Source organism: Pelodiscus sinensis, chromosome 18 (assembly GCF_049634645.1).
Source record: "Pelodiscus sinensis isolate JC-2024 chromosome 18, ASM4963464v1, whole genome shotgun sequence".
Classification (NCBI taxonomy): Eukaryota; Metazoa; Chordata; order Testudines; family Trionychidae; genus Pelodiscus; species Pelodiscus sinensis.
The window spans coordinates 4,397,284-4,539,740 of NC_134728.1; the positions used below are offsets into that span (position 1 = coordinate 4,397,284).

The 142,457-nt window shown below is 49.4% G+C and overlaps 2 protein-coding genes across 2 annotated transcripts; both read left to right on the plus strand.

Annotated features, from left to right (window-relative positions):
* The first annotated feature begins 9,748 nt into the window (after window positions 1–9,748).
* Window positions 9,749–60,347, plus strand: PRPF6 (pre-mRNA processing factor 6). The gene is made up of 21 exons (XM_075901012.1): window positions 9,749–9,961; window positions 12,274–12,442; window positions 13,452–13,570; window positions 20,368–20,446; window positions 21,310–21,486; window positions 23,146–23,301; window positions 27,425–27,519; window positions 29,942–30,098; window positions 30,344–30,506; window positions 35,124–35,242; window positions 35,926–36,144; window positions 40,023–40,145; window positions 41,385–41,506; window positions 42,681–42,819; window positions 44,445–44,564; window positions 45,531–45,707; window positions 47,596–47,729; window positions 48,371–48,462; window positions 54,043–54,157; window positions 56,950–57,076; window positions 58,898–60,347. The coding sequence occupies exons 1-21, from the start codon at window positions 9,780–9,782 to the stop codon at window positions 59,048–59,050; spliced, it is 2,937 nt and encodes a 978-aa protein (XP_075757127.1). The 5' UTR covers window positions 9,749–9,779; the 3' UTR covers window positions 59,051–60,347.
* Window positions 60,348–60,489: 142 nt separating this feature from the next.
* C18H20orf204 (chromosome 18 C20orf204 homolog) lies at window positions 60,490–78,786 on the plus strand. The gene is made up of 5 exons (XM_075901013.1): window positions 60,490–63,901; window positions 67,324–67,461; window positions 68,053–68,127; window positions 71,606–71,758; window positions 73,001–78,786. The coding sequence occupies exons 1-5, from the start codon at window positions 63,899–63,901 to the stop codon at window positions 73,148–73,150; spliced, it is 519 nt and encodes a 172-aa protein (XP_075757128.1). The 5' UTR covers window positions 60,490–63,898; the 3' UTR covers window positions 73,151–78,786.
* Window positions 78,787–142,457: the final 63,671 nt, after the last annotated feature.

Consider the following 142,457-nt stretch of genomic DNA (forward strand, 5'->3'; position numbering starts at 1 on the left):
TCGGTTGCATTGGCTTGCATCGACAGGCATCATCCGTGAAGCAGTCCCAATTGGGCAGTGTGCACCATCCATGACAGTATTGATGGGGAGAGAGGGCTTACACCAGCAATGGGCAACCCTGAATAGTGAGCGGCCCTCCATCTCAGTGGGCCGCGGCCCACTGGGGTTCTACCCGTGGTCCACAGACGCCCTGTCTGCCCCCCGCGTCCCAGAAGCCTCTTGCACACTAGGGCACTGGAGCCCCGCACTTACCTGCTCCACCCCGTCCCTTCCTGCACTTTTGGAGCGCTGCAAATTTGCTGAGTCATGATCCGTCTCTGCTCCTGCCCCCCACCTCCCAGAGATGGAACATTCCTGCTCTGGGAGGGAGGGGGAGAAGAGTGTGACTCAGCAGATTCACTGGTGCTCTGAAAGTGCTGGGAAAAGGGGGAGGAGTCAGAAGTGCAGGGCTCCAGTGTGCAAGAGGCAGGTGGGGGAGGGGAGCAGACAGGGGGTCTGCAGGCTGCAGATGGAGCCCCAGTGGGCTGCATGCGGCCCACAGGTGGCAGGTTGCCCATCAGTGGCTTATACCTTTAGGGATTGTCCATGCAACTGTGTGACCAGCATTGCAATCTCCTCCTACCTTCTGAGCAGAACGGAGGTGCCGCAAAGCAATAGTGCGGAAGAGTGATTAAAGTCCTCGTCAAAGGACTTATTTCGGTTGCATTAGATTAAGTTCAGCCAGGCTAGTCCCAGGCAGAGTTCACATGGGTGTATTTTCCGTTTTTACAATACCACGCGCACACGTTGTAAAAGTGAAATGACTACACAACAAAAATATTTTAAGAGGCATGTACAACACAACCTACAATCATCAGAGGGTACGTCCTTTCTCTTGCCCCGAGCCAAAACTGAAAATATTGCTCTGCACCAAGAGGAAGAAAGAAATAAATAATAATAAAAAAACCCATAAAACCTTGTTCTGTCTCTGGATACTTGTCCTAATTTTGACAAAGAAGAAAAACATCAAGTCAGTGTATGGAAGCCTGACAGAGGTACAGCACAGCCAGTCCACTGAACAACTAGCGGGCCATAGCAAAATGTACTATGGAGTCCTGTCAAAACAACCTTGGAAACATTTTAGAAGGGTTCAGAGCCACAAAGGGCCTTCTGTTTTGCAATAATCATAGTCTTATACATATAAAACTATAGGGACTAAATTAGCTGTTGCCACTCAAGAGAAAGATTTTGGAATCATAGAACACTAGAATTTGAAGGGCCCTCGAGAGGTCATTTAAGTCCAGTCCCTTGCCCTCATGGCAGGACCAAGCACCATCAAGATTATCCCTGATAGATGTCTGTCCAAGATTCCACAACCTCCCTAGGCAATTTATTCCAGGGTTTAACCACCGTGATAGTGAGGAAGCTTTTCCTAATGTCCAATCTAAACCTCCCTTGCTGCAGTTTAAGCCCATAGCTTCTTGTCCTATCATCAAAGGCCAAGGAGAACAATTTTCCCTGCTCCTCCTTGTGACACCCTTTTAGATACTAGAAAACTGCTATCATGTCCCTTCTCAGTCTTCTCTTTTCCAATTTAAACAAATCCAGTTCTTTCAGTCTTCCCTCATATGTCAGGTTTTTTAGACCTTTAATCATTTTTGTGGCTCTTCTCTGGACACTCTCCAATTTCTCCACATCTTTCCTGAAATGTGGTGCTCAGAACTGAACACGATACTCCATCTGAGATATAATCATCTGAGTGGAAGAATCACTTCTCGTATCTTGCTCACAACAATCCTGTGAATTATGTTTGCTTTTTTTTTACAACACTGTCACACTGTTGACTCTTATTTAGAAGCTTCAGGGGGTAGCTGAGTTAGTCTGTACAAAAAAGCCAACAAATGGTCTGGTAGCACTTTATAGACTAACAAAACATGTAGATTAGATGGTATCATGAGCTTTCGTGGGCACAGGCCACTTCTTCAGATGACTGGAGTTTTGAGTTTAGCACGTGCAGACCCAAAATAAATAGGAGAGAAGGGTGGGGGGAGGAAAAAAAGGAAGGGGTGGGAGACAGGGAGCTAGAGGGAATCAGTAAGTATCTGAAGACTGGGTAGTTAAAATGAAGCAGATAAGAATCAAAGTCAATTGATAGTATCCTTCCTGACAGGAGTCTACACAAAGAGCTGCTTGCATCCTCATATTTAGCTTGTGGTCCACTATGACCCCTAGATTTCTTTCTGCAATTCTTCCTCTTAGACAATCACTTCCCATTCTGTATGTGTGAAACTGATTGTTCCTTCCTGAAACCTGGTCTACACTAGGGAGTTATTTCAAAATAATCCCCCTAATTTTGCAACTAGCTGGAGTTAACTGGCGTTGCTCGGTACTGCTCCCCGCCGGCCGATTCGCTCCTCCACCCCACCCCCCCGCCTGCCCTACTTCCTGCTGGCCGGTTCTCCTCCTCCGGATCTGCCCTGGCAACTCCCCTCTCCTTATCTTCCCCAGCCAGCCCCGCTGCCCCAGACCAGCCCTGCTTCCCGGCCCCTCCCCGCTTCCTCCCAGCCAGCCCGCTCCCCTCCCAGCTGGTTCCTCCCCCCCACCCATCAAATGTGGCCGGGTTTTTTTTTTAGACTACCTAGTAACCATAGCTGCGGGGGGCAGGGCAGATGCCTGAGCCATTGTCCGCATGGGGGTGGGGCGAGTCCCAGATGGCGCTTTGGGGCCGCAGGCGGCAGACACGTGACCTAGGGTGGGCAGGGCTGCCCCAGCAGCGCAGCGGGTTATTTGTTATTTTTACAAGTTGAGATTGGGCCCGATCAGGTCCAAAATTATCTTAAAACCTTCCCCTGGAGGAAAGGTTATCCCATGGAAAGTTTGGATGCAGTAGGTCTGATAGTGTCCAAGTTACTAGAGCCCAAACATACAAACATTCTCCTTTATATATTAGATAATAAACAGATCTTATTCCTCGGGGAATAGATTATTTTGAAATAGATATTTTGGGAGACATTATTTCAATTTCAGTTTTTTTGAAATAATTTGCTAGTGTACACATGCCTTAAGTGGAGTACTTTGTATTTTTCGTTATTTAACTTCATCCTATTTACCTCAAGCCATTTCTCCAGTTTGTTCAGATTATTTTGAATTTTGACCCTATCCTCCAAAGCACTTGCAATCCCTCCCAGCTTGGTGTTATCTGCAAACTTTATTAGCGTACTCTCAGTGCCATTATCTAAATCACTGGTTAAGATATTCAACAGATCTGGTCCCAAAACCGAGCCTTGTTATGGCTTTCCAGCATGACTATGAACCATTAATAACTACTCTCTGAGAAGAGTTATCCAGCCCGTTATGCACCCACCTTTTAATAGCATTATTTCAGTTGTATTTCCCTAATTTATTGATAAGAAGGTCATGTGAGAACGTATCAAATAATTTACTAAAGTCTAGGTATACTACATCTACTGCTTCCCTCTTACCCACAAGACTTGTTACCCTATCAAAGGATATCATTGTGGACAGTTCTCTGAAAACATCCACTCAATGTGCAGTAGCAGTCAAAAAAGCAAACAGAATGTTTGGAATAATTTAAAAAGGGATACAGAATAAGACAGAGAATATTTTATTGCCTCTCTATAAATCCGTGATATGTCCACATCTTGAATGCTGCATGCAGGTGTGGTTGCCTCATCTCAAAAAGGATATCTTGGCATTGGAAAAAGTTCAGAAAATGGGAACAAAAATGAGTAGAGGTTTGGAACAGTTGCCATATGAGGAGAGATTAATAAGACTGGGATTTTTCTTTTTAGAAATGAGGAGACTAAGTGGGTATAGAATAGAGGTCTATAAAATCATGACTGTGTATAGAAAGTAAATAAGGAAAAGTTATTTACTTGTTCCCATAACACAAGAACTAGGGGTCAACAAATGAAATTAACAGGTAGCAGGTTAAAAACAAAAAGGAAATATTTGTTCACACAATGCAAAGTCAACCTGTGGAACTCCTTGCTAGAGGATGCTGTGAAAACCAGGACTTTAACAGGGTTCAAAGAAGAACTAGATACATTCATGGAGGCTAGGTCTGTCAATGGCTATTAGCCAGGATAATTCAGGAATGGCGTCTCTTGTCTCTGTTTGTCAGAAGCTGGGAATGGGTGACAGGGGCCGAATCACTTGATGATTATCTGTTCTGTTCATTCCCTCTGGTTCAGCTGGCATTGGCCACTCTTGGAAGACAGGATATTGGGCAACATGGAGCTTTGGTCTGACTCAGTATGGCCGCTCTTATGACATTCTGATTGTATCTCCAGTGGGTTCAATCCTTTCTCCACACATGCCTCCCACACTTGATCAATAAAGACCCACTCATGATCAGCCATTTGGTTTCTGTCCTGTACTTCATCAGTGCTTAATGGAACCAGTTTTATGATTCTGGGGCTTTTTAGGCATGTTGGGGCCTTCAGAATTTCTTCCCGCCACATGCCCCATAAATCTCCTTAAACAATCTTTCTTTGCATCCCTCTCAGTCTCCTTTATCTTTTGCTCTGTAATCAATACCCTGACACAGCAACACACCCCATGTAAAATACCTTAATGTTTTGCAATTTGGTGCTGTCTAGGAATGCAGGGAGACAGAGGGCTACATTTATTTTGAGGACCTTAAAATGCAACAGTGATAGTTTATTCCCCTCCCCTGTTCAGCTAAGATTTATGCCAGACATAAACATTGCTATAAAATCCTTGAAAGAGAGTGAAAGCTACACACCAGTAGCAAACCCTTTCGAAATAAGAACAGATTCCCAAAAGTGCTGTCTGGTAGCATAATGGCAGTAATTGTCAAGGTACTGAACTATGTTTGCAATAAATGGCATTTGCAGTTGATTAAATGCCACAGCTCCACTTCAGCGTTTAATCTACAGCAAGCTTAATTATTTGCTTTGCATACATCAATGGAATGGATGTCCTTAAATAAGCAATATAGCAAAATATGTCCAGACAGATTACATTTAACTTCACACAGTGAGCAAAAATTAATTTTCTCAAAGGTCTGTTAAATGAGACACCAGTTCACTTCATAATACTAGGTTGTAATGATTAAGCTGAAGAGTGGATAGAAATTTACTCAAGCTTTGAAGACCTTTTCCCCCTTGAGTTTTCAATGAATTCTGGTAAGAAGTACTGGACTGCAACTTTCATATGCTTTCATTCAGAAAGGTGGGATTGAATGCTAAGTGTGGACATGCAGAAAGCTTCTTTCTTTCCCTCTTCAGCTATTCATCAGAAAGACGATTATTTCTGATGGATAAATTCATGTGCAAAGTGCTCCATCTTGTGGTAAGTGCACAATCAGAGGCCATTGAGAACCATCTCTGCTCCTCCATCTATTCTAAAAAGCTTCTCACAGTAGGAGAATGATCACTTGAGAGTTGCGTCAATGAAGTGGGAGTTTTGTGGAACTCTGGCAGTATTTCCAATGCAGCTTTGAAGCATTTCTGTCAGGTTTGGTAACAAATCTGTCACTCCGGCCAGAAATACAGTATGAGAAAAGTTCTGCCAACGAGATTTTTATGAAACTCAGCAGAGATTCATTCCAGTGAATCTGAGTGGCTTTATTTGTGTCTCGGCCCAAAGACTCCTGCCTCCCAAATACCACCCCGCACACCCAGCTCAGGTCTAAGCAACACAGCCCTGGTCTGCTCTACAGTTTTATTTCGGTTTAACGACATATAGAAGATGCAGTTGCGCTGATGCAAGTTTCCAGTGTAGACAAGCCTTTGAAACACTAGTGATCATTTGGAGCTTTGTTAGCACTCATGCACCCAATTGGCAGCCCAAACAAGAAGTAGCAACAGTGGGAAATTTTAAGAAAAAATTCTTAGATTTAGTATAGACAAGGTCCTGAGTTTTAAAAGCAGAGCAACATGGTGTGTGCACATGCATATCATTGTGTGAATGCATTGGTAATTACTACGTGCACACACACATAACTCACTCTCTCTCTCTCTCTCTCACACACACACACACTGAGTGTGTATGTAACTCTCTCCGTATGTGTACGTGCACATGTAACACACTGTATATATATGTCTCTGTATATAATAGTGTGTGTATGCAACATACTGTGTATGTCAGGGTCTATGTACGTAACAGTGTGTATGCCTGTGTATAGCACATTCTGTGGATAATATACTGTATGTCTATGTAACACTGTGGGTATGTAACACACAGTGTGCGTGTCTGTATAGATAACACAGTGTATATGTCTTTGTGTGTAGCATATTCTGTAGTGTGTCTATATATGTGACATACACAGTGTATATCTATTGTAACACACACACCATGATGTATGTGTAACATTGTGGGTATATGACTATGTGACATACATTGTATGTGTGTTACTGTGTGTGAATGGTTATGTATGTGACACAAACTGTATGTGTATGTAATACTGTATATCTAATGCACTATGTGGGTGGAACTGGGAGTGTATGTAACATATTTTATGTGTGTGAATGCATATGTAGCATTGTGTGTGGTAGATATGTATGTAACACACAGTGTGTGTGCAGTATTCTGTGGGTGTAGGTCTATGTGTGTGCAACATCTGCTGTGGGTATATGTCTTGGTATATGACACACTGTATGTATGTATTATTTGGTTGTGTAGGTAACACACGGTGTGGGTTCATAGCTGTGTATGTAACACTACATGTGATACAATGTTTGGGTGCATATTCAGATATATGATACAGTATGTGTGTTTGTGTGTCTATGAAAGATAGAGAAAGAGAGAGAGATGTGTGTGTGAGAGACACAATGTGGGTGTATGTCTAGGAATGTGACAGACAGCAGTGTGTGTGCATGTGTGTGTGTGAGAGAGAGACACTGTGTGGGTGTATGTCTAGGTGTGTGACACACAGCAGTGTGTGTGTGTGTGAGAGAGAGACACTGTGTGGGTGTATGTCTAGGTGTGTGACACACAGCAGTGTGTGTGTGTGAGAGAGAGAGACACTGTGTGGGTGTATGTCTAGGTGTGTGACACACAACAGTGTGTGTGTGTGTGTGTGTGTGTGTGTGTGTGTGAGAGAGAGAGAGAGAGAGAGAGAGAGAGAGAGACACTGTGTGGGTGTATGTCTAGGTGTGTGACACAGCAGTGTGTGTGTGTGTGAGAGAGACACTGTGTGGGTGTATGTCTAGGTGTGTGACACAGCAGTGTGTGTGTGTGTGTGTGTGTGTGAGAGATAGAGAGACAGACACTGTGTGGGTGTATGTCTAGGTGTGTGACACAGCAGTGTGTGTGTGTGTGAGAGAGACACTGTGTGGGTGTATGTCTAGGTGTGTGACACAGCAGTGTGTGTGTGTGTGTGTGAGAGAGACAGACACTGTGTGGGTGTATGTCTAGGTGTGTGACACAGCAGTGTGTGTGTGTGTGAGAGAGAGACACTGTGTGGGTGTATGTCTAGGTGTGTGACACAGCAGTGTGTGTGTGTGTGAGAGAGAGACACTGTGTGGGTGTATGTCTAGGTGTATGACACACAGCAGTGTGTGTGTGAGAGAGAGACACTATGTGGGTGTATGTCTAGGTGTGTGTGTGTGTGAGAGAGACAGACACTGTGTGGGTGTATGTCTAGGTGTGTGTGTGTGTGAGAGAGACAGACACTGTGTGGGTGTATGTCTAGGTGTGTGACACAGCAGTGTGTGTGTGTGTGAGAGAGACACTGTGTGGGTGTATGTCTAGGTGTGTGACACAGCAGTGTGTGTGTGTGTGTGTGAGAGAGACAGACACTGTGTGGGTGTATGTCTAGGTGTGTGACACAGCAGTGTGTGTGTGTGTGAGAGAGAGACACTGTGTGGGTGTATGTCTAGGTGTGTGACACAGCAGTGTGTGTGTGTGTGAGAGAGAGACACTGTGTGGGTGTATGTCTAGGTGTGTGACACACAGCAGTGTGTGTGTGTGTGTGAGAGAGAGACACTGTGTGGGTGTATGTCTAGGTGTGTGTGTGTGTGTGTGTGTGAGACAGACACTGTGTGGGTGTATGTCTAGGTGTGTGTGTGTGTGTGTGTGAGACAGACACTGTGTGGGTGTATGTCTAGGTGTGTGTGTGTGTGTGACAGACACTGTGTGGGTGTATGTCTAGGTGTGTGTGTGTGTGTGTGTGTGTGTGAGAGACAGACACTGTGTGGGTGTATGTCTAGGTGTGTGTGTGTGTGTGTGAGACAGACACTGTGTGGGTGTATGTCTAGGTGTGTGTGTGTGTGTGTGTGAGACAGACACTGTGTGGGTGTATGTCTAGGTGTGTGTGTGTGTGTGTGTGTGTGAGACAGACACTGTGTGGGTGTATGTCTAGGTGTGTGTGTGTGTGTGTGTGTGAGACAGACACTGTGTGGGTGTATGTCTAGGTGTGTGACACAGCAGTGTGTGTGTGTGTGAGACAGACACTGTGTGGGTGTATGTCTAGGTGTGTGACACACAGCAGTGTGTGTGTGTGTGTGTGAGAGAGACACTGTGTGGGTGTATGTCTAGGTGTGTGTGTGTGTGTGTGTGTGAGACAGACACTGTGTGGGTGTATGTCTAGGTGTGTGTGTGTGTGTGTGTGAGACAGACACTGTGTGGGTGTATGTCTAGGTGTGTGTGTGTGTGTGACAGACACTGTGTGGGTGTATGTCTAGGTGTGTGTGTGTGTGTGTGTGTGTGTGAGAGACAGACACTGTGTGGGTGTATGTCTAGGTGTGTGTGTGTGTGTGTGAGACAGACACTGTGTGGGTGTATGTCTAGGTGTGTGTGTGTGTGTGTGTGAGACAGACACTCTGTGGGTGTATGTCTAGGTGTGTGTGTGTGTGTGTGTGAGACAGACACTGTGTGGGTGTATGTCTAGGTGTGTGTGTGTGTGTGTGTGAGACAGACACTGTGTGGGTGTATGTCTAGGTGTGTGACACAGCAGTGTGTGTGTGTGTGAGACAGACACTGTGTGGGTGTATGTCTAGGTGTGTGACACAGCAGTGTGTGTGTGTGTGTGTGTGTGTGTGTGTGTGTGTGAGACAGACACTGTGTGGGTGTATGTCTAGGTGTGTGTGTGTGTGTGTGTGTGTGTGAGAGACAGACACTGTGTGGGTGTATGTCTAGGTGTGTGTGTGTGTGTGAGACAGACACTGTGTGGGTGTATGTCTAGGTGTGTGTGTGTGTGTGTGTGTGTGTGAGACAGACACTGTGTGGGTGTATGTCTAGGTGTGTGTGTGTGTGTGTGAGACAGACACTGTGTGGGTGTATGTCTAGGTGTGTGTGTGTGTGTGTGTGTGAGACAGACACTGTGTGGGTGTATGTCTAGGTGTGTGTGTGTGTGTGTGTGTGTGTGTGTGAGACAGACACTGTGTGGGTGTATGTCTAGGTGTGTGTGTGTGTGTGTGAGACAGACACTGTGTGGGTGTATGTCTAGGTGTGTGTGTGTGTGTGTGTGTGTGAGACAGACACTGTGTGGGTGTATGTCTAGGTGTGTGTGTGTGTGTGTGTGTGTGTGAGACAGACACTGTGTGGGTGTATGTCTAGGTGTGTGACACAGCAGTGTGTGTGTGTGTGTGTGTGAGAGACAGACACTGTGTGGGTGTCTGTCTAGGTGTGTGTGTGTGACACGCTGCGGGTGCCTGTGTAGGATCGCGGCGCAGAGCGCGCCCCGCCCGGCGCCAGACGCACAGACCCGCCCCCCCTGCAGGGGGCGGGGACACAGACCCGCCCCGCCCCGCCCCGCCCCCGCCGCGCGCCTGGCTCCCGCAGCGCCGCCCTCCCGCCCGCTCGGCTCCAACATGGCGGCCAGCAGCGCCTCGGCCTCCGCTTCCGCCGCGGCGGCCCCCGGGGGCCCCAACGCGACCGGGCCCGGCGGGGCCTCGGGCCTCACCGCCGCCATCACCGGCACCATGAACAAGAAGAAGAAACCCTTCCTGGGCATGCCGGCGCCGCTGGGCTACGTGCCGGGCCTGGGCCGCGGGTGAGCGAGGGGCCGGGCCCGCCGGGAGCCCCCCCGACCCGCCCCGCCCCCCGGGACCCGCCCCGCCGGGAGCCCCCCCGCCCCGCCGGGAGCCCCCCCGGCCCGGCCCTGCCTGGAGCCCCCCCCCCGGACCCTCCCCGCCCCGCCGGGAGCCCCCCCGGGACCCTCCCCACCCCGCCGGGAGCCCCCCCCCGGACCCTCCCCACCCCGCCGGGAGCCCCCCCCCCGGGACCCTCCCCACCCCGCCGGGAGCCCCCCCCCGGGACCCTCCCCACCCCGCCGGGAGCCCCCCCCCCCCGGGACCCTCCCCACCCCGCCGGGAGCCCCCCCCCCGGGACCCTCCCCACCCCGCCGGGAGCCCCCCCCCGGGACCCTCCCCACCCCGCCGGGAGCCCCCCCCGGGACCCTCCCCACCCCCCCGGACCCTCCCCTCCCCACCCCGCCGGGAGCCCCCCCCCCCCCCGGACCCTCCCCTCCCCACCCCGCCGGGAGCCCCCCCCCCGGACCCTCCCCTCCCCGCCGGGAGCCCCCCCCCCGGACCCTCCCCGCCCCGCCGGGAGCCCCCCCTCCCGGAGCCTCCCCTCCCCACCCCGCCGGGAGCCCCCCCTCCCGGATCCTCCCCTCCCCACCCCGCCGGGAGCCCCCCCCCCCGGACCCTCCCCGCCCCGCCGGGAGGCCCCCCCACCGCGCCCTCCCCCGCCGCCAGGAGACCCCCCCCCTCGGACCCGCCCCCGCCGCCAGGAACCCTTCTTGGGGCATGGGCTTGGTGTCCTTGCTCCTCGCTGGCTGCAGGGTGCATGTGTCGCACTGGTCCAAGAGAGCCGCTCTCCTGGCGCTGTCCGTCTTGTCCACACGGGACCGTGGCACCCCTGGGGAGAATTTAAACCGATTTAGTAAAATCCCTTTGGCAGGACGGCCAGTGGGCTGGACTGTCATCTACTAGGGCAGCGGTGGGCAACCTGCGGCCCATCGGGGTGGTACGCGAGGCCCCTCGGGACATGTTGTTACTGTTTCCATGCGCAGGGTTGCCAAATTCTGCTAATTTGAGTCTGTAGGTTCCCCCTCCCCCCCACAGGTGTTGTTAAAGTGATGCACACACAAAGCAGGGGCATGTGAAGTGAGGTGCATGCTGATTGCACTCAGCAGTGCCTGTGAGAGCCGTGCACTCCCTCTGCATCCAGTTAAGGTGGTGCTGCTACCCTTCAGTCTGCACACTGCAAATTCTTTTTAGGCAACCACAACTAGCAAAACTGCCATGGGAGACCGTCTTCGTTATGACAATTTTGCAGCCCACTGAGATGAAGGGCCACTCGTTAGCTTAGATTGCCCATTACTGCCCTAGAGCTTGTCTACATTTACAGCAGCTGTAGCATCCAGTGCAGACTGCTACCTATACTATAGTGATGGCAGAGCTTTTCCTTTCTAAGGGTATGTCTACACTACCCCCCTAGTTCGAACTAGGGGGGGTAATGTAGTCATACGGAGTTGCAAATGAAGCCCGGGATTTGAATTTCCCAGGCTTCATTTGCATAAAGCCAGCCGGCGCCATTTTTAAATGCCGGGTAGTTCGGACCCCGTGCCGCGCGGCTACACGCAGCACGGACTAGCTAGTTCGGATTAGGCTTCAGCTAATGCCTGGTGTACACTAGGAAATTATGGTGGTTTAACTACCTTGCTCGGGGAGTTGAAAAATCCATGCCTCAGAGCAACACAATTAAACTGACCTAACTCCCCATGTAGATTGCATTCTTGTCAGTTTAGCTACCATCCCTTTGGGAAGTGGATCACCTAAATCAGTGTAGGTATCATCTTTGCTGCAGCATTGTAGGTGTGGACAAGCCCTATAGCCATTTAAATTAACATCACATTTTAAACCAATGCAACTGTCCCATGTGGTCAAGGCCATAGGAGCTCAATGTAAGTAACTCTAATGCACATAGGTGGGTGGACAGAGATGCTGGGGACAGTGGATTTAGGGTTTCTGAGTAGGCACAGCCTTGCGTTACACAGGATGGAGGCTCTCTTTCACTCCATACTCCCCTTTCCCACATCTTATGTATTTTTAAAAAGGAGGTATCCCTGGAGGAGGGGCAGGGCAGAGAGAGAGGATAAATCCTGGGTCCCTCCTACATAGAACTGTCTGTTAAAGAGGACAGATGTTCTGAAGTGACATCATTTAACTATGGGGACCTGGTGACATACCTGTGAATTACAATATTTGTAAAGCCTAGTTTCGGAGTTTAAAACACACATCAGTTTATTGTAGCGCTATTGCTACAGGCTAAATGATGTCTACTGGTCTCTCAATGTAGTGCTACAGGTTTTACCACCCGTTCTGATATTGGTCCAGCTCGAGATGCCAACGATCCAGTGGATGATCGTCATGCTCCGCCAGGGAAGAGAACAGTTGGGGATCAGATGAAGAAAAACCAGGCAGCTGATGATGATGATGAAGATCTGAATGACACCAATTATGATGAGGTGATGGGGCTGTAGCATTCCAGTTAGCTGTTTCCTCCTGGTGGAGGGAGTTACTTGTGATTCTCTCTCCCTCACCCCAGTCCTTCAGCAGAGGATACACAGGCAGAATTCCTTGTAGAGTCACTTCACGCTACCCATTGTGTAGATGCCATTGCTATATTTGTCATTTTAATTTTGATGTTTGCTTATTGTTTGTTTGTCCCTGAGTGTTTTGGGTGGGATCTCAAAATTAAACATGAGTCCTCCTGGTCTGTGGGATGCCTCTGTATTTGATTTCAGTATTACGTATTTTTGTTAAAGGAAGGAAACGTTTTCACTTTACAGGAATTTTTATTCTTTACTTGAAGGTTTTACTGTTGAAATTCATAGAGTATAGGGATGTTAAAAATGGTTTAATTTAGAAACTGTGTAACCACAAAAATTCTTAATGGTTACGTGATTATTTGATGCCCGCCGGGGGTGAGGTCAGCAGCCGATGTGGTCCCCTGCTACCCCGCACTGCTGCCTCTGTATTAGCGGTGGCAAGTGGGAGGTGATTCGCGAGGGTAGTGGGATGCTGGAGCAGTATTTGTGTGCAGGGATGCCAGTGCAGCTCTGTCCTGCCGCCCCACGCTGTTGCCTCTGATACACAGGCAGCTGCTCAGGGGGCAGACGGCTCCCCTGCGTGATCTTCAATTAAAACTCTGACCAGCGGGCTTGGACTGAGCCAGTCTGCCAGTCTGAGTTTTAAAAGCAGAGCACATGGAGGAGGTGGGGGGCCTGTTGCTGTTAACTGGGACTTTTAACAGGTAAGCAATGCCTTATTGGTTAAACATTTATCTGGCTAGCTGCTAACATCCCTAGAGTTTTGGAGAGGGAGGGGATGCTTTAATTTAGTGCCATATTAGCTGGATGCTCATATTAGAAGTGGGCTTATTAAAATCTTTTCTTTATCCCAAATGATATTGATAACTAGAGTTGCTATATAACAGCATCTTTAAATTGAAGTTCCTGTTTTTAAAATTTTCAGTTTAATGGCTATGCTGGGAGCTTGTTCTCAAGTGGTCCTTATGAAAAAGATGATGAAGAAGCTGATGCTATATATGCAGCTTTGGATAAGAGAATGGATGAGCGGAGAAAAGAGAGAAGGTAGGATTAATTATTGCACAGTCAAGAGGCATTATTTGGTGATTTTAGTGGCACTAAGTGTAGGAGTCAGAACCCCTGATTTCTTTTTCTAGCTCTTCCACTCTCTCAGGCTTTGTTCTTTGACAGTCTCCAAAAACAACATTTTCAAAAGCAGTCACTGATTTTGGGTTGGGTGGCAATGTGAAAGATGCTGAGTCTAATTTGTGTGTGTGTGTGTGTGTGTGTATTTTATTTATATATATATATATATATATATATATATATATATATATATATATATATATATGGCCCATTCATCTTGAGAGACAGTGGTAAGCAGCAGCAGTGACAACCTATGAGTTGTGCCTGGATCTGCAACTTCTTTCATGGCTTATGCGTCCAATATTGGATTTGCACAGTTGATTACAATAGCTACATGCCAGTCTACTTCTGTTTTATGAGTCTGAGACTTTTTCTTTCTGAGACAGAGTTCATGACTTGCACAGGTCCTATTGAAAAATGACGTGCCCTGTTGTAATTGTTGCCAGGTGTTGTGATCTGATGACGTAGATTCCCAAGAGACTGGATTTATGTTAAACCTTTTCATGGTGTTTTTACATATATCCTTGAGTCTTAACTTTGGCCTTCCTCTTTCCCTTGCTCCACTTGTTAGTTCACCGAAGAGGATTTCTTTGGGAAGGTGTTTATCACTCATTCTCCTCACATGGCCAAGCCACCGGAGTCTTCTGTTGTTAAGGATCGCTGTGAGACTGGGTATGCCAGCTCTTGATAGGACATCTACATTTGAAACTTTGTCTTGCCACTTAATATTCATGATTCTGCGAAGGCAGTGAAGGTGGAAACTGTTCAATTTTTTCTCTTAGCATGAGTAGGTAGTCCAGGTCTCAGATCCATAAAGCAAGACACTTAATATGCATGCTTGGTATATCAGTATCTTTGTTTTCAGTGTCAGTTTGGGATTGTTCCATGCTCGTTTCGTAAGTCTGCCAAATGTTATGGCTGCCTTTCCAATTCTGATGTTCAGTTCTTTGTCCATGGAGAGATTTAGATAGTAGACCCAAGGTAACAGAATTATTGAACCACCTCTAATGGACTGTCATTCAAAATGACCTTGAGTGGTTGAGATACACCTTGAGCAAACACAACAGTTTTCTTCACGCTTACGTTGAGAGAAAATAGTTTACTAACTCTGTACAGAGAATCCATCAGTGCCTGTGGCATGTCTTCATTATGTGCAAGAAGCGCTGCATCATCTGCAAATAGGAGTGAGTGTGTGAGTTTAAAAATGCACAATTTAATAGGACTGAGAAGAATATACCAAAGAGGGTAGGAGGAAGGACACATCCCTGTTTGACTCCACTCTTCACCACAAAGGGTTCAGATGTAGATCCATCATAGTACACTGTTGCTTTCGTATCTTCATGAAAAGATATTATGAGCTTGAGTAGAGTTGGTGGACAGCCAATCTTAGTTAACGCTTTGTATAATCCTGATCTACTGACTGTATCGAATGCCTTTGCTAAGTCCACACATGCTATAAACAGTGGCTTTTCTTGCTCTCTGCATTTTTCTTGTAGTTGTCGAAGAGAAAAAATCATGTCCATTGTTGACCTGCCAGCCCTGAAGCCACACTGTGTTTCTAGATAGACTCGATCTGCGAGTTTTTGCAAGCAATTAAAAATGACACGGGCAAATGCTTTACCTGTAATGCTTAGCAAAGAGATGCCTCTGTAGTTGTTACAGTCCCCCTTATCACCTTTGTTTTTATGGAGAGTAATGATGTTTGCATCCCTCATATCATGAGGGACCACTCCCGCTCACCAACATTTTATAAGTAAGTCATAGAGGAAGGGGATGAGGACAGCCTTGTTAGCCTTCGGGACTTCAGCTGGAATCCCATTGTTATCTGGTGCTTTTCCACTGGAGAAAGCATCAAGTACTTGGGAAAGCTCTTCCACTGTAGCCTCTACATCTAGCTCTAACATTTCTGAAAGAGTTGGAATGTGGTTATCAAGTTCAGGATGTATTGTACGCTCATGGGAGTAAAGACTTGCATAGTGTTCCACCCATCGGAACATCTCTTGGTTTTTATCTATAATCACCTGTCCATTTAGATGTTTCAATGGAGCAACTTTGGTAACATTTGGTCCAAGTGCTTTCTTCAGTCCATCATACATGGTTTTCGCCCATATGGAATGCTTTTTGAATTCCAGAACACAGATCGGCCCAATATTTGTTTGCACACCGCCTGGATTCTCTCTGAAGAACAGATCTTGTATGTCGGAGCTGATCTCTTGAACTTTGTGATGGATTCTTTGTTATTCAGAAAAGCCTTGTTTTTTTTCTTCAAGAAGGGGCCTGAGAATGTCAACGTTTTCATCAATCCAGTCTTTGTTGGAAAATTTCTGTGTTCCAAAGGCAGATGTGGTACATTCATATATTGTAACACTCAGCATGGACCATGTCTTGTCAACAGACTGCTGGACAGGTTTGTCTTCCATTTTGCGAGTGAATTCTTCCACAAAGAGCATTTTAGTGCATCTCTAGTATTGAGAGTGTTAACCTTTGGTTTTCTGCAAACCTTTGATGTATGGAGTTTCTTTGGAGCAATTTTCACTCTACTGATAATCAATGAGTGATCAGTGTCACAATCTGCACTGTGATATTCACGTGTAAATTTAATGGAGTGGAGGTGTCTTCTGTGGACCAGTACAAGGTCGAGTTGATGCCAGTGACTGGATCTGGGGTGGTGCCATGAGACCTTTTCACAGTCTTTTAAGTTGAAAAAAGTATTAGTGATGGAGAGATGATTCTGAGAACTGAATTCAAGAAGCCTTTGACCGTTTTCATTCATTTTCCCAATGCCGTGATGACCTAGGCAAGTGGGCCAGGACTGGTGATCGCTTCCCACTCTTGCATTAAAATCACCAAGGATGTACAGTTGTTCACCGGACGAACAAGAAATGACAACTTTCTGAAGATTACCATAGAAGTAGTGCTTGTCTTCAGTGCATGACATTAGTGTGGGTGCATAAGTACTTATGATGTTAACGTATCCTGAGTTGGTGCTGAGCTATAGGGATATAGAATCATAGAATAATAGGACTGGAAGGGACCTTGAGAGGTCATCGAGTCCAGCCCCCCGCCCTCAAGGCAGGACCAAGCTCCGTCTACACCATCCCTGACAGATGTCTATCTAACCTGTTCTTAAATATCTCCAGAGAGGGAGATTCCACCACCTCCCTTGGCAATTTATTCCAATATTTGACCACCCTGACCGTTAGGAATTTTTTCCTAATGTCCAATCTAAACCTCCCCTGCTGCACTTTAAGCCCATTACTCCTTGTCCTGTCCTCAGAAACCAAGAGGAACAAATTTTCTCCTTCCTCCTTGTGACACCCTTTTAGATATTTGAAAACCGCTATCATGTCCCCCCTTAATCTTCTTTTTTCCAAACTAAACAAGCCCAGTTCATGAAGCCTGGTTTCATAGGTCATGTTCTCTAAACCTTTAATCATTCTTGTCGCTCTTCTCTGTACCCTTTCCAATTTCTCCACATCTTTCTTGAAATGTGGCGCCCAGAACTGGACACAGTACTCCAGCTGAGGCCTAACTAGTGCAGAGTAGAGCGGCAGAATGACTTCACAAGTTTTGCTTACAACACACCTGTTGATACAACCTAGAATCATATTTGCTTTTTTTGCAACAGCATCACACTGTTGACTCATATTTAACTTGTGGTCCACTATGACCCCTAGATCCCTTTCCGCCATGTTCCTTCCTAGACAGTCGCTTCCCATCTTGTATGTATGGAACTGATTGTTCCTTCCTAAGTGGAGCACTTTGCATTTCTCTTTATTAAACCTCATCCTGTTTACCTCTGACCATTTCTCTAACTTGCTAAGGTCATTTTGAATTATGTCCCTATCCTCCAAAGAAGTTGCAACCCCACCTAGTTTGGTATCATCTGCAAACTTAATAAGCGTACTCTCTATCCCAATATCTACATCATTGATGAAGATATTGAATAGTACGGGTCCCAAAACAGACCCTTGCGGAACTCCACTTGTTATCCCTTTCCAGCAGGATTTAGCACCGTTAACAACAACTCTCCGACTACGGTTATCCAGCCAATTATGCACCCACCTTATCGTGGCCCTTTCTAAGTTATATTTGCCTAGTTTATCAATAAGAATATCATGCGAGACCGTATCAAATGCCTTACTAAAGTCTAGGTATATGACATCCACCGCTTCTCCCTTATCCACAAGGCTCGTTATCCTATCAAAGAAAGCTATCAGATTAGTTTGGCATGACTTGTTCTTCACAAACCCATGCTGGCTATTCCCTATCACTTTATTACCTTCCAAGTGTTTGCATATGATTTCCTTAATTACCTGCTCCATTATCTTCCCTGGGACAGACGTTAAACTGACCGGTCTGTAGTTTCCTGGGTTGTTCTTATTCCCCCTTTTATAGATGGGCACAATATTTGCCCTTTTCCAGTCTTCTGGAATCTCCCCTGTCTGCCATGATTTTTCAAAGATCATAGCTAAAGGCTCAGATACCAGGTCCTGATGAAATGCATCCCAGGATACTCAAGGAGCTGATAGAGGAGGTGACTTGCTGACATCTAACTTTCCTAAGTGATTTTTAACTTGTTCTTTGTGTATCCTATCTTCTAAACTTACCCTCTCTCTGCTTGTATTCACTACGTTAGGCACACCTCCAGACTTCTCGGTGAAGACCGAAACAAAGAAGTCATTGAGCATCTCCTCCATTTCCAAGCTTCCTGTTACTGCTTCTCCCTCCTCACTAACCAGTGGGCCTACCCTGTCCTTGGTCTTCCTCTTGCTTCTAATGTATTTATAAAAGGTCTTCTTGTTTCCCTTTATGCCTGTAGCTAGTTTGATCTCATTTTGTGCCTTTGCCTTTCTAATCTTGCCCCTGCATTCCTGTGTTGCTTGCCTATATTCATCCTTTGTTATTTGTCCTAGTTTCCATTTTTTATTTTGAGATCATGCAAGATCTCCTTGTTAAGCTAAGCTGGTCTTTTGCCATATTTTCTATCTTTCCTACACAGCGGAATGGTTTGCTTTTGGGCCCTTAACAATGTCCCTTTGAAATACTTCCAACTCTCCTCAGTTGTTTTTCCCTTCAGTCTTGCTTCCCATGGGACCTTACCTACAAGTTCTCTGAGCTTATCAAAATCTGCCTTCCTGAAATCCATTACCTCAATTGTGCTGGTCTCCCTTCTACCTTTCCTTAAGATCATGAACTCTATTATTTCATGATCACTGTCCCCTATACTGTCTTCCACTTTCAAGTTCTCAACTAGTTCCTCCCTATTTGTTAAAACCAAATCCAGAACAGCTTCTCCTCTGGTAGCTTTTTCAACCTTCTGAAACAGAAAGTTGTCTCCAATGCAGTCCAGAAACTTATTGGATGGCCTGTGCCCCGCTGTGTTAGTTTCCCAACATATAACGCGTTCTGATTCAGCTATAGGTGTATTGATAAAGTTCATCAGATTGTTTCGAACAGCAAAGCCAACTCCGTAAAGACGGCGTTTCTCTGAACTCAAATCCTTCCAGAAGAAGGTGTAGTTGGTTTCTTTTACTAATCCAACATCTGCCAGTCTGGTCTCCTGGAGAGCATCAATGTCAACATTCAGTTTATGTAACTTGGTCTATAACTGCTGTTTTACGTATTGAATCCGTGTTTGTAAGATCATGATCAGGTTCAAGTCAAGGACACATTGTCCGCACATTCCAGCTACCAAGCCGGAGGCAAGTTGGCCTTTTGTATCAACTGTAGTAGCTGTGTGTGGCTAAGTGTTTCTCCTGTGTGCTGCATTGCCTAGGCTAGTGTTTGAGGAAAGTGCGTTGCCCAAGCGGCACTATCCCCCTTTCGGTTGCTCCAGTTAGAGCCAAAGGAAAGACAAAAGCCAGTACTTTAGGAACTGAGGTGACTGCAGGAGATGCTGGAAAAACAGATTGGATGAAACCTCACTGTTAACCGCCTTAGGGTCTCCACTCTGGATTATCTGTCTGGGTTTACTCCCATAGCCTTCGCATCTCCCGAACCTACCCACAAGGCAGTGGGGAATTTTCTGTCAGGATTCTCTTCCCTGGGTTGACGTAAGAAGTCACTATCCCTTGGATGCCGGTGACCAATCATGGTTGATTCGCCAATCAGATTATCCAAAGTAAACCAGGGACCCAAGTATCCCAGACTCTCAACCAACAGAGTGAGGGGGTAGGGTAGCAGTCGCCATGTCATAATATTGTCATTGTGCACTTGTGGCTTTTAGTCAGTGCATCGGATACCACCCAATGTCCCATCACACCCTGGTAATGTTGCCGCTGCTGGTCCGTGGCTGCATATTCGCATGACAAAGCGCACTTATTTTGCAGCAAACCTCTGAAAAGAGGCCCCCTCCTATCCGCCACTTGGAGACGTGCCGGGTAGCATGCAGCTCTGCCAACCGGTATTAATAAATGTTGCTAAAACCAGAGTATTTTATCAGATCTTAAGGGAGCTGGGATTAAGACTATACCTGGATGCAAAGTTCGATTTTTTTCTATAGTATTATTGCTTGAGACCCCTGAAATGTGCCTTCTTTGACTAGGTATTTAATATTCATCTGTAAATAGAGATATAACTTCAATTTGATGTAGACTTATGCCTTAAGAGCTCTGACTAAACAGATTTCCTCAGTTCCTCTATAATAATGGTACTTGGTTTACATCCTGCTTGATGCTTTTGTGAGCATGGCTTCAGTATTTTTTATTTTGTAGAGAACAACGGGAGAAAGAGGAGATTGAAAAGTACCGAATGGAACGTCCCAAAATTCAGCAGCAATTTTCAGATTTAAAAGTAAGGAGATAACTGTCTTATATTTTGATATGAAGAAAATAGTCCATTTTAAAGGTGAACAGATTGATGTGACTTTCAGGATTTGTTTGCACAGTTCCTATTCTATAGAATTATCTATCTGGGAATGTGTCAATTTAAACCAAATTCCTGGCGGAATATGCCAGAATACTAAATAAATCTGTATTATCAGTAGTTTGTGTGTGCGCTCTTGTAGAATTAAATACTTATCAGCCTTTTAGTTGCAAGTGTATGTGGTGATTGCCATTCCTTCCTCTCCCCCAGGTGGACATATTAGGGTATTAAACTATACACAAAACTTGGTATCTGATCTTTTTGGGTTCCCAAGTGTTAACAAGCCTGGCACTCTGAGTTGATTGATCTGGTCACCCAGTTGAGAAGCTATGTTGCAATTCTGCTTTCAAAAAAAAGTACCGTGATTGGCATGTACTGATGTGGAAGGAGAAAGATGGTAGTCCTGACTTTCAGCTTTTCTATAATCTGTCCCAAGTATCTCAATGGGGGTATAGTGTTTAATTTCCGTGTGGGTCCTGTCTCTCTTTTTAACACGCAAAATGGACAGTAGTTAAATGAAAACACACATTTACAATACCTTATTAACATTTAAAAATAATTGCCTTGTTAATTGGTATAAGTATAAAAATATCACATCAAGATCCCAGTCTGTACAGAAAGGGCTCCTCTTAAAAGTATACAAGTTCTTTAGCGTTGACCTTTTATTTCAAAATGTGACCCATCTGACCCTGACTTCTCTGAAACCCACAGATTGATAGACCACTAAACAATAGAAAAATTGTAAATTTTAAAAACACAATCTTCAGTAATGACACCTTTTGTTTATGCAGAGGAAGCTAGCGGAAGTCACAGAGGAAGAGTGGCTGAGTATTCCAGAAGTTGGTGATGCCAGGAACAAACGTCAGAGGAATCCACGTTATGAAAAACTGACTCCTGTTCCTGATAGTTTCTTTGCTAAACACTTGCAGACTGGGGAGAATCATACATCTGTGGATCCCCGACAAACGGTAAGCATGAAAACAACATAGAGAAGTTACCACTTCACGCATGGTAAATTGGAGAAAATGATCAACAATAGCTAGAGTCAAGTACTTGCTGTGAAATACACCTTATTCTTAGCCTAGAACACATCCTGTAATTCCATTTAAAATAAAGTCAAATTAAAATAAAGTCAAAGGCACTAGGCATATAACCCTTTCTTAAATGAATAGCAAATGGAAAGACCTCTAGAACAAGAGCCTTTAGAAGAGGTTGCTGTGTGTTAGTCCCTGGCTTATTGGGAACTTTTGTTTCATTCAGCGAACTCTGGAGCTGAGAGCAGAATTTGAGCAAAAATAATCGGATAGCCTTTTGTTTTAGCAATGGAAGATTCTAAAATTCCTTTTGTTTTAGCTCAGTTTGGGCAAGGGATGGCCATAATTCATTTTGGTCAATGAACCAACATTGAATTTCTTATTGGCTGATGCTTTTCTAAATTTGTAATGTGAAGTGGAATCTAACTTCCCCTAGTGGCTGATGTTTCTTCTAGAATTAAGACATTTCACTTTGGGTATGTCTAGGCTGTTATTTTCGAAATAAGACACACTATTTTGGCATCCCTATAAACCACATTCCACCAGGAATAAGGGATGTATTGAAATAGTGCTTTATTTCAAAATTTAGTGCCGTGTAAATGTGCCAAATTTCGAAATAGTCTGTTTAAAAATAAAATCAAAATAAGATATGCAATTTGCGTAGCGCAAATTGCATATCTTATTTCGATTTTAGAGTGCAATCTAGACGTACCCTTTCAGTTCACAGTAAGGATGTAAAAAGGCTCTTAAATGTAATCATGTAACCGCTAAAAATCGTAGCAGTTATACGCGTTGTGGGTTCTGCAGTATAAAGCTTAAATAGGCTGCTGGCCCCGCTCCCAGGGTGGAAGCTTCGCTGTGGACTCTGCAGCCAGCTCCCTGGGAGCAGGGCTGGCAACCTCTGTTAGCCCTGCTCCCAGGGAGTCAGCATATAACTTGCGGCAGGGAGGCTGGGGGGGATCCGCCATGGACAGCGGCTGCTCAGATTGTGCAACCAGAGCAGCCCCTACCTGTGGTGGACCCCACGGGGCTGGAGCAGCCCTCTGCCTGGGGCAGGTGGGGGTCTGGTCCAGTCCCTACTGGTTAACCACAACCAGAAAGCCTCATCTATTAAGGGTGAGGCTTACCAGTTAACCATTTACATTCCTAGTTGACAATGAGGTCATTGGTTGACATTTTTGGATCATAATTGTTTAAATGGATGCAGAGCACTGTGATTGGCTGATAGGAGAGAAGCTTATTGGACTTAAATTGACACCACATGCTTACATAATTTATATGTAATATTTTTCAGTTAATATTGACATAATCGTTTGACACTTCTTAATGAAACAAAGTGAACATACTATTTATTGAATAGTACCATTTGAATAATTTCCTATAGACCATCTACACCCAATAGAAGAACCGCTATTCATACTCAGGAAGCAGTTGTTCAACTTGTACTTGCAGTGTTGTTGTCATATTTTCAAAGCCCTAGATGGGAGTTAAATATCTAGCCCCTATTGACACTCCTAGGAGCTGAGCTCCTAACTCTCTTCAGTTCTATTAAAAATCACAGTATAAAACTTCGTGTGTGTCATTTTTTGGCAGCAATTTGGTGGTCTGAACACTCCATATCCAGGAGGTTTGAACACTCCTTATCCAGGAGGAATGACACCTGGGCTAATGACACCTGGGACAGGTGAACTAGATATGAGGAAGATTGGGCAAGCCAGGAATACCTTGATGGATATGAGACTGAGCCAGGTAAGGACACAGGAGCATAATAACCCTGAAAGGTGTACCTATGTATACCTGTTCTGTAAAACTATTGTTATGTTCTCTTTGGGATCTTAAATGATGAAAAACAAATGAAAAGCAGGGCAATAATAATTAAAAGAATGTGCTGGAACCTTCAACTCTAGATCTGTTCTAGAGGAATTCTCTTGGAGATGGGTCAGTGTATGCTGGACCATCACAGAGAAGATGAGCTTGCCAGTCATGGCAGAAATGGACGTCAGGCCTACGGAGTCATTTTGTAGTTTGATGTGGTGGTTGTTGCTCTTATCTTGATTAGTGAGCCATTAAGTACACAACGCTTTTTCTGAAATGTTATTCTAGAGTTCTATATTTGTTTCAAAATAACAAGTAGTCCTTTTGCATCTAGAGACTAACAAATATATTAGATAATGATGAAAGTTCATGAGGTGCCACAGGACTGCTCGTTTTTAAAGTTATAGATCAACATGGCTTTCTCTCTTGAGACTTTTTATATTTGTTTCAGATATTTCAAGAGCAAATTTGCTCTGGGATTAGATGTGAAAAGATGACTTTTCTAAGCCATGGCACTACACTTTCCCCTTGGGATCTGAAAGTCAAGTTGTATGGCTTTTGACTCTGTTGTATATTTGCAAACAGTAAAGATTTATTAGGCTAAATTGCACCCTCTTCTGCTTGTCCAACCTGTTATCTGAGAGGGATTGCACAATATAACTAGAGGCAAAACTTGGACATATGTTTGGAACTTCACTAACAGTCCTGTTGATGCAAGTGACAGAACAGACTCTGTCTTCCTTTTCCAGATGTTAGATACATAGTGCTGTCACAGATGTAAAATGCACCATATCATTAACATCATCTATGATTAAATACATAGAGCACGTTGAATAACTTGGTGTTTTTACATGGTCATAGAATGTTGAATGAATAGTTACAATAAAAGCAAATGCCCACTAGTGACATACTCATGGGGATGTTTCTATAGACAATATTACAAAAACTTTTTTTCTCTTTAGTTGTCCCTTCTCCCTAGTAAAATGAAATATTGTTATTTTACTCATCAGCTACATTCCTGAGCTTATTCTTTCAGGCCTTTCCTTAAGCAAGCCAGCCTCATGTTATCTTTAATCGCACGCTGGTACCAGTGCCATATTTTGCAAAGTCAACAGTTCCTAGCTATTTGTCAACTTTTCAAAATATAAAACTAAACAGTGAATGTAATAACAGATTACAGTTCATGGCTAGGGTGACTATCAGTATTGGTGCCTGCAGCAATTTCTTGTGCCTCTGACAATTCTCTTGGCTGAAATCCATCCAGGAGGACAGGTGATGTTAGATGCCCTTAACGTCTCGAAACTGGAGGTTGTAGCCTGGGAAGGAGATATAGAGGAATTTAGATGGGTAAGACTCATCAGTCTGATAAGGGAGTCTAAGTTCGTCCTCTCTATCCCAGGTTACAAGTGGGTAGAACCATAAGATTCCCCCTTGTAAGGGTCCGCAGACAATTGACAGTTATACTTTAAATCAGGAAATGCAATGAAATCAGTTTTATTGCCATGGGAATAACAATTTCAAGAAACACACAGAATATGGCAGTAAGAACACACATTAATTGGATTTCTTCCCCAGATGGCAGTAACAAAATCAAACTAAAACTTACCTAAGTACACAGATACTAATTATCTAACAGCATTTCATACCCACAGGATCTTATTTTCCCCAAGGCTGGGCGTGGAAGGACCAGTCTCCCCTCACCTGAAAGGTCTTGGAGTAGGTGTAGTATGAAATTCCTGAAAGCAAGACTTAAAATATAAGAAACATGATAGAGATATGAAAATAGAATAGAGATAAGTATTTTGTTTCTGACTTTAAGAGAAAACAAGTAACACTCTGGAGCAGGCTCTGTCAGCGACGGATATAGCAGCCCCCGCTTCCCCAATTCCTGGGATGATATTGCTCTTATGTCACCAAAATGTCCTGGATGTTCAACCCCTTGCCTAAAGTTGGGCTTGGTACCCTAAGATTTCTGTGGGTGCCTATACCTGATTGGAAGAGATATGGGGGTAGCCCATACATATATATGAGAGAGAAGTAACATTTTCTTGGGCCCAATCCTAGAACAGCCAGAAAGAGCGGGAACCTGTGGTTAGGTTCAGGAAATATGGTGCATCAGCCTTTGCGGAAGTAAGAAAAATAAGTTGGTGGATTCGGCTTGCTGGTTCTGATCAGAATTAAATAATGGCCTGTCAAGCCAACTGTAAAAGCTCTTACCTAATACATATCTTGAAACATAACAAGAAATAAATCTTAACTTATCATTAACTATCGTATTTTTGCTGAAGCAATCATACAGAAAATTTAATTCTGTAGGCTCCTTGCATTACTAGCATGCTATCAAAATATATCAAGGAAAAAAAAAAGGATAGGCAAGGACAGATAAAGCTTGGCAGGCTACAAAGTCTTAATACAACCCGTGGGATGGATACAGTCCGCCAAGCCACTGGATATGGCCCGCGGATACAGCAGGGAGCCCTAGGCAGACTCCCCTTCTTGCCCCTCAGTCCTGCACACTGCCCAGAAAAGTGGCTGTGGGGTCATTTCTCTCTAAAAACCGTGAGCCCAGAGGTGAGTGGGGGAAGGCTTCAGGCACTGCTCCTGCCCCCAGCATAATCCCATTAGCCAGCTTCTGGCCAGAAACTGGCCATTGGGGAGCTGCCTGTTTGAATAACAGGAAGCACCACTTCCACTTCCCCTCTGGTTCAGTTATTCACACAAGCACATGGCTGTGCAGGCATGGGGCAGGGTGGCTAGCTAAGAAACTTTGTAAGTTCTGCAAGCATTTTACTCTGCAGGCAGTCAGGTTGGTTGGGCTGCTAGCTGGTAAGTATCCTGGCCAGAACCTGCCTCTGATACCCCAGCCCCTCTTTGCCAACCCTTTGCCCCTCACACGCACTCAACATACCCAAGTCCTCTGCCCTCCCTCCTGCACCCATACCCCCTCCCATATCTAGCACCTCAGTCCCCTGCCCCAGATCACAACCCCCTCCTCCCCTAGGTCACATTCCAGAACCCTGCTCCTCAGTCCCCCTGCTCTAGGTCACAACTCTCTCCTTCACCCAAACTCCCTCCCAGACCCCACTTTCCCTTCTGCACCCAACCTCCATCTTAGACCCCACACCATCTCCATTAATATCATGGAAGGGTGAGACTCTTCACCACTTTCCAAAATCTTGGAGTGACCAGATGAAAAATTATTGCCCACCCCTGTCTTAATACCTAATGTGATCAGCTGACTGAAGAAATTAATGTGTGGGTGGGTTGTTGGGTTTTGTTTTTTTTTTTGGTAAATGTACATCATTAAACTTTTGGTGATCAAGGGTTAAAATATTAAATGTAAATATTGTTTTGTATCTGGCATTTCGTATAAAGTGCACACGATTTCAAGATTATAGGTCAGTGGTAACCTGGAAATTCAGTCTGTCATAGTTACACGTGTGTGACTGTTTCTTCTTGCTTTCTCTCATGTAGAGCAGTTTGCTTGCATCACTTTCGTTTCAGTACCTATTTTCTGATTGTAATAGAATCAAGATAAAAAGCATCCTCAATGGACAGACTCCATCCTGCATCACAGATTTTTTTCCCCCCTCTATTCAGTCCTTTCCTCTCTGTTTCTTTACATAGTTACTAGTATTGATACAAAAGCTGTCTCCTCTGCAGCTGCCATTTAGAATACCCTTTCTGGATCTTTACCTCAGTTAATTTCCCTTTAATTTCTAATCTTATGCAAACATTTTTCTCTTTTTATTAAACCTTTTAATCCCCCTTTCTGTTTGCTTTAACTCTGATATGTCTTAATTGTGTAAATTGTTTTGCAATATATTACGTAGGAATAATTCTCTGCAAAATAAAGCTGTCAATTGTTATAGAACAACAAAAAAACCACGAGTATAAGCAAAGTTTTCCAGTTTACTCCATGGTTTTTATGCCAGATGATCATGTAAACTGAGAGAGAACAGTTTTTGTGTGTTTTCACTATTAATGTATTTTTCATTGGGCCAAAATAGTCATTCTCTGGCCAACAATTTCATCAGCTTTTGATTTACGTTCCCAGGTGTCCGATTCTGTGAGTGGCCAAACTGTGGTGGACCCAAAGGGATATCTGACGGACTTGAATTCTATGATACCTACACATGGAGGAGATATCAAGTAAGTCTAGTTTGGGGTGAATTGGTTTGGCAGGTAGAAGTGGTTGACCCTTCTGCATATAAATGGATGTTTATTTCTAATGTATTTGGCCAAAATGACTTCTAGTTGACCGTTGTCAACTCCTGTTTACTCCTCATTAATATGTTGTGTTTGTAAAAGTTGCTCCATTGATAGCGTTGGGGACTTATGTACCACAGACTAGGTATTGCAATTTCTCCTCACCAACATACCGAGATTCTGGTCAGGGTGAGCTGCCTCTATGCTCAAAGGAGTACAGTCTAAACACACAGCTGGTTCTTGTGTAGACCACCAATAAGCAGGCCAGATGCTCTGGTAGCTTTGTGGTGCAGTTACCTATTTCCTAGGAAATAATCCAGTACATTTTGCCCACACTGCTGATCAGTGACCACTGTTAGTCAGTGCCGACCTCGATTTGACTGGTGGTTGTGTGAAAATATCTGTAGCCCAATCCTTTATGACATCTGTATTTAGTCATATACAAAGAATACTTGCAATTAAGGAAGTGTAAGTCCATTTTCTCAGCACCAGCACCAAAAATCCAGGAAGTTGTCAGGTGAAACCCAACATTTACATGTGCAAGAATCTCTGCTCCTTTGCCTTTTAATATCCTAAGCCTTAATACAGGTTGTATCTCTGAAAACTGGTACTCTCTGGTCTGGCAACAGATGCTCCTGAACCAGAGAGCCCCAGAGCTGCATGGTAAGAGGCCAACAGCCTGACTGGGGCCAGGGCCAGCAGAGTCCCACAGCAGTGCTGGGGCCAGGGACTGGAGAAACCCGGCAGCCCACTGCAACGTGGAGCTAGAGGCCAGGGAACTCCAGGCACCCGTGGCCGTAGAAGCCTCGGTGCCCGTGGCAGTGTAGCGTTCAGGGCTGGAGAAGCCCAGCTGCCCGTGGCAGCCTGTAGTGGCGCAGAGCCAAAGAACCCCGATAGCCAGCGGCAGTGCGGGGTTGGTGGCTGGAGAGTGTAGCGGCCCACAGCAGTGCAGGGCTGGGGAAATCTGGCTGCACGCAGCAACGCAGGCCAGGGCCGGAGAACCTCGGCCGCCAAAGGCAGCAGAACAGGCAGGAGGGTAGAGGAGGCCAGAGGCAGGGGGCCTGCTGGCTTGGGGCCCATAGCAGGGGACACCTCCCCAGATCTGGCAAATTGTTGTTTGGGACGAGTCTAGTCCCAACTGTGGTGGACCAGGGAGATCCAACCTGTGTAGCCAAAAATGCTTACACACCTGTCAAGTCCACAACAAGCTTTTGCTTCCAGCATGCAACAAAATTTAGTGCACATGTGCAATTCCTCAAAACCTTACTTAAAAGCTATGGCTGTCAATTAATCCTGATTAACTCAAAACATTCATCATATTGGGAAATATTAATCATGATTAATCCGTTTTACTCCCACTGCTGAGCAATAGAATACCAACTGAAACGTATTAAATATTTTGGGTGTTTTTCTACATTTTCAAATACATTGATTTCAGTTACCACAAAGTGTACAATGCTCATTTTATATTTTTTTAATCACAGATATTTGCACTCTGAAAATGAAACAAACTATTTTTCAGCTCACACCATACAAGTGTTGTAGTGCAATCTCTTTATCATGAAAGTGTAATTTACTAATGCAGATTTGTTTTTTTTAACAAACCTCATCAGCATGGAAATGTCCTCTGGAATGGTGGCTGAAGCATGGAGGGGCAGACCAATTTGTGATGTAAATACCTTTCAATGCCAGCTACAAAAATGCTACGTGAATGCCTGTTCTCACTGTCAGTTGACACTGTAAATAAATGGGCAGCATTATTTCTCGTAAATGTAAACAAACTTGTTTATCAGAGTGATCGGCTAAACAAGAAGTAGGACTGAGTGGATTTGTAGGCACTAAAGTCTATGTTGTTTTATATTGGAATGCAGCTATTTTTGCACATAATTCTACACTTTTAAGTTCAACTTTCATGATAGAGATTGCATTACAATACTTGTATACGGTGAACTGAAAAATATTTTTGCAGTGCAAATATTTATGATCAACAATAATTATAAACTGAGCACTGTACACTTTGTATTCTGTGTTGTAATTGAAATCAATATATTTGAAAAAGTTGAAAATGTGGAAAATATTTAAATAAATAGTGTTCTGTTTAACAGTGCAATTAATCATGTGATTAATAGCAATTAATTTTTAATAGCTTGATAGCCCTATTAGATATGCAATCTTCACTTTGACCTCAGTTACATTGAAATATATTCTCCACAGAGATTTGTGTTATCTCTGTGTAAAAATGTGAGGTCCAAGTTAATGTGCATCTGAGTTTGATTGCGAGGAACTGAGTGTGGGGAGCTTACTAGTGAATGAGAGTTGTTCCTTAGCTTATTAAAAGCTTTGGCTTTTTTTTCTTCTTTACCAGTGACATCAAGAAAGCTCGTTTACTTTTGAAATCTGTACGGGAGACCAATCCTCATCATCCACCAGCTTGGATAGCTTCAGCCCGACTGGAAGAGGTCACAGGCAAACTGCAAGTAGCTCGAAACCTCATCATGAAGGGAACAGAAATGTGCCCCAAGGTGAGAGTTGTTTTGCACCTCTGCTGCTTATTGCAAAAAATATGAAGAATGTGTGATGAGTTCTTGTATTAAAAGCACATTTTCCTCCATTAAGCTTCTCAATATCGGTTAATATCTCTCTTGTAACTTATCAGAGGGGCTGAAAGAGTGTTTACCCAAAAGTTCTAGTTTAAACTTGTTATGGGACTTTTGCCAGTGTTTGCTCTGATGGAGAGGGTATACATTTTCTATTTGCTCACCAACAGAGTGAAGATGTTTGGTTAGAAGCTGCCCGTCTGCAGCCTGGGGATACGGCAAAGGCTGTGGTGGCCCAGGCAGTCCGCCACCTCCCACAGTCTGTCCGGATTTATATCAGAGCAGCAGAACTGGAGACTGATATACGAGCAAAGAAACGTGTCCTTAGGAAAGGTGAGACTTTCTACGGCAAGGGTGGGGAAACTTTTTGGGGTTGGGGGCCACTGATCCACAGAAAAAATCAGGCAGGGGCCGCACATAAGGAAGAAGCAAAGCAAAAAACAAAAAGCCGAACACTCACAGATGTGGCCCCTGACTGAGAAAGAGAAAGACACTCCTCACGTTCCCCTCACACACCAGAGCTTAGGGGGTCCCGGGCTAGTAGATTGTGTGCTCCAACCCCTTGGGGGGATGTCAAGGAGGCTAGAATGCCAGTGTAAGCTCCCCAGTGTTGGGGGGGGGGAAGCCCTGTGTCTTGGGGGGCAGATCCAGGCAAGTGAGGGGCCACATAGGGCCCGTGGGCCTTAGGTTCCCCACTTCTGTTCTACAGGAATACAAGAACTAATCCTTCAATTTCCTGTAAGTGTTCTTCTAAAAAATAATAAAACACAAACGCTTTAGGGCATGGCCTGGGGATTTAAATGTGATTCTTGGCATCACCAAGAACATATTCTTTCATGCAATGTGTTGTTAAACTGTGGAACTCATTGCTACAGGAAATTCAGGCTACAAACTTAACAGGATTCAAAATGGGATTGAGTATACAGTTATAGTTTTGACAACAAAAATTGTGGGAGTGGTATTAAATCTTGAGATTCAGGGCTTAAGTCAGTCTCTAACTATTACAGACTTACAGGGGGTGAGATCTTGAACTTTTCTCTGAAGCATCTGGTCAGAGGATCCAGAGATTGGATTGGACAGACCTAGAGTCTCTCCAGTATAGAAATTCCTATGTTTCTGTGACACACTTTTTTTCCTACATTTATTCAAATGCTTGCATTTTTTATGCTGTTGCCATCGCAGCTCTTTCTTTGTCTCGTCCATCTGAAATGTATTGCCTTCCTCAAACTCATATAATACCTGTTCATTAACTAGCACACAGTATCAGCATGGTTGGCACTTCTCTCTCATGACTGATCCATCCTGATGTGCTGAAATTAGAGGTCTTGTCCATGGCACCATAGCATCAATTTTTTGACTGCTTGAAGTCGATGCTCCAGTCCCATTTCAGTTGCTACCTCCTTGTCAAGCTGCAGAATTCTAGCATTTAAAGTCTTTACTGCAGTTTCTAGGTGTCCAAGGAGAAAAAGCTTTTAAAGTCTTTGCTAGATCTTTTATATGCAGCAATCCACAGTGTTACATGACTGCATAGCATCTAGAACGATTACATCAGCAATTAGGACCAAGAGGCGTAAATTGCCTATTCCAACATTTTAATACAAGATTTGCATTTCAGGGTTGCAGTTGTGGTTCTGGAACTTGCAAGAATTCAGATATTAATTATTTTGTGTGAGGCTTTTTAGTTATGGATTAAATTCTGCAAAAGAATTCACAGCTGCTGCTAAACTTTGTGTGTGTCTATAAGAGTTGCAATTAGTATCAAATAGAAAAACAGATGTTAGTCATGGGAAAATGATCGATTTCTGGATCTGACTTGAGCTGGATTACATCAATGATTTAGAACATGTTAAGTATGCAAGTTATTTTTCTCCTGTGTTTAAATTATTAGCGATATTGTATGTTCTGTAAAAAGCATTTTATTTTCACTTCTGAGTATTATCTGAGGGGAAAATTTGGTTATAGCTATCTATATTGGTAGAAAAGAGTATGAGTTTACCATGGTGCTTCTAATTTCCACATGTTGCTATCCACTTCATGGTGTTCGTTAGGCTAATGCTTCCTATGGAGCATCACAAAACTGATGGCTGGAGGTGTTTGGATCAGGTATCATGTGAAAACTGGCAATTTTAACTAGTGTTTACCAGAAAATAATCAGGGCTAAGTGCCAAGTAGCAGCACTTAAATATGATCCCATAATATGTTTCTCTTTTATTTCTGTGGGTTGTGTGATCCTGTCACCCAGCAAGCACTTAGAGCTTTTAATGCTTTTATCCTCCCCAGTGAGGCAGCAAGCCGAGTGCCTGAATTCATTTTGAGGTGTAGAAATTAATGCTCTATGAAGACATGCTCTTTCCTGCCGAGTAGCACTTAAAGCTGTCAAAGGCTGACATTACTCATTTAAAATGCTTTAAAAAAATCTCCCACCACTGTAAACTTGAAAGAGAATAATTAACATCCAGCTAGTCAGGAATTAAGGATGTAAAATCCCATTTAATTGGTTAACTGGTTAAACATACTGTTTTAATTGGTTAAGGGAGGAGGGGGTAAGGGGACCACTCCAGTTCAGCTGAGCTGTAGGGAGCAGTCCCCTACCCCTCTCCCCTGCAGGCAGTGGCTACTCCTGACACCGGAGCAACCTCTTCCTACGGGGGCAGCCTTTACCTGTTAAACATTTACATCCCAATCAGGATACTTTTCTATATGTATTTCCTTCTGGTTTTGAATCTGAAAGAAGCTCAGAATGACAATCTTTGTCTTCCCTCAGTCTCGGTTGGAAAAATTAAAGGAACATGATTAATTTGAGACCTCAACTTCAAAAACTAAGTTTAAAAGTAATTTCACATGATATTCTTGCCTTGGAATTATCTTTCCATTTTTTTGGTGATTTTACACCACCTGTTTTTAAAAACGTTTCTCTTTCCTGTTGCTCTGACAGATTGCCATATAAGCATGGGAAAAACTAACCTGACAAAACAGTGGAACTGAATGTGCACAAAGTGCAGCTGATAAACATCTGAAAAGTAGACAAATATTCTGTTTGTAATTTTTTGGTGTTGCTTATAGTAATTAGACTTAAAAGAAAGTTTGTTTGTTTTTCTCAAGTTCCCAGTAACACTTTAAATTGCAAAGGTAGGCTGAGAGAAGTTTTTTGTTTGAAGTTTAATGTTTCACACAGCAGATCCAGGAAATTCTGGAATAAGTTTCTATCAAGGATAAAAAATGTTTTGACGAGTTTAAAACAAGATGAAAAGTTCTTGGTTAAATGGAATCATTATGTTACTGAAAAGGCACTTGGAATTCAGTGCCTTGTATCTGTTCAGTGTTGGTCTGAAACATTTTTTTCAAAGCTCTTCCAAAACCACCATGTTGGTTGATAGCTTTGGGGAAAGCTAAACTGTGTCAATTAAACAGTCAGCAAATGCTTAAAAGAGAGTGTAATTGTTGAGGGAGATTTTTGACAATTACAGTGGTATCCAATGCATGATGTACTAGTGAACCAATTTGCTCTTGAATAAAATCTAAACTGGTGTCTGAGGCACTTGACTCTTGCATAGGAATTTTCAATATCAGGGTGTACTGCATATACTTGCACACCAAGATGTCTGTGTGGCAGGGACAGAGGATTTAGGGTGCTCTGGGTTACATGCTGGAGCGGACCAGATTTGTTTGGATGGATGAGAGCAATATATGTCTCGTGTATTAATCCAACTTCAGCAGAGCCGAAGATTGTAAACACATAGAACACCCTGTCATATTTGCCTTTGTCAGGACAAATCCCTATATGCTTGTTTTTATACTTGAGTGAAAAATGTAATAACAAAATGAAGCAAAATACAGGACTATGTAGCACTTTAAAGACTAACAAGATGGTTTATTAGATGATGAGCTTTCATGGGCCAAACCCACTTCCTCAGATCAGATTGATCATCTAATAAACCATCTTGTTAGTCTTTAAAGTGCTACATAGTCCTGTATTTTGCTTCAGCTACACCAGACTAACACGGCTACATTTCTATTACTGTAATAACAAAATGACTGTCCTAAGGGGAGAAAACATTTGTCATAATGTTCTAAAACTGATCTGAACCCTACTTAGACCTGTAATATCTAACAGATATAAAATCTCAAACTGGGCACAGTTAAGATGAAGTGGAAAAGCCTTTAACTTGTTCAAAAGTTGTCTGAAAATCATTTTTGTTTAGCTTGAATTGGGGGAAACAGTGCTTTATAGCTTCCTTGCTTTCCTGATTTTTTTGTGTTCTGACAACCATTAAAGCAGTTTCTGAAAGAATTAATACAGATGTTACCAGTTAAAACTTTTGCAGCTGTGGAATTTCAGGCTAGATTTTCTACCAGTTCATCTTGTACTGGCTGAAGAGAAACAAGAAGACCTTCTAGTACTTCTAGGGATGTAAACAACTAGTCGACTATCTGATAAGCAAATGCTTATCGGATAGTCGACACACTAGTCAACTAGTCGCTCCCCCCTCTCCCTTGCTACCTCTATCGCAAAGAGGCAGCAAAGGGGGAGAAGAGGAGGGGGTGCTTCAAAGCAGCAGCACCACGTGGAACCAGGGATCTGCTGCCTTGAAATGCCATGTGCAGCTCGGGGTCCCCAGCTGACCCCGGGCTCCATGCGGTGTTGCCACTTTGAAATCTCACAGGGAGCACGAGGCCCCGTGCTTCTCTCTTTGCTTTCACCTTTGAATTGTAGCAACAGCTGTTGCTGTACTTCAAAGATGGAGGCGCCCTTATCAACTAATCGAATAGTCGATGCAAATTGAATTGGCTATTCAGTTAGCCAGTTAATTGAAATTTTACATCCCTAGGTACTTCATTATGAAAGAATGGGGATAGCTATGTTTGCAGTAGTGATTATTGCCAGTATAACATTTTTTTCTTTTAAAAGCCTTCTATACCAAGTTTAATAGTACTGTTTTACCTTTCTAGCCCTTGAGCATGTTCCAAATTCAGTACGCTTGTGGAAGGCAGCAGTGGAGTTAGAAGAACCCGAAGATGCTAGGATAATGCTGAGCCGAGCAGTGGAATGCTGCCCAACCAGCGTGGAAGTAAGTCAACAGATCTCTCTCTGCTTTGGGTTAAGGATGTTCCTATAGAAAGTGGCTGATGTTTATTGTCAGCTTTACTTTTCAGTACTTGTAAAGTGCAGTGTGGGGGTTTGCCAAGTATTTTAACTGACAGCAAGACAGGTCTGGTAGTATTTTTCTGGGTTAACTTGCACTCCTCAGATGGTGATTTTCAGCATGCGTTTACACCTCATTTTGTCTTGTACTTATTACTGTAATTGTGTATGTAAATTATTATTGTACCCGTAAATGGCCAGTTAGGTGTATTTGCTTTAACAGTTACCTAATTTGCACATGCATTTATTATTGTGTACCCGCACACACATTACTTTGATATCTTAGGCTGCTGTTTTATTAATTTAAAAACACTGAACCATATATTGAGCTATAAATCCGGCTGACAACAGAAAATTTTATTGCTGAAGTCCTACAGAGACAACATATTCACATTCTTGGAATAAGAGGTATTGAATTTTTGAAGGCCAGTGGTAAATTCTGATTATTTTACTACTTGTATATTGGCATCTTGCAGCCTGCCTATAGTGTGGAAAGGAGAGAAGTCTACCAGAGTATCTGCATGGTGCAAAACCTTGTGTCTCCCATGTTGACTGTTTGAAGTGTTGCTATGCCCTTGTTTTAATATATACCTTGTTGTTGCTGTCCAGCTGTGGCTTGCTCTGGCAAGGCTGGAGACATACGAGAATGCTCGTAAAGTCTTAAATAAAGCCCGTGAGAACATCCCAACAGACCGTCACATTTGGATAACTGCTGCCAAACTGGAGGAAGCCAATGGAAACACTCAGATGGTGGAGAAAATCATTGACAGAGCTATCACGTCTCTCAGAGCAAATGGAGTAGAAATCAACAGGGAGCAGTGGATCCAGGTACTTGTGTGTGTGCCCTTTTTAAACAAAAACCTTGTGTGCATGCTAGTATTGGACTACAGTCATACATCTCAGATTATTCATTATTCCTGTTCTGAAACCTCCTGCAGATAAATTATATGGAGCTTTTTCTGGTGTAGCTTATCCGTGTTCATGTATCTAAGTCTGATCAATAGCTATCTAGGTTGTAAGGAGCCACGCTGGTGCCATAATTAAGTGGTATGTCTGGGAATAACACAGTCTAGCTGGAAAATGTAGTATACTAGTGTCAGATGTTCACTTTTTAAAAATATTCTACTTCATGATAAATCAGGTGCTGTGTGAAGGTGTTGGGGGGGGCACATGCCTCCAGTTGTGCTTTCGAGTATTTTCTACACCCGGATGAATTGCTTTAAAAGTCATCCATTCATCAGGAGGAAACCTTTTCTGACAACACATTATAAGAAATGGTTGTAACTGTTGCCTGTGGACAGTAAAAAGTAGTGGAACCATGGCCCTAAAAGGCAGAAAATTATTTTAAAATAAAGTAGAAAATATATTATTGGCCTACTACACTTCTTTGCAGCACCATGTCTTCATACAACATGCTCTAGTTTTGAATGAAAACTAAAATTCAGGTAAAGCAGTGTCTGAGCCTACCTCTGTTAATTTCGATCTCATATATGCACTGAGACAAGGAGAGTGAGAGGGATCTTCTTTTGGATCAACTTCTGTTGGTTAGAGAGACAAGCTTTTGGGCTACACACAGCTTTTTCACCTCTGCATTGCACAATTGGCACACCACTCAGAAGAATTTCACTAAGGAAAATCATTGGTAATTTATAAAACTACCATTCCCATTATTTAAATGAGGGATGTTAAAATGTGTTTATTTCAGTAAATATAGAGCCACTGAAGTTTTCAGCAGTTATATGTTTACATGGGAAGAGGCATCTGCCCACCTCCACCCTGCTGTCTCTGATACCCTATGTAAACCTGTAGCGGCTGAAATTGTCAGCAGTTACGTGTTTACCTTAATACATTAATTTTAATTTTAATTTAAAAGCCAGCTGCTCGTGTGTACCAGTTCCCACCTGTCCTCCTGCACTGCTGCCTCTGTATCAGAGACAGTGAGGGGGAGGTGACTCCCTGGGAGCTGGTGCTCAGAGTGAGCCGGCTTAAAAGCTGGCTCCTTGTGAGCACCAACTCTTGCCTTCCCCCCTGCTGCTGTCTTAGTGCAGGGCAGGGGAGCCTGCATATTACTGTGTGAGTTAACTGATGAGCTCAGGCTCATTGGTTAACAATTTACATTTTTTCACTATCATATCTCTAATCGAAAACAGATACCATTTTATTTATAGAGGTAGGAACCAATCTAATTAAGGTTGAAAATAAACTTCCATTATAAACCTTGCTGTTTTTCTTTCTCAAACTAACATAATGCTGGAATTTTCAATGCTGGATGTTTTGTCAAAAGCAGAATTTGGCAAATCTGCACAAACTTTGTTTAATTTTTTTGAGTTGTGTATATTAAAACAACCCCCCCCCCCCCCCCATGTGTTCTGATAAATGTACAAAATGTTCCTTAACTTAGTGGTGACCAGCAGGGTTTTATTTAAATACTGAAATCTAAGGATCAAGCCAAACTGAAAGGAAGCTCAGTAATTTTGAGGTTCTGAATATTCATGCCACCACCCTCTATTTGTGCATTTGTTTTCATGCATATGATTTTTGTTAATTTCATGGCTCAGTCTATGTTGGAGCATTTCTTATCTTGTGCTCTCTCTCATCCCATCTCACTCCTCCTCCCCACTTCTCTACATAGTTTCAGCATTTTATTTTGGCAAAATCCACAGTTGGCTTAGTCCAAAGAGAGTTGATGAAATGGAGAGGGGGCTCTTCCAGACTGGGGAGGTCATGCTTTGTCAGTTCTTCTTGCGCAAAGGATGCTATAGAAGAGGGGTGGGCAATTAAATGGTGGCAGTTCACCAGGGTTAGTCCCTGGCGGGCCTCTTCTGTTATATTTACCTGCACCTCCGCAGATTAATATGATGGCAACTCTTGGCTGCAGATCACCGTTCCCGGCCAATGGGAGCTGTGGGAAGCGGTGCAGACCAAAACACTGCTTCCTGCAGCTTCCATTGGCTGGGAACAACGATCCACAGCCAACAGGAGCTGCAATCTCCCATACCTAGAATCATAGACCTGGAAGGGCTCTTGAGAGATCAAGTGCAGTCCCCTGCCCTCATGGCAGGACCAGGCACCGTCTAGATCATACTTGACAGGTGTCTGTCTAACCTGCTCTTAAATATCTCCAGTGATGGAGATTCCACAACCTCCCTAGGCAATTTGTTCCAGTGTTTAACCACCCTTACGGTGAGGAAGCTTTTCCTAATGTCCAACCTAAACCTCCTTTGCTGCAGTTTAAGCCCATTGCTTCTTGTCCTATCATCAGAGGCCAAGGAGAACAATTTTCCCTGCTCCTCCCTGTGACACTTTTTTAGATACCCGAAAACCACTATCGTGTCCCCTCTGTCGTCTTTTTTCCAAACTAAAGAGCCCAGTTCCTTCAGGCTTCCCTCTTAGCTCATTTTTGTTCCTCTTCTCTGGATCTTCTCCAATTTCTCCACATCTTTCTTGAAATGTGGTGCACGGAATAGGACACAATACTCCATTTGAGGCCTAATCAGTGCAGAGTAGAACGGAAGAATGACTTCTCGAGTCTGGCTCACAACACTCCTGTTAATGAGTCCCAGAATCATGGTTACTTTTTTTTTTGCAACAGTTACTCTGTTAACTCATATTTAGCTTGTGGTCCATTATGACCCCATGATCTCTTTTTGCAATACTCCTTCCTAAACAGTCACTTCCCATTCTGTGTGTGAGAAACGGATTGTTCCTTTGTAAGTGAAATACTTTGCATTTGTCTGTATCAAACTGCATCTTATTTACCTCAGACCATTTCTCCAGTTTGTCCAGATCATTTTGAATTATGACCCTATCCTCCAAAGCAGTTGCAACACCTCTCAGCTTGGTATCATCTACAGACTTAATGAGCATACTCTCTATGCCAATATCTAAATCGCTGATGAAAATATTGAACAGAACCAGTTCCAAAACAGACCCCTGTAGAACTCCTCTTGATATGCCCTTCCGGAATGACCGTGAATCATTATAACTACTCTCTGAGAACAGTTATCCAACCAATTATGCACCCACCTTATAATAGCCCCATGAGTTGTATTTCCCTAGTTTATTGGTAAGAAGGCCATGCAAGATTGCAACAAATGCTTTACTAAAGTCTATGTATACCATATCTACTGCTTCTCCCTTATCCACAAGACTTGTTATCCTATCAAAGAAAGGTATTAGATTGGTTTGACATGATTTGTTCTTTACAAATCCATGCTGGCTGTTACCTGTCACATTATTTTCTTCCAGATGTTTGCAGATGAATTCCTTAATTACCTGCTCTATTATCTTTCCTTGCACAGAAGTTAAACTGGCTGGCCATTAGTTTCCTGGGTTGTTCTTATTTCTTTTTTTATAGATGGGCGCTATATTTGCCTTTTTTTCAGTCTTTTGGAATCTCTCCCAACTTCCATGATTTTTCAAAGATGATAGCTAAAGGCTCAGCTACCTCCTTCATCAGCTCCTCGAGTTTTCTAGGATGCATTTCTTCAGGCTCTGGTGACTTGAAGACATCTAGGTTTTCTAAGTAATTTTTACAGAGGTGCAGATAAATATAGTGGTGGCATCCTGCCAGAGGCTAACCCTGTTGTACCGGATTTGGCCCACGGGGCAATATTTTCCCAGGCCTGCTATAGAATGTACTGTCTCCTTTGCTGGCTTTTCAGACTGAAATCAGACTGTCTTAGTGTTGCTCTCATTTTTTCTAGGATGCTGAGGAGTGTGATAAAGCTGGGAGTGTAGCCACATGTCAGGCTATTATGCGAGCTGTGATTGGAATTGGGATCGAAGAAGAAGATCGGAAACATACTTGGATGGAAGATGCAGATAGCGTATGTCTGCTTATGGCCCTTCTGTCTTCTTTAAAGTGCAGTTGGTAAAAGGGACTGGCTATTGGGAAGTTAGATCTGTTTTTGTGAAAATGAAGAGATGCTGCTGCTGGCCAGATGCAGATAAGCACTGTGCAAGTTTGCCTCTGAATTCTGTTAGCACATCTCAATTTTGAATTGCTGCAACCTTGCTATTCTAGATCTGGCCTCCCCAAGGTGAGACTGCTAGCTACATTTTCAATATGTTGGCCTGCAGTTGAGCCTATAAAACATTTGTGCACATGTAAGCATGCTCACTAGGGAGTTCTGTAAGTAAGCAGTGCATATATAAGCATATATGGCCAATTTTAAAAATAATGAATTTTAAAAGTCACCTGAGTGATTTTAAGAGCACAAGCCCAATTGGAAATCAGTAGCATACATGTTCCTGGGACACTCATGTGCTGATGAGAATCCCACCATTGCACCTTACTTAGAATTATTCCAAATCCAGTTTATAATTAATATCTACTAAGTGATTGTTAGTATTTTTGTCCTGTTGCTAATATATGGATTTGGTAAATACCACTCAATAGAATCCTTGTAAAACCTTGAGCTCTGCTACCATTGATATGTACATTATTGTATCCTGCACTAGGAATGTTAGCAAGTAGTTGACTACCCAGTAAGCACAGGGTAGTTGACCAGCACATCAGCTACTTGCTTCTCCCCCCTTGCTGCCTCTGTATGAAAGGCAGGAAGGTGTGTGTGGGGGAAACAGGAGCCAGTGCTGGGGGGAGCCGGCCTAAAAGCCAGTTCCTCCCAGCACTGTCTCTGTGGTGCTGCCTCCCACTCCCTGCTGCCTCTGATAGAGGCAGCGGGGGGAGAGGAGGATTGGGGAAGCTGCTCTGGTTGCTGGATTCTGTGAACAGGGGCTGCTGGACTCAGCGCAAGGCAGAACCGAGCAGTCCCGGCTCCTGTTGGTCTGGGTCACTGCGCCTCTGTATTTTAAATGTAGCAAGAGCCCAGCGGCTTTTACTACATTTAAAATGTAGAGCTGCAGTGCAGGAGGCTGCAGGATTTTACCCCCCTGCGACTCTGCAGAGTGGCCCTTATCAACTAATCGTGTAACCAATACAAATTGTATCGACTACATGTTTAGCCAGATAAAGCAATTTAACATCCTTATCCTGCACTTTACATAGCTAGACCCTCTACTAACTCCATTTTGATTTCTCCCCCCCCCCCTTTGTTTTTCTCTAGTGTGTTGCTCACAATGCCTTAGAGTGTGCTCGGGCAATTTATGCTTATGCTTTACAAGTTTTCCCAAGCAAAAAAAGTGTGTGGTTGCGAGCAGCCTACTTCGAAAAGAACCATGGAACCAGGTACGTCTACTGAAAAAATTCTGATGCTACCAAAAGGGCGTTCTTACATTTCTGAAGTGTGTGGGGTAGGACTGGTGTGGAGTCATTAAAAAGAGGCGGGTGTGATATGGAGGTATGGGCTAAGCCTCTTGGGAATGAGGCATCTTACAAATGGTCGGAATGTAGGATGGTAAATTACATGGGGTATGTCTACACTACAGAGAAGATCGAAGCTGCTGCAGTCGATCTTCCAGGGTTCAAATTAGCGGCTCTCTTGAAGACATGCTAATTTGAACTGAGAGAGAGGGGTGCTTCAGTTGATGTTGGTACTCCTGCTTCCATGAGCAGTAAGGGGAGTCGAAGGGGCAGTGTGCTCCCTTTGATGTCCTGCCATATGGATAGTGCCAAAATTCAAGTTAAGGTACTTCGAATTCAGCTCCGCAATTAACATACCTGGAGCTGCGTATTTTAATTCGACCTTATCCCCTAGTGTAGACATACCCCTAGAAATGTAGCATCTGTTTCTTTTAAATTTCTCTAGGCACAATAGGTGGTCAGTGACTCACTGTGTGTACAAGGAGATCCTCAGTCATTTTTTAATTAAAAGTTTTGCTGATTTATATCAGATAAATGTTCTGATTAAGATTTCTCTTGAACTTGAACTTAGAAAAAGAAACCTCTGTGGCTTGGCTCATCTTAAAGCGTGTGCTGTGTCACAAGCATCTAATATTTTCTCCTCTGAAAGGTGGTAGAGGGGCTAAACATATACATGTCCATGGCTCCAATCCTACAAACATAAACACACACACGTAATCCCACTAAAACCAATGGGACTATTCATATGTTTGTTGGCTCTGAGACTAAGCTTGTAATGTTCAAGCATTTTCTCAAGGTTTTTTTTTTCCCCCTCTCCACGAGTGTCAATAGCCTTTTGAGTTTCCTGGTGGTCACTGACTTTTAGCCCCTTCATTTCACTTGTGAAATACACTTTTACTCTACTGAAAGCATAACCTCTTATCAGTGTGATCCAGGCTACTTCAGCTGATAATGTTGGAAAAGACCTGCTTTATCAAAGTTTACAACATTGGACTTTGCAACTATAACTATTGATAACATCAAGTAATAATGGAAGTCTGGCAGTTCAGCTTTATTTATGTGCCTTCGAGTTAGCATAGCTCACTTTTTCTTCTTTCAGGGAGTCGCTGGAAGCTCTCTTGCAGAGAGCTGTGGCTCACTGTCCTAAAGCAGAAGTGTTGTGGCTCATGGGAGCCAAATCAAAGTGGCTGGCTGGAGATGTGCCTGCAGCCAGAAGCATTTTGGCCCTGGCTTTCCAGGTGGGTGTAACCTTCATTTGGCAGACTTGAGCATGTGGCACCTGCATAATTTAATTACTGCCAGGATGGGACCGAGGAAAGCAAGTGGGTAGGTCCTTTCTCTAGAGGGCTCTGAGCTCCCACAGCAGTAGAGTCAGCCTTTCACAATGGCAGCACTTCCATTCCTTTTTGGGTCTGCGTTTCCCTGGTAGAATTAAAAAGCAGGCTGGAAGCAACCCTGTAGGAGACAACCCTTTCACAGTTGCCATTCCCAGCCCAGTTCTTGAATTAGCAGTCTCCCTATGATAAGCAGGCTCCCCTGGATCAGGGGTGGGGAACCTCAGGCCCCTGGGGCTGGATGTGGCCCTTGGCTTACCTAGATCCAGCCTCCAAGGCTCAGGGATTCCCCCGCATTGGAAAGCCCACCCTGGTGCTCCATCCCTCCTGCCACCCACCCACAGGGCTGGAGTGCGCACAGTCTGCTAGCCTGGGCCCTCCTAGGATCTGGTGTGTGAGGGGAATATGAGGAGTGTCTCTTTCCTTCTCCGTCAGGAGCGTCTCATTTGTGTACGGCCTCTGACTGATTTTTCTTTGGGTCAGTGGCCCCCAACCCAAGAAAGGTTCCCCGCTCCTGTCTGGATGAATGAGTCTACTCCCCCGCTTCCCCCCCACATACACACTCTGCAGATCATCTGTGTCCCTCGCTTATACAGAGCCGCTCAACTGCCTTGCATGCATGCATTGGACTTTGGGCAGGCCGGCTAGAAACCTTCGGTTCCCCTCTGCGCGCACATAATCCCTGTTAAAACAAGACAACGATATGCACCAGCCTTACATGCCCACTGTGTGTGCTTGACTCAGTATGTATGGGTTATAATAATAATAATAACCCACTGCACCTTTTGACCTCCCCTTTGGACACAGATGAGTGAAGATTTTATCCAAGTCCATAAAAGGTTTGGATTCCAGGACCAGGACTGCACCCCCGGATAGTGTCGAGCCCTCATGCTTGCTCCCTGGAATAGTCTGTAGCTGAGACCAGTATAATCAGCCCACTGCATGATGAAGGGAGTTCCCCTCCAGACACTGGAAGGAGGGGGACGTTCCATAGTGCTGGTGCTGTAGAGAATGGACTTTCCAAACAGAGACTCTTTCTTATTGGTGGTGGTGACTGATTTTTCATTTCACAGCAAGGTTCTGGGGATTTTTAATTGTTCATAGAGCTCTGAACCTTTCCCAGCATTGATGCCCTGAAGTTATTTGTACTGCAGGAGCCCTTACAGACCCTGATCCGGGATCAAGGGTTCACTTTGACAGGCACTGTATACAGAGGTAATAAAAGATTCCCTGTATCGGCCTTATAATCTTTCCACCACTTTTAACTGACAGTTCAGAAGAAGGTTCAAGGGGCAACTCTTCTGAGCAGTTTAGAAATGAAAGGTCCAATTCCTACACTGGCGTAGATCCTTGGATCGTGGGTCTGTTTGGGAGCACTCTTTGTAACCTTAAAAGGCCATGATGATTGGGAAGAGTTTGAACTGAAAGGATCCCCATGTAGATGGATTACAATTTTAATCTGAATCAAACAAAGGATTAAATCGTCTAATGAATCAGAGTATATATTTGACTGTTGCTCTGTTCTGTAGGCCAACCCCAACAGTGAAGAGATCTGGCTGGCTGCAGTGAAGCTGGAGTCTGAAAACAATGAATATGAAAGAGCGAGGAGGTTACTGGCGAAAGCGCGTAGCAGTGCCCCCACAGCCAGAGTAAGAACACATGATGGGCGGAAAGAGTCATCTTTTGGAGTGGGGGGAGAAGGGAGGGAAGAAGAGGGAGCTCCTTCACTTCCATGGCTCCAGAGACTTACCAGATGGCATCCTGCTATTTGTTTTTTGCGGGACGAGGCTTCCCCAACTCATTGCAACATGCAGTAAATGTATTATGAGGAAAAGGCTAGGATCCATTACAATTTTTAATTGCTACACAGATGGCAAAAGTCAAGAAATTCCCAGTTACAGCTGACAGTTCAAGTAATAGTCATGTTGCATAAAGCATGTTTTTCATGTAATTTCTCACTTTGAAAAATGAAACAATCCTATTTGTAGGTAAGACTTTCTAATGCATATTTTTCTAGAGCTGTTGCTGCACTTCAAAGGCAGAGGCGCCCTATTGACTAATCGAACTGTTGATGCAAAAATGCGTGGACTATTTGATTAATCAATTACCCGATACTTAACATCTGTACTTCTAGATGGTAAAGGAAATAATTGAAAACTGCACCTAGTGGGCCTTAGCCTTGGAGATTAGAGCTTTGGCATATGAGGAAGGAAGGAAAGAGGTCCTGGGAGTCAGATTTACAACTATGGTAGAGACTTGGAAAATGAAAGTGGATGTGATAGGAATGCCATCGAGCAAACTCATATTCATTTGCTCTACTACTGCCTAAATATTTTTGCCTAGAACTCTTCCTTAATATCACTATCTGCATTCTGCTTATAATTGGGACAAGGGTTACATTTAATTGTATTGTTCCAAATCCTGGATAACTTTTGTGTTATCTCTAGCTGTTGCTGACTCCCAGAATTTTTTTAGGTTTAAATGAATTGTCCCAATTATAAGCATGAAAAATATGCATGTAGTCTGTGCATTTAATAGTGGTATGCTTGTGGAACATGGAATCGATACTGGATCAATAATTGCTAATGATAAAGCACCTTTTTGTCTGGTCTTAGGTCTTTATGAAATCGGTGAAATTGGAATGGGTGCTCGGGAACATTGCTGCTGCCCAGGAGCTCTGTGAGGAAGCCCTGAAGCACTATGAAGACTTCCCCAAGCTGTGGATGATGAAAGGGCAGATAGAGGAGCAAGACGAGCTAATAGAAAAGGCTCGGGAAGCCTATAATCAGGGGGTAAGGATGGACATGATTGGTTCTGCCTCATGCCTTCCATATTGGGAAATCATGTATTGTCTATTTTCCTCAAAGCAAACGCTGTAACTTGTAGGAATCTGTCCCTGGCAGACTGGTGGGCCAAACACTGACCTCTTGCTAAAAGTGTAGAATGATCACATAGGAATGGTTAAGTGATGAGAGAGATGTTCACCCTTTGCTCAAAGCTAAAGTCTCTGGGTAGAATTTATTCTCTGCTAGCGTAACTTGGGATCCAGTGGATAAAGTGTACTTAGATTTCCAGAAAGCCTTTGACAAGGTCCCTTACCAAAGGCTCTTATGCAAAAAAAGTTGTCATGGAATAAGAGGAAAGTCTTCTCATGGACTGATAACTGGTTAAAAGATGGAAAGCAAAGCGTAGGAATAAATGGTTAAGTTTTCAGAATGAAGAGAGGTAACTAGTCATGTCCCCAAGGGGTCCGTCCTGGGACCAATCCTATTCAGTGTATTCATAAATGATCTGGAGACAGGGGTAAACAGTAAGGTGGCAAAATTTGCAGGTGAAATAAAATTGTATTCGAGAGAGTTCTGTCCAAAGCAGATTGTGAAGAGCTTCAAAAGGCTTTCACAAAACTTAATTAATAGGTAGCAGGTTTAAAACAAACAAAACTGAGTATTTCGTCCTACAACACAATCGACCTGTGGAACTTCTTGCCAGAGGATGTTGTGAAGATGATGACTTTAACAAGATTTTAAAAAGAACTAGCTAAATTCATGGAGGGATAGGTCCATCAATGGCTATTAGCTAGGCAGAGTAGTTCATAAATGGTGTCCTTAGCCTCTGTTGGAGGCTGGTAATGGACAACAAGGGATGGATCACTTAATAATTACCTGTTTTGTTCATTCCCTTTGGGGCACCTGGCATTGGCCACAGTCTGAAGACACAATACTAGACACGTACTGACCCAGTATGGCCACTTTTATATTCTTATTTCAGGTTATATCTGGTGCATTCCAATTTGTCTTATGTAAAATGAGAAACTCATCTCATCTTTGCCTCACATTCATGCTCTGTAGTTTAAAACATCAAACCACACCTCCAAGTAGATTGGCTGTTATGCTATAACTGAGATACCTAGTATTTTGGGCACATTGACAGTGTTAGGAGGAAGCTGGCCATATGTTTGTTCTTGATTGGGGGAAGGGGAAATTGAATTTCCTCTTTAGAATGCATACTTTTTCTATTTAATAGTCTAATGGCTATCAAAAAAAGTGTCTGTCTGTAGGTAAGAGGAGCAAAGTGCAAGAAGAGAGCTTATGTAGTTCAATGAAATGCATTTGCCTCCAAAAAGATGCATGTTGCCATATACTTCAGATATATTGAGGCATATCCTACGTGTCATGTGGAAAAGAAGTGAATGCTCTTAAATTTAGCCTTGAAACTAATGTGGAGACATGTTAGTTGTTGGAGACTGAAAGTGGCATAAAGTCTGTTCATGTCAAAGGAAACGTTCATCTGGGTACGACATTTCTCTGCTGGTGCGTCAATACATGTTCCATCTCAAGGCACAGCACAGATTGTAAATATACTTTCAGTCAAGCTGTGTTTCCTCACAGCACCGAGGTGACTCAGTAATCCACAATGCATTGCTCTATTTTTTCTAGAACTTAGTGACAAACAACTATTTCACAGGGATTCCTTTTCTAAAACTCACCAAGAGGGTGTGAAAAACATCAAATTACACCAGTGCCTCCCATTTCCTCCTCCACGGACACTCCAGAGATGGCATTTCATTGGGGATTCACTTTTCTGGAAGTGGCTCTGCAGCTTGGGTGTCAAAAGCAGGCAACTCCCCATCATCGTTTTCTCTCCCTGTTGCCCCTAACCCTTTTGCTTTCTTTTAAATAGCTGAAGAAGTGCCCCCATTCCACACCTCTCTGGCTCTTGCTGTCCAGGCTGGAGGAAAAAGTCGGGCAGCTGACCAGAGCAAGAGCCATCTTGGAGAAGTCTCGTTTGAAGAATCCGAAGAATCCAGACCTGTGGTGAGTAGCGTGCAGCTGAACTTGAGTACACATGTACGATGAGGACAATGTAGTCTTTATGCTAACCACCTCACCCCCTTCCCTGACCTCCTGCCATTCCAGCATAGATTCTCTTTCATTGCATGCATCCTGAAGGAAATCCTGACTGTCTCGCTATATTGCTTTGGGGACAGCGATTCCTCTCTGCGCACCTGCACTCCCCGAGGGGGCTCTTCTAGGGCACAGCTGTCATCATCTTACAAGTTTTGGGTGTGCAGTTGGTTGCCAACTGTTTTCTGTTAATGGAAACTGTGTTAAGCAAAGCTACCTTTCTGAAACCAGGTCTTTCCATTTACATGTTGATTCAGTCTCCTCTAAATGCTTTTATTTAAGATGACTCTTACAAAATGTGGGTCACAATTATCGTTTAACCAATTAGATGGGAAATTATAATTGTCATTGATTCTTCCAAGATTTCGTGCTGAACACATTTAGCCCAATGAGCTTATTAGAGCGAGCAAAATTAGTCCCCTAGAACCTGCACAGAGCCGTGGTAGATGTGTTCTTAAGTCCCATCTCCTTCTAATGAAATCTCTCAGATTGGCTCCTGCTTTCTTAGATACTGGATTGAGATATTAACAACAGTGTCTTTTCCACACCAGGTTAGAGTCTGTGCGATTAGAATACAGAGCCGGACTGAAGAACATTGCTAACACACTGATGGCCAAGGCATTGCAGGAATGTCCCAACTCGGGTAAGGAGAAGCTGTTTTTTTCTGAAATGCAGTTATTTTTGTTTGATGGATAAGAGGGTTCCTCATTTCTCTAAAATGTTTCTACTAGTGATGGCCTCTTATGAACTGGTCAAATTATGATAAGTATTACAGATCTGTTAGCAGTCCCAGATGCCTTTGACTTTTGCCTGAAGAGAAAGGCGTGATTGTTCACAGGTGATTGTTTTCTTGACATGGTGTTTGGGCTCTGTTACCAGGACTGCCCAATATCTTGTTCCTGGTTTTTCGAGAGAGCATCTTGGACACAGTGATTTTTAGTATCTGAGAATTAAACTGATGTCTCCTGTTTAAGAGGTGCTGGCCTAAGTTCCTTCTAAGTTGCGTGGTTGTGCAGCAGCCTATCAAAGGCTGCACAGGTGCTCAAGGACTTCTGTGAGGAGAGACGCCTCTCTCCTAGCCCTGGACTTGCCATGGCTGCGGGGAGACACCTCTCCCTCAGCAGCTTCTGAGAGAAGAGAAAGCTGGGGAGAGTCCCAGAGCTCTCACTCCCCCTGCAACCCAACCCTTTGCCCCAGCCCTGAGTCCCCTCCCACATGCTGAACCTCTCGGTCCCAACTATGCTTGATGAATTTTGTTATATGCACCAGTATGGAAGCGATGTGTCACACATCACTTCCATGTTGGCACACATGGGAAAAATGTAAGAGGGAACATTGGTGCTGGGTTCTGGGGTTGAATGCAAGCACTCTGGGTTATGAGATCGTTTGTGGAGTAGAACTATTCAGCAGGGCATGGTTTAGTGGAAGAATGGTGAGATTTCTTTGCAACGCCTGTGAGTAGGCGTGCAGAGAATTCCTTATGTTGGAGCGTGTTGGCACCTTGACAATGTCTGCATTGTGAAGCTGGTTTAGTAGTTTTTTTCTTCAGAAGACTATTACAGCAGCTGCCTTTTATCTAAGAATTAGGTTTTGTGCATCTGAACTGATTTAAAGAGTTTGTATCCACAACAGATTTCCATCCATCAGTAGATTGTCCTTAAGATGTTAAGTTTAAAAAAAAAAGTTAACACATTTTATGGTAGGTGTGGTTTAATCAGTTGACATCAGCCAGTGATAACTTCCTGTGGCCTAGTTTATCCATCATATCCCACTGGAGCTTTGAAATGCTTAATTGTTGTTAAAGTGTGATGAAAGCCTTGGCTTTTGGTGCCGCAGCAGGTTGGTGCCGGGTTTTCTGCCCCCTCTGCCTGCCCGGCTCTTACCACATTTAAACTGCAGAGCCACAATGGGAGTAGGTCCCAGCGTGAGCCAGAACTGAGCACCTTCCCTTATTGACTAATTGTGTAGTCGATAAAAATTCATTGAGTGCACAGTTGGTGAAATACCCGCTTCTTAACATGCCTGTTCCATAGATGACGATGCTGGCAGCCCCTCCCAGCTCTCCAGCCCTGCAGGTAGGCAGGGGGACCTCATCCAGCTCCCAGACACTGTGCTGAGGCGGGCCCTTCCGTTCCCCCCAGCTGTTGCAAGAAAAAGGCAGAGTGCTGGACCCTCCTCCCTTGTTTTGTCTGGAATGTTTCTACAGGTTGGACCTCCCTGGTCTGGCACCCTCGGGACCTGAGCTGTCCTTGACCAGGGAAGGTCAGGCCTGGGACTCTTGTGAGACTCTTCTCTTGGCCGTCAGCCTGGCCAGTGTGCTGCCCCTGGCTGGCTGGTAGGGCTCCAGTCTGGGTCCCTAGCCCCACTATGGCCGGCACGGCTCCCTGTCCCCGGCTGGCAGAGCTTCACTCCACACCAGTGGTGATTTCTGCCCCAGCAGTCTGCCTGCTGTGCCCAGCAGAGCTCAGTCCCCAGCTAATGGGGCTCCCTTCCCTTGTAGCTGTCCTGCTGTGACTGGTGGAGCTTAGCTCCCAGCTTGGCTAGTGGAGCTTAGATCCTGGCTGGAGGGTCTCCTTGTCCATAGCTGGGGGGCCACAGCTGATTTGCTGTGACTAGTGGAGCTCTGTGCTCCCAGTTGCCGATCCCACTCTGGCTCCTGACCCGCTGGCTGGGCTTGCTGCCCTCAGGCCACTGGGCCTGCAGGCTGCCAGACTGGCTGAGCTCCCAGCCACTGGCATTCTCTGTGGCTGGGGTTCTGCTGGACCACGGAGTCCTGGAAGATAGAAGCTCAACCTGTAGTAGAAGTCAGGGCCAGGTCACAGCATCTGTAAATTTTGGTTCATTGCCCATGACCTCTCCGTGACTTCTACTAAAAATATTCATGACGAAATTGTAGCCTTACCTATGGTGCATAAGCAGCTGCCACTTACAGGGAGCTACTGCTCTGAACCACCCGATGGAATCCTGGCAGATGTGAGACTTCTGAACGTTTGCCCAGATCTAGAACGTTCGACGAGTGTGGCTGGCTGACATGTGAAAGAGAAGATTTCATGCTCATTTGAGCAGATTTCCTTTTCAGCTTTTGGCAAGGAAAGAAAAACTCTCTGGGATGTGTAACCTTAAACTTCCTTGGGCACTGAGAGCACTTTTTCTTGTCCCACTATGACTGGTCTGTTGGCTACAGTGTATACAGTCAGTATCCTTGGGAGGACATCAGTTTTCTTGTCAAACTCTTCAGACTGCTTCCAGGTGGCATGTATCACAGCTCTTAATGTTTTTCCTCCAGAGAATAGTTACCTGTTGTGTTTGCTTTGAAGAGATGAGAGTTGATAGTTCTTTAATAGATGTAGTGAGTCCCCTACAAATTACATGCAATTTCACACCTGGCTATTCAAGAGATTTGGTAACCTTTTTGGTCTTGGCTGTTTACTAAGGGCTTGCCTAGCAAAAGTGCGGGGCTGGCAGAGCTTTGTAGTATAGATGCAGCATAAGCACCTCACTCTTCTGTCAGCATAGTTTCATCTACATGGTGTTTTGCTGGCATAGCTTATCTTCGCTATGGGGTGTGATTTTTGCCCTCCCCGGATTCCTGGCCAAAACTGTACAGGCAAAACTTTGTAGTGTAGACCTGCTCAGGTTTGGCTATGGCCAATCTGCCAATAACGACTATGGGTGATCTGTTATTTTCACATTAAATGCCCCTTTGTAACAGACTCCTAGAAACTTAGTTATTTTTAGGCATTTTAGCTTTGTTTCTAATTGCTGGCAGTGTTGTTGGGAACTGCACTGGGTGCATGATTCAGGAAAGTTTCACTAGTTTATCCCATCATGCTAACTAGGGATGTAATAGTGTAGTTGATTAACCGATTAACCAATAAGCAGAAGCCTATAGGTTAATGCTATAGACTATATGCATCTCCCCCCCCCTCCCCCCCCTCCCCCCCCCCGCGCATCCTTGCCTGCCCAGCTCAATCCTGGCTCATGCTGAGTCCAGGACCTACCCCCACTGTGGCTCTGCGTTTAAAGTGTAGTAGGAGCCAGGCGGGCAAGCAGCCTGGCTCAGTTCCGGGAGCTCAGATCACCCCTAGACAGGGGCTGCTACCATCCCACACTGCTGCCTCTGCTTCTATCGGAGGCAGCAGCACACAGGGACAGGCAGCTGGTCTGTGAGGGGAACTGGTTTTTAAACTGGCTCCCTTTGTGGACCATCTCCCACCTGGCACCCTGTGCTGCTGCCTCTGATACAGAGGCAGCAGCATGGAGTGGCGTGGGGCTGGAGTGCACTGGCTGCTGGCCCTCCGCCCCCAGAGACTATAGAATAGTCGACTAACCAATAAGAATTCATAGGGTTACTCGACTATTCAATTAACTGATATTTAACATCTCTAATGCTAACCACTGGAAAGTTGACAGGTGTGCTGCACCTTTGGTACTCGTGAATTAACTGAATTAGTATGCAGACAATGGATGTGATTTGTACAACTACAGTGTTACTTGCACTTGTGGGATAGCTGTTCAAAAATCACTCTCAGATGTATCTATAAATGACCAGTGGCTACCACATAACACCAGTCTTCTGTGTTGCATGATACAAGGTCTCCAGAAGAGGGTTGAGGATAGTTCTGTTCCGGTTGTGTGGTGGACTCAGCTGAAAGCCTTCAGGCTGGCACATACCTAGTGTGTTAATTACCAAAGCAGATGGAAAGTTAGTGTGTGTATTTTAGAAGCTCTTCATAGATGGAGACTTAATATACAGGACGAACACACAACAAGCATTCAGTACAAAATGAGTGAGTTTTGATGAAAGCTATTTGAGCATTAAGTTGGTCCGTTACAGAATGACTGTGAACCACCAATGTGATGCAGCTGTGAAAGAGGCTAATGTAATCCTAGGATGCATCAGATGAGGTATTTCCAGTAGAAGTAGGCAAGTGTTATTTCCATTATACAAGGCACTGGTGAGACCTCATTTGGAATACTGTGTGCAATTCTGAGCTCCTGTCTGTAAGAGGATGAATTCAAACTGCAGTAGGTGCAGAGAAGGGCTACTAAAATGCTCAGTTAAGAACCTACCTTACAAGACGGGATGTTAGCAGCTTGGCTTGTTTAGCCAAATAAAATGAACTAGTGGGGGAGCTATGAATGCTCTCTGTAAATACATCATAGAAATAAACAGCAGGGAGGGAGAGTTATTTAAGTTAAGAGCCAACATTGGCATGAGAATAAATTAATATAAACTGGCCATCAGTAAGTGGTTAGTTTTGAAATTAGATGAAGGTTTCTAACTATCAGAAGAGGAAAGTTCTGGAGCAGCCTTTCAAAGGAAAAAGTGGGAGCAATAAACCTAATTTGTTTTAAGACTGAGGTTGGTAAGTTTATGGAGGTGATGGTAGGATTGCCTACAATGACATAAGGCTGATCCATGACTTATGTTAGCAAAATTTCATTGACTGTCCTATGTGTGGTCAGGAAAGAATTTTTTTCCCAAGTAAGATTGCCAGAGACCCAGAGTGGGTTACCTCCTTCTGCAGCATGCGGTACAGCTCAGGGGCTGTTTTGAACTAGGATCAGTGGTGGATTTTCTGTAAGTGGAAGTACTAAGTCAAGATCTGAGGACTTCAGTAATTCAGCCAGAAGTTTTGGGCCTGCTTCAGGAGTGGAGGGGTGAAATTTTGTGGCTTGCAGTATGCAGGAGGTCAGGCTAGATCGTTATAATGCTCCTCTCGGGCACGAAAGTCTGAGACAGTAGCATAGAACCTCAGAATTACGAACACCTTGGGAATGGAGGTTCATTACTCTGAAACATTCACAGCGCTGAACAAGACATTAAGGGTTGTTCTTTCACAAGTTTATAACTGAACGCTAACTTAATATAGCTTTCTTTACTATGCAGAAGAAAAATTCTGTTTTCTACCATCTTAATGTAAAATGAAACAAGCACAGAAATGCCTTGTTACATCTTTTTTAAACTGTCTCTTCATTTTTATTATACATTTAACATAACATTGTAGCTGCTCTTTATTGCCCCATGTGCTACTGCTTGGTTGTATACATCTGGTTCCAAATTAGGTGCATGGTTGATCAGTTAGGCCGTAACTCTGAGGTTCTCCTGTAATTACATGTTCCATTCTGGATGTAAACACCTACCATACTTGTTATGGACAATGTAGTGTTTAATCTTGGAATTTAAAAAACATTGAATTATTTGTGTGTTGGTTTTTAGGAATCCTATGGTCAGAAGCAATTTTCCTTGAGGCAAGACCACAGCGAAAGACCAAAAGTGTGGATGCCCTGAAGAAGTGTGAGCACGACCCTCATGTCCTGTTGGCTGTAGCCAAGTGAGTAAGCTATTCCTATTGTAATGGAAGAAAAATAGACATTTTGTTTCTGGACACAAGTTAAGGTCACATGCAGACGATCTAGTTTTGCTTCAATACAGCATTGATATGCCTCAAATCAAGGAATTGCTGCCTCTGAGCATTAATTTAAATCAGCTTTTTTCAGTTGAAAACAATCTCTCTGCCTTTTTTAAGAGTACTAATGTCATCTGGGAAGCTAGGAGTGCAGGGGGGAGTAAGGATGTTAAGAGGCAGGTAATTGACTAATTGTGTAGTCAATACAATTTGTATCCACTACATGATTAGTTGATAAGAGAAGATGCTCTCTCCCAGTTAGTGCTGGTCCAGGAGCTACCCCTACTGCGGCTCTGCAGTTTAAATGTAGTAGGAGCCAGGTGCGCAGGCAGTCCGCCTTCTACTACATTTAAACTGCAGAGCCGCAGTGGAGGTAGCTCATGGACCCAGTGCAAGCCAGGACTGAATAGTCCTGGCTTGAGCTGGTCCCAGGACCACTGTGGCTCTGCAATTTAAATGTAGTAAGATCTGGGCGCAGAGCCGCGGTGGTCCTGGACCAGCACAAGCCGATACTGCTCAGTCCTGGCTCGTGGCAGCCTGGTCTGGCCATGGACAGAGACTGCTCCAGCAGCAGCCCCTGTCCATGGCCAGCCCAGGCTTAATGTGGATATGTGCTATTTAAACTCCCTCTCTCTTCTTCTCCTGCCCTCTTAGTCCCCAAATTCAACCAAAGGCCCATCATCTTGACTTGCTGTACTCTGTTTTCCCAGTTCTGCTGCATCCATCATCCCATGCTGTTTCATTTTGGGCCTTTCCTGAGTATAAGTTGCCAGTTGTGCTGAATTTGCTTTTGTCAAGCAGGCAAATGTCATTTGCTCTCATTACCTAGACCATGTTTTGAGCCTTCCAATGATGAAAGGCCAGTACTTGAATCCACTGTGCCTCGTGGGGTTTTTTCTTGTTTTTTTATATTAGGACCTCCATTCAAGTGCAGAGTTGACTTCAGTGCAATAGTGATTGGAACCAGCTGTTTTTTTCCCTTTGTAAATACCAAAAGACTTTAATTGAGGAAGTGTGTAAAACAGTGTCCAACTCTTTCACAACTTTCCTTGTAAACCAAAGCAAATCCTACAGGATTCACTCCAGTTACTGTGGCATCAGGGTCTGCCAGACAATGGCAGCTGACTTGTTCAGTTTTGTCAGCAAAAGAAGAATTTTAACTTTCGCTTTAGAGGAACTGGTTCCAGGCCCCTTCTGGTGCTGCCTCAGACTATTCTGTAACTAAACAAAATCCAGCACAAGTTGCTTCCGCCTCTCATTAATGAGTCTTATGTACGTTTTTCTGATACCTAGGGCTGTACTGTGATTGTGAAGCTTTTTTGTTCAAAGTAAATAAGTTATGCAAAGTGTTACTTTGCAGGTGTTTTTGTCTGTTTCCTATCAGCGTTCATGCTCTTTAAATCACAGTTTATCTAACACTGAACAATCAAAAGTATCATAAGGCTTAAAAAACAATCATGTTATCAAGCCATAAAATTATACAGCATAACAGCTCGGCCGGTCACACAGCCTACTATTCATAAAGACTTTGCTAGTTTTAATTGAACTCTATTTGATGTGCAGAAACCAAACCCATAAAATATTGTTGCCGTTAATTAGTTCTTGGGTGGGGGGAGTAGTTTTGAAATGCACGAGCAAATTTTAGAAATGGCGACAGGCAACTTGAGTGCAAAAGTTGGGATTTAATCCACTTAAATCTCTCCTACCCTTTTGCATTGAAATTGATTTTCAGTATTCTGATTTTCAGATATTTAGTATTTTACTGTATATATCAGAGGTGGGCAGTCTGCCCCCCGTTTCCCTACACAATTCTCATGCACTGGGGCACCAGAGCCCCACACTTCCTTCTCCCTCTCAGACCTTGGACAGCCATGAACAACTGATACCTGGCATCCCGATTCTGGGAGGGAGGGGGAAGAAAGGGGAATGGAGTGCGAATTAGCAGATTCGCGTGCTCTGAAAGTGCAGGGAGGAAGGGACGGAGTAGAAAGTGCAGGGCTCCAGTGTGATAGGGGTGTAGATGGGGGAGATGAGGTGCTGTTGGCCCACGGGTGGAACCCCAGTGGCCACGGGCTACTGCTAAGGTGAAGTAGGGCCACTCATGACCCTCCCTCCTTCCTATTTTTGGTTGTTCATCGCTCATATACATGCACTTCTAGACATGGCTCTGCTGTACAGAGCTCTAGGTTCCGCTTCAGATCCTGGCCTTTGTAAATCTGGACCTTTTTCTATAGGTGCAGTACATTGCTTGTTAGATAGCTACAAGATTATCTTAAAATATTAGGAACATGGGGGATGGGAGATCTGTTTGCCTGCATGATTCCCTCATTGTATGAATTGGTACAATGGTAGACTGACAGCAAGCCAGCGAGGGAGGAAGATTCTGGGTTTCAAAAGTAATCCCATCTTTCTTCAGAACATCTGACTCTCTCCCTGCAGCCTTCCTTGGGTGGGGGCTAATTTACCCTTTTAGATTTAGTCAGTTATCAGCAACAAAACTATGGATGTTCCCTTTTACCTCCGAAGTCCCTCCGTCTTCCCAGGCAGGAGGATCTCCTTTTTTTTTTTTTTTTTTTTTTTTTAAAGCTGCCCCCTCTTCGCGGCGAGCACCAAGAGCTGAACTCATCAAACAGTGTCAGGTGGCCAGTTGCCTCTGCAAGTAGAGTGACCTGCTAATAGCCCGCTTGTGCTTTTTCTTCCTTTCTGTCCCACAACAGGTTGTTCTGGAGCGAACGTAAAATAACCAAGGCCCGAGAATGGTTCCATCGGACAGTGAAGATAGATTCAGACCTGGGGGATGCCTGGGCTTTCTTTTACAAATTCGAGCTCCAGCATGGCACTGAGGTAAGAGTATCTCTCTAGAGAGAGAGGCCGTGATCTCCTGGGGAATGGTGTGGTCTCCCTGCCCACCCTCTGCTGGCTAACAGGATTGGTTTTGAAGCCCATAGACACGGTTCATTAATCAGCAACAGGAATCCACGACGAGTCATTCAGAACGCCCTGTTCGTGCAGAGTGTGTGTTGTCTCCACAGCGCGCACAGCCTCAGGACCCTGAGCCTACGTTGGCTAGATAATTATGAGCAGTGTGACTTAAAACATGATGGTTTTAAATAGCGGCATTGTTAGTAGATGGAATTACTTTTTAGATTTCACCTTGAGAAATTGGCAAGCAACTGCCTTTATTTACAAAAGGAAAATGTAAACCCACAAATGACTTAATCATTTTATGAATCCAGAACCTTTCAGTGCAGCTGGCTCAAGGCGCTAAACAAAAGTATGTATCTTAACAGACAGTTGTAGGTGGCTGGGAAACACTTGTGTACAGGTTTAGTGTTTGATTAGAGATCAGAGCAACCTTCTGACAAGTGGATCCCCATCTGTTTTTCCTTTGTGGTTCTGCCACTAACTCTTCTATGTGGTGCTCCAAAGAGATTTCCACATCAGGAATCAGTGTCACACAAACCATCATAAACAACACAGTTGGCAGCCCCTCTTTGCCATGCACAGTCACATTAACTGATATAAAAATGGTATGACACCAACCTTCATTCCTCCAGACATAAGCCATCCACTGACTGCTTGGGGTTAGTAAGAAGCTTCCCTATAGTTGTTGGGATGGGGGCTTACACCCCCTCCTCTGAAATACCTTTATGGGCTGTGATTGGAAACAGCAAACCAGATCTCACAGACCCTGGTTCCAATCCAGTGTGTCAGTTCCTATGTAATGCTTACGAGAAGTCTGGTACTGAGCTGATGTGAGACTGCTCAGTTTCAGGGAGATCAGTCGTCCTCAACATGCTTGATGTGTCAGTAACACGAAGAAAGAATCCACCATCCTTTCTTTGTTCTGCCGGAGCTGTGAGTAGGGAAACAGTTCCCTTGGCTGGCAGTCTAGAATGTACTAAGTCTAGGCAATAGAACAATGTATTAGATTCTCAGCTCGACAAAGTGTCACTTTTTGTGCGTTCTCTCAAAACAGATCTTCGATTCACATTAAAGTGCAATTATGTGAAGTGTGGGAGCCAAGGTAGATGGTGATGTGACAGTGGGGGGGCTGTCTGCTCTGTAACCAGGGGTTCCCCTGTGCTGTGATGCGTGATTCTCACTGACTCACCCACATGTGTATTGGCCCAGACACCTAATCCCAGCGTGAGCAGATAACACTGCCCTTCCCAGGGGGAGAGACGAAGGGAGGGAGGCGGAGATGAACACCTGGCTGGGGGGCAGGATCTGAGAACGAGGCAGTTTCTGGCTAGAGAGCATGAAGGAAACAGACTAAGCTGGGTGCTGAGGATGGGGGAGGGGGGACAATGGACCCCCTAACCCAAGGGGTCTGAGGCATCCTGGCCTTGACTCCTGTAACCACATCACGTCTATGCTGTTGTATCCTCGAGGAGCAATAAACCCCCTCTATTCTACTGGCTGGCAGAGCCTCTTCTTGTTGCTATGGGGCTGCAGGATCGGGGGGAACCCAAAATTTGTGGTAGCCTATTGAGCCTCTTTGTGAAGCCGAACAGTGGCTGTTGCTGCCAGTCTATAACCTCCATTTATTCATAACCCTGATTCCCACTTTTAAAAATGGCTTGTTTAAGCTCTTGACTTTCAGCACTAGGATCAGCGGATCTTCTTGCTCAGTCCCAGCCTGTTCTTTTTGTTTCACTGTAGGAGCAGCAGGAGGAGGTGAAGAAGCGCTGTGAGAATGCTGAGCCCCGCCACGGAGAGCTGTGGTGCGAGGTGTCCAAGGATATCGAGAACTGGCAGAAAAAAATTGGAGAAATCCTTGTACTTGTGGCAGCCAAAATTAAAAATGCCTTCTAGAGTATGCTGTGAACAGCTGCAGAGTCATCCCCGGAGGACACGGTCCCTTTGTTGTACATAGTTTCAGCACCCTCAGCCTTGCCAGTGACACAACTGCTTGGAGCAAACAAAGGAAGTTGGTGGAACAAACGAAGACCTCTGGTTTTCCAAGAACAATATGATGACCAGAGACAAGCCCTTCCCCTCCTGTGGCAGCCCTTTACACTGCACATTGCAGTCTTTGCTATGGCATAATCAGATGCGTTTGTATCGTAATAACTTCTGTGAACATTGCTGGCGGGTGTCGGTGCTGTGAAGTTTTGCATAGGTGTGGTAGGCATTGTCATTTGGATGTCTGAACCCATTCTGTACATTTGAACCTTAATTCTTACTTGTTCAGTTTCTGATGAGTTGGAGCTCCTCTGGTTGTTTTTTTTTTTTCCCCCCTGGCATGAGTTCTCTTCCTGTCAACCAGCCCTTCAGTTTCTTGGTGTTTGGCCCATTTCATGATGGATCTGTCAACAAAGCAGTCTCCTTGATATTTAAGTATAGTGAGGCTTAAAGTAAATAGCGCAGTTGTCACCAACACGCTTGGAATTTTGCGGTGGAAGGGTGTGACAGCGCTTCTTTAACTTTTGAGGTAGAATCCTGGTCATATGTGTGTGGAAAGTCTTTTTAATTAAGCATATTGTGAAATTCAATAACCAGAGCCTATTTTAGTGATATTTTCTGTAAGTTTTAAATATATAATATAAGCATATTCTTTTAATAGAATAATTTCACTGACCACAGCAGTAGTATTAAAACAGGGTATAAACAGCTCAAAGCCCTTTAAAGGAAAAGCCCTTATTCTGAGAGCCATTAAGAAGCCATGTGCTTTAACAGCTGAAGCGGATTTCCAGGAAGGGTGGATATGAAAAACGTCTCAAAGCTCGGTTGGAAAAACTAGCTTGTTGTCCATGTGCTCCCAGATCATCTGAGCCATCTCTCTTTCTATAACCCCGTAAGTTGTCTTGGTTCATGAACAAGGTTTTCCTAACCTGGGAGAAGTGCCCTTCTTTTCTGTAAAGGGAGGACTTTCATTTTCTTGGTCCTCCTTGGAGTGAAGAGTCCTCTAGCAGAGAGATTGTCTGTTTTATTCTTCACCAACTGAAAGATACAAATGTCTTCTGCGTCCTTTAATAGGATTTGTATATTAGGAATGACTTTTTTTTTTCAAGTCCATTTATCATAAAATTTTGTTTGAAGAAAGCCAGTCACTTTTCTGGTAAACTGTACAGATGTAATGAGATGCTATAAAATACAGCTCTGTCTTACATTTTGCTTTGAATTTTATTTGGCCGTCATCTCCTCCAGTGACTCCAGTCCTCCAGTGACTGTTGCATGGCAAAGAGTTAAGGCAGGGTGATTGGATCTGATTAGTGGGTAACCTATGAAAGACCAGCTACTCCTTACGATGCCTGTGTGAAGAATCGGCAAGGAGTCCTGTGGCGCCTTATAGACTAACTGCAGTGTAGGAGCATAAGCTTTCGTGGGCAAAGACCCACTTCGTCAGATGCATGTAGTGGAAATATCCAGAGGCAGGTATAAATATGCAGGCCAGAATCAGGCTGGAGATAACGAGGTGGAGCCAATCAAGGAGGATGAGGCTCACTTCTAGTAGCTGATCTGGAGGTCTGAATTCCAAGAGAGGAGAAGCTGCTTTTGTAGTTAGTGATAGAAATGTAGCGAGCCATTCACAGTCTTTGTTTAATCCAGAGTTGATTGTGTCAAACTTGTTTCTCTTTGAAGTCTGGTCCTGAAGTTTTTTTTGCTGCAGGATGGCTACCTTTAGATCTGCAATTGTGTGTCCAGGGAGATTGAAGTGTTCCCCTACAGGTTTTTGTATGCTGCCATTCCTAATATCAGATTTGTGTCCATTCATTGAAGCAGTTAGCTCCACGGCAATAATTCTCAGCCCTGAAAGATGGTTCTGAGACAAAGGTGGAGCAACGCCTCCTTTCCAAAGCAGAGCTAAGTGTTTCCTCTTGCTTGTGTGTCAGGATCTTCAAACCTCTCTGGCTGCTTGGCTGAAGCACATCTGTCTTCAGAAGTAGTATTCCCAGGGGTGGTGGTCTCATACGCTTAGTCACTATGACCTAACCATACCTCTAAATTTACACACCTAAATGTGGGATGACGCTGATTGTCTGTGTGTATCTTGTGACTTTCTAAACAAGGCCTTTAATTTTAGATACAGGCTGTCCTTGCTGTAAGTCCAAGATATGTTCCAAAGAACTTGGACTTACAGCGAAAGCAACTTAAAGCAGGGAATTTTTTTCTTGCGGCTGGCTGACTTCCATTTGCACAAATAGGGTTTGTTTGGGGGGTTTTTGCATGACTTAAGAGCGGGGAATGGGAGGAGTTGTAATGCATTAGTTCCTACAAGCGTCAACAACTTTAGTGTGGAATGGATGTATACCGGGATGACTTATAGCGGGGGCGCCCTGTATTCCAAGCATGAACCCAGGTGTACAGAGTCTTTTCTTCTAAACCTGTCTACCACGTGAATTTTCATTTTAAAAAAAAGAATACATTTAAATGCATTTAATAATTTTTTACATCTGTAGTGTTTTGGATGCTGCTCTGGAAGTGTCCTCTGGCCTGTGCCCGGCTGAAGGAGCTTGCACCAAGCTCTTCAGGTTTAAACAGCTTTTCAGGGGACTTTCTGCAATGCTCTGTGCTGTCCGAAACATGTAGAAGGAAGATAGCTATTTATTTCTTGTACTAGGATAGCCCTATCCTGGACTCCAGGCCTCGGCAACGTGCAAAGACAAAATAAGGTCCCTGCGCCCAAAAAGTTCAGAATCTGTTTGAAATTTCAGTTGAAACCCAAAAGTGACTTGCCCATGTGGCTCCAGGGACAGGTCAAAAAGCATCATCTTAAGGTCTGAGGGGTAGCTGTGCTAGTCTGTGACTTGAAAAACGAATAGTCTTATGGCACCTTAAAGAGACTAACATGTATATACAGCCGCTCCCCGAGTTACGACCACCTCCACTTACGACCATCTGCTCTTACGACCAAAGCGGTCGTAAATGCGGATCTGAGTTACGAACTTCGATCCGCGCTTACGAACAGCGCGGTCGCCATGGAACTCTATGGGATCCAAGTTACGAACACTTTGAGTTACAGACCAAGTGTTGGTCCATAACTTGTTCATAACTTAACTCGGGGAGCGGCTGTAGTATGAACTGTTGTGGGCAAAATCCACTTCTTCAGACAAGATGATCTTGAGTGGAGAGGGGAAAAAAAGGGGACCCTCAGAATAAGAAGGGAGAGGGGGAGAAAATATTACCTGTCAATTGTAGTGCCTGTGCTAATGAGGCTAATTGAGTGGGCTGGAAATGTTCTGTACTTAGCTTTTGATGTCAATAGGATGTTGAATGTAAGGAAAGCTGGTGTGATGTTATGTTAACCAGTTCGAGTCTTTGTTCAGATCCAGGGAGACAGTGTCAAATTTGCATGAAGGTAAATTCTGCACACTCTGTAGTTGGCTTGTGAAATTCCTTTGTAGAAGAATGGCTACTTTTAAGAACATAAAACCAGCTAGACTAGGTCAGACCAAAGGTCTATCTAGCCCAGTATGCTGTCTTCTGACTGGCCAATGCCAGATGCCCCAGCAGCAGTGAACAGAACAGGGAATCAATCAAGTGATCCCTATCCTGTCATTCATTTCCAGCCTTTGACAAGCAGAAGCTAGGGACACCATTCCTGCCCATCCTGGCCAATAGCTATTGATGGATCTAACCTCCATGAATGTATCTAATTCTTTTTTGTACCCTGTTCAACTCCTAGTCTTCATAACATCCTCTGGCAAGGAGTTCCATAGATTGACTGTGTGCAGCATAAAAAAAGACTTCCTTTTGTTTCTTAAACCTGCTACCTCTTAATTTCATGTAGTGACCCCTAGTTCTTGTTATGGGAACAAGTCGAACTTTTCCTCCTTCACCTTTCCCACAGCAGTTGTGATTTTATAGCCCTCATAACTTTGAAAACCACCATGATTTTAAGTCCATTGAGTGCCCAGCCCCCATAAGTGCCACTGTGAGGAAAAATCGCACCCTCTGTGTTTTACCAAGTGCCATAGGATTTGATTCCCCAGAGTGGCTCTTTTCCCGGGAGTTTGCACTGGGAAACAAGTGATGGCACCTTCTCCAGCTCCAGCTTAAAATAAGTTACAAGAGGGGTGGGTAACCTGCAGCCTCATGTGACCCAGTGGGGTTCTATTTGTGGCTCAGTGCAGCTCTATTTGTGGCCCATGTGCAGACTTGCTAGATTCCGCTGGTTTCCAGCCTCACGTTTGTTTGTTCCCCCTCTTCTCTCCTCCCCCCTTACTCCTATTACTAAAGTGGCAGGTAGCAAAGGCACCAGAAGTGAGGTGTGTGCTGAGTGCGCAAAACCTTGTGAGCGCTGCCTTCCCTGCAAACTCTAGGTCCCCTGTCCCAGAGCCTCTTGGTTCCAGCCACCCGCGGCGAGGAAGGAGGAAGGGAACCTGCCTTGATTCGACTCCCTGCCCCGGCTGGAAGGGGCTGCTTCCCTCTCTCCCCCCCCCTGTCCCCGGCTCTGGGAGGGCAGGTGGAGCGCTCCCGCTGGGCTAAGTGGGTCGGACGGGTCTGGGGGCGGGGCCGGAGGCTGCAGCTCTCCCCTCCCACTGGGTCCTGGAGCCAAGTTCAAACGCCGGGACCCAGCTGGCGCGGCCGGGGCGCGGGTTGAGCGGGGACCCCCCTGCGCCGCGCATCCTCCGAGGGGCTGGAAGGGGCCATGCCGCGCGGCGCCTCGCCTCCCTGCCGGGCATTCGCAGCTGCGGGGGTCGGCGCGGCGGGCGATAAATGGTGAGTGGTCCCCTGGGGAGGGGAAGGGGATGGGGGGGGGGGGGAGTTGATCTCAGCTGACCCCGGAGGGGGGGGTGAGGAGTGGAGCGGGCTGGGGGGTCGTTCATGCCGTGGGGGGCGCCCCCCTTCCCCGCCTGGGAGGAGCCCCGATCCCGGCTGGATCCAGCCGGAGAAGGGGCCGGAATTTCCCACTCCGCCCCGGTCCCCAGGGACTGTCCCCGGCCAAGCGAGAAACCCCACGGCCCAGCCTTTCCTGTAAATTCTCCCTCTTTGCAGCAGCGGCGGCTTGTTTCTGGAAAGGCCAGGAGCCCCCAGCTCCCGGCCTGGGCGTGTGTAGCTCTTGCGGGGGGGGGGCTTGGGGCTCTTCCCAGCTCTGGGGAGAGACCACAGGGCAGGAGGCTGCTGGTGCGATGGGGGCGGGGGGGGGGGGCAGCCGAGCCAGAAATATCCCCCTTCCTTTGCAGGAGGAGGGGGGGAATAAAGTCCTAGCCCTCGGGGGGGGGGGGGGTATGTAAATCAGGGCACTGGAGGGGGGGAAGCTCTGGCCTTAATTAGCAGCATGTTGGACTCTTCTTCTTTCAGGCTCCACTTAGTTTTCAGGAAGCTTCTGGTCAGGTTCAAAGCAAAGCCAGCCCCTGTCTGCCCTGCAAGGCTGCCTGATTGTCCCCCCCCTTCCCCCCAGGCTAGGAGGACCAAAGTGATTTCTGCTGGAGCCGATTCCAGGGCATGGCTCGGAATGTAGTGCCTGGGCCACCACCAGGAACTGCTCCCTCCATCCCTGGTGGTTTCCCTTATCTCTGAGTGTTTGCCGGAGGATTAAAGCAGGAAAGAAGAGATTAGCACCTCCAGGCATATGGCAAAGCAGAATGGGACATGCTGACATTTTTGTATGGGGCTGCAAGACATGTTCTTCCCCTTACTCCTAATTCCTGGTCCTTCCCAGGAGCATGGGGACTTTTAAACCCAGGGGGACCTCTGCTGGGTGTAACTAAGAAACATTCATTGATTCTGATTGTGTGGGTGGGTGTTAGGAGGGAAGCCACAAAGCCTTCCCGGCATGGAATTTGTAATCCCCACACATGCGAATTGACTGTGGTGACTTTTTTCCACCTCTGAACAGTGCCAATTGCTAAGAGAAAACAGTTCTCACGGCTTGTTCCTTATAGTTTTCCTTCCCCAAGCATGGCTCTCTAACAGGCACCCCTTCGTCAGGCTGGTCACGTGAGTTGTGGGAATTGCGGGCCATGGCCTTGAAGGGTGTATCCAGCCTGTCTTCTTAACAACAAACTGTAATTCTCCCCATATTAAGGACTGTCAGCGTAGTACCCGTCCCAGCTGTTTGGAAATGGTGCAAGTGTAGCTTTCTTCTGGAATTTGCTCTTCTATTGAACTGTTCATGTGAAATTCCATGGCCGCTTTTCCTCTGTGGGGAAACCTTCCTCCGGAGCAACCCTTCGACTTTGGCCGGAGTCTGCCTGGAAGGGGATATTCCTTTTGCAGCAAAGCTTGCATCTGGATGCATGGCTCGGAGAATTATTTATATCGTCAGTGCTGTTTTGAAGCTCACGCTGGCGTGATACCTCTCTTCTCTAGGGGGAATGAGCAGAGAACACGTTGGCTTAGGAGAACGTTTTGCCGCCCCCAATGAAAAATTTCTCCCCATGGCTTGGGGTAGGAGGAAGTAACCTTAGACCCATCCCTTGACACATCTGAGGGTCATTGATTTTTCAAGCTAGGGCCCACCCTAAGGTAAAACATATTGGCTTTGTCCACTCAGCAGTCTCAGATATCAAAGCTTTGGCTTCCGGGCTCTGCCACGGCTGGTTTCCGTACTGCATGGAAAGCATGAAGCTTGACGGTTTGATTGGGGATCTGTGCTGCACCATTGAAAGCAGAGAGTGGCGTTGGGCTATTTATTCCCCGGGAGCCATCCAGCGCGTCTGTTTTGTTCCGGTGGGAGTCCGTCGAGCCCCTGGAACAAAGGCACTTTCTGAAAACCTGGTACGAACGCACCACTCCACAGCCCAGAACAGTCTCTGAAGAGCCTGTCTCTCTCCCTGGGTTTTCCTGGGCCTGAATTTTTTAGGCAGCAAATTCTTAAAATGTGACAAAATAGACTTTCCTTCTGTCCCTATGCCCCCCATAACCTCTGCCTCCCGTTTCGTTCATAACCCCCCCTCCCCCCCCCCCAAACTGAGCTGCTGTGTTGGCTGTGTTATGTGGCACATGAACTCTACTGTCCTGGAGGAACCCCGGGTGTGTGCCTCGGTTTCCCTGGGCACCGCACTGATAGTGAGAGGGTGATGGGAATTTCGGTGCCACATACGCAATGGCAGGTGCTTTCTGCAACCTGACACTGGGAGGGATGTGTGACCAGATGACACCTTTTGCCCCCAAAGCAAGACAAAGGCCGGAGGCAGGGCTGGCTGCAGGGAAAGACAGGTCTCACTGGCTTGGGGGGCACTGATGGGGGGCAGGGCCCTTGGCTCTGGGCCCCCCTCTCCCCAAGGTGGATTGTACTGACGGCTTCTGGTTCCTGTGCTGACAAATCTGTTCTACGCTGTGTCCCTGTCGACTGATAAACCTTCTGTTCTACTGGCCGTCTGAGAGTCAGATCTGACTGCAGATAGGGGTGCAGGGCCCAGTGACTCCCCACTCCTCGTCTCCTCAAGAACAGATGCTCTTGCCGTTAATTCTGAATGAAGTCTTTGGCCTGAAATGGCCTGAGATCTTCCTACCTGAGGTTGCATCTCTCTCCTGGCCGCAAGGGGCAAAGGTGGGGTCAGACTGAAGGAAAAGGAACTGAAGGAAAAGGAACTGCCACAGCGTGTTCTCCAGCTTGAGAGTTTCCTCTCCGCTAGTCGGACAACGCCCAAATCTGTCAGGAAGGCTGCACAACCTGATTAGCTGCCCCGTGAGCATGTAGCCCTGAAGAGTCCCTGATTGATACTGCAATCTAATGCACTCTTAGGCCATGTCTTCACTATGTGGAAGAACGATGCTGCTGCGATCGATCTTCTGGAGTTTGATTTAGCAGGTCTAGTGAAGACCCACTAAATCAAACTCAGAGAGCACCCCCGTCGGTGCCAGTTCTCTTGCTCGTCACAAGGAGTAAGGGAACCGGCTGTGTGGACAACACGGAAACGCAATTTAAGATACATCGACTCCAGCTTTGTAATTAACGTAACATGTCTTAATTCGATCTTCTGCTGTAGTGTAGACCAGGCCTTAATGCTTTCCACTTCTTATCTAGCAGCAACCGGAACACACTTCTGTGCAAAAAGGAGGCCGGGATCTAAGGCCATGCTGACCCCTGCCTGTACAGCCGACAGAGAAGCCAGCCTCCTGGCTGCCTACAAGGCAAAGGGGGGAAGGCAGGCCTGCAGCGCCCGACAGAAGCTGAGTTATTTTTACCTCTCTAGATTCTCCCCAGGACTGTCCTTTGTGCTGTTCTGCTGCTGCTGGTCGTCTCGGTGCTGGGCAAGGGCAAGGCGAGGTGCAGCATTGTGGAAATCCTGCGGCAATACCAAGCCGTGATCTTTGATGAGCTCCAGAACCTGGTGAGCAGGCATGTAGGAAAATGTTACCCTCTGGCCATGTGGCCTTAGGCTGCCGCGGCCCTTTGGGGCAGGGACTGTGGCTTGGCCAAGGGGGGATACAGTGCCCAGCAGGATGGGGCCTCTATGCGGTCTGGGCTGTTAGGCACTGCTGGGTTAGAAGGGGGTTCACTGAGAAGGGGACGCCCACATCCAGGGCCAGTGGTGTTCAGCTGCCAAGCCAGCAGCAACCCCCCACCTCCATGCACAGTGCCAGGATCGCTTTGTAAGGGGCACTCTCCCCACGCTATCCAGCCAGCTGCAGCAGAGCGCTTGGGCAACTGCTCAGGAGACATTCCAGTGCTCCCAGCTGCTTAGCCGAGCGCCCACCGCTGGCAGCCAGTGTGTCTACAGGTGGTGCACATCCACACATGCCTCGGTGCACACAGCAAAATGCATTTCACCCATGGGTGGAAAAACCCCCAGAGGGAACAATGGGCTTCTCCCCCCGCACGTAAAGCTCACGCTATGCACAAAGCATGGGCCTGTCACTTCATGGCGGGAGGGAGAGCAGGCCCGGAGCTGAGCAGCTTGCAATCCTTTTGTTTCACACAGAAAAACTTGACTGGATCTGTGGAAAGCCCAAGCAGGGGCCGAGGGAGAGCTGGCCTCACCTGCCACTCTAACAAGGTAAATGCTGGCTGCGAGACAGGTGCTTTTTCTGCTGTGTGTGTGCGTGCGTGCACTGCTCAACTGTGTGTCATCAGCCCCGTACTGCTAGCTGCCAGTCAGTACTTCCCTTTAGCTGGAGGAGCATTGTTTTTGCAGCGGAAGGCTAGTGAGTGTGTGTGTGTGTGTGTGTGTGAGAGAGAGAGAGATTGAGAAAGTGGAGGCTGAGATGTGGGTGTGTGTGTGTGTGTGTGTGTGTGTGTGAGAGAGAGATTGAGAAAGTGGAGGCTGAGATGTGTGTGTGTGTGTGTGTGAGAGAGATTGAGAAAGTGGAGGCTGAGATGTGTTGTGTGTGTGTGTGTGTGTGTGTGTGTGAGAGAGAGAGAGAGAGAGAGAGATTGAGAAAGTGGAGGCTGAGATGTGTCGTGTGTGTGTGTGTGTGAGAGAGAGATTGAGAAAGTGGAGGCTGAGATGTGTCGTGTGTGTGTGTGTGTGTGTGTGTGTGTGAGAGAGAGAGAGATTGAGAAAGTGGAGGCTGAGATGTGTCGTGTGTGTTTGTGTGTGTGTGTGTGTGTGAGAGAGAGAGAGATTGAGAAAGTGGAGGCTGAGATGTGTCGTGTGTGTTTGTGTGTGTGTGTGAGAGAGAGATTGAGAAAGTGGAGGCTGAGGTGTGTGTGTGTGTGAGAGAGATTGAGAAAGTGGAGGCTGAGATGTGTCGTGTGTGTTTGTGTGTGTGTGTGTGAGAGAGAGATTGAGAAAGTGGAGGCTGAGATGTGTCGTGTGTGTGTGTGTGTGTGAGAGAGAGAGAGATTGAGAAAGTGGAGGCTGAGGTGTGTGTGTGTGTGTGTGTGAGAGAGATTGAGAAAGTGGAGGCTGAGATGTTGTCGTGTGTGTGTGTGTGAGAGAAAAATTGAGAAAGTGGAGGCTGAGGGGTGTGTGTGTGTGTGTGTGTGTGAGAGAGAGAGAGATTGAGAAAGTGGAGGCTGAGATGTGGTGTGTGTGTGTGTGTGTGTGAGAGAGAGAGAGAGATTGAGAAAGTGGAGGCTGAGATGTGTTGTGTGTGTGTGTGTGTGTGTGTGTGTGTGTGTGTGCGTGTGTGTGTGAGAGAGAGAGATTGAGAAAGTGGAGGCTGAGATGTGGGGTGTGTGTGTGTGTGTGTGTGAGAGAGAGAGATTGAGAAAGTGGAGGCTGAGATGTGGGGTGTGTGTGTGTGTGTGTGTGAGAGAGATTGAGAAAGTGGAGGCTGAGATGTGTTGTGTGTGTGTGTGTGTGTGTGAGAGAGAGAGAGATTGAGAAAGTGGAGGCTGAGATGTGTGTGTGTGTGAGAGAGATTGAGAAAGTGGAGGCTGAGATGTGTTGTGTGTGTGTGTGTGTGTGTGTGTGAGAGAGAGAGAGAGATTGAGAAAGTGGAGGCTGCGATGTGTCGTGTGTGTGTGTGTGTGAGAGAGATTGAGAAAGTGGAGGCTGAGATGTGTTGTGTGTGTGTGTGTGTGTGTGTGAGAGAGAGAGAGATTGAGAAAGTGGAGGCTGCGATGTGTCGTGTGTGTGTGTGTGTGAGAGAGATTGAGAAAGTGGAGGCTGAGATGTGTCGTGTGTGTTTGTGTGTGTGTGAGAGAGAGATTGAGAAAGTAGAGGCTGAGATGTGTTGTGTGTGTGTGTGTGTGTGAGATTGAGAAAGTGGAGGCTGAGATGTGTTGTGTGTGTGTGTGTGTGTGTGTGAGAGAGAGAGAGATTGAGAAAGTGGAGGCTGAGGTGTGTGTGTGTGTGTGAGAGAGAGATTGAGAAAGTGGAGGCTGAGGTGTGTGTGTGTGTGTGTGTGTGTGTGTGGGGTGGGGGGGGGTGTCGTTTTGGAGAGTCCAACGCTCCACCCCCGCTGCTGTGACCTTGCATGCGCGATGGTGCTGGCAGGGTTGGAATGGCACGCTCTTCGCCCGTGCAACCTGCACGCCATATGTGTGAGCGCGCACCAGCCGGGGTGGAGTGGCGGGCTCTTCAACATGGCGTCTGCAGCGTGACCTCACCGGCGCCACCACGCCTGCTAGGTCCCAGCGGTGGGGTGGGCCCATGCCAGTCCCAGGAAGCCAGGGCTCGGGGAGTACATGAGTGGCCACCCAAACAGCTCGGCAGTTACTAATTCTCGTGCCACAGCCCTTTGGCACGTGGTGGCAGCAGAGACGTGGCCATTGGTCCTCGCTGCACTCGAAGAAAGCAGTGACTGATCCCTCCCCCAGCTAGACAAAGCCCACCCCGCCAGGAGTCTGAGAGTCGCAGATGTCCCAGTCTCACTCTTGATGCTGGGGCGATAGGTCTGTGGCTGGGCTTTATGCCAGGGCATCCCCACCATGGGGGACTGAACTCCAACCCCGTGGGCCCCCGAACTACCATTCCCTAGGGGAGCAGTGATGCTTCCATCCAGTAGGAGGCAGCGGTGGACACACACACTCCACGGTGCTGCCTACCCTTTGCCCACGACGCCGAACCCCTGAGGATTTTGCCGCTTGCTCAGCGCTGGGTTCCTGGCCTGCAGCTTTCGTGTGGCAACTAGCCGAGGGCTCTCACAGGTGGGGGAGGGTCATCCAAAAAGGAAAATGGAGGTGCCCGGGCTCTGACTTCTGAGGGCAGAGCTGAAGGTCCCTGGAGGCTTCTGGGCAGCAGCGCTAAGGGGATGAGGCAGGTTGATGGGCCCACCCTGCCGTGTGCCGCTTCCAAAGCGGCGCTGCCTGGGGCCACAGCCTCATTCCCTCCGCAGAACAGCTCCCCTGGGCTGTGCTCTAGGCCAGCGGGTTTCGAACTTTTCCCCATGACCCAGCTGAAGAAAATTATTGATGCCGCAACCCAACATCATCGGACTGGAGTGCGGGCTTCGGAGTGGGGGGGGGGGGGGTGTCTGGATTTGGGGGGGGGCAGGGCTGGGGCAGGAGGGGCTTTCCTTGAGCAGCTCCCAGTCAGCGGTGCAGCAGGGAGGGCTAAGGCAGCTTCCTGCCTGTCCTGGCACCACAGACCAGGCTGTGCCTAGAAGCAGCCGGCAGCAGGTTCCCAGCCAACGGGAGTGTGGAGCTAGTGCTCGGGGCAGGCAGTGCACGGAGCTGTGCGCCCCATTCCTCCTCTTGCTGGCCGCTTCTGGGATGCAGCCCCTCTGCGGTGCCAGGACAGGTGGGTCGCTACCTTAGCCCCCCCAGTGCTCACCTGATCCCCCTGCAGCAAGGAGTCCCAGCGCCCGACATCCCACCGCCCTGTACTGGGTCGTGACCTGTCGTTTGAAAACCGCTGACCTGGCAGGCGAGGCACAGCCTGGGGGAGGAAGGTTGCGGGGGGTGGAGGGTTTTGTTTTTTGCAGGGCGGGGTGACAGCTCCATTTTGGACCCCTAATTAATCCAGTGCGTTAAGACTCCAGGACGCCACGCTGGTCTGAAGCTAGCGCTGGCTCGTCGACTAAACCCTCCTGTTTTCTACTTGCGTCGGCCCTGCCCACCCGGATGGTGCCTCCTTCCTTTCTCAGGAGCAGAAAATTCTGCTGTCCATCTCTACCATGAGCCTGTCTCTCCGGGACATGGTGAGAGGCCCGAGGAAGAATCCTGAGGTGGTGGCTGTGACGAAGGTGACCAGCAACACAGAGTCTGTGACCAGACAGAACTGCAGGAAAATCCACAAGGTGGGGGCTTGCTTTTTTTCTCCTCGGCCAGGGCAAAAAATAGCAGCTGGGGTGTCGGGCACAGAGCAGTGGGCAAATCTGTGCTCACAATCCCGATTGACCAAGATCAGGGCTGTTAGCTGAGTCAGGAGTACACCTGTGCTACACTTCCTCCCCGCTGAAAGCAGCCATCGGAGCCTGGAGAACTCCCAAGCTTTTCACCGGGCAGCCAGACGTGCACCCAGTCGGGGCAACGCAAAAGGGGATCTTCTCCGGGGAAAGGGGTCGTTCCCAGCAGCGGGTGCGTGGCGCGGCTCTCCCAGAAGAAGGATCCCTGGAGAACAAGCTGCCCCGTTGCGCCAGGCCTCACCCTGTCTGAAATGAGCGTCGAACGAATTCCCTCCGCCGTCTCCTGTGGGAGAACCCCGGGGAAAGCCCGGGCTGAGCGCCGCCCTCTCCCGTCTGGCTGTAGGGCAGGGTTCACTCTCCGATACTCCTTCCCTAGGAGAGTCACGGGGAGGCCGAGGGAATCCATTTGGTGTCTGAAGCCCTTGTGCAAGACTCGGCCCAGGAGCTCAGGTTACCAGACACGGTCTCGGGAAATCCCTGGCTCCGCCCCTCCTTCGCCCCATTTGTCAGGGAAATTAATGTATTTGGTGGTGTCTCCCCGGGGGCGGGGAAGAGGTGGCGGACTGGTCTGAGCAGCCTATCAGAGTGCCGCGGAATGGAAACTCGTGGGGGGGAGGGACCCGTTGCGTGTGATCTCCCCTTGCCAGAGGAGTCTCCTCCGTACTAGGAGGTGTGGGCTCTGGACATGGGCTAATTCATGCCACGCCAGCTCTGTTCATGAGGGTTGGAGGCTGGTGTTGAATGGGTAGAGACAGATCTAGTAGAAACCACCACCCCCCTTGGAAGTTTTACCTTGGAACGGTCCACCAGGTTGGGCTAGACCCACCCTGCTTGGGGAGTGATGCTTGAAGGTACAATTGGCTTCCCGCCTCTAGGTGCATGTGCCCATTGGGATGGGTGCCTGGGAGAGCACACGTAACCCACTGGGGAGTGCAGGTCCCACCCCCTCCCCTGTGGGTTACATACACGCCTGGGGGCCCTCCTATTCCCATGTGATTGCCCTCCCTACTGCTTTCCCCCCATGCTCCTGGGGGTCAGAACAGCCCGGAGCTGGTCTCGGTCCTGCCGGCTGCCCGTGTCCAGACCCCAGGTTGCCCGGCTGTGACTGTTTTCTCTTTCCTTGCCTGCGAACAGAAGAGTCTGTCGACGGCGACCGAGAAGCCGCGCCGCAGAGGCCAGGGCAGCAGGAGGAAGCAGCTGAGGGAGATGGCGCGCGTGGTGGACAGCTTGGTCACCTGCTGGGAGAAGCTGTTCTCGCTGCACTCGAAGGACTGGGACACATAGGGTCGGGCGGAGGCGGTGTGGGGCAAGCTGGGGCACGTACCAACTGCTCCACACGAGCCAGCCAGCAACACTGATTTGATGTCAACTCCGTGCCTTCTGATTGCTTGGTTCTGCCGGTGGGTGAGGCAGGCAGTGCCGGGGCTGGCTTCAGTGCCTCTCAGCCTTCTCTGTGCTCACGTCCCCCTCGGCTACTGCTCCAGGGAGCAAATACCCCGGGCCAGATTCAGCACCATCCACAGATGTCAGGCTTGAATTTGCTCCTGTGTTCTGAATACTTTGTGGGGCTTTCCCACGCCCGGGACTCGGCTCTGGCGGGGCTGTGCGTTAGCAATTGGGAAGACGGGGAGGTGAGCAGGATGGCTGCTTGCAGGAGGCCACCGGGAAGCTGAAGTGCGGCTGGACATGGGGTTGATGACTCAGTAAGCGGAGCGTTTCTTTCTGGGTGTGGGCTGAAGCAGCGTCCCTCATGGGGTAAAAGGGGAGGCTGTTGTCTGGATGTCAGACCAGCCTTTCATTGCTCTTCACGTGTGCTGTCATAACTACTGTCCTCTTCTGACTGGCCACAGTGCCGATCCCTGCTTTTAGCAAAGAGGCAGCAGAGCGTGCCCTTTGATCAGCGGCAGAAAATTACGGCTTTCTGTGCGGCTGTTGCTGGTACAGTGCCAGCCTGCCAGGCAGAGCTGCTTATAAGAATGGCCAGACTGGGTCAGATCAAAGGTCCATCTAGTCCAGGATCCTGCCTTCTGACAGTGGCCAAAGCCAGGTGCCCCAGAGGGAGTGAACAGAACAGGGAATCTACAAGTGATCCCTCTCCTGTCATCCATTCCCAGCCTTTGTCAAGCAAAGGCTAGACACACCACTGCTGCTCATCCTGGCTAATAGCCATTGATGGACTTATCCTTCATGAATTTATCTAGTTCTTCTCTGAACCCTGTTAAAGTCCAGGTCTTTACAACATCCTCTGGCAAGGAGTTCCACAGGTTGACTGCATGGTACGGGAAGAAAAACTTCCCTTTGTTTTAAACCTGCTACCTATTCATTTCATTTGGCGACCCCTAGTTCTTGTGTTATGGGATTGCTGTGCTCCCATTTGCTTCTCTAAAGGATGCTGAATTCATAATCTGCAGTGCATTAGGACCTTCAGGGACACCCCTGCCCGTGGCTGCTGAAAGCACCCTTGTGTCTGTATGAGAGGGCCCCAGAACTTGGCTCCTGCTTGTTGCTAGAGGTCAGTGGTGTGGCTGTGGCAGGGGAGGAGTGAACAGTGTTTCATCACAGTGGTTTCTTCTGGCCTTCGAATCTATGAATCCCCTTCTCTCTGCTCATTACAGGATAATGGCACTGCTATTCTCTGCCTCCTGACTGGTGGCAGCCAAGCCCGACTTGCATTGGCGGCCCTTGGTTGAGGCATCTACTCAGTCAGAAGCACAACGCTAAGGGCCAAGTTCTCCGCTGGCATTAGGGAGTGTCACTCCATTGTGGTTAGTGGCATAGAGCCCACAGACGCCAGCTCCCAGTCTGAGGTCAGGAAGAGCTCGCTGGAGATTCACCACGCTCCTCCAGCTCCCTGAGAAGCACCGAGGCTGTGTAGAAGATGAGCCCTCGTGAGGATCAGCCGCCCTCATGCGGACGAACGTCAGTACAGATCGGAACGAAACAGCCGGTTCCTTACTGCCTGACACTTACACAAGCCTCCCTGAAGGAACAGCGGCAGAACGGAGCCTGTTTTCCAAGCCCCACAGCAAAACCTTTGCAGACATCCAGCAAAGCACCTTCTAATCTGCGAGCCTGGGAAAAACAGAAATCCCCAGCATATGCAGTGCCCCAATGGTGCTAATTAAAATCCAACCGGCGGTGGGGGAGGTGAGTGGATAGTTTGTTTCACAAATAACAATTTTTCTCTCCTCCCTGCCCATTCTGCTTGCTTTCCTGTCTTGGGCATGAGAGTCCCATTGGCTTCCTGGGGAATAAAACTTGTCCCCTACGGAGTCTGGATATTTATCTAGACAACTCGGATTCCCCCATGCTCTTCTAGAACTGGTACAGCCGGAGGGGGAGCCCGGGCCTCTGTGCCTTTCCTGCTGATTTTAGTTGTGCCAGTTGAATTACACCTGCTGCAGATCTGGTCAGTCTGAGCTACAGTCGCATCTTACCTGCCTAGCTTCAAAAATTGTCAATGTCGCTTCCAGCTGGGGACCAGATTTTATCACTGAACTAGAGCCCCCTCTGCTGGCGGAAGGAGGAAGTACAGGCTCATCCGCGCATCCTGTCTCCTGTGGGAACAATCCCTTCTCCGCCGCTGGAACCCTTAGCAGCGACCTGGCTAGATATCTCCATGGTCTGGCTTTGCCGCAGTGTCTCCCAGCTCACAACATGCCTGGGAGCGAAGAAACGCTGGAAATCCCTGGAGTGCAGATGGGGAACGGAGCCACAGAGAGAACGGAGCCCTGCAGCAAGCGGGTTTCAGAGCCTGTGTCTGCAGACATCGGTTAATACTATAGCCCGTGTACAGGTGCAGGTGTTCCTGCTTGGGCTGCAGCTCACGGTATGAAGCCCCCCCCACCCCACACTTCTCTGCTCCCCAGATTTGTGCCCGGGGCGGGGGGACATCTATTCCACTATTTTTAGCACCCTAGCACGAGCCTCAGCCTGCAGGCTTGGAGACGAGCAGCTGCCGGGTGTTTTTTGGGCAATGTAGCCATCCCCTAAGTGACATGCCCAAGGTCACTCTCAGTGTCGGTAGCAGAGCCAAGAAGCGACGCCAGATCTCCTGGCTCCCAGTCCTTGTTTGAACGCCTGGATGACGAGAGAGAGGGGAGCATGAAACCAGCATCACCAACTGCCCCGTTCCGGCAAAGCCAAGTCAGACTGCTCAGCGGTGTCCCTGCCGAGGGACAGCCCTACTTGTCGCATGTCCCTGTGTTAGGCCTCTTGGAACTTGCAGCCAGAGCTGGTGCCCATGGCTGCCTGGGGCGGCCCAGGCTTGGCCTAGGGGGTGGGATGTTAGAATAGGACAGTGCTGAGAATGAAAACTCCCTAGGGGAAAGGAGGAAGCAGTAAGAGCCTCCAGATGGGGTGGCGGTAGGGGATCCAAAGAGGGCAGTGGAGGAAAACAGGGCCCTTCTGACACCAGCTCCCGATCAATTTCAGTTCTCTCTGTGCAGAACCCCCCACGGGGAGCCTTTGCCCTTGGGTCACCGCCAGCGAGCGAGGCTGCTCCCAAGAGAGCGGTTGTGGGAAGAAATGGGGGTGCCTTCTGAGACGTGCTCTCTAGGCACCTTGCAGGCCTCAGAGCCTCCCCACGCCAGAGCCAGCCTGGGCCAAGTCATCCAGCCTGTCTGATCGGTTTCCCCTGCTGTAAAGCAGAAAGGAGACAACTTGGGCCAGGGACCAATCTAGGCTGGTATCCTGTCTCTGATGCTGGCTAGGGCCAGGTGCTTCCCAGCAAGGTGCAGCAGGCAGGCAAGGGAAAACCTGCCCATGGGGCGAGTTTCCTCCTGACCCTGGTCCTTTCGAAGCTGCCTCGTGTGCTGAAGCACGAGGGTTTAAAACTCTTGGCAGCTTTTCATCTTTGCTGCTCTTTCCCTACCCATACCTGACCCTGTTCTGAACCCTGCCAGGCACCTGGCCTCTGTGCTATCTTGTGGCAGGGGTGTCCACAGGTGCGCTACACACCAGGTGAAAAAAAGACAAACTCTTGAGCCAGTTGAAGTGAATCTCTCCCAAACGGCCCAGAACTGGAGAATGGGAGCCATGCAAATGAGTCTGCAAGGATGAGACCAGTCTGTTAGGAACCGGAGAGGGGGAATAAACGTAGTGCCCCTTGTGCCACCTGGAGAGACGGTAGGTCAGAGCATGGGGGCCCTACGGTTGCATGGTTTAGGGCCAGCCTGTGGCAACATCCTTAAGATCTACGGGCAGAGCTATTAAACTGGTGCCGCTGTGCCCGATGGCAGCTGAGACGTGGTGGGGAATGAATTTTTTTGAGATGATTTTATAATCTTTGGCAAAACCCCAATGAAATAGTTTGAAAGCCAGTTTGGCACTCGGGTCCTGCAGCTTCACCGAGGAAATTCAGAACCCAACGGTACAGACCTGATGGGCTGGCATGTGCCTGTTCAGTGGCTTCGTTACCATGGCACTGGCTCTTTTGCAGGCCTGAGGTTCTGCTCGTAACCCTGGCAGGCTGTGTCACTTCAGTTCACTAGCTCCTCTCCAGAGCACAGACCAGAGGTGGGTGGACATTCAGACCCGGGGTGCCCCAAATTTTCAGGGGCCCTACACAGCTGCGTATTCTGTGTATGGGTAAGGCCGGCCCTACCCGCAGGCTGCTGCCTATCTGCAGGGAACAGAGCCAGCGTCCCGTGCTCTGGGAAGCCACGCTGCCCTGGGGAGGGAGGGAGGCTGGGCCGAGGTCAGTGATCATCCTCTTGAGGCAGCTCCCGCAGAAGCTGGTGCTGCGAGTGGCCGAGAGCCCCCTTGGTGGGGACGCCTGGGCTCCTCAGGGACATTGCAAAGCCCCCTTGCTCTGCCCTGTGGAAACCTGCCTGTGTCGGCGAGGCTGGAGCGGCTGCTAGAGGATGCGCTCAGCTGGCCTCTGTCCTCTCCTGCCCATGGCCGGCAGCAGCACACCTGGGGGGTGGGGACGACAAAATGGCTTCTGCTAGCCCCTTTGGGCCCGATCCTGAGGGCCCTGCGGCCAGTGCCCTGTGGAGTGGGGCAGGCTGCAAGGGCTCAGGCTGCAGCCATTTCCACCAGGCCCTTCTCTCCCCATGAGCCTCGCATGTCCCTTCGCTCCCCCCCACCCCCTCTCTGCACTTCTACCCCCTTCTTTGCCCTGCTGCTGAGTGCTGTCCTGGCAACCCCCCATCCCTCCCCACTCCACAAAATGCCTTTGGCTATGGCTGGTACCCAAACAAACTTGGGGGGGGGGGCGCTCCCCTCTAGGTTCCTTCCCCTGAAAGGGAAAGCACTCTCCCTCTTAGAGCCAGGCCCCTGCCCTGCCCCCTAGCAAGGGGGGGAAGCGTGGGCTAGTATAGAGATCTATAAAATCACAGAGAAAGTGTGTAAGGAAAAGTGATTTACTTGGTCCCATAACATAAGAACTAGGGGGGCACCCAATGAAATGAATCGGTAGCAGGTTTAAACCAAAAGGGAGTTTTTCTTCATGCAGCGCACAGTCAACCTGTGGAACTCCTCGCCAGAGGAGGTTGTGAAGGTCAGGACTTTAAAGGGTTCAAAAAGAACTAGATACATTCATGGAGGTTAGGTCCTTCAATACTTATTAGCCAGGATGGGTAGGAATGGTGTCCCTAAGTCTCTGTTTGTCAGAGACTGGGAATGGGTGCCAGGGGAGGGATCACTGGATGATTCCCTGTTCTGTTCACTCTGGGACACTTGGCACTGGCCACTGTGGGCAGAGAGGACGCTGGGCTGGATGGACCTTTGGTCTGACCGGGTCTGGCTGCTCATGCTCTAAAACAGAGGACAGGGCAGGCGGGCATCTCCTCAGCGCTGCTATTGGCCCTCTTTGTACATTGGGCAAACCCCAGTCTCACTCCTGGCCCGGGTGTTCCCATCTGTGAAATGGGGATAATCTTCAGGGTCAGGGAGTGCCCGGAGGCCCTGCTCAGGGTCCCCCGTGTGCTGTGCCCGGAGGCCCTGCTCAGGGTCCCCCGTGTGCTGGATGGGTGCACCCAAAGGCACAGCCCATGCTCTGAAGAGCTTCCCTTTGCAAAGGGCTGGCAGCCCCCGTGGGAGAGGACGGTGGGGTAGGACTCCAGCTGGAGCCAGGCCTGTGAGGGGAGACGGGCGCTACAGGGAACGGAGCCCAGAGCGTCCTAGCCTCGGGAAGGGGCCTGCTGGCCTTTCGGGAGCGCTGTGGACCCCCTGCCCGACGCTAGGTGGCAGGGCAGAGCCGCACAGCTGTGCTAAGAGCCGCGCTCACCGTGCCCCGGGGACCGCTGTGTACTTGTGACCACCCACGCCCGGGCCGTCCCGTCGGGCCGCCCGCAGAAGCGCCGGCGGGTGGAATTCGGGCTCCTGGGCAGGATCCCAGCTTGCTGTCCCCCCCCCATGTTCTTTGTCGGAGGGAAACCGGCGGCTTGCTCGCTGCAGGGGCGGCCGTGCGAGTCACTGGGGACGGGCAGTCCCTGTGCGAGAACCAGGGGACAGGCGATGTCCCTGCGCCGCGCTCAGGGGCAGCACCGAGCGGAGCCGTCCGGGAGCTGGAGACAAGCCCCCGAAAGGCTTAAAAATCACGAGATCCAAAATAACGGGGGCTCCTTGGCCGGCTGGTGGCTGGGCCCCTCGGCTCATTGCAGGCAGTGGCAGGAAACGGGCTGGCAACCCATCCCCTGCTCCAGGAGCGGGCTCCGGTTTCGCCCGGCTTGGGATCCAATCGGTAGCGTGTGGCTCCTCCCCAGCCCAGCGGCGGGAGCGGGACGGGCTGCGGCAGGGGCCCGGGCGGGAGGAGAGAGCGGGGGTGGCCGCCTGGCGAAGGGTTTGCGGTCCCAGGGGTCTCCCCAAACTAGCTTCCTCTTGGCCCCCACCCCTGTGTCTCTGGCCCCTTCCACCCCCCCTCCCCCGCCTGCCCATTCCCTGGCCCGGCCGCGGCGGCGGGGTCCCGCTCCTTCCCTCCCGCCTGTGGGTCCCTCCCGCTGCAGCCTGTGCCAGGGCGCCAGGGTGAGCGGGTGTGCTCAGTGCGGTGCCCCGGGAAGAGACTGGCCACTGGCAGGCCAGGCGCTGGATGCTGCCTGCACCCTGGGCTGGGATCCCATGGCTGGGCAGCACAGTACCCCCGCCCCGAGCCCCCTCCCCAGCCTCTGCCCTCAGCCCCCCACGCCCCACCATTTCCTGGCCTGACTCATGACCCCTTCACACTCTGCCCGGAGCACCTCGCCCACCTTGTCTCCTGCACCCCATCCCCTGGGCCCCCCGCACCTCCCAGCCCCTGCCCTGAGACCCCCACCACTCCCTGCCCTGACTCACGCACCTTTCACACCCCATCCCCTGAGCCCCCGCACCACTCCCAGCCCCTGCCCTGAGACCCCCACCACTTCCTGCCCTGACTCACGCACCTTTCACACCCCATCCCCTGAGCCCCCCGCACCTCTCAGCCCCTGCCCTGAGACCCCCACCACTCCCAGCCCCTGCCCTGAGCCCCCCCACGCCTCCCAGCCCCTGCCCTGAGCCCCCCCACGCCTCCCAGCCCCTGTGCTAAGACCCCCACCACTCCCTGCCCTGACTCACGCACCTTTCACACCCCTGCCCTGAGCCTCCCCACCTTGTCTCCTGTACCCCCATCCCCTGAGCCCCCCCACACCTCCCAGCCCCTGCCCTGAGACTCCCACCGCTCCCTGCCTTGAGCCCCCCCACCTTGACTCCTGCACCCCATCCCCTGCTGTGAGCCCCCCGCACCTCTCAGCCCCGGCTCTCCTTCCCACAGTTACAGGTATCGTCCTATGGCAGTCCCCCCTCCGCAGGTCCCTCCCAAGGGCAGGTTGCAGTGCGACAGGACCTGTAAGCAGCGTGAGCTACTTTCAGCCCTGCGCCACGGGCCCTGGAGAGCAGCGGGGGTGGGAATCCCCTGCAGGGAGCCCGTGCCCCTCCACAGAACTCCCAGCGCCCCCTTCAGCAGCCCCCCCATACGTGCCCCCAGTGGCCTCTCAGTGGGGAGCAGCACTTACCCGCGGGCACCCCCCTCCCAGCCCTAAAGGCAGCCTGGCGGTGGCAGGGTGGGCCGAGTTTGCTGCTTGGCTGCCGGGCGCCTGTGGCTTGCGCAGGGAACACACCCCGGCTTGTTTTGCTGAGCCTGGGGCTGCTGGCGCTGCAGGGGGCTTTGCACTGGAACCCTTGTTTGGGTTTGGGCTTCGTTCCTAAACAAAAGATCAAATGCACAGAGTGTTTTAAGCAGTAAGGCGGGGGGAGGGGAGCTACCCCGGCCTGCAGCCGCCACCCGCCGGCGCGTTCTACAAAAGCAACATGAGTTTGCCAGTTTGCACCCAGGTTTTGTAACACTGTTGCGGGGAGAAGTCCCTGGTCTCAGCCAGCAGCGCGATCTACGTAGGCCCCCCTGGAGCGAACGCTTCCCCGTGGTCGGAGGGCGAGGTGAGCGCGCCCCATGGCACACGCTGCCCGTCCCTGCTGCAGAGCCAGTGGCAAAAAAGGGGTTTCGTGGGAGCCCAGGGGTTTGATCAAGGCTGCCCGGTGGGAGCGACCCACGGCTGTGGCTGCAGCGTGGGCCGTGGCTGCTCAGGAAGGTGGTGCCGGCTGGTTTGAACCTCAGTCGTGCGGGCAGATCAGTCGCTTAGGGCAGGGCGGGGGGAGCCTTTCGGGGCCGAGGGGCTGGCAGCGTGTTCTCCGTGTGCAAATGCCAGTGGCTCTGCAAGACACTGGGCTCTGGCTCGGCGCCCACCTCCCACGGGGAGTCCAGATGCCTTTCCGCCAGCTCCCGGTGTGGGGGGTCTGGTGGCTGCGTGACAGGATGGGCTGTGACTTGGTGCTGGCTAAATGACTCACTTGGGTTTCTCTGGGAGCCGTGGAGTTAGGTCTTCCCCTCTCCCCCAATGCCTCACGCAGTCCCAAAGAGCGGAGCAAGGGCTGGACAGATCCTGCGGTTGTCTTGGCCCAGGGCGCGTCACATGGAGCAGCCCTGAAACTCCCAGGTTGCTGCTGTCCTGGACACTACAGCCAAGGCCTTGCTCAGCCTCGACGGGCCTGGCCGGAGAGCTATATCCAGACATCACAGCTCAGGGCCGGCCGCAGAGTCCCCCCCTAGGACCACCAGGGAGCAGGGTGGGCGCAGTTGGAGCCGGCAGGCGGCTAGGACCACCAGGGAGCAGGGTGGGCACAGTTGGAGCCGGCAGGCGGCTTACACTGCCGGTAGCAGACCGAGGTACGAAGAGGGAACGTGCGTGGGAAGGGAGGGGTGGAACTCCCTGCCCCAGGGCACGTCGGAACATGTCTCTCACCAGTGGGTCGCCTAGGCCACGGCCCCGCCAGCTTCGGGGGCTGAGGTCTGAGGCCCAGCCATGGCGGTGCTGGGGTTTTAAAACGGTTGAAAGAAAGAACAGCTAATGATCACCTCCAACCCCCTTCCTCCCCCAAGCGGGTGTCTCTCGCTGCGGCCACCCCCGCCGAATACGGCAGCCACCCCTGAGCAAGGTGTGCTGGATGTGGGGGGGCTGAAGCAAGCTGGGGAGGGTCAGATCCAGCGCCGGGTAGGCGGAGCGTTATGGACCATCAGGGAGGAATGAGTGAATGGAAAGGAAGGAAAATGCGAAAGGGAGGGAGGGGAAAAGGCAGGTCGGTTCGCTGGGGGAATGGCTGCAAAACAGCCGGAAAAAGGAAACTGGCCTGAAAAGTAAAATAAAAATAGACGCGCGGCAAGGCCAAGTGCAGGAGTGAGCGCATTTCCTCGAGGGCACGCACTCCCTGGCCTGCGGCGGGGGCTCCGGGCATGTGGCCCCCATCCCTGCCCCTCGGCACTGTCTCTCCCAGGGCCAGGCGGGTGGGGCCCAGCTCTGGCGTGTTGTAGGGCGGTGCGTCTTGGCCTGGCGGCTCCCTGTTGAATGTGAAAGGGCGGGGGGGTTGTCTGTCTGTCTGTCTGTCTGCCTGCCGGGGAGGCCCTCAGGGTATTCTTCTAGGTCCGTGTGCAGACAGAAGTGAGCCGGGGTGGTTGGTTGGGTCTGGGGCTGCGTCCAGGCCACCGTCCCTTTCGCCTGCCCAGGTGTGCCCAGGGTGTGCCCGGCAGGTATCTGCACTGAGTCCAAACCTCCTTCCGTCTGGCTGCGCGTGGGGAGCAGCAGCAGCAGGGCGGGACCCACCGGTGCTCCAGCCCAGAGCCCGGCTCCTAACCGGGGCAGTGCGGGGAGTGGTTGGGTTGGTCGTGGTATCTCAGCCTGGGACATCACAGCTCCCGGGGGCGGGGGGGAGGGCGCAGAGTTAAAGGGGGCCACCCCCCCGCCCTTTCTTTCCATGTTGCTAAACAGAGCCCCGGCGAGGCTGAACGGGCGCTCCGGGATGGAACTGCCCCAGGGATGGAGGAAGGCAGGATAAGGGATGCCCTGAAGTTAGGGAGGTGGGGTAGGTTCTAGGGAGGATAGGGCATTGGCTTGGGGAGGGCAGGGTTGGCTTCCCAGTAGGAAGAAGCCCAGCCCCTTCGATGGACAGGCTGCGAAAGGGTTAAGCGGAGGAGCCCCAAACAGCACGGCCGTTCCCCAGAACTCTTACTCCGGTGTCAGGCTGGGAAGAGCCCATGCCTGGGCATTCAGGGAGGTCCCTGTTACGAACCCATCCCTGGAGCCTCAGAAACACCAGGGCTGTGTCTAGACTGGCAAGATTTTGCACAAAAGCAGGTGCTTTTGCACAAAAACTTGCCAGCTGTCTACACTGGCCGCTTGAATTTGCGCAAGAACGCTGACGATCTCACGTAAGATTGTCAGTGTTCTTGTGCAAATACTTTGACGTGCCCGCTCGGGAAAAAGCCCCCTTGCACAAATGTATTTGTGCAAGAGGGCCAATGTAAACAGGGAAGGAATTTTTTGCGTAAGAAACCCCCGATGCGCAAAATGGCAATCGGGGCTTTCTTGCGCAAAATCGCGTCTAGATTGGCCGCAGATGCTTTTGTGCAAAAGCACTTTTTGCACAAAGGCATCCGTGCCAATCTAGACGCTCTTTTGCGGAAATACTTTTAACGGAAAAACTTTTCCGTTAAAAGCATTTCCGCAAAATCATGCCAGTCTAGACGCAGCCCAGGAGAACATCCCAGAGCAGGTCTGGGGCCCTAGAGATGAAGCGCCTGAGGACCGCGGTGTCGGGGAGGGAGCGTGGCAGCCGCGGTGAAGACCACTGTCTCTAGGTGCGGTTTGGGAGGCTGGGTTCTGATGGTGTCCAGACCGGCCGAGCCTGTATCCTCTCCTGGTTTGGTGACACACTAGGCCTCCCCACCTGGCTCTGCAGCATTTCCTCTTCCCAGGCTGTGATTTAAGGGCGTCTTTCACGTTTCGACAGCACTTTTCTCCCCCCGGGCTTCGCCACGGACACGGAATCTGCCCCACCAAACTGCAGCTGCCTCTGGGGTGGAGGTTTGGCTGCTCGCACACCCCGCTCGGCGTTTACCTTCCACAGGGCTGACTCTGGGCCTCAGTATCTCGTACAAAAGACCTGCCTGGAGTACACTGAGCAACGCTCCTTTTGGCTGCTGGAGGACTCGACTCTCGCTCTTGTACCTGTAGGTCCTGAGCACCCCAGGGTGGTTGCAGACCCGGGACGTAGGCTCCTGCACCCCCCCCCGCCTGGCTGGCTTGAGTGAGGGGCAATGAAGGGAACCGGCCTGACATGTTGGAGCCACGAACGACAATGGGAACAGTGTGTTGCTCTCTGCCTGTCTCTGCACAGCGTCAGAGAGCTGTTGAAAGCCCAGATTTACAGTGTGATAAACGCTAGGGGCTCTGGTTAATATTTTACGGCTCGATCCTTTGGAGAGCGGGGGCTGTAGGAGAGCCCGGCTCGGCGCAAGGCGCCCATCTGCAATCCCGCCCTGGCTCCAGCTGCAGGAGAGGAATTCCGCTGGGGGCCGGAGCTGCCAGGTGCGGAGAACAATGGGACGACACAGACTGTCCCCCTCCAACACAGCTGTGATCCCCAAAGAGAGGGGGAGGACACTGTCCATCCCCACAAGAATCCCCCCCCCCACATGCACTCGCCACAGCTCCCCACTGGACGAGAATAGCTGGGATCCTGTAGATCCTACTGAGCACCTGGCTGGCTCCGGAGGGGGGCGGCCGCTCAGGGAGAAGGCGGCTGAGCCAAACCGCCTGGAGGATGCTAGGTCCAGGCCAGGCTTTCGGCAGCGCTCTGAGCCCATGAGCAAGAAATGCACGGAAACCCCTCAAGCGAAATACTAATCAAGGGGCTCTCTGGGTGTGTGTGTGTGGGGGAGAACCGCCCCCTTGCTCTGGTGCAGCTGCCGGGTTTCCAAGCGCCTGCACGACAACACATATTCCTGCCATCTGCCAAGCAGATTGAGTGCCACCAAGCATGGGGGCTCCCCGGCACGCCTGCTCGGGGGTGCCATTAACAGGATGGCCTGGGGGAAGGATGCTCTTTTCAAAGGACCAGCCCTTCCCTACTCCACCGGAGGGGGGATTCTAGCCCAAGCTGCTGCTAGAGAAATCAGGCGATGCCAGTATCTCCCCAGCTCCAACCCCCGTCTCTCCTGCCTCACCAAATTCCCTCGGAGCTGGTCACAGGACATCGGCTCACCTGGAGGCAGGTACCAGACTGCGGTGAAGCCGGGGGTCAATGTTCCCTCTAATCTTTTCCACCCATGTGCAGATTTTTTCCATCCATGTGCGGAATAAATTTTGGAATGTGCACCAAGGCGTGTGAATGTGCACCAGCAGTAGACACAAAACCAAGCTGTGGGCAGTCTGCTAATCAGCTGGGTGGCATTGGAAACTCTCCTGAGTGGCCACACAAGCACTCGGCTTACAAGGAACGCTGCGGGGGGGATATGTTCTGCTGGATAACAACGTTCCCAGGGGCTGGGCTGTTCCTGGCACTCTCTGGGGAGTAAATGGCTGGGACTCTAGAGCTGGACGGCGTTCATGAATGGTGCCTCTAAACAGCAATGCCATGAATGGAGCTGAGCTGATAACAGCTCTTGTAGGTCACGGGTGAGTTCAGGGGATGTCCTGCCTCCATATAGTTTCGGGGCAAACTGGAAACAACGTTTTCCAGCATTTTTGGTGACTCAAAAAGCTGGGGGGAAGTATCATTGTGGGCTGAGCAACATGTTTCACTGAGATTTTAAAGCCTTTTCATGTACAAATGAAGTGAAGGGACCCGTCTAGACAAAAAGTTGTTTGGAATAAACACTTGGGAACATTTTTGTTTGGAAGCGATTGAGCCGAAACCTTTTGATGTTTTTTTGTTTTTGTTTTGTTTTGTTTTTCTGACCATAGCAATTTGGAGTCATTGACACGAATTCATGCAACGTTTTGGAGCAGCCACGGCTGAATTTTTTTACCGAAAAATGTTTCAGTCATCAGATGTCGCCCGGGTCTCGTCATCAGAGAAGCCAGGAGGATGTGAAATTCCATTCCACACCTAGCACAGTCAGACACAATCTGAGCTTGCTTATAGTGGGGGGGAGGGCAGAGTGAGGGCAGCTGGCTTCAACGGTGTTATTGAGCATGCTCCGTCTATATGAGCACGCTCAGTACAAATCAAGAAGCAAATGGGGGGGGGGGCATGTCCCCTATGAAATCCTTCCACTCTGGAGCATCAAATTTTCAAAGGTGACTTTAGAACTTACGCTCTTAAATTTCATCGCATCTCCTGGCCAGCCCAATTGACAGGACACACTGCAAAAGCGCATCGGAAAAGTGAAGCGCTTTTGTGCAAGAGAACGACCAGCCTGCACGGATGCTCTCTCACAAGAAAGCTCTGATTGCCATTCACGGAATGGCCACCAGGGCACCTGTGCTTCTTCCGATAGGCTGTTTTTGTGCAAAACCCCCGTTTCCCATCCACGCACACCTTTTTGCGCAAGAGCTCTTGCACAAAAAGAAGTAGAAAGAGGAATACCTATACCACAAAACCCTCTGGCTACGTCTACACTGCAGGCTTCTTGCGCAAGAACTTTTTGCACGAGTGTTCTTGCGCAAAAGTTCTTGCACAAGGGTGCATCCACACTGCCATGTGCTTTTGAGCAAGAGATGTTCTTTTGTGCAAGAGCGTCCATGGCAGTGTGGACGCTCTCTTGCACAAGAAAGCTTTGATGGCCATTTTAGCCATAGGCCTTTCTTGCACAAGAAACACCTGTTCCCGTCCACACTGCCTTCTTGCACAAGAGCTCTTGTGCAAAAAAGGCTTATTCCTCGTGGGGAGAGGAATAACTCTTGTGCAAAAAGTCAGTTCTGACTATCTACTGTAAATTTTCTTTCATAAGAACAGGCTTGTAGTGTGGACGCGCCGCAAGTTTTTGCACAAGAACAGTTGTTCTTGTGCAAGCAGCCTGCCATGTAGACCTAGCCCCTCTGTTCTAACTATTCACTGTACATTTTCCTTGCACAAAAACATGCTTGAGGTGTGGATGATCCACAAGTTTTTGTGCAAAAACTCTGCCGTGTAGACATAGCCTGAGAGTCACTCCGAAAACTTGCCTCTGAGTTGGATCTGGTCTCTCCTTGGAGTGATACTGATTTAATGTGGGCACCGCATTTCAAGAAGGATGTGGAGAAATTGGAGAGGGTCCAGAGAAGAGCAACAAGAATGATGAAAGGTCTAGAGAACATGACCTATGAGGAAAGACTGAAAGAATTGGGCTTGTTTAGTTTGGAAAAGAGAAGATTGAGGGGGGACATGCTAGCAGTTTTCAGGTATCTAAAAGGGTGTCACAAGGGAGAGGGTGAAAAATTGTTCTCCTTGGCCTCTGAGAATAGAATAAGAAGCAATGGGCTCAAACTGCAGCAAGGGAGGTTTAGGTTGAACATTAAGAAAAAGTTCCTAACTGTCAGTATGGTTAAAACACTGGAATAAATTGCCCAGGGAGGTTGTGGAATCTCCATCTGTGGAGATATTTAAGAGCAGGTTAGATAAATGTCTATCAGGGATGATCTAGAGTAGACAGTAAGGGGTCCTGCCGTGAGGTTAGGGGACTGGACTCGATGACCTCTCGAGGTCCCTTCCAGTCCTAGTGTTCTATGATTAGCGGAAGGTGTGATTTGAAACCGATGAAGTGAACTTGGTGTAACATGCAGCCCCTGAAATCCAGGGAGTCGTTCAACCTGGGGCCAACTTAAACCCACGTAACCGTGTCAAACACACAGGGGGCTGGAGGAATTGAACGAACCGGGTGCCAGTTTGTGCGCCGACTCGTCCTGAGGAGCAGGGGGACGTTAAACCACACTAAGCCGCTCGCACTGACGTATGGGGGCCCGCACGGAGCGGAAGCGAATGGATTTCGGATCTAGATGAAACGGAGGCAGGTTGAGTGTCCGGGCAACGCTCCGAACCTTTGGGCCACATGTGGAGTCATTGGGGCACCGGCAGGAGGGAGCCCAACCTGCTGTGCATTACAGCTCTCCGAGCCCAGGTGGGGGTGTCAGCCACTTTGCGCTGTGCCCCCCACCCCAGCCGGGCCCTTTGCGCCGGGAGAAGAGGATCCGGCGAGAGAATTCCTTTGGCAGAGTGTAACAATATTTTATCCCAACAATTAACAAAACAAACACAGGGCGCCTGAGCCTGTTTCTGATTATTTCAGTAACGACTCCCAAGCCTCGCTCGGGGTGCTTCCTGTCCGTGGCGCCGCGCCAGGCGGAGGGGAGATGCTTACAGTGCAATCCATCAAGTGGGCCCTGCTGGCTCCAGCCCGGCAGCTGGACTCCCTGTGTTCTGGACCTCCAGCTACGCAGACTCCTCAAAGCAAGGGCTGGGGGGGGCGGGTGTTTGGGCCACCCTAGCAAACAGACCCCCCCCCTTCCAGGGCCTTGTCCCTGAAGGAGCAGCTGGCTCCAAGGGGACTAGTGCCACCCCATGGGGTAATGACATGTGCCCTTTGCAGCAAGGGGCCTGCCGGTGGGAGGGGAGGGGGAACAGCGGGGGCGGGGGGAGGGGCTGCTCTCTGAATCCCAGGCGCCTTTGGGGTAGATCACAGAATCATAGAACTGTAGAATCAAAGGGTGGGAAGAGACCCCAGGAGTCACCGAGTCCAGCCCCCTGCTCTAGGCAGGACCAAGCCCAACTCAATCAACCCGGCCAGGGCTTCGTCAAGCCGAGACTTAAACACCTCTAGGGGTGGAGATTCCACCCCCTCCCTAGGGAGCCCAGCCCAGTGCTTCCCCACCCGCCTAGGGAAAGAGTTTTTCCTAATATCCAACCTAGACCTCCCCCGCTGCAACTTGAGCCCATTGCTCCTTGTTCTGCCCCCACTGAGAACAGCCTCTCCTCCCTCTTTGGAACCCCCCTTCAGGTAGTTGCAGGCTGCTCTCAAATCCCCCCTCGCTCTTCTCTTCCGCAGACTCAACAAGCCCAAATCCCTCAGCCTCTCCTCGTAGGTCATGTGCCCCAGCCCCCGAATCATTTTGGTCGCCCTCCAGTGGACTGTCTCCAATGCGTCCACATCCCTTCTCTAATGTGGGCGCAGAACTGGACGCAACACTCCAGATGTGGCCTCACCAGAGCCGAATAAAGGGGAATAGCCGCTTCCCTAGATCTGCTGGCCAAGCTCCTCCTAATTCACCCTAATATGCCATTAGTCTTCTTGGCTACAAGGGCTCACTGTTGACTCCTATCCAGCTTCTCATCCATTGTAACCCCCAGGTCCTTTTCTGTAGAACCGCTACTTAGCTAGTTGGTCCCCAGCCTGTAACAGTGCTTGGGATTCTTCCATCCCAAGTGCAGGACTCGGCACTTGTCCTTGTTGAACCTCATCAGATTTCTTTTGGCCCCATCCTCTCATCTGTCCAGGTCACTCTGGACCCTGTCCCGATCCTCCAGGGTATCTACCTCTCCCCCTAGCTTAGATGTTGGCCACTAATCCCAGCTGGATGGGGCCAGAGTCCCACCTCCCAATGGGCGCTCAGGACGACACATTGTCCAATACAGGTGCAACTGCCTCCGGGAGCTCAAGGCCAGACAGCCCTTCCTCGGCTCTTGGCCTCGCAGTGCATGGGGGGGAGGCGGCCCTGACCGAGTGGCACCTCCAAAAGGCGCCAAGGCTTCCGGGGAAGGCTCCCAGACAGCGCACCCCGAAATGAGCTGGGGAGGAGCCGTCCAGGACTGGCCTGGAGGCAGCAGCGTGCTGGTTCCCTACCCCTCCTGCCGCAAGGCCGGGGTTGCCACGTGCATGGATCTCTGCCCCAACAATGATTTTTCCTGAGGGTTTTGTCTCCCCGCCTAACATTTCACACTCATGGGAAGGGCGCCGGGTGTGGGACGCCCTCTGCAGTGAGGGGGCAACCCCCACTGCCTGCCTGGAGGGGCGTTTATCCTCTTACCGCCCTGCTCTCTCTGCGGCCAGGGGTTTGCTTTGTGCCTTGGCATCTCTCGGTCTGAGGCCACACTCTGGCTGCAGAACCCCGCCGATCACAGGGAGAAACCTGTCACAGTGCTTGGGATCCTCGCCCAGAGCCGCCACGGCGGCCCAGCAGCCGGCAGTCCGTGGCCTGGTGGTTGGGAACCGCTGTGACCACAGCCTCCAAATGTGGAAAGGGCTGTAAGCAAGAGGATGGCGATGCCTTCTTCTCCCTGGCCCCTGGCGCGAGCCCCCCACCTCTTAGAGATCCCCAGTGCCAGACCCTCACCTCTTAGATCCCCCTACTCCCAGATCACTAGCACCATCCCCAGAGGCCCCCAGTGCCAGCCCTGCCCCATTGCCCCCCACTACTAGCCTCTCCCCCAGAGCACCCCAGTGACAACTCCCCATCCTGGATACCCCAGTGCCAGCCCTGTGCCTCTTAGAGCCCCCGACCCCCAGATCCGCCAGCACTAGCCCTGCCCCCAGAGTCCCCAGTGCCTGTCCCGCCCCCTCACCTAGCCCTGTGCTGAGAAGGGGCCGCGGCTGAGGTGGTGCAGGGAGTTAGGCACAGGCATCATGTCCCACTCTGGGAGACGCGGCCATCGGCAGAGATGCCCATAGCCCTAGGAAAAGTCCCTACATGCCTCTTTGGTACCCGCATCAGAGAACTAGCCTCCGCTGCACCCATCCTGACCCATTCACAGTCCAGCAGCCCGCCCAGGAGTTCATCTCCGGCCAGATGTTTTGACCGGAAATGAAAGTTTGCCACAGGCGTCGGCGGGCAAGGGCGCTTGGGCCGAGAGCCAGCCACAAGGGAAGCCTATGGAGATTCATTTAAAAGCAAGACTGGACAGAGGTGAGGTATTGGTAACACTCTGCAGTGTGGGTCCTGCCAGCTGCCAGACCCCCATGAGATAACAGTTGACTACTGCTGTCAGCTGGGGGAGTTGCTCCTTTAGTACAAGCAGTAGAGGTCTATGTGCTAGTGCTGAATGCTTAAAGCCTGCCATTGGGGGAAGGAGGGGAGTGTCATTGCAGAATCCATGAGCCAAACCTTAGATTAGTTTTACTAACCTTGTAGACCAGGGGTTCTTAATCTGTGAGGTGCGCCGCCCCAGGGGAGGTGTGAAGGGGATCAGGGGAGGTGTGAAGGGGATACAGGGGAGGTGTGAGGTGCCTCCCAGGAAATTTATCACAATTGCCTTCTCCCTGGATACAATTCTAAAGTTTAGATTTCGTCATAATTAATATTATGAATTACAATTATAAACATTCATTTCTTATTAACGACTAGAGATCGGCACACGACAACAGCCGTGCGAATCCATCAGGCCTATGTGACGACCCACGGCAATAACAGTACGTGAGCATTGCCGACCTTCATCTTCGAATATTACGTAAATTTGTTAGGAAAAGGTTCAAAGTAAAAAGCTCATATTATTCATTTAGGCATCGCAACGGGGTTCACTCGCCCCACAGCGCCACCAGCCGTCGGACTTGGGAATTAGCTCGGACGGCTGCGTCCAGCAGGTTCGCCAGGTCCCAGGGTTCAGGCAGGTCTCGGGGTTCGAGCCGGGCCTTCAGCTCAGGCCGGACCGCCGAATCGCCAGGCACCAGTAGAGCCTGGGGTTCCTCTAGGTCAGAGGTAGCCCTGCTGGCCGGCTTGGCCAGGCCTTGGCGGCCCAGGCAGGGAAGCCTTCGCTGGCCTGAGGGAAGGCGGCTGTGGGAGGCCCGGGCCAGGTCTCCACCTCATCAGCCAGGAGCTCTGGGCAGGCCTCTGTCTCCCTCAGAGGCTGCGCCCCGACTGAGCTCCCTGGCAGAGTTCTTATAGTCCTAGCCACGCCCCTTAGCTTCCTGTCAGGTGAGGGGGCGGGGCTAGGGGGTGTGAACATGAAGTTCACTTTCAGGGGAGGTGTGAAGGTAAAAAGGTTAAGAACCTCAGTTGCAGACGATCCTCCGTTGGAATCGGTGAGATGGGCCCTTTCCCCCGCAGAGAAAAAAGGGAGGACGGGTAGGCAAGAAAAGTGGAGGACTCAGACTGCAATAATCCAAAGGAAAAATGGTGCAGGGTCATTGGGAGGCTTTTTGGAGGAACACAAGCGAGTCCCATCAATTCCCTGCTAGAGGATTTGGGAGACTGTTCACCCGGCAGCCCTAAGACCATGGGAGCCGCCGGCTCATAGCAAGATGACTAGGAGCCCGGCGGTCATGTCGCGGGTCTGCCCCAATATCTCTGGTTCTGGTTCCCTGCTCCCACCTCTCCGCCTACCGCTGCTTTGTGTGTGCAGTGCAGACGGGCCTGGGGGCTGGGGTGTTTTCCCTACAGCTTGCTTGAGACCTCACGGCAGTACAGGACCCAGTCTGCCAGCCTCAAGCCTTCCCACTGGAAAGTAGGGTTGACAGGTGTCTGATATTCAACCGGACAGTCCAGTTTTGGGGCCCTCTGTCAGGTAAAAAAATTCAGAAAATACCAGACACGTGCAATGTCTGGTATTTTCTGGTTTTCCGGCTGGGTGCTGGACGGAAGCCTGGCGGGGGCGGAGGGAGTGGCTGGGAGGCGGGGCGTGATCGGCGCTTGGTGCCTCTGGTTGTGTCTGACGTAGGAGTGATGCCTTGAGGAGGAGGAGAAGCTCTGTCTGTGCTCCTGAGAGCTGTTCAAGCGCATTGTGGAGCTGTAGCCAGACTTGCTCGTGTTTCGCTGGGACCGTGCGTGGGACAGGCAGGGCCCTGGGATCTGCCTATGCCTGGGTCAGTCCCACTCCCCACTGGCCAATTCTCTCTCCCTCCCTGGGCCAGCCCTGCTCCCCCTGACCCCTCCCCCAATCTCCCCCGGCCAGCCTCGGCTTCCCGCCGGCTGCTTCCCCCTCCCGATCTCCCCAGCTAGCCCTACTACCCCCGACCCCTGCTGACCAGTCCTGCTTCCCGCCAGCTGCCCCCCTCCAATATCCCCCGGCCAGCCCTGCTGCCCTCAACGCTCCCTGCCAGCCCTGCTTCCCATCTCCCCGCTTCTCCCAGCCAGCCCCGCTCCCCTCCCATCCGGATTCTCCCCCCCGATCAGGTGTGTCCAGTATTTTTTCTGAAGCTACCCGGTAACCCTACTGGAAAGCAAGTATAAGACTGAACCCAAGCCAGGCTGTGACAGGGGTTTGATTTGAAGAGCCAAGTTGCCTTTCTGTGGATTTCACTCATTGCCGCCGAAAGCAAAACAAGGGCGCAGGGAGGACCCGCTCATAGGACACAGCATTATGTAGCTACAGCCACAGGAGCTATCAGTGGCCAAGGGGATGCAGTGAAAGCGTCTAGCCCATTTTTCTTCGGGGACCAGAAGAGGCCACGCACAGAGGGGCTGAGAGAATTGTCAGGACTCTAAGCCAGCTGGGAGGGGCTGGCTCTGAACGTCCAGAAGGGGTGTGGCCTGGAGCCAAAGCACTGTGAGCCCTTGTGAGTCCTCAGTGCCTCCTGGAGCACACAACACAGGGCTCCGGCGGTGATTTAAAGGGCCAGGGGTGATTTAAAGCTCTACAATAGTAGCAATGTCAGCCATTAGCCCCAGACATGGCCAGGCCTGGGGCAGCTGCCCCTCGTCCCTGCTCCTTCCTCCAATCAGCGCACCTGGCTAAACGACATGGGAGACGGGGGCAAAATGCTTTGGACATTCTCCCCTGGGCTGCACCAGGCAGATTCTCCGCAGAGGGAAAGATTAGACAATAAACCAGCAGTCGGCAGGCAGCCTGTGAGCTAGATGCCATTCGGGGCAATCCATGCCATCTGCCTCCACCTCTGCGCGAATGGACACCAGCCCAGCCTGTGCCCGGCGCATGTGTTGAGTGAGCACTGAGCGCTTCCATTTGAGATTTTATTGCTACCATTAAAAATTAACCAGGGCTATATGGTAATGCTCCAGGAGAGCAGACTCTTAAAAAGAGGCATCCTCATAAATTGCAGCTTGTCTCATTTTGCCCTAATAAAAGCACGCACACGGGTTTTATGGCTTCCAAGAGATAATAAGGAAATAAATAAAAATGACCCTTCTAGGGGACTGAAACCTTGAAACATGTACAGCTGGATGCAGGGTAATTATATGATATTGATAGCACCTTGAGGGCCCAGTCAATGTTTCCTCTAATTTTTTTCCACCTATGTGTGGAATACATTTTATGTACACCAAGGCATTTGCAGATGTGCACCACCAATAGACACCTAGGCTGCCGGCTGTGGGCGTTCCGCTAATCAGCTGGGCAGGATTTGAATCTCTCCTGGGTGGCTGCCCAAGTGCTCAGCTTACAGGGATGACCCCAATACGCAGTGAGAGGCAGGCCACGCCCGTGGACTGGCAAACCCATTCACTAACTTTTGGCGGCCTGGTAACGTTTATTTGCATGTTCACATATTTATTATGCAAATAATGAATCTGTAAATATGCAGAACAAATGTTACTGGTCCCCCCAAAACGCCGGCCCCCAGAACCCACCAGTGCCAGCCCTAACCCCTAGAGCCTCTCACCCCTCCACTAACCCCAGCGCCAGCCTCTGACTCCAGAGTCCCTGCACCCAACCTCCCTGTGCCAGCCTCCTGCCCTCAGAGCCCCCAGTGCTGGCCCCCATCCCAACACCTCAGTGTCAGCACCCCGTTCCTTAGAGCCCCCTCACAAGACCACTTAGTGCCAGCCTCCTGTTTCCAAAGCCCCACTACAGCCAGCCTCCCCAGGGCCCCTCCCGGTGCCAGCCCCCAGACCCAATATTAGCCCCATCCCCAGAGCCCCCCAGTGCCAGCTCCTACCTCTTAGAGCCCCCCACCCCTTAGAAATCTCCAGCGCCAGCCAGCCCCTCACCTCTTAGATCCTCTTACCCCCAAATCCCCCCAGCACTAGCTCTGTTCCCAGAGACCTCCAGTGCTAGCCCTGCTTCAGACCCCCCCACTATTAGCCTCGCCCCCAGAGACCACTCACCATCCCGGATGCCCTAGTGCCAGCCCTCTGCCTCTTAGAGCCCCCGACCCCCAGATTCCCCAACACTAACCCTACCCCCAGAGTCCCCAGTGCCTGTCCCACCCCCCTCACCTAGCCATGCGCTGTCTCCCAGCCACTAGCTGAGTGCTGCAGGCCCCTTGTGACCCTCCCACCTTACAGCAAAGTGCTCTTCCATGGCCGGGAAAGACGCCCCCCCGCCAGGCACTGGTTGGCTGAGAGGCGGGGCAGGACACGCCTCTCCCAATAGCTGCGGCTGGAGCATCGTACCCCAGACCCCAAAGCCACGGCGGTCCATGGCCCGGCAGTTGAGAACCACCGAGACCACAGCCTCCAAATGTGGAAAGGGCTGTAAGCAAGAGGCTGGCGATGCCTTCTTCTACCTGGCCCCTGGTGCGAAGTCACGAAGAGATTTAGGTCAGAAATTAGGGGAAAATACCTAGCGCTGAGGGTATGAGGCTCTGGACCAAACTGCCCAGGCAAGTAGGGGAGGTTAAGAACAGGTTGGAACACCTCTCAGGCACGGTCCAGCGCAGGGGCCTGGGACGGACGACTCGGTTTAGAAGGCCTGACCGTTCAGGGACGGTTCGGCACAGATTTGTAAGGCCCGGCCCCCGCTGCAGCCCGAGGAGGACTGTGACTTACACGAGTGCAAAGTGGGTGTCAAATGCCTCCCTGCTCAGGACAGGACGTGATTACGCCCGGCAGGCGGCAACAGTGCAGCAGGCCCATGTGTGGCAACCCTTGATGAGTCGGGTGGGTAGGTAGGAGAGTGACCCTTTCCGCTCCGGCAGCGCCCCCACCCCCTGCCTCATGCCCTGGGGCCCAAAGTCTCCTCGACGCGGAACGCGTGTTATTCTGATGGATTCAGTGTGGGAGTGCTGGCCGGGCGCAACCCCAAGCGCTTTCTAGCCCAGTATGCTCTTCGGGAGAGCAGCAAATACCAGCGGTTCCAGAGGAAGGTGTAAAAGCCCTGCAGCAGGCAGATGGGGGGTAGTCTGCTCCCAGGTGAGGGCCCATCCCGAAGTCTAACAGCCACAGTAAGTCGGCCGTAGGAAATGCGCCAAACAATTCCTCCAGGAGGCAGGGAAGGTTTTTAAGATCCCTGCTTTACCAGTGGGGAAACTGAGGCAGGCAAAGAGGCTGGCACATCCCGAGCATGCCGGGGTTTGAGCTCAGGAGCTCCTGGTTCCTTGCTCTGTGGCCAGTCCAGCAGACACTGATGATGTGTCTCCTGCGTATCTCTCCACCCTCAACCCAACAGTGGGAATCGGTTCTAGCACAGACACGTAGCGCTGGAAAGAACCTACGCGCACGACGAGCACAGCCTGCCTGCCAGAGGTTAAACCCAAGGGATCGGGGCCGCCTGCCCTCCTCCACTCTGCACGAAGCACCCGTGGCCTCAAGGGGGCGTCAGACTCAAGGGGGGACCCATTAGTAACGGGAGAGAAGGCCCCTGGGCGAGCCATTAACCAATATCTAAGCCATCGCTGGGGCGAAGTCCCTGCTCAATAGGAGGGACAGGGAAGGGGAACTCCTGATCAAATCCAAGATGCTTCTTTTAAGAGTAAAAAAACCCCCCTGATTGTTCCTCTGAAAAGGTTCGTTTCTAGGGGCCTTGAGGGTCGGGAGGCCCAGCAGAAGCTACCACCAGCTAGCAGCGATGCTCCACTCACATCCCTCCCTGTTAATGGAGTGGGGGTCCCGCCCAGGCAGGCCCAGCTTTGGAAGGGAGGGTGTAGGGGTTAATTGCGGAAGAGCTTTGTATGTGCAAGTTTAGGGGTGGTGAGACCTGCATTCTCCCCCCTTTCCCTGCTACTGATGAGCCAGAAGCAAGCCTCTAGGAACATACGCCATTGTAGCGAGAACGAATTGTAGATAAGGGCGGGACCATAACAACAGTGTTTACCCTAACATACTGATCACGTAAACAAGGCCAAAGGACAAGTAGAACTAGATCAGAACCAGATTGATAACTAACAGCTGAGCCCCACATCAACATGTAACGAGTAACCCCTGGAAATTTCCAAACTGCAAAACAAGGCAAGAGAACTGTATTTAAGGCTGCCCCAAAGCACAGCAATTTGGACCTCACCGATGGGCTTTGGGTACCGGTGCCTCGGAAGCTGAGGCAACCTCCCACTTCATCCGCAGCCTAACTGGGGTTCCAGGCTTGCAGGAAGGGACGTAAGATAAGCCACTTCTTTGTCATATTGTTCTTCCAGTTATGGGGCACAGCTGTTAGCTGCCAAGAAATAAACTACTTACATTTGACAGATACCTGCAAAGCGTCCTTTGAACTTTGTGTGCCCAGTGTCAGACCTGAGACTTACTCTTGCCGACTACAGTGGGGTGCGCACTCCCCCCCCCCACCGCTGCCGTGGTGAAGGGGTGAGAGCCAGGGGGAGCCTTTCTCCCCTCACTTCACTGTGGGAACCTTCCTTAGGGTTTGTAGGGCCCTACGCAGCATTAGGCCCCTGTGCCCGACAGCAGGCCCGGGCGGGGAATGGCGATTTTTTTTAGAGATGTGATTTTATAATCGTCAGCATCACACTCATGAAATATCGTTCACATTTTAAACTAAGCTCCTGTTGACGAAGTGCCACAGACAGTGGCATCTGACGAAGCGGGTCTTTGCCCACGAAAGCTTATGCGCCAACACTTCTGCTAGTCTATAAGGTGCCACAGGACTCCTCGCCGCTTTTGCAGATTCAGACTAACACGGCAACCCCTCTGATAATAGACAGGTTGGACCTCCTAAATCCGGGACTCTCTGGTCTGGAAGATCACGGATGTTGCTGGACCAGAGAGCCCTGGTGCCAGGGAGTGTGAGCCGGTCGGAAGTCCAGCAGGGGGGAGCCCCACCTTCGGGGCCGCAAAGTCTCCTCCCTGGGGAGCCCCGGCCGGGTAGGACAGAAGCGGGGCAGCCATGGAGCCCTGTCCCTGGGAAGCCCAGGCCACGCAGCTCAGAAGCAGGCCACAGTGGCTGGGGAGCCCCACCAGCTGGCAGCCGTGAGCCGGAGCCAAGCCCAAGCCCTATAGCAGCAGGGCTGGAGCGAACCCAGCCAGAAGGAGGGGCAGTGTCCTGGGAGACTGGTGGCAGGGGACCTCCCCTGATCTGGCAAATTCCCTCATTCAGGACGGTCAGGTCCCGAGGGTGCCGGACCCGGGAGGTCCAACCTGTATACCGGGGGCTGGCAGATCCCTGAGAAATGGCTTCATTACCTCTGGCCTGGCTTGCACAGATTCAACGTTCCGCTGATAGCTCCGGCCGGCTTCTCACGTTGAAGTTCACTAGCTCCTCGCCGGAGGAAGCAGAGTCACAGGACAGGGACAGGAAGAGGCACACCAATGCGATTGATTTATGTATTGATTCTAATGAATTAACGAGGTAAGAATGGATACGAAGAAGTGGGGCTGTGGTATGAGTGTGGCGTGGACAGCAGAGGCCGAAGGCAAAGAGGCAAAACGTCAGGAGACCTCATTGCGCAAAGTGACTATGGGAGAACAACATGAAAAAAGCCAGGCTAAGGCAAAGGCCTGTTTGTGTGATACCCAGCCTTATGCAGCAGTTTCGGAAGGAAGTTTTACACAGCAGTTTCTCAGGGTATGTCTACACGACCACCCTAGTTCGAACTACGGTGGTTACTGTAGGCAACCGGAGTTGCAAATGAAGCCCGGGATTTGAATTTCCCGGGCTTCATTTGCATGTTGCCGGGCGCCGCCATTTTTAAATGTCCGCTAGTTCGGACTCCGTGCCCCGCAGCGACACGCGGCACGGACTAGGTAGTTCGGATTAGGCTTCCTATTACGAACTACCTGTACACCTCGTTCCACAAGGAGTTCCACGAGGAGTACAGGTAGTTCGGAATAGGAAGCCGAATCCGAACTACCTAGTCCGTGCCGCGTGTAGCCGCGGGCACGGAGTCCGAACTAGCGAACATTTACAAATGGCGGCGCCCGGCAACATGCAAATGAAGCCCGGGAAATTCAAATCCTGGGCTTCATTTGCAACTCTGGTTGCCTACATTACCACCCTAGTTCGAACTAGGGTGGTCGTGTAGACATACCCTCAGTCATAGGTGTGTGCAGCACATTTCATTAGGGTGGGCACCCAGGGAATTTTATTTTATTTTTTTTAAGGTGAACATTTATTGAATACTCAATCATAAAGGACATTATTTTTATTCATCAAACAAACTAAATAAACTAAAACTTAACTCAACTTATTTTTTTTAAATGAACAACTAAACTTTACTTAAAAGAGCGTAGCATGCGATTACATTAAAACGCAAAGCCACTTTTTTTTTGAGACATTAGGGTGTGCCTGGGCACACCCGGCACACCCCTTGCGCACACCTATGTTCTCAGTGCATCATCAACAGAGCCACTGCTTAGATGTGTATAAGGATCCTTCGCACCGGGACATTAGTGGAGATGAATCAACAGACGCTAAGGCAGCATGGGTACCACCATATCGCCAGCCTCTTCCAGCTACTAGCAGGGTTGGCCACCTGATAAGTACGCTGGTGTGAGTATGCTTGAAAGGGGAATAGAATATCTCACCATTACATACAAGTGATCTTCACATCTTTGTCTGTTGATACACCTAATATAAAGCTGCTACCCTCATTCTGCCCTCAATCCGTCCGCTCTCCTCTGTAAGATCCCTGGAGTGGTCTGATCACCCACACCCAGCGGGACAGATTTGTAACAGGGTGGGTAGACATTAAGACCCAGTGGTGCTCCGTATTTTCAGCTATGCTGCATGGGTATGGCTAAGGACGTCCCTGCCCCCGGGCAGCTGTGGCTAGGGAGGTCCCAGTCAGATGAACGAGGCATCTGGAAGAAGCTGAGGCTGGGCCAAAGGGGACAGGACTTTCCCCCGTCGCCTTTTAATTGCGCAGTCAGTCGCTTTATGATAGACGCGCCGGGGACCCAGCTCAGCACCATCCACGTGGGGCCAGCGAAGGGCACATGGCACAATAGCTTAGGCCCCATTGCCCCAGCCCCCTCAGCACTGACCCATGCCCAGTGGCTGGCAGGCGTTTCCTACCCCACCCTGCAGCAGATGCAGCTACCGGACTTGCTCCATCGCTGCAGGTGTCTGCCAGGTCTGCCCCTCCCCTCCACTGCCCAGGGAGTCACCCCTCGGCTGGGCTGGGGAGCAGGTCTCCCCACTGCCCGTGTAACCAATCAGATATGAAAGGCATGGGGCTGCCCCCCAGTCTGGCCAGTAGAGAAAATCCCCATCAGAGTGAGTTCTGGGCTCTCCTCCCCAGGATCCATGCCGGGGGATGGGGGATGTGAACATTTCCAAACATTCTTCTGGTATGGGATTTGCAGCTACGCAAGCTGCCTGTGGGGTAAGCAGTTACCCCGGCCCCGGGCGTGGCGCTTTCTGGGAGTCTGTAGAGTGCTTCAAAACACGTGTCTACATGGAAACACCTTGACACACCCCAGCGTGCCCTCTGGGCTTGCTCGCCACCGCCAGAGTCCTGAGGGTCCTTGATGTGGCTCCGGTCCCTTTCTGTGCCCTGAAGAAGCTGGCATGGGAGTGAGGATCTCATACCTAGTCTTGATTTGAAGACTTCACGCGATGGAGAATCCACCGGGTCGCTCGGGAAGCTCGGCCAGCGGTGCTGTGCTGGCACCATTCGAAATCGGCACCTTCGTTCTACTCTGAATTTGTCTGGCGTCAGTGTCTAGTCATTGGCTGTGAAGCTGCCTGGCCCTGCTAGATTAGCACCTCTCTGCTGTTAGAAATGCTGAGACACACTGGCCCAGCCACATTTTAATGGAAGCTAAATAAAGGCAGTCCCCGGGTTACATGGATCCGACTTACATCGGATCCCTACTTACAAACGGGGTGAGGCAACCCCGCACTAGCTGCTTCCCCCCAGCAGACCAGGGAGATGCGAAGCTACCGCCCCCTTCCCCCCAGCAGACCAGGGAGACGCGGAGCGGCTTTTCTCAGCAGACACCTCAGCTTGAGAATAAAGGACTGAGGGAAGTGAGGTGTGGGAGAATAAAACTGAGCTCTGGAGAAATGTTTGGCTAGAGTTTCCCCTACAATATGTACCAGTTCCGACTTACATACAAATTCAACTTAAGAACAAACCTACAGTCCCTATCTTGTATGTAACCTGGGGACTGCCTGTAACCAGTTCTATGATTGACAGGTGCTTTTTTTTTCTGTTATAAATAACTTGGCTTCTGTTATTCCTCTCCAGCTCATCATCTGATGAAGTGGGTTTTGCCCATTAAAGTTCATGTTTCTATATATTTTTGTTACTCTCTAAGCGTGCGTCTACACAGCAAGGCTGAACTCGAGATCAGCTACGCAAATTGAGCTACGTCAATTAGCTACGTCAAATAACTTATTTCGAAATTGGAAGTGTCTACACTGAACTTATTTTGAAATAGAGCATTTTTCCTCTCACTTCCTTTACTCCTCATAGGGTATGTCTAGACTGCACTCTAAAATCAAAATAAGATATGCAATTTGTCCTCCGCGAATTGCGTATCTTATTTTGAAATAGGCTATTTCGAAATTTGGTGCGTCTACATGGCGCTAAATTTTGAAATAAAGCACTATTTCGAGACATCCCTTATTCCTCATGGAACAAGGCTTACCCGGATGTTGAAACAGCACATCAGTTATTTCGAAAATTATTTTGAAATAGTGGCCACATTCCTTGGACGTGGGGTTGCTATTTTGGGATACCTCTGGTATCCCGAAACAGCCTTGCAGTCTAGATGTGCCCATACAATGAGGGTTACAGGAGTCAGCGTAAGAAGTCCTCCAGCTTGACAGTATTTTGACACTATTTCAAAATAACTGCTTGCTGTGCAGATGCAGACTAAGTTATTTCAAAATAAGGCTAGTTATTTCAAAATAATGTTGCTGTGTAGCTACCTTAAGCGTGCATCTATACAACATTCTTACCTTGAATAGCTTATTTCAAAATTTGGCGCTGTCTACACAAGGTCAAATTTAAAAATAAAGCGCTGTTCCAAAACGTCCCTTAAACCTCATGAAATGAGGTTTACAGGGACATCAGAATAGCGAGCCTGTTATATTTTGATACAACGGGCTTGCTCTTAAAATGTGGAATAGCTCTTTTGGAATACTGGAGATATCCCGAAATAGCCCTGCAGTATAGACGTAGCCTATGCCCTGGTCTACACTAGGGCTTTATTTCGAAATAACCCCCCTTAGGTCAAATTTATAAGTGAAACATTCACACTACCAAGCCCGTTATTTCGAAATAACTGGCTGCTTATTTCAAAATCTGTACCCCTGCTTTTCATCTGGAGTAACACTTATTCGGAAATAGTTATTTCGAAATAGCAGTAGCGTGAACACTACGGTGCCATTGTTTTGAAATAACTCTTCCTCCGAGTCATTCTTCCCCATAGTGTGGACACGCTAGTTTAATTTTATTAAACCAGGAGTTCTTAAATCAAATTTACTAGTTTTGAAATGGTTTCCAAGTGTAGACATGGTCTAAGCAAACATGATTCTGGGAGGCATTAACAGGTGTGTTGTGAGCAAGACACGGGAAGTCATTCTTCCGCTCTACTCTGCGTTAGTTAGGCCTCAGTTGGAGTATTATGTCCAGTTCTGGGCACTGCATTTCAAGAAGGATGTGGAGAAATTGGAGAGGGTCCAGAGAAGAGCAACAAGAATGATTAAAGGTCTAGAGAACATGAGCTATGAAGGAAGGCTGAAAGAATTGGGTTTGTTTAGTTTAGAAAAGAGAAGACTGAGGGGGGACATGAATGCAGTTTCAGGTATCTAAAAGGGTGTCATAAGGAGGAGGGAGAAAACTTGTTCATCTTGGCCTCTGAGGATAGAACAAGAAGCAATGGGCTTAGACTGCAGCAAGGAAGATTTAGATTGGACATTAGGAAAAAGTTCCTAACTGTCAGGGGAGTCAAACACTGGAATAAATTGCCCAGGGAGGTTGTGGAATCTCCATCTGTGGAGATATTTAAGAGTAGGTTAGATAAATGTCTAACAGGGATGGTCTAGACAGTATTTGGTCCTGCCATGAGGGCAGGGGACTGGACTCGATGACCTCTCGAGGTCCCTTCCAGTCCTAGTATTCTATGATTCTATGGTGCCACAGGGCTACTTGTAGTTTTTAAAATTACAGATTAACACAGCTACCCCTGAAGATAAACAGAATGAACTCCCTTGCTCTCTCAGGCTATGTCTACACTACAAGCTTCTTGCGCAAGAGCCTGTCCACACTGCAAAAGTGCATTAAAAAAGCGATGCACTTTTGTGCAAGAGAGCGTCCACACTGCTCTCTCGAAAGGAAACTCTGATTGCTATTTACAGAATGGCCACCAGGGCACATGGGCTTTTTTCAATTGCCTCTTTTTGTGCAAAAGAATTGTTCTTGTGCAAAAAGGAGTTATTCCTCGTAGAAAGAGGAACACTTATTGCGCAAAACCCCCTCTGCTCTTTCGATTTTTTTGCACAAAAACGTGCTTGAGGTGTGGCCGTGCCACGCGTTTTTGCGGAAAAACAGCTGGTTTTCCGCAAAAACTCTAGTGTAGACATAGCCTCATTGTAAGGCACGTTTTTCAGACTTTGGGCCAGTTTTCTAGCTCTATTCTAAATGCTTTCCAATTTGCCTTTACAAGCACAGCTCTCATGGCAGACCCAAGAAAATAAATGCAGCCTTCTCTGGAAACCTGTGACCTCCCTTGACCCTGTAGGTCCTACATAAACAATATCTGTTGTTGTCTTTTTAAAAATGCTTCACTGGTAATGTGGCCAACGGCAGCAGGATGAATATATATATTTAAATACAGCTCGCTATTTCAGACCCAAATAACTTTGTCTCTCGGGTTATTACTGCATTAAAACACTGACAAACCATGGGCAGGTGGCCAAACCTCCAATAAACCCCAGTAAAACCTGAGGAAAGCAAAAAGAAAGACATCACATTCTCATTCCCCAGTCCAAATGCCCTCGTCCATCTTGTTAGCACATTGTGTAACACAACATGTTGAGGCAGCAGGACCGCACACACACCCGCACTCACAAACAGCCGGGGAGAAGGGAGGGGAAAAAAGGAAGCCATTCAAGCTTTGAATCTTTCTCTTAAAATGTTCTCATGGCTTCATTGGAACGCACCGCCACAGATACTTTGAAGCTCGTGGTATAAGGAGTGAAACATCTGGAAAAATTAGGATTAATGAAAACATAATTCCCAGGGCTAAAGGAGAGATTAATCCTGTGTTACCACTTGTGTGTTCCAGTCATTCCCCAAGTCATAAAACTGAACTTATTAAATTGCCTTGAGCTGGGTTTTCCCCCCTCTCTTTCTCTCTCTCGCTCTTTCTCTCCCCGTTAATGCAAATGGAAGTTACTTACGCCAAAGGCTTGTAACTATAACCAACTGTACACCAGAGTGTGCATGTGGGTGGGTGTATAACAGAGCAAGGACAGCAGTTGTAAGGGAATGACCGTGTTCCTGCCAGGAATACATACAGTGTAAGGATTGAGAGAGAAGCGAAACAACTTTTTGTTCTTTGTTTGCACAGTATTTAGCACGATATGGTCTAGTCCATGGCTAGGATTCTAAATAATAATAATAATAATAATAATAATAATAATAATAATAAATAATGAGAGAGGACGATAGCCCTCTGAGTATTACTGGCCTAATTCTGCTCTCTGTTACACCCAGAAACTCCAGGGCGGTCAATGGGAGTTTTATAAGCTACGAGTAGTTCTGTGGCTAACAAAATATGTAGATTAAAAAATATATATAGTATCATGAGTTTTTGAGGGTAAAATTTACTTCATCAGATGAGTTGGAGTGAAAAGAACAGACTCCAAGGTATCTATAAGAAGCAAAAGAAGTACCTGTCAATTGTACGACCTGTGCTAATGAAGCTAATTAAGTGGACTGACCGTGTCCCATTCATAGCTTTTGATGTGGAAATGCGGATGTTAAAGGCAGAGGAAATTGGCTTTGTAATGCGTTACAGTTAATGTCTTTATTGAAGGCCAGGGTAACAGACACATTTGTAGATGAATTCCAGTTCTGCAGCTGCTCTCTGTGATTGGGTGGATTCTTCCTTTGTAGAAGAATGTCTACTTTTAAGTGAGTGACCAGGAAGATTAAAATATTCCCTTACAGGTTTCTGTGTGTTACCGTTTCTGAAGTCTGATTGGCATCCATTTATCCTTTGTCACAGAGACTGTCCGGTTTGGCCAATATACCTGGCAGAGGGGCATTGCTGGCACTTGATGGCCTAGATCATATTAAGATGTGCAGTTATATGAGCCCTTGATGTTGGGACTTCATTAACATGGATCCTACAATTAACAGGTACTTCTTTTGCTTTTACATATAACTTAGTTTCTCTTATTTCCACTCCAACTCATCTGATTAAGAGGATTTTACCCACAAAAGCTCATGATCTTTTATATTTTTGTTAGTATCTAAGGTGACACAGGACGACTGTTGTTTTTAAAGTTATAGACTAACACGGCTACCCCAATGGGAATTTTGTGTCACCCACGCAGCTGGCTTGCTCCTGCTCTTAGGAAGTCGATGGCTGGTTAGCCACTGACTTGGACATGAGTGGGATTAAACCCTCTGGCTATGTCTAGACTGGCATGATTTTTCGCAAATGCTTTTAACGGAAAAGTTTTCCGTTAAAAGCATTTGCGGAAAAGAGCATCTAGATTGGCACGGACGCTTTTCCACAAAAGCACTTTTTGCGGAAAAGTGTCCATGCCAATCTAGACGCACTTTTGCGCAAAAAGGCCCCGGTCGCCATTTTCGCGATCGGGGCTTTTTTGCGCAAAACAAATCTGAGCTGTCTACACTGGCCCTTTTGCACAAAAGCTTTGCGCAAAAGGACTTTTGCCCAAACGGGAGCAGCATAGTATTTCCACAAGAAGCACTGATTTCAGACAGTAGGAAGTCAGTGTTCTTGTGGAAATTCAAGCGGCCAATGTAGACAGCTGGCAAGTTTTTCCACAAAAGCAGCTGCTTTTACGGAAAAACTTGCCAGTCTAGACACAGCCTCTATGTGTTCTCTTGAAATATGGGGAAATGCCAGCAGATTACAGACAAACTTTCCAATCCCTGCTTTGAAATTCTCTTGGGATGAAGTCTAAACCTCCTGAGGTGCTGCTTGCTCTGGATGGGTATTAAAGACTTCCCATTTCACTTTCCACTCGAGCAAAAATTACCCCTCCCTCCTCATCACTAAGAGGAGTGCGCACAGGGTGGCTGCTGCCCTCTACCCCAGAGCTAGCTGCATTTCTGCTGTGACCAACACCTCGTGTCTGCAGAGCTGTGTGAAATCAGGCAGCTGTTGTATGCAGAGCGCTGGGTAAACATTCTCCTTGGTTATGATGCATGTGGGGTCTGCACTTCCTCCATTGTGCTTTGGGGGGTTGAAAAAACCTGGAAACTCAAAGAGAATATTAGTCCAGTGTGTGAGCTTTGCTTAATGCTAAAGTGAAGCCATAAATCATCACAGGCTTGTCCATATCGGGCCCAGGGTTGCTTGAGTGGTGCCTTAGCAAAACCTCCTAATTCGTCCGTACTGGGATTTCAGGTTACAATGAAACTTGAACCTAGCTGGATTTTGCATGCTTTGGTTTTTACACACAGCAGTAATAGCTTGTGAAGTTCTTTCTGGATAAAAGACCCTCTAGACATGTAAAATATTGTAACACATTCCTAGGCACTTCGTATTAACTGTTATCACCATGTGGCCTACAAACGAGAGCTTTGAAGGGCAACACAGTTAGAACTCAAACGTGATTGCTCTGAAAGAACAGGTCTTGGGGGGAAAAGAGAATCTTCGTATCGGCTGACACTCTAGGGCCTATGACACACTGCAGAACAACTCGGAGTCCACACAGTGGAGGGCAGGGTTACACATACACTAGTCCAGCCAGGTCATTATAATGCTTTATAGCCTTGACTCAGAACCTCGTTCACAGAGTAGAGCGACACCTGAGCAAACACAAATGCAAGAAAAAACAGTGCGTGACGGCAGGCTTAGTTTTTAAAAAAATACGCTTTACAATTCAGATTTTATTTAATTAAAATAATGTCAAAGCAAGAATTCCCTTTCTCTTTGGATTCACAAAACCGCTGCTCCTTTAAACCCATTTGCAGTACGAGCAAAACAAGAACAGATCTGAGAACAGCTGCTCCGCAGGAGTTCTGTTTTATCAATTTCAGAGATTTTAAGGCCAGAGAAGAAGGTCCGTTATGATCATCTAAGTCTGACCTTCTGTCTAACACAGGCCATAATTTAATCTAGTGACTACTCCATTGAGCCTTATGCCTTGTGGGTGAGCCAGAGAGTAGCTTTTGGAAAGACGTCTTATATCGTCTAATCCAGCATTTTTCAAACTTGGGTCGCGGGGCTGCCAGGGTAAGCCGCTAGCAGTCCCGTGCTGCTTTGTTTACTTAACGTGTCAGTAGCCATGGGACTTCTCAGCTCCCTTTGGTTGCGATTTGCCGTTTCCAGCCAATGGGAACTGTGGGGTTCCGCTGCTATGGACATGTTAAGTAAACAAAGCAACATGGGCCTGCCAGCGGTTTACCCTGGCGATCTCGCAACCCAAGTCTGAAAAGGGCTGATCTAATCAAGACAAGACTTGATTTAGAGTCGAAGTGATGGAGACTTCACCCCAACCCGTGGGCAGATCAGACAATAAGCAATTACCCTTCCTGTTAAGCAATACACCTTACTTAAACTGATCCGGGTTTTGAAAGGCTGGGTTTTCTCTCAACTGTTTCAGTCTGCTACAGCTTATCAGGGTTCTCTTTATCTCATGGGGTAGAGGCTGCCTTCTCTGTGAATGTTCTTTCCTGCATCTCAGCTGTTGAGGAATTGTGTAAGGGCATAAAGATGCACATGTGTGTTAGAGAAAGCACTTTGAACCTCTGAATTTCACACTGGAAGAGACTTATGTTATTTTGTATCGTATTCAAACCCATTTACTCACTGGAGGTATTAACCCAGCCTCAGGTTTGCCTAGTACATTAAAAAGACAGAGCTGAAATTTTCGCGATGCCTTTCAGGCCTCGTCTACACTGGCACGTTTTGTTGTCAAAACCTACCTTTTGGCGACAAAACAGTGAGAGTGTTTACACGAGAATGCATCTTTTGTCAGGAAAAGCACCCAGTTCTGGCTACAAAACTCTTCCAGTCCTAGAGAGAGACTTTTGTCTTTTCCTCTCCTTTTATTGTCGACAAAGAGCCAGTGTGGACTCTGCTGTTTGTTTTGTCTAGAGAACTGGCTTCCACCAGTATCCTACAATGCCTGCCCTGAGGGCTGTGCTCGGTGTTTTGTGATCTCTGCTGCCCTGCAGGCGTGCACCCCTCCCCTTTCAAAGCGCCGGGAAGCATCTGACAGCTGAGTGAGGTGCTCCATATGGGGAACAAACAAGGAGAAAATCATTGGAATGCTCCTGTTCTGACCTGCTAGGAACATGGTGGCAGGCAGGCTGCTCCTGCAAGGGGAGGGCTGGAGAGGCTGCTGTGCTGCTTTGACATTCCTCAGCACGGAGAGCTCCCAGAGCTACGAGGGAATCCCAAGAAGAGCAGGGATCAGCTCTGTCTTCCCCCCACACTGCCCTGTGGGATGCTTACCCACAATGCTTTGCTCTATCTGTCGACAAGGGAGCTATCAATGTGGCCAGGAAATGTCGACAATGGGAGGCAGAAAAACTGGTTTGACTGGTTTTCACTTTTGCATGTCAACAGCACTTTTGTCGCCGAACCTTCCCAGGGTAGACAGAGCCTCAGACATGCAGCACTGAACTCCCTGCCAGGGCAGAGGGGTGCACGGGTGACTTTAAGCCACCTTTGCATTGTGGCCAATCTTGAGCTGCTTTGGGGCCTCTGTGTCATGTGGACACCCCTGAAGCTTTGTGGACAATAGAGAAGAATAACATAAGACAGACTAAATCCCGCCCTCCTTTCCCACAATGCCCCTGCCTCTCTCTGCTTTGGAGTTTGTTTTGGACAAAGGAAATCTGCCGCCCTGCTTTGTGTGTGTGTGTGAGAAAGGATACAACGCAGCTGGGCATAAAAAGGGGGGGGGGGGAGCAAACACACTCACACATCCGCCGCCTGCGACACTCGCGACATGTGTGTGAAAGCACCAGGTGTTTGCACAGGCGCTTCAGGAGGGGCCGGTTTTTATTCTCTGCTGTAAATCATTATTGTGCCGGGGATTTTGTTGGATTTCAGAGGCGATGGATGGAGCTCGCATCCTGTCGCTCTTCCCATACCCGGGATCAGGAAAAAGCTGGGCTTTGTAAATACAAAAATAAACAACAAACTCTTCCCCCTATTTACCCCCCCCCCCCCCCAAAATCCCTGCAGTTGCTCTAAGCCACCTGCTCGAGGAAATGATTTTTCATTTAGACAGGAAGTCGGGCTCTAATTCAATCTTGGGCCAATAATATCAAGGGAGAGAGAGACATATTTACGCCCCCTAGGGTCAGACTCTGGGGAATGCTTTGGGACAGTGGTAGATTAGCCACATGGGGAGACCTCCCCCCCCCCAAAAAATGGGTGCTGGTAGGCCTGGAGTCTCCCAAATTCAGCATCTATTTCCTGGTGAGTATTGAAAGCCATCCTGGAGATTTATTAAAATCTATTTAATAGAAAAATACATATTTAATATAAATAACCTATTATGGACATCGTTTTTAAAAATGACATTACATCATGTTGGAAAAATAATCTCCCAAAATAGCTTCAGTCAGAGTTAGCAACCCTAGGTGGGTCGGGGAAGCCCCCGGGTCCTGACTCAGCTCCCTGGCAGGAGTGGCTGGTGGAGAGATCAGGGGAGTGGAACACCAACCCCATTTCCCCAGCAGGAGCACCATAGGCTGAGGGGATCCCCACTTGTCTGACCCAGGGCCCACAACCCCCTAATCCAGCTCTGCCTTGCACACTGGGACGTTCCTGGGGGAACCTTTGCTTTTGGAGGGGCCGTGTCTGCCTGTGCTGTGTCTATTAATATCTCTGCATGTCCGGGACAGATTTTGATTTGTTTTGTCCCCATGTACAGGTGGCATCAAGGAAAAGAGAACCCAGGACGGAAGTGCTGGCTCTGGTTTCCTCCTGTCTGGCTTTGTGGTTGTTTGTTGTTTCATCCCATCGTGAATCTAGTGGAAGCTGAACTTGGAGAACGTGAACCAGAGATGACTCATAAGGGAGAAAGCCAAGTAAACATGTTCTGATCGAGGCAGCGCTGGTTCAGAGTGAAGGAGGCAGAGGTCTCTCAAGCAGACGTAATGTCAGATGTAAGTCAGACGGAAGCCCCTCAAAAAGAATAGTTCATCTGATGAAATGTGATATGAAATGAGTCTCTGCCTTTTCCATTGCTTAATACAAGACAGTTTCTTTCCCACCTTCTGGGAGAAGGACGGAACATGTTCTTGAGGACTTTCCTCAGCCATTAGATAGCAGAAGCAAGTGGCTTCTTCTGAGGGCACAGCGACACTACAAGGGTATTTCAAAATAAGTTATTTCAGATAACAACTCCCAAAATAATTATTTCAAAATAGCACCTCCACACTCCAGGGAAGCCTCAAAATTAGTCTGAGGCAGGCTCCCCTAGCGTGTGTCTAGACTACATCGCTCCGTCGATGGAGCCATGTAAACTACTTTACCCGACATAGTCAATGAAGCGGGGATTTAAATAATCCCCACTTCATTAAAATAAAAATGGCCGCCGCGCTGTGCAGACAATCAGCTGATCCGGCACAGTCTGGCAGTCTAGACGCAGATTGGTTGACAAGGGAAGTCTTTGCCGATCGCTCCTGTAAACCTTATTTCATGAGGCATAAGGGAGCAGTTGACAAAGGCTTCCCTTGTCGACCGATCTGTGTCTAAACTTCTGTGCTGTGCCGGATCAGCTGACTGTCGGCACAGTGTGGTGGCCATTTTTATTTTAATGAAGCAGGGATTATTTAAATCCCTGCTTCATTGACTATGTCGGGTAAACTAGTTTACTAGGCTCCGTCGACGGAGCCATGTAGTCTAGACATACCCCTAATGTGCTACCTCAAGTTAGAGCCCCAAGAGGCACTGGGGAGTAATTACTTTGAATACCCTGGGGAGGAGCTATTTCGACATAGCAGCAGTAGAATGTCTTTATAGCAATTTTGAAATAGGCGTTATTCCTCGTGAAATGAGGGCTTATTGTTCCGGAATAAGAAGCCTGTTATTTTGTAATATTTTCGAAATAACAGGCTTGCCGTGTGGATGCTCACCTTGTTATTTTGAAGTAACGTGAGTTATTTCGAAGGAATGCTATAGTGTAGAGGTGCTCCAACTCCTTGACGGCTTCTCTTCCGATCTTCCACGCTGGAGAGCTGGTCCCTTCGCAGTCGCAAGGAAACACATCTCCCTTTCCTACATACAAGTCTGACTTGATCGTCTACCTCCCACCAGAGACTGCAGCCAGACTCCCTTGGAGGAAAACAAGTTCATTGACAGCCTTCCATACTTCCCCATCCTCGCAGTGCAGCAGACGGGAGAATAACCGGAAGGGGGACCTATCAGACAGAGCATGCCATGTTCCTGCCAGGGAAATGCCTGCTGTTCTTGGCCTTTCCTTTGTGCTTGCAGGGGCTCGTCTCACAATTTCCAAAGCTTCTGCTCTTTGGCCATGAAAGGAACCACCAGACCCCACGTGCCCCTTCCATTAAACTCAGCGTTGCCTCAGTTTCCCGGCCAGCCCGGGAACTCCTCCCGGCTGACTCCCATGGAGCAGCGGAGCCCCTCAGAGGCTGGTGGGCTGTAGGTTGGGGTGGCCAACCTGTGGTTCTGGAGCCACCGGTGGCTCTTCTGAAGTCAACATGCGGCTCCTTGCTCAGGCACCAACTCCTGAGCTGCAGCTACAGGTGCCAACTTTCCAGTGCTCAACTCCTGGCTCTACCTCCTCCCCAAAGCGTATTGTGCTCTTGCTCCTTCCCTCCCTCACAGCGCCTCCTGAGTGCCATGCAACAGCTGATTGCAGTGGGCAGGAGGCGGGGGGAAGGAAGAGGAGGCGCTGATCGGTGGGGCTGCTGATGGGCAAAAGATGCTGGAGATGGGAGAGGAGGCAGCTGTTGGGGGCAGCTGACAAATTACTGTTGCTCTTTGCAATATACATTGATAAACTGTGGCTCCTTCTCAGGCTCAGGTTGGCCACACCTGCGGTAGGTGGTTAGGGATGTGTGTGCACAGAGCACCCCCGAAAGGAGAGGTACTAGCGAGATGCAGGCACACAGCTTGGCACATGCACCTCAGTCCCATCCCGGACCGTCTCCGCAGACCATGTTGGTTGCATGGCGATTTAGGGGTGCTCACAAACGAGGCTAGGCATGGAGCTACCTAGCTCCCTTTCCCTTGTGCATTTAACCAGCTTGCTCCCTAACTTGCACGGGCCTGACTTAGTGCCCGTTGAAGCCAATGGAAAGACCTTTGCTGACTTTGCTGGGCTTCGGATCATGCCCTGGACCACTGAGCTCTCGAGAGGGAGCCATGCTCAAGGACAGGCTCCCGTCAAAGGCAGGCACAACAGTGGGTCTTGGGAGCTAGCCCCAGGTCACTGCTCCCACTAGACATCCCAGCCCCAGCAGGCGCCTGGACAGCAGCAGAGTCCTGCCAGAAGCATCCACCCAGATTCCATCCGGGAACAAGAGCCCTCTGCCACGACAGGGCCTGCACTCGTGGGAGGGGAAAAGGCCCAGCAGGCCGGGCTGCACGCTGCCATATCCCAGCTCGGCCGTGGGCCTCCCTCCAGCTGCGCTCTGTTTTGTAAGGAATTCTGAGCCTCTGCGGCACAGAGATAAGCTCAAGAATTCACCGTCCCGTTCCAAATATCCTGTCAGCTTCCGCCCGCTTCCTTGCTGCCGCTGCATTTCGTTTGTCTCATTTCCGCTGCATCACGCTGGGGAGCGCTTCCTGTTTTCTAGCCGGCCCCTGGAGTGGCCACAGCGGGGGCCTGGAGGAGCCTCGCTTGGGGAGTCAGCAGGAGGAGGCGGGCAGGAGAAGGGGGACAGAAGACAATGGGGCATGGAGGAGAAGGAGGCCACTCGCCCCTCTGTGAGAGCTGGAGGAGGCAAGCAGCCTTGAATTTGAGGAGACTGAATTTGGATGGCGCTTCCTTGTGAGAGCCCATAGCAAGTTTCACAGGCAGAGCCAGATCCACCCTGGCTGCCAGGGGAGCATGGAGCATTGTAATTAACTGACCATGGTGTATGTGGAACCAGTGCCCTCTACTGTGAGGAATCAGAACTGCCCAAATGTATGTCATATGCCCTCTACTGCTAACTGCGGTTCTCCATTAGCTCTAGAGGCAAGGGCTTGCCCTTTCAGACCAGGAAGATCCTGAGCCTGACTCTGCAGCTACTGAGACTCCTTGAGGGTGGAGCAGGATAACGCTGGGATGCCCTTTGGTGGCCATGGTTGTGTTCTAAAAAGACAACCAGAGGATTATGGTGCTGTTGCTGTCGTAGGCCAGCTGGAATCCATAGGTGGGTGGAACTTAGGCCACAGTCCATGGATAATCAGAGGGATCTGCAGCTCTTCCTTTGGCCAGGAGAATGACACATTGTGAGGAGCAAGCTGTGGAGGATGGAGGGCCAGGACAGGGGCAGTCCTGGGGAGGGATGCTATACATCTAATCAGCACCTCGCTGGGGGTTCCTCTCCACACCAGAGAGTCTATAGCATCACTTTCTTGAAGGAAGAAAGGTTGTTTCTCTGGAGACAGGCAAGAGGGATCCTCGCCGGCTGCCTTCTGTTCCCAGCGGTGGTGCAAAGACCTTGCAGGACACCTGCATTTGAGCCAGACTCAGGCTGGAGGAGGGGGAGAAAGGGGAGTGGACTAAAGTCCTTCCCGACAGAACTTGCAATTGTGTGTGTGGGGAGGAGTGGGGGATACCCAAGAACAGTAGTTGATTTTGGGGCGCCCCTACTGGAGACACCTGCTCGGCACCCTCCAGCAAAATCCCAAGAGAGCATGCCTGCCTGCCCCTGCATTTTCCTTTTCTGTCATTGGTAGACGGTGACCGGAGAGCGCATCCTGGCCTCCCTGGGGTCCTGAGGCCACACCAAATAGGGGAACGTGGACTTGCTCCTCGACTGACAGGCCCTGGCACCTGAGGCATCGCTGGTGGTGCTGGCGATGGACATTGAGAACCTGTTTGGGGGTCACCCCCTCCCACAGGACACTCAGGGCTGGAGTGATGGGAGGCGCACACCCTGGATTTGAGCTGCCGCAATGTCCCTTCTAATAGCCAGGACTGAATTTTCTCCATGAGCCTCTGTTCTGAGGGAAATCGTCCCTGTAGGTCTGCTATCACGCCAAGCACCTGCTGTGTTTTAATCCCAGCCATGGACCAGCGAGCTGAGGGTGCCCCCGACTGACCTCCGAGCTTGGGGCATGACGCCTGCTCCGTCATCTGATGCTGGACTCCCCAACTTTTTCTGATTCCCTGTACCAGCGTGAGTAGGGCCTCTCGCTTTAGCTGGAGTAGGGGTGAGACAGGGTGACCGGGCAAGGTGTGGCATCTTCCCTCGCCACGGCCTGGGCTGTGTGTGCTGGTAAATTGAGGACATCAGCTTCCAAAAGTCATGTGAATTGGATCCCTTTTGCCACGAGTGTCCAGTGGTACTGAGGTAGCTTGAGTCAAGGCCCTCAGGTACCTGTCACCCCTCTCCTTTCTCCATCCTCTCCCCAGCGCCCTCGGGGTGCCAGGCACAACGCAGCAACCTGAGCTGTGATCTTCTCTAGATGTGCCCTAGTGCAGAGGTGGTGAACATATGGCCTGGGGGGCCAAATTTGGCCCCTGGCCTACCGGGATCTGGCCCCTGAAGCGCCTGCACTTTCCCTCCCACCCAGACACCAGACCCCAAACCATTTTCTGGCAGCCCCCTCCCCCACACCGGGCCCCTCATTTTTGAAGCCGCCCCATAGTCTAGGAGGGGGCCACAAATCTACTAGCCCCACCCCAAGGGTCTGGTGTGTGAGGGGAATGTCTTTCTGCTTCTAAGTCGGGGGCCATGTCCGTGATTTTTTTTTTTTTTTTGCTACTCACTTGTGCGTGGCCCCAGACTGATTTTTCTGTGGGTCGGCAGCCCCCCAACTCAAAAAAAGTCCCCCCCCCAGTGGTACTGAGCTGCCCGGGTCAGACTAGCCTTGCTGCCTCCAGAGGGCACCAGCTAGACCTGGAGGCAGCTTTTCGGAGCTGGGCTGTGCGTACAGGCCGCTGGGGAGAGCTCCAAGCTCTGGCTTTGAGGCGGATCAGGCTTTGTTACCCTAGCGACAAACACCCCATGCACTAAGCTACAGGTGCAGGCAGCCTTCTCCCCGCCGCTTCTGGCAGGCTCCTCACCTGCCTGTCAAGCCAGGCTGATTCCGAAGGGTTTGAGGCCGGGGCGGGTGGTCCAGGGTGGTCTCCCTGTTCAGCCCCTCCGTCGCCAGGCCCGGAGCCCCTGCTGGAGTGTGAGTGTTCATTCCCATCGCTTGCAGCATGGCCGGAGTTATTCAAAGCGCGGAGGAAGCGGGAGCAGCAACTGAAACAACAATGAAAAGGAAACGGCATTTGAAAAAAAAAAACCTTCTCCGTTCATAAATCAAATGAACCGCAGGTGATCCCAGAGTGGGACGGAGCCAAGGAAAAGACACCAGGCCGAGCCGCCAGGAAAAGGCTCGGATACAAAATCCTGCCACTTGGTAACATAACAAGAAATTCCTAAAGGTTGTCAATGGAACCGATGCAAGTGTTTGGAAACAGTGTGGGAAGGGAGGGAAATGGAGAGGCGCTGGAGCCAAACAAAAGGAAAGGGATTCTTCAAGGGGTTTCTCTTTGTTGTGGTGGGAGCATTAAAAGAGGGTTCCCACACTGCTGACCCCATGACCTGCGCTAAGGGGGTGCATAGAGCGATGGGCACGAAGTTTGGGCTGTGATGTGACAAATCCTAGTATTGCAGTAGCAAACAAAGCATGGTGGGAAGCATTCATGGGAGTGTGGTAAGCAGCCCAGGAGGAGTCATTCTGCCGCTCTACTCTGCACTGATTAGGCCTCGGTTGGAGTATTGTGTCCAGTTCTGGGCACCGCATTTCAGGAAAGATGTGGAGAAATTGGAGAAGGTCCAGAGAACTGCAACAAAAATGATGAAAGGTCTAGAGAACATGAGCTATGAGGAAAGACTGAAAGACCTGGGCTTGTTTAGTTTGGAAAGGAGAAGACTGAGAGGGGACATGATAATGGTTTTCAAGTATCTAAAAGGGTGTTACAAGGAGGAGGGAGAAAAATTGTTCATCTTGGCCTCTGAGGATAGGACAAGAAGCAATGAGCTTAAACTGCAGCAAGGGAGGTTTCGGTTGGACATTAGGAAAAACTTTCTAACTGTCAGGGTGGTTAAACACTGGAATAAATTGCCTACGGAGGTTGTGGAATCTCCATCACTGGAGATATTTAAAAGCAGGTTAGACAGACAGCTATCAGGGATGATCTACTCTAGATGGTTCTTGGTCCGGCTGTGAGGGCAGGAGACTGGACTCGATGACCTCTCGAGGTCCCTTCCAGTTCTAGTGTTCTATGGTTCAATGGTTCAGGGGAAATAGATCGTGGGTTTAGTCCTATACTTTCCAAAGACAGGGTAAATCATCGAGTTTGGCTCCAGATCCCAAGTTCCCTAGCATTTGGGGGTTTTTCAGTCTGGAGCTTTGGTGTAGGGTCAGATGAAGTTTAAAATATTTCTTTTTCTTTCTAATCTTTGTTATAAACCCAATGGCAAATCTTATTTCAGCAGCACATCTGGGGTCGTGCGCCGAAGTGCCACTCTGTGGCTATGTCTACACCATAACCTTCTTGTGGAAAAGCTTATGCAAATGAAGCTCAGCATGGAATATCGCCATGGTTCATTTGCATAATTAATGAGTAGCCGTTTTTGTGCAAGAGGCTTTTGTGCAAAAACGCAAAAAAGAGCCGTGTAGACGACTCTTTTTTGCACAAAACCCCCCCTCTTGCGCAAAAGGCGTTCTTCCGCGTTCATTTTTTGCGCAAAACCAGCTGCTCATTAATTATGCAAATGAAACACGGCAATATTCCACACCGAGCTTCATTTGCATAAGCTTTTCCGCAAGAAGGCTGCAGTGTAGACGTAGCCAAGGAGTGCAAATGCAGGGAGATCTAACAGAGTGAAGGCCAAGCCGTCAGGACGACAGTGGCACCTCACCCAGACCTTTCTCTCTCACTGAGCCGAGAGAGGCTGCAGCGCGAGAACAAGCTAGAGCAGCAGTTTTCAAACGTTGTTTCTCATGACCCAGTTGAAGAAAAGGGTTGATGCCACGACCCAACGTCATGGGACTGGAGTGTGGGCTCCAGAGTGGGGGTGAGGAGGGTAACTTTGGGGTGTAGGAGGGCTCTCGTGTTGGCAGGGGGGGCAGGGCTGGGGCAGGAGGGGCTTATCTCTAGCAGCTCCCGGTCAGCAGTGTGGCAGGGGGGCTAAGGCAGCTTCCTGCCTCATCTGGAACCGCAGACCAGGCTGCCCCCAGAAGCAGCCAGCAGCAGGGTCCCAGCCAATGGGAGTGCGGAGCTAGTGCTCGGTGCAGGGGGAGCGCGGAACCCTCTGTGTTCTCCCCCTACATCTCGAAGCCAGGTCAGCTGCTGGCTGCTTCTGCGGCCCAGCACAACCTGCAGTGCCAGGACAGGCATAGAGCTGCCTTGGCCCCCCCCCCCACTGCTCCCCTGATCCCCCTGCAGCAGCGAGACCCAGCACCCAACATCCCACCGCCCACTCCTGGTCACGACCCGTCGTGTGAAAACCACTGAGCTACCGAAGAAGGCTGCAGCCTGTCCATCCGGACGCTGGGGTGGCATTGCAATATTGCACTGAGCTTATAGGACGTAGGACTCCCTGGAGAAATTGGAATCATCCCGCAAAGGTCAGGCGGGTGGGCAGAACTCTCATATTCCACTCCCAAGACCGATGCGTAAAGGATGCCTCGGGATTTCACTCCTGTCTTGTGGCAGGGGGGAACTTTGGGTTTCCTAGGTTGTCCACCTTCCTGGTCACCGTACAGCCCTTCAGTTGAGCAATGGAGTGTGCACGGAAGGGGATGAATTTTCCTGGGCAGAACTGGGCCCAGAGCTGGGCAGAGGTAAGCTCTCCCAGTGAGCTCCAATGCTGGGACACAGCATCCCTGCGGGTCCAGCCCCAGGGGACTAGGACAGCTCTTCCAAGAGAGCCCCATGCTGCCTTACCAATCCGCTTCGTGGCCTCCATGTCCTAAAGGCCTCCGCTGTGCTGGACCCTCCCCTCCCCTGAATTGGCAGGCCCCTCAGGACTGTCCTTCTAAGTGCCCCTGCCTAGTCAGATGCTGCTGACTTACCTCCCATGTCCTGGGAGCCATGCAAACCGCCCTGAACCGGCTGCTGCCCGGGAGAGCTCCGTTTTGCACTTTGCAGTGAATGTGAATGCTGAGAGGAGTCCCAGAAGGGTCCTGCCACCCACTCGGTGTAGGCGCTGTGTTCTGCCACATGCAGTAACATACCCACATCGTATTCTCGGCATGCTCGATTCCGCTCCGGGATACAGCGACTGAGGATGCGGCGGAACTTCCTGTGGTCTTGTCTGCCTGGATGATTCCCTGTCTGCTCTGCTGGTTTGCAGCTATCGTCCTCAATCCACTCCACTCTCTCCAGTAGGACATAAGAACATGAGAACGGCCATACTGGGTCAGACCAAAGGTCCATCTAGCCCAGTAGCCTGTCTGCCGACCGTGGCCAGTGCCAAGTGCCCCGGAAGGGGTGGACCGAAGACAATGATCAAGCAATTTGTCTCGTGCCATCCATCGTCAGCCTCTGACAAACAGAGGCCAAGGACACCATTTTATCCCCTGGCTAATAGCCTTTTATGGACCTAACCTCCATGAATTTATCTATCTTCTCTTTAAACTCTGTTATAGTCCTAGCCTTCACAGCCCCCTCTGGCAAGGAGTTCCACAGGTTGACTATGCACTGTGTGAAGAAGAACTTTCGCTTATTAGTTTTAAACCTGCAGGTTTAAAGGACAGGAGACTTTGGTGTACACTGGCAAATTTAGTAGTCCTGTGGCACCTTAAAGACTAGCCAAAATATATAGAATCATGAGCTTTCGTGGTAAAGCCCACTTCCTCAGATGAACTGGAGTGGAAATAACAGAAACTAAGAGATATATGTAACAGCAGCAGAAGTACCTGTCAATTGTAGGACCCGTGTAAATTAGGCTGATTAAGTGGCTGAATGTGTCCCATATATAGCTTTTGATGTGAAAATGAGGATGTTAAAGGCAAAAAGAAGAAATCGGCTTTGTAACGCGTTAACCGGTTAACATCTTTATTCAAGCTCAGGGTAACAGTGTCAAATTTGTAGCAGACTTCCAGTTGTGCAGACTCTCTCTGTAATTGGCTGGTGAAATTCCTTTTGTAGAATTTCTTTTAAATCCACGACTGAGTGACCAGGCAGGTTAAAATGTTTCCCAACCCTGTGCTTGAATTCTACAACCCTGCTTTGCGATTTAAAAGTAGCCACAGAGGGACTGTTTACATTTCTTTTCCCCCTTCCAAAGTTCGTTTGGTTCCCTTAAAACTGAGCCGTTGCCAGCAGTGGGAGCCAAGCATAGTTTAGGTGAGTGACTTGTGTTTCCCTACACACACACTTGTGGGCCAGCACTTAAAAATCCACATCGCCTGCCATTCTGTCCCCGGGATAGGGGGAGTGTTACTTCTAAGACTGACAGCTGTGCCTGAGCAGAGCGTGTAAAGGCCTCTGTAGCATTTAGTCAAGGCTGCCAGACTTGATTAAAGTCTCCAGAACTGAACCTCTGTAAATCCACCAATCCCGAGATTCCAACCCACCGGCTCCCTAGCCAAGGGGGTGTTTGTGGTTAAGGGAATTCATTTACCAGCTGTCTGCTTCCTGCTTTGCTACAGCCTTGCTTCGCGACCTTAGGAAACATTTTCAAAAGTGGCCACTGATTGTAGTTGCCTTGGTTTTTGGGACATCCAGCTGGTGGTGCTCAGAAACGGATTTTCAGATGCGCTGAGTGGCTGCCGTACCCGCTGGTGCCCTCTGGAGTTGTGGGTATGCCAGATTTTCTCAGAATCAGGCCAAAAGCATCTCAAATTGGGCCACAGGAGCTGATCCTTTTGAAAATTGGAGTCTTCTCTGAGCCTACCTGCATCCCAGGGGGACTGTGATGTGAAAGAAATGCTTTCATGCTTATATAGCCACTTGTAGTCACTGCTAGCATAATATTCATATTTGAGAATAATTCCCAATAAGGAGCATCGGCAAAGTCAGATGTGTCGCGAAATGTATCCAAATCTCTTTGCTTTGGACACAGAGCTGCAGTCTCCTCTGATCAGAGCTTCTTGGGAGATTTCTGGTACTGTACTTCCATTCAGGTGGTATTTTTGACGCTTTTACTTCCAGGGAGCAGAAAGATGCTTGGAAATTAAATTCCAGCAATGGAGGCAATGGATTTGAATCTCTAAAAGTTTCTTGTTGAGAGAGGGGGCTCAACATATGTAATTTAGATCCAGATCTAGATCTCCCCAAAGCCAAGCCAGGGATGTGGTTTAGTCTGTTCGAGAAACAGCTGAATTCCAATGCCCAAAGTGCATGCATATGTGCTGAGGGGTCAGATGTGGGAATTGGAATGAGACTCATTCCTGTTGCATTTGGGGTGTTGATGTCAAATATGAAGTAATGCTCCAGGTTGCTCCCTATTTTACACAACCCTGTTCACCTACATGCAACAGAAGGAAGGCCCTTCTAAAATAATTCTGTGGCTCGTTAGAGAAATGCAAAGCGAGGGCTATGTCTACACTGCCCCTCTCTTGTGGAAAAACATATGCAAATGAGGCTAAGCGTGGAATATCACCATGCCTCATTTGCTTAATAAATGAGGCTCCGTTTTTGTGCAAGAGGCTTTTGCTCAAAAAAGAGCCATTTACAAGGCTCCTTTTTGCGCAAAAACTCTCTCTTGCGTGAGAGCCTTTCTTCTGGAAAAAAATGCAGAGGAACGACCCTTGCGCAAAAACGGAGCCTAATTAATTATGCAAATGAGGCACGGTGATATTCCACGCTTAGCCTCATTTGCATACATTTTTCTGCAAGAGAGGGGCAGTGTAGACATAGCCATAGTGGCTTGAGTTTGCTTGTAATGCACATTTATACGCTTCCTGAGATTCACTTGGAGTTTTGGGTACAAATGGGGCGATGGGGGAGGGCTGGGGCAGTGGGGAGCATGTTGTGCACCCTAATCAGACATGTGAGCTGCTTCCGGCATTTGCGCTTCTGTCTCACTGCATCGGGGGTGGGGAATCGTTTTTGCATCGGGGGCTGCTGCTGACCCACAGAAAAATCAGTCGGGAGCCACACAGAAGCGAGAAGCCCGACTGAGACGCAGAAAGACCCTCCCGACCTTGCAGCTGGGGCCCAAGGCGGCATGTTGTGTAGGGCTGCACCACAGGGCCGGGGGGCTCCCAGCTAGGGCAGTGAGTGAACAGCTGGGCAGGCGGGCACCAGGCAGTGTGGGGCCCTGAAGGCGTGGAGCCTAATGCAACTGCCTTGCTCACCTTGCCCTAAGGCCAGGCCTGCCACCTCCCTCTCACATACTGGAGAGAGGGGCTGGGGGCTAGTAGATTTTCCGGGCCTTCCTAGGCTCTGGAGTGGGGGTCAAAAATGAGGGGTTCAGTGTGTGGAAAGGGGCTGCCAGGAAACCGGTTTGGGTGTGGAGTCTGGGCAGGAAGGAGGTGCAGGACCCCCGGAGGCCAGATCCAGGCTAGCTGGGGGCCAAATTTGGCCCCCGGGCCGTATGTTCCCCACCCCTGCTGTATGTCTCTGTTAGTGGAGCAAATCATTCATTCATTGGCTAAGCCTCCTGTCTGGGGATATTCTTCCAGCAGCTCGATTTCCCTCCCATTTCCTAGCTGCTCAGATTGCTTTCTGAATTTGTACTCAATGGATCGGACATGAATATTTGAAAATCAGGATGCGTTGGTTACTTGTGACCTGTCAGATAAGTCACATGGCACCCTCCCTGTTCCCTGATTGGCTGAATACCCAGGCACCTCACGCACAAACCTTTGCCCGTGTGAATTTAAAATTCTGCGTCCGTGAACAGTCATGCAGACTTTGGAACTGGTTTTCTGCAAACAGGCCTGTCTGCAAAACTTGGTCAGACAAACTAGCTCAACCGGGAATTATTCTGGGGAAGTTCCCTGGCCTGTGTGATACAGGAGGTTGGACTAGATGAAAATAGCACTTCCATCTGGCCAGGGAATCTATGAAAATGTTCACAGACACCACCATGGCTGCAGGAAATTCATTTTTAAAATCAGAACTAATATTGGTGGGAAAGATTTCTTTTTGCAGGGATCATCAAACTCTGAAAGAGACTGAATTGTCCATTTGTCTGATTGTCGCTCCCTCTCTTTTCCCCTATCACCTTGTCCGTCCACAGAACGCCGTAAATAACTCCTGTTTCTTTAAGCAGTTTTGTACAGTACAAGAGAATGTACTTGTTGAATTACAGCTTTTTAATCAAATACATGTAACCATGTCACTTAAAGTGCTCAAGAAAAGAAAAAAAATACAATTGGAAGAGCATGATATTAGAACCAGCTGTTTTTTTTACCCCCACCACAGTTAATCGTTTTTGAATGTTTTGAATGGGAAAGAAAACAGAGCCAAACACTGCTTTCATGTCCATCTTTCGAATCAGACTTTGTCTGTATTAAACTTTGGGGAGACCAACAGGCTTGGCTTTCCAATGAGGTGTGTGAGGAGAGGGGTGGGGGGATTAGGGGTTCTTTCGATTCTTTCTGGTTTTCCTCTCTTGGTCTGCCCCCCTCAGTGCCAGCAATAAAAGGACATGAGAAAACCCAGGTTCTGACTCCAGCCAAAGAAATAAAATTGTACACGAGTCCAGCACATCTGGGCTCTAATAATGCAAGGACGCAGCTACAGGTTTCCAAAAAAACCAACCAGCATGAAAGATTCAGCGGCAGGGTTTCGAAGCACATAGCAGTGGAAGTTACTCCGAAAGCCTCTATGCACACAGACCGGCTTATTTTTTTGGCTTGCCCTGGGAAGGGAGGCCCGTGGAAAAGGGTCCTTAGGAAAGTGGCGGGAGCCCAGCGCCGACAGAGGGGTGCGTGTGCCTCACTGCAAGGTGCAGCAGGAACGCTTTGGCCACGCACCGCGAGGCAGGCACAGTGGACCTGCACGGCCATTTTGAAGAAACGGCACTTCTGACCCACCGCTGCTCCGCTTCTAGGCCTCTGTTCAGCTCCACTGTTCAGCTTCTGGTAAAAAACCCAGAAAATACTGGACATGTAAAATGTCCGGTATTTTCTGTTTTTCTAGGACAGAAGACCACTTGGGACATTCCCCCTGTCTGGCGGGGACGGGGGGAGCGGTGAGCAGGGGGATTTTTTTTTTTTTGCTCAACAACTTTGGTCTCCCTCCCCCCTTTTTTTTTGCTCAACCAATTTTTTTCCTGCCATGTTTGGTATTTTTTTCTAAAGTATCTGGCAACCCTCCATCCTGACCCCATCTGTTTCAGTGCTCAGCCTCATGCGGTCTCATCCCGAGCTGCAGCATCCCTGTGTTCCCACACTGCTCTGCCAATCACTTCATCTCAACCCCTCCTGGTCCCCTCCCAAGTGCATACACAGCTGTGCCAATGCACCTCAGCTCTCCTGGCTGGCAGTCCCTGCTAGTATTAGAGTGACGGCCCCCATATCCTTCCCTCAGTGCACTCAGACCCGATCCAGTATGCCAGGGCTGGGGAACCATTTTTGGGGACAGGGGTCGCTGCCCCACAGAAAAATATATTGGGGACCATACAAAAGTGAGAAAGGGGAAAACACAACCCCCCAAAAACTCCTCACTGATGTGGCCTCCAACTGAAAAGGAGAACGACACTCCCCACATTCTCCTCGCACACCAGAGCCAAGGCAGGACAAACTAGCAGATTTTCTGTGCTCCAGCCTCATGGGAGGATGGTGGGGCTGGAGCACCCGCATGGGTTCTCCTCCCTAGTCCTGGAGAGGGAAATCGTAAGCCTCGGGGGCCAGATCCAGGCAAGCCTAGGGCCACATCTGGCCCCTGGGCCTTAGTTTTCCCAGCCCTGCATTATGCCCCTCTTCTTCCCTCCTTGAATACCCTTTGTTGATCCTCGCTGCCAGGGCTACCGAGGCCTTGACCTCCCTCCCGCCCCTGGTCCCACGCCGTGTGGTTATTTTGTAATGTGGACAAACATTCATGAAGCAGGAGACAGAGACCATCAAAAACGCCAAACCCTAGTTAAAAAATATTGCTTCATCGTAGCTATTTGAGCTGCTTGACAGCTTGGCCGGTGCTGCCCTCGCAGCAACGGGGGCCGAGCTGCCGTTGCCGACATTTCGCATGGACACGGAGCCCGGTGCTGGTTGTTGGGTTTGGGGAGGTTTTTTTTTTTTTAATGAAAAGAGAAAATACAAACAGTGGATGGAAAATGTACATTTGTTCCATATGGGCCGGCCGGCGTGTGGAGGGGAGCCAGGAGAGTCATTTTTAGGCAGGCTCCTCGGCGGATGGCTGGAGCGGTTCCCAGAACGGTCCCCCGTGCGGCCTGGCCTCGCTTTCCTGATGGGCCTCCGACAGACTGTGACGTTTCTGCTCCAGCAGGAGGAGGATGCGATGGAAAGTCCTGCCAGGAGCTACCCCCGGGAGGCGCGCGAGCACAAAAGGAAGGGGAGGTTTTGAAATCCAGGCCTTGTCCCGCAGGGGGTTAGCTCTGAGCCCCCCGAGGTCGGCCTGGCTTTCAGGCAGGGGGCGCCCCTGCTGACATCACTTGATCTTCTCGGTGCGTCTGAGCATCAGGCCCATAATGCTTTTGACGGCTGGCTCTCAGGGAGGAACCACCGAAGTGCATGGGCAGTGGATGAACCCAGGGCGGGGGGAAGCGGCCTTTCAGCACCGCCTCCTCCACCTGAGGCCCCGCCCCCTGCAGGAACCAAGCCCCCCATCCCACGCATAGGGGCAGGGCCCCAGCTTTCCCTCCCCCACAAGCCACCCCCCACTGCAGGGGCAGGTCTCCTGGCCCCAGCCGCGGAGCACAGGGAGAGCGGGCAGCATGCGGCCCCAGCCTCCCTGGCCCTGGAACATGGGGAGCGGGACGTGGGGCACAGTCCCAGCCTCCTCAGCCCTGGAGGCCAGTGGTCCAGCCTCAGCATAGCTGAAGCCAGGGGGCAGCCTGGGAGCCACGGTGAAGCAGGGGGACTCCCTGCTTGCAAGTGTGATGCGAGGGACGGCTCCAAACTGAAACACGGCTCTCCACACGTCGAGAGCGCTTGGCTTGCAGCCCGGGTCTCAGCTTGGCAGCTCCCCTGGTGGAGCTGAGGGCTTGGCTCGGGCCCATCTCGTCCGTCTAGCCCTGGGGTGGCTGCACATGTGGCGAGCGTGGGCCTGGGTGCCAGAGGAGGGCCTGTTAGAGACTGAAGTGCTCTGAGAACACGGAGCTGGCTGCCTGGACAGCTGCTCCTGGTCTGTGGTGGGAGATGGAGACCACGTTTCTAGGAGAGGAAAGTGAAGCGAAAAAGCCAGGACTGAGCCGTCAGGCAGAGGGAGCGCTGAAGGCGGGGGGGAGTGTGGGGCTGGCAGAGAGACAGCATGTGGAACGGCAGCCAGACCTCCCTCGACCAACGGTATCACCAGTCCAGGAGGAGGTATCCCCACGTCAGAGTTCTTGTGCCTCCCAACAGTAGAAATGCTGTGAAAAAATTAGTCTCAGGTGGGGGAGCTCTTCCAGGAATGCCTTGACGGACTCTGTGCTGGCTCGCGTCTGCTCTGCGAAGCCTACCCGACAAAGGACACGACAGGCCAAATTCTCTGCTGGCATCGTAACTCTGCTGGAATCAGTGGCGTGCTGCCAGCAGAGCGTTCGAGCCGCATTGCGTGCGTGCGCCTGTATTCTGGGTCGGAGAGTCGCTGGGGCTGAGCCCACTGAGTCAGAGAGAGCTAGGCATGCTCCGTAGCCCTGGGAACCAGCACCACTGTGGGTTATTTGCAAACGCAGCAGGGGAGAAGGGAGATGGCTGTTCATTTTGGATCTGCATTTTATGGAAATACTGGACGTTCCCCCCCCCCCCTAGTTTTCTTGGTCATTGGTCCGTAACTTGCAGGGAAGAGGCGGCGGGGGCGGAAGGGCGCCTCTGGTTGCAGATGCAACATTGTAGAGACGAAAGAGATGCAGAAACATAAAGGGGCGCAGCTTGCAGGCAGCACCTTGAGATGTGGTCAGTATTCCCAGAAGGAGGGCAGCCCTCCACTACTGTGCCAGCCTCCCAGGGCAAGGTAATAATTAGGGATGTAGTTGTGTAGTCGATTAACCAATAAGCAAAAACGTATAGGTTAATTCTACAGACTGTATACATTTCATTCCCCCCTCCCGCCCCCCGCCAGTACATTTTTTAACAGGCTGGCCAGCAGCCCAGCTCAGTTCTGGCTTGCAATGGGTCCAGGACCTACCCCTGCTGAGGGTCTGGATTTAAAATGTATTAGGAGCCAGGCAGGCAGGCAGCCCAGCTCGGTTCCGACTCACACCGGGTCTGGGAGCTCAGCCCCCACCCAGAAAGGAGCTGCTGCCTCTTTATCCGAGGCAGCAGCGTGGGGAAACAGGCAGCTGGTCCACGATGGTCCACGGTTTTTAAAGTGGCTCCCCTTGCGGACCAGATCCCGCCTGGCACCAGTGGCAGGGGACTCCTTGGGAGTGGGGCCGGAGCGCACTGGCTGCTGGCCCCGCCCCCAGGAGCTATAGAATAGTCGACTAATCGATAAGAATTCATGAGGTTACTCGACTATTCAATTAACCGATATTTAGCTTCCCTAGTAGTAATAACAATTATTGCCTGGGATGGGAAGTCTTTGACGGCCTAGGGAGGTTATGGAATCTCCATCTGCAGTGGCATTTAAGAGCAGGTTGGATTTTAGGTGCCTGGAACGCAGTGGAGTTTGGCCAGGATTAAACCATCTGCCTCCTGTGGAAAGAACCAGGAGACTTACTAGCCATCAGAGGTCGAGATCCATCTCACATCCCCTGTGGATAGCTCTAGTAGACTGCACAGCATCCCTCTGGGCATGCGCGAGGGGAGGAAGGGAGAACACCAGTTGCTGAATTCACAGCATAAGTCCCTCCAGCCCCTTGTACTTTCCTTAGCCGCCTCTTCTCTCTGCAGAGACCAACGCGATGGGAAGGGAAATTTAGAGACCAAGCTCTTTCAGGGGGTTTCCCGATTTGGGTGCCTGACTTGAGACCCTAAAGGCTCCCAGAAGCCAGATGCTCAGGACTTTCTGAAAATCAGATCCTTTCCGATAGCTCAGGTTCGGTACCGAGAATTACTGGTCCCGTTTGAAAATCTCAGCCAATGGAGAAGCAGGAAAGAAAGTGGGTTGTCGGCCATCTAGACAGGGCCAAGCCTTAGAATTTATGGGGCCCTACACAGTTCTATGAATGGTGCCCCTGTACCCCACTGCAGAGGGTGTGTGGGATTTTTTTAGTGATGTGATTTTATCATCTTCAGCAAGGCACCCATGAAATATCTTAAAGCAAGTTTTACACTCAGCTCCTCTAGACTAACGCAGTAACTTCAGGAACTGACAGTATAGACCTGGGGTTGGCAAATGCCCGTTCAGTGGCTTCATTGCCACAGGACTGGCTCTTTCACAGGTCCCGTGTTCTGCTCTGAGCTCTGGCAGGCTTTTCATTTTTAAGTTCACTAGCTCCTCTCCGGAGGAAGCAGAACCACAGAAAAAGGAGAGGAAGAGGCGGGAGGGTGGACACTAAGACCCATTTGGGTCCCAAATTTTCAGGTGCCTGGCGCCAGCGTTTCCCAACCGCTAGGCCGCGGCCTGCTGCCAGGCTGTGGCTCTCTGGCTGCTAAGCTGCAGTGACTCTGAGGGCCAAGGCTGGGATATACCGCCCAGCGCCTCCCCTGCCGCCGTGGCTGTTGGGAGAGGCGTGTCCAGCCCCGCCTCTCAGCCAACCAGCGCTGGGCAGGGGCGCGGTCTCTACACGGACACGAAAGAGCACTTTGCTATGCGGCAGGTGGGCTACACAGAACTCGGCACGGCAACCTTAAAATAGCCATGACCCAGGCAGCAGCACTCAGCTGGCGTATGGGAGGTAATGCAGGGCTAAGGAAGGGTGGCAGGGTACGCATGGGCAGAGCTAGTGCTGGGGGACTCTAAGAGGTGGGGGGCTGACACTGGGGGGCACTGGGGCATCCAGGCTGGGGAGCTGGCATTGAGGAGCTCTGGAGGCGGGGCTAATATTTGGGTCAGGGGGGAGGTTGGGTGCAGTGGGGCTGTGGAAACAGGAGGCTGGCACTAGGTGGTCTGGTGGGGGGGCTCTAAGGGGCAGGGTGCTGGCACTGAGGCGTTTGGGATGGGGGACTGGCACAGGGGGGTTGGGTAGAGGGAACTCTGGGATCAGTAGCTGGCACTGGGGGTAGTGAAGTGTTGAGGAGCTCTAGGGATTAGGGCTGGCACTGGGGAGGGCTGGGGCTTTTGGCGGACGGGTAACATTTTATTTGCATATTCATTATTTGCATACTGGCTATGCAAATAAAATGTGACGGGTCCGCCGAAAGTTTGTGAATGGGGTTGCGAGCATAAAAAAGGTTGGGAACCTCTGTCCTATGCAGCTGTGCATTCTGTGTAGGAGGTAAGGATGACTATGCATCTAGAAATGTTCATTCCAGATGCCAGGCAGAATGGGGAGTGTGGATGAGGTTTTCGAAGACATCCAGGGTCAGTAAAGGGCCGTCTCCAACTGAATGTCAATGAAATGTTGGTCCCTAACTTCCTTTGAAAATCTCTCCCTTGATTACGCTCTCTCGTTCCCTTTCTTTTTTCCCCCTCCCCTTCTGAGTCAGTACAATTTACGCGCTCCCTCTCTGTCCCATGGAATCACCACGGCTCTGACCGGTCCAACGACAAAGCCGTCCATGCCTGGAAGCTCTTTACCCACAAGTACGAAGAAGCTAAAGGTGTTGAAGAGGAAAGATGGGGAGCAGAAGGGGAGAGAGGGAGCCATGGGGGGTGGGTCGAGTCCAAAAGAAAAAGCCCCTTTTTCCAAAACTCTTCCTTGGGCTTTTCAGCCTTAAATAACTTCAGATTCAAATCTGCATATTCCACTGGAAGGGCCGCATGGCCCATGCGGTTTTAATATTTGGCTGATGTCATCGAGAACTTACTTCATAATGCTATAAAAAAAACCAGAACCTCTATAAACCTGACCAATCATCTTCCAGCAGAACACACACAGGCTCTTGTGCACCGACACGAGCACTCGCACAAACCCATTCACGGACACACACAGAGTCAGGCCTTTCCCCAGCCCCCGCACACCCGGCACATTCCCACCCACCCGTACGCAGAGAGGAGGGCTCTCCGAAACACAGACGCACCAGACCTTGTCTATGCGCCTGTCGAGAACACACAGGGGCAGATCCCGGTCACACAAACACACACGCAAGTTGCTATCGCTGGATGTAACACTGACACACATGCTAACGTTCTAGTGACGTGCATGTTCACATACATGGCTGGATCTAGGATGTCAGCTCCCAGCCTGAGGTTGGGGGGGGGTTTTTTGGGAGGAGAGGCAGAATTAGATGCAGGGTAGGGAGAACAGAAGAGATTCATAGATCTACCTCCACTCCTGCTCCACTCCCAGCCCCCCCCCCCCCCCCCCCCCCCAGGATCTGGCCCTTAAGGGTCAGGTTTTCATTGAAAGGGGAGACCCTCCTTTGCGGGGCCCTAGGAGCTCTCTGCAGGAGATCATGGGAGGTGCCCCAGGAAGCATTATGGGCCCCACCCTGGAGCTGCCATGGAAACCGCTGACCTGAGCCTGCTGCCATGTGGTTGGTGTAGAGAGCAGGCCTTGGCCAGTGGGAAATACACAGAGACATCTCCCCCCATTGCATATTGACCCCCCCAGTGCATACTGACCCCCACACAGACAATTCTGCCCCCCTCGCATACTGACCCCCACATGGATATCTCTCCTATCACCCCCCTGCACATATTAACCCCACACAGACATCTCTCCCCCCGCTCCCAGCGTATACTGATTCCACACAGACATCTCTCCCCCCCCAGTGCATACTGACTCCCAGATGGACATCTCCATCACCTACCCCCCCAGTGCATACCAACCTACACTCACACATCTCCCCCCGCCCTAACAAAATACAAAATTCTGCATCTTGTGTTTGTGAGACTGGGTGTTTCTGAATGTTGGCCCCTGTGCTCCCCCACTCCAGCTCTGCCCTCCCAGGCTGTACAGGGGTGGGGTTAGTGGCCAGTTGAATTGGATGAATCTCAGCAGGTTTGCTGCAGGGAAGCATCAGACATATGTTTTCCCTTGGTCTCTGGCCACGTGGGGCTGCCCTGCTGAGAGGTTTCAGATTCAACCCTCCCCCCCCAAAAAAATTCCAAAGGAAATGTCATGTAAATGAATCTCTCTATCCCAGGTATAGGGTTGCCAGGTGTCCGGTATTCTACCGGACAGCCCAGTATTTGCGCTTTTTGTCCAGTAAAAAAATATCAGAGAATGCTGAATATGTGCAGTGTCTGGTATTCTCTGATTTTTCCAGCTGTGCAGAAGCCTGGCGGGGGCGGGGGGAGCAGCTGGAAGGCGGGGCCACGATCGGCACTGGGCACCTGTGATTGCACAGAAGCCTGGTGGGGGCGGGAGGAGTGGCTGGCCACCGATTGTGGCCCTGCCTCCCAGCCTCAGAGTCCCAGCTGGGAGGTGGGGGTGCAATCGCTGCTTATCTTGTGTCCCCCCCCCCTTTTTTTGGCTCAAACAGAAAATACCAGCTGTCCGGTATTTTTTGGGAGACCATTTGGCCACCCTAGTCTCTAATGGCATTTCTAATGCACCCAACAGGGCAAGAGATGGGTGCCCCACGCAAAATTAATATTCACATGGAGTGCATCCAAAAGAGACCTTGAAAATCAGAGCCATCCTTATGCAGAATATGCCTCCGTGTAGGGCATCTGAAAACTTGGCGCACTGCTGGGTCTTAATGCCCCCCCCTCCCGCCAGTTCTTCCTACCCCTGTTCTATGACTGCTGCAGCCTAATGAGTCTCTCTCCTGAGTTCACGTGAAAGTGAAAAAGCCAGCCAGCCCTATTAGCAGAACATTGACCCTGTGAAAGAGCCATTCAAGCAGGGATGAAGTCATTTTACAGGTCTTTACCATCAAGTGTCTGAATTTCCTGTGTTAGTCTCTAGGAACTTCGTTTAAAATTTGCTTTGAAAATATTTCATTAGTGAGTTGCTGAAAATTTATATCATCACATCTCGAGAACATTATCGTTCCCACCTGCCAGGCTGCAGTTGGGCATAGGGGTCCCGGTTTAATAGTACTGCGTAGGGCCCCATAAATCCAAAGGCTGGCCCTTTCGAAAATGGGGGTGTTTAGACTTCATTGAGAAAACCTCTGTCCACAGAGCTCCCTACAGCTCCCCAAGGATTCAGCCGAGATGCCATTGATATCTCAGCACCTCATCTTTCCCACGTGTTGTCGCACGAATGGAACACAAAGACGCAAAGGGACTTGACCAGGGACGCGCAGGATACCTGTGATAGAACAAAACCCGGGTCTCCCAGCGCTCAGCCTATTGACTTCCTCAGTGAGCCTTCCTTTCACCACCAGTCACAGGTCGGCTGAGAGCAATTGTAGGGGACGGAGAGGCTATCCCTAGCGTCACTGGGCCCTGCCCCTTTAAAGGTCTTAAATACTAAGCCCAGGACCTCGCTGTGTGTTTGGGAATGAGTGGGGGAGCTCATAGGGTATGTCTACACTAGCTCATTAGTTCAAGCTAGGTAGGCAAATGAGGGCAACCGGAGTTGCAAATGAAGCCCGGGATTTAAATATCCCGGGCTTCATTTACATGTTCCCGGGCGCCGCCATTTTTAAATCCCCCTTAGTCCAAACTAACTGCCCGCAAATAGACGCAGCAGTTAAATGTTAATTCGAACTAATTGGAACTCCTCATTCCACGAGGAGTAACAGTTAATTCGAAATAAGGAGTTAGTTCGAATGAACATTTAACTGCCGTGTCTAGCTGCGGGCAGTTAGTTCGGACTAAGGGGGATTTAAAAATGGCGACGCCCGGGAACATGCAAATGAAGCCTGGGATATTTAAATCCTGGGCTTCATTTGCAACTCCGGTTGCCCTCATTTGCCTACCTAGCTCGAACTATCGAGCTAGTGTGGACATACCCATAGTGTGTTGTGCGGGGGAGGCTTGTGTGACACCCTTGCTAATCAGGAAGGCCGCGGATACATTTCAAGTGGCAAGAGCCTGTCTCCAAGAAGGGCACAAGTCACTCTCCCCAGGCCTGGGCTGGAAAGTTTTGGTTTCAATCAAAAGTTGAGGGTCTTTGACACGGGGGGGATGGGCAGATTGGAATAGCCAACTCCACCTTTCGCATGTCCCCCATGAGATGGGCTGCAGAGCACTTGGCAAAAATCTCTCTGGCCATAAGCTGCCCCCGCATGTACTTCCTGCTGCTTACCTCTAGGAGGCGCTCTTAGAAGCATCTGTCCTATTTCCCCACCACTACCAGAAGGCCGAGCGTGTCCCATGTGTGTCCTACCCCATGCCACTCTCTCAGCACAGGGAGCAAAGGCCCCCAGCTAACACCCATCCTCTGCAAACCGGTGGGGAGCACACGGTGCCCCTGCATGAGACCCTCAGGTTTAACTCAGCCTGGAGCCTTTAATGCCACATGGCATTTCCCACCCTCCTGTAGAGGTGACCTGTTCTCCATGCAGCAGGCCTCCATATGGACAAGGCTCAGCTGGGTTCATCTGTATCTGCAAAAACGAGGAGATTTAAAAGTGGCCACCCTTCAACAAAATCACTTCAAAACCAGACTTCAGAGAGACACGGCAGAGCCGCTATGCTTTTGCAAACTGGACACTGCTATTCGGGGCTGGAATAGGGATGGGGACTGGCTGACTCACTACAAAAGCAGCTTTCCCTCTCTCGATATTCACACCTCATCCACTGATACTCCCGGACTGGACTGCTCTAGTTGGTAGGGCCCGCCACTTGCTAAGGGAACTCCCTCCTTTTCATGTGCTAGGGAAGTGGTCTCCAGCCTTTTTAAGCACGAGATCACCTTTTGAAGTTAAGTGCAATCCAAGAGCTACCTAAGATATAAATGCCCTTGCCTCACCTCTTTCCCCTCCCCTTTTCTGAGGCCCCGCCCCTGCTCACTCCATCCCCCCCCCATCTTGCCCATCCTCACTCACTTTCATGAGGCTGAGGCAGAGGGTTGGGGTGCAGGCTCTGGTCTTGGATGAAGGGATCTGGAGTGGGAAGAGGCTCTGAGCTGCTCTTGGGGCAGGCAGTTGGGTGCAGGAGGGGGGGCATGACTGGGGCGCAGGCTCTAGCTGGGCACTGTTTACCTCAGGGGGCTCCAGGGGGATGGTGCAGTGGGGCTAAGGCAGGTTCACCCCTGCACCACTCCCAAAAGCAGCCAGAAAACTCCTTCCATCCCAAGCCCTGTTGTGCCCTTCTCTGCTCTGTGGAGAAAGGATACAGGGTGGGGGAGGAGGAGGCACTGTGACATCAGCACCCTCCTCTGCCCTGCCCAGAAAGCAGGAGGCTCCCCAGGGGGAGGAGCAGCTGCAAGATAAAGGGCAGGAGATGTGCAGCACAGGGGGGGGGGGGGGGGGGGAGGGAGGGGAAGGGCAACTGAAGTGCTAACATACTCCATACATCTGAGGAAGTGGATCTTTGCCCACAAGAGCTTATGCCCAAGGTGACAAAGCAGATTACGTGCCTCAGAGACTCACAGCGACCCTCGCTGTAGGCACCAGCCTGCAGTTTGTTGAGCTCCTCATCATTGGCCAGCCTGGGGAAAAGAGGGGAAACCAGATTTCATAGTCTCTGTAGCCCCTCTGAGTTGTATGGGGCAGGACAAATCTCTGTACCAAAGCCAGCCTCCTTCTAGTACTGAAATGGGGTATTTGCAGGGGAGGGAGCCCACACCCACCCTGTACATGGGGTTCCAGTCCTGGGACCCTATGATGGCACCTAAAATGTTTCTAGTAACTGCTTCATGACAACTACAAATGCCTGAGCCACTTCCCCACAGCCATCCCCAACACCTTCCTTACAAAGGTTCTTGCTCCTGGTACCTGCTTGCACTTTCTCCTCCCAGACTCTCCACCACTTTCCCTCATCAGCTCCTTCCTCAGTCACTGAACTAACTGCAGAGGAGTCTTTTTAACAAGTCTCCCCTTGTTCTTAATTGTCCTCCAGATGTTCTGAATAATCTGACTCACATGACTCTGGAAACCTCCTAAATGGCTCCAGGTGCTTAATTGCCCTGATTGATTCTGGCAAGTTCCTGCTGGTTCTGGACTAGCCCATCTTAGTTTACCAGGGGAACAGAGACTTACTCAATCTAGGGCTAATATACGTCCCTCTACCGCTCACCTGACCCTGTCATGCCAAATAAATCTGTTAGTCTTTAATGTATCATTGCCTTCATATTGGTATCCCTAGCTGGCTCCATGTTGCACCCTATGCGTGTGGATGTTGGTGTACATCAGGACCATTGAGAGGAGTTGCAAAAAAAAAAAAAAAGCAAACATGATTCTGGGAGGCATTAACAGGAGTGTTGTGAGCAAGACACGAGAAGTCATTCTTCCGCTCTACTCTGCGCTGATTAGGCTTCACTTGGGCTACATCTACACTGAAGGCTTCTTGTGCAAGAACCAGAGTTCTTGTGCAAAAGGTCTTCCACAAGAGTGCATCCACATTGCCATGTGCTTTTGTGGAAGAGATGTGCTTTTGCACAAGAGCATCCATATCAGTGTGGACGCTCTCTTGCGCAAGAAAGCTCTGATGGCCATTTTAGCCATAAGGCTTTCTTGCACAAGAAACTCCTGTTGCCTGTCTACACTGCCTTCTTGTGGAAGAGCTCTTGCACTAGAGGGCTTATTCCTCATGGGAAGAAGAATAACTCTTGCGCAAGAAGCCCTGTTTTCCGACGCTTTACTGTAAATGTACTTGCGCAAGAACGCATGTGCAGTGTGGATGCTCTGAAAGTTTTTACACAAGAACAGCTTTTCTTGCACAAAAAGCCTGCAGTGTAGACATAGCCTTGGAGTATTGTGTCCAGTTCTAGGTACCACATTTCAAGAAGGATGTGGAGATACAGGAGACAGTCCAGAGAAGAGCAACAAAAATGATTAAAGGTGTAGAAAACTTGCACTATGAGGGAAGGCTGAAAGAACTGAGCTCGTTTAATTTGGAAAAGAGAAGACTGAGAGGAGACATGACAGTGGTTTTCAGCTATCTAAAAGTGTGTCACAGAGAGGAGGAGGGAAAATTGTTCTCCTTAACCTCTGGTGATAGGACAAGAAGCAACGGTATTAAACTGTAGCAAGGGAGGTTTAGGTTGGACACGAGGAAAAAATTTCTGCTTGTCAGGGTAGTTAAACACTGGAATAAATTGCCTGGGGGGTTGTGGAATCTCCATCAGTGGAGGTTGGATAGATATCAGTTAGGGATGATCTAGACGGTTGTGGGTCCTGCCATGAGGGCAGGGGACTGGACTCGATGACCTCTCAAGGTCCCTTCCAGTTCTATGTTCTGTGATTTTATAGAAACATACCCAAGCATCCGCAGAGCATAAACGCAGGCAGAATGAAGCGGGAGGTGAGCCAACGCAAGCGAATGGATTCCAAACAATAATTACAGGACTCAGAACAGATACCACCTGCCCATTAAGCCCAATACATTTCCTCCCCAGCCTCCCTCTTCCCAAACTCCCCCCCGCCATCCCTAGACAAGTCGACAGGATGGAGCTGTCAATGTTCAAATATACCTGTCAAATACCTTCTCCATATTTCTCCAGTAACGATCTGTTAAGAGCCCTGGGCTCCACCTCTCCCAATATTAAACCATCAGGCACCAAAACTTGGAGAGATTAAGTCATAAAATTGGAAGGGGCTGCGTGGTAGCAGGCCCAGCCTAAGCCGTAAGAGCAGTGAACTCATCCCGAAACTATTCCAGCAAAGTCCATTTCCATTTCCAGTTCACACCTGACCACCACTCAAGAGCTACTCAACAAAATAAAAAGCTCATGTATTGTTTCCTGCATTCCAGCACTGCCCTAAAAGGAACGGGAGCAGGGGGGAGGAGGTACATGGGTTAAAGTTGGATTTTTTTGTAAAATCTTTCTATGATTCCCTGGCTTTGCATTGCTGTCTCAGACAGATTCCCACTAGGGCTGGAAAGAATGAGAGGCCTTAAATGGATATACATGAGACCTGCAAGTTTTGGGGCTCTTCCGAATAGTTTGTAAAGATATATCTGTTCCAATCCCAAAGCCTCCAGCAATCTTAAAGCTGGAAGACTTTCTGAAACTCCCATTCCAGTCTAGGATTCTTTCTACGGCTCTTGGTGACCCTGTCTATGTAACTGTCACTGGGTGGATTTGAACCTGAAACCTCTGGAGTTTAGTATAGGCATCTCTACAACTTGAGCTATAAAACCAGCTGCTTCTCAGGTAAGTCTGTAGAGTGCCCTTGTACTTATATCTCACTGTACGTCATCTACATGCCACTACATGGGACAGTGAACCGCACTAGGGCTATGTCTACACTCCCGGCTTCTTGTGCAAGTATGGCCGTTCTTGCGCGAGAATCCGCAGAGCGACCACACGGCCCACCCGCTCTTGCGCAAGGAAATTTACAGTACGGCGTAGTAAGAGAGGGCTTCTTGTGGAAGGGCTACGTGCTTTTTTAACAGGTGTAAGCCCTCTTGCGCAGGAGCTCTTGCACAAGAGAGCAGTGTGGATGCTCAGCAGGGATTTCTTGTGCAAGAAAGCCCTATGGCTAAAATGGCCATCAGAGATTTCTTGCACAAGAGAGCGTCCACACTGCCATGGGCGCTCTTGCGCAAAAGCACAGCTCGCACATGGCAGCGTGGACTTTTTCTTGCGCAAGAGGTCTTGCACAAGAACCCTTGCGCAAGATGTTCTTGCACAAGAAGCTGCCAGTGTAGACATAGCCTAGGGGTATCTCTACCCAGCAACATTATTTCGAAATAACTTAGTCCACGTCTACACAGCAGGCAGTTATTTCAAAATAATGTTGAAATACTGTCAAGCTGGAGGACTTCTTCCTCCGACTCCTGTAAATCCTCATTGTACAAGGAGTAAGGGAAGTCGGAGGAAGAGTGCTCTATTTCGAAATAAGTGTTGTGTAGACGCTCCCAATTTCAAAATAATCTGTTTCAAAATGAGCTACACAATTGACATAACTCAATTTGCATAGCTTATTTCGAGTTAAGCCCTGCTATGTAGACACACCCTTGGTTTGTGGGTTACATATAGACTAGGAAACATCAAAGCAAGATACGCAACTCCAGCTATGTTAATTATGTAGCAGGGGTCGATGTACTTTGATTCGAGCTTCCCAGCCATCCCCACAGTGGGAGGCCATTGGGAGCAAATACTCCCATCAACTTCCCTGACTCTTTGCATGAGCAGGAGTACCAACCACTGGCATGGGTACCCTCTGAGTTTGATTTAGTGAGTCTTAACTAGACCCACTAAATTGAGCTCTGGAAGATGGATCGTAGCAGCGTTGATCTTCTGTCTAGTGAAGACATGGCCTAGGAACCTGTGGGGTAGTGATCAGAGGTGTTAGTTAACACCTGCTAATTAACATGGGCTTAAAAAACACCACTTAATACCTAGGCTATGTCTACACTGGCGGGTTGTTGTGCCAGAAATATGCAAATGAGGCTAAGCATGGAATATCGCCAAGCCTCATTTGCATACCTAATGAGCCACCATTTTTGAGGAAGAGGCTCTTGCACCAGAAGGAGTGTCTACACTGTCCCTTCTTGCGCAAGAAAAACCCTTTTGCGCAATGCCGCTACGCTGATTATTTTCAGGAATAAGCGCATTGCGCAAGAGAGTTTTTCTTGTGCAAGAAGGGGCAGTGTAGATGCTCCTTCTGGTGCAAGAGCCTCTTCCGCAAAAAAGGCGGCTCATTAGGTATGCAAATGAGGCTTGGCGATATTCCACGCTTAGCCTCATTTGCATATTTCTGGCGCAAGAACCCGCCAGTGTAGACATAGCCCTAGTGTAGACAAAGACAACTGAGTCAAGGTCTCCATGGCTATGTCTACACTGGCGGGTTCTTGCACAAGTACAGCCGTTCTTGCGCAAGAATCCACACAGTGTCCACACTGCCCGCCCACTCTTGCGCAAGAAGATTTACAGTACGGCGTGGTAAGAGAGGGCTTCTTGTGCAAGAGCTACGCTCTTTTCTAACAAGTGTAAGCTCTCTTGTGCAACAGCTCTTGCGCAAGAGGGAAGTGTGGACGTGCGGCAGGGGGTTCTTGTGCAAGAAAGTCCTATGGCTAAAATGGCCATCAGAGCTTTCTTGCACAAGGGAGCGTCCACACTGCCATGGATGCTCTTGCACAAAAGCACATCTCGTACATGGCAGTGTGGTGATAGAAATGTAGCCGTGTTAGTCTGGTGTAGCTGAAACAAAATACAGGACTGTGTAGCACTTTAAAGACTAACAAGATGGTTTATTAGATGATGAGCTTTCATGGGCCAGACCCACTTCCTCAGATCAAATAGTGGAAGAAAATAGCCACAAGTGGATGCTCTCTTGTGCAAGAGCTCTTGCATAAGAACCCTGGCATAAGAAGTTCTTGTGCAAGAACCCGCCAGTGTAGACATAGCCCATGGATGTATCTCCACTGATTTCAGTGAAGTCATGGTAGCAGGCAATGCAGCCCAGCTGTGGGTATAAGAGTCTCCGCTAGTGATCAGCATGACTAGTTAACATGTTAACTAACATGCTTGCTAACTACACCTGCTTTTCCTGGTTTAGTTAAGGCCGAGTGGCCAGGAAACTCCCTCTGGACCTGCTTGGTGCTGGTCTTTGTCATGTGTTTCCTGGGTGCAAATCCAGTGTGATCAAACCTGCCCACAGCACCACGACTGGAGGGGTTACAGATCCCGGCTGCACAATGAACAGGAGAAAGGAGAGCTTTCCAGGGTGGAGAGAGGGAGGGGCTGAAGGTAGCATGAAGAGGATTGCTACCACTTGGGCCTAGAGCCTCATGAGGAAATAAACATCATGGCTGCATCTAGACTGGCAAGTTTTTCCATCAAAGCAGCTGCTTTTGTGTAAAAACGTGCCAGCTGTCTACACTGGCCGCTTGATTCTGCACAAAAGCACTGACGTTCTACTCTCCGAAATCAGTGCTTCTTGCGCAAATGCTTTGACATTCCCGTTCGGGCAAAAGCCCTTTTCCAGAAATGTTTTTGTGCAAGAGGGCCAGTGTAGACAGCTAAAAACTGTTTTGCCCAAAAAAGCCCTAATCGCGAAAATGGTGATCGGGGCTTTCTTGCACAAAACAGCGTCTAGATTGGCACGGATGCTTTTTTGCAAAAAGTGCTTTTGTGGAAAAGCGTCCGTGCCAATCTAGACGCTCTTTTCCGCAAATGCTTTTAACGGAAAAACTTTTCCGTTAAAAGCATTTGCGGAAAATCATGCCAGTCTAAACGTAGCCCATAGGTACAAACTGGGGGGCAAGGGAATGGCAAACACCCTTCCCATTAAAGACATTTTCCCCTTGTCTTCAAGCTGCCTATAGGCAGTAGGGTTGCCAGATAGTTAAGAACATAAGAATGACCATACTGGGTCAGACCAAAGGTCCATCCAGCCCAGTACTCCATCTGCTGACAGTGGCCAATACCAGGTGCCCCAGAGGGAGTGAACAGAACAGGTAATGATCAAGCGATCTCTCTCCTGCCATCCATCTCCACCCTCTGACAAACAGAGGCTAGGGTCACTATTCCTACCCATCCTGGCTAATAGCCATTAATGGACTTAACCTCCAGGAATTTATCTAGTTCTCTTTTAAACCCTGGAAGATGGAAGGTAGCAGCGTCAAGTGAACAAAAATACTGGACACACTTGACATTACATCACAATCTACATTACACCTTATTTAGAGAATACCGGACATTTCTATTTTCTCATTTTTTTTCCCGGACAGAAAGCTCAAATACTGGACTATCCGGTTCAAAACCAGACACTTGGCAACTGTATTAGGCAGAGGTGCTTGGACAAGCAGGGCTAGGAGTGCAGCAGCACCCCCAAGCCAGAAGTGTGTTCCAACATATACAGGGCTTCCAGTTTGGTTCAGTGGTTCTCTGCACCCCCACAATGCACATTGCTCCAGCCCCCGTTTGTCTTTCAGGCAACCAGACAGGCTCGTGGAGGAAATGCAGGCTGAAGGCTGGACAGGGAGGTGTCTGGGGAGGGTCTGGACCTACGCAGTGAAAGAGGCTGAGAACTGCCCAGAGGAATCGGTGCAGGTCCCGGAGTGGGCATGTGGCCAGGACACCACGGCGGGAAGCCGTTCCTTGTGCACACGCTCCTCCCCCTCCCTCCGAGAAACTCATGGCGCGAGTGGGTTGGTTTATGAAGTCAATTGTGAAAACTAGAGGTAACCTCCCCCTGCCTTTTCTTGCCCAGTTTGTGGAAATTCTCACCAGCTTTCGATGGGTTGTCCTGGTAACATTCCCCTCTCGTTGCACAAGAACATTAGAACAGCCACACTGGGTCAGACCAAAGGTCCATCTAGCCCAGGTCCTGTCTGCCGACAGTGGCCAGCACCAGGTGCCCCAGAGGGAGGGAACACAACAGGGAATCATCAAGTGATCCACTCCCGTGTTGACCATTCCCCGCTTCTGGCAAACAGAAATTGCTTTTATTCTCACCCCTCTGTCTTTCTTTCCTGGTCCTATCAGGATGATTCTTTTCTCTCTCCTTCTGGCTTTTTCTTTTTCATAGAAGATCGTACAAGATTAGGGCTGGAAGAGACCTCCAGAGGTCATCTAGTCCAATATCCTGCCCAAAGCAGGACCAACCCCAACTCAATCATCCCAGCCAGGGCTTTGTCAAGCCAGGACTTAAAAACTTCTAGGGATGGAGATTCCACCCCCTCCCTAGAGAACCCATCCCAGTGCTTCACCACCCTCCTCGGGAAATAATTTTTCCTAATATCCAACCTAGACCTCCCCCACTGCAACTTGAGACCATTGCTCCTTGTTCTGTCATCTGTCACCATTGAGAACAGCCTCTCTCCATCCTCTCTGAAACCCCCGTTCAGGTCGTTGAAGGCTGCTATCAAATCCCCCCTCACTCTTCTCTCCTGAAGTCTAAAGAAGCCCATTTCTCTCCTCGTGGGTCACGTGCCCCAGCCTGCTAATCATTTTCATCGCTCTCTTCTGGACTCGCTCCAGTGTGTCCACATCCTTTCTGTAGTGGGGGGCCCCAAAATTGGACGCAATACTCCAAATGCGGCCTCACAAGTGCCAAATAGAGGGGAATAATCACTTCCCTCGATCTGCTGGCAACACGCCTACGAATGCAGCCCAATATGCTATTAGCCTTCTTGGCAACACGGGCACCCTGTTGACTCATAGCCAGCTTCTCGTCTACTGTCATCCCCAGGTGCTTTTCCGCACAACTGCCGCCTAGCCCGGCGGCTTGTAGTAGTGTCTGGCATTTTTCTCTCCCTTTGCCTTCCTCTCTGTCTACCTATCTTCCTTTTCCGTACTAGCTCACTTTCCTCCTCCCATTCTATCTTTCCCTCTAGCTCTCCTCCTTCATACACAGCTCTTATTTCACCTCTCCCTCCTGGGTATTCCGCCACTAAGGGGACTGGAGTCCTACAAGAAATTACAGTAGGATTTCTCTTATTCTTGACCTCATTTTCTCTGCCTCGCTTGTCCCAATCGGTCACACCCTCTCACGAGCATGAAGAAAGGCTGCATATTTGCCACGCACCGAGCTGTATATTTAACCCCCACCGATCTTTGCAAATATCCAAAATGTGAAGTGGAGGAAGGGCTTTGGAAAGTGAGCATCTGAAAGGAAAAATCGGTTCTTTTCCAGCACTGCCTCTCATGGTACTCTCTTCCTGCTGGCAATAAGGGCTCCATTTTGGTAGCCGTCTGCTGAGACTGGGTGGGGCCATTGCCAAACGTGCAAGCAGCCATATCTCCTAGCTCCCAGCAGGGATGATGCCAAGAGGAGAAAGGGTGACTGGTCAGTAGTGTTCCCTGAAGGCTGAGCACTTGGGGGGGGGGGGGGCAGTACCGAGGAGAGGTTCAAATGCA

Excerpts from the sequence above, each read along its gene's own strand:
- PRPF6 (XM_075901012.1), top strand. The coding sequence starts at position 9,780 with ATGGCGGCCAGCAGCGCCTCGGCCTCCGCTTCCGCCGCGGCGGCCCCC. Across the intron at positions 9,962-12,273 it reads GTGCCGGGCCTGGGCCGCGG|TGCTACAGGTTTTACCACCC; the intron begins GTGAGCGAGGGG and ends CTCTCAATGTAG. Across the intron at positions 20,447-21,309 it reads AGCAATTTTCAGATTTAAAA|AGGAAGCTAGCGGAAGTCAC; the intron begins GTAAGGAGATAA and ends TTGTTTATGCAG.
- C18H20orf204 (XM_075901013.1), top strand. Across the intron at positions 67,462-68,052 it reads TTGATGAGCTCCAGAACCTG|AAAAACTTGACTGGATCTGT; the intron begins GTGAGCAGGCAT and ends TGTTTCACACAG. Across the intron at positions 71,759-73,000 it reads ACTGCAGGAAAATCCACAAG|AAGAGTCTGTCGACGGCGAC; the intron begins GTGGGGGCTTGC and ends GCCTGCGAACAG.